This window comes from Pseudophryne corroboree, chromosome 5 (assembly GCF_028390025.1).
Source record: "Pseudophryne corroboree isolate aPseCor3 chromosome 5, aPseCor3.hap2, whole genome shotgun sequence".
Classification (NCBI taxonomy): domain Eukaryota; kingdom Metazoa; phylum Chordata; class Amphibia; order Anura; family Myobatrachidae; genus Pseudophryne; species Pseudophryne corroboree.
In genome coordinates, this window is record NC_086448.1 from 281,210,803 (window position 1) to 281,354,981 (window position 144,179).

Genomic DNA, 144,179 nt, shown 5'->3' on the forward strand with positions numbered 1-144,179 from the left:
AAAGTTGCAATGCCGAGACACCCCGGGCAGCTGCCCAGGAAGACCCCACCTTACGAGTAGAGTGCGCCTTAACAGATTTTGGACACAGCAATCCTACCATAGAATAAGCATGCTGGATAGTGAAGCTAATTCAGCGAGAGATTGTCTGCTTAGAAGCAGGACACACAATTTTCTTGGGATCATATAGGACAAATTGAGAGTCCAACTTTCTGTGACGAGAAGTTCTCTTCACATATCTTCAGAGCCCTCACAACATCCAAGGACTTTGATGTAATTGAGGAGTCAATAGGCACTGGCACCACAATAGGTTGGTTTATATGAAATGCCAACACAACCTTCGGAAGAAACTGCGGACGTGTCCTGAGCTCAGCTCTATCTTCGTGGAAGGTCAAGTAAGAGCTTTTACAGGATAAAGCTCCCAATTGAGCCACACGCCTACCCGAAGCTAAGGTCAACAACGTGATGGCCTTCCATGTAAGAAATCTGACCTCAACCTCCTGTAGAGTCTCAAACCAATCCGACTGGAGGAACTGCAACATCACGTTAAGGTCCCAAGGCACCGTAGGCAGTACAAAGGGAGGTTGGATGTGCAAAACTGCCTTCAAAAAAGTCTGAACCTCAGGGATGGCAGCCAATTGTTTCTGGGAGAAAATGGATAAGGCTGAAATCTGGACCTTCACAGATTCCAACCTCAGGCCCATATCCACACCTGCTTGCAGGAAGAGTAGAAAACGTTTGAGTTGAAACCCCACCATAGGAAACTTCTTGGATTTACACCAAGAGACATATTTCTTCCAAATACGATGGTAATGTTTAGATGTTACCCCTTTCCTAGCCTGTATCAGGGTAGGAATGACCTTCTTCGGAATGCCCTTCCGAGCAAGTATCAGGCACTCAACTTCCATGCCATCAAACATAGCCGTGGTAAGTCTTGATAGGCGAACGGCCCCTGCTGCAGCAGGTCCTCCCAAAGAGGAAGAGGCCTTGGCTCTTTCTGCAAGAGATTCAGAAGGTCCGCGTACCAAGCCCGCCCAATGAGGATCGCTTGAACTCTTGTTCTCCTTACGAGCTTTAGAACTCTTGGAATGAGTGGAAGTGGTGGAAACACGTACACTGACTGGAACACCCACGGAGACACCAGGGCGTCCACCGCCACTGCTTGTGGGTCCCTCCACCTGGAACAATAGCGTCAAAGCTTTTGAGACAAGAGACCATCATGTCTATTTGGGGTAACCCCCAAAGGTCTGTTATTTCCTTGAACACCTCCGGATGGAGACCCCACTCCCCTGGATGGAGATCGTGTCTGCTGAAGAAGTCTGCTTCCCAGTTGTCCACTCCCGGAATGAAGATTGCTGAGAGAGCCAACGCGTGTCTTCCTGCCCAGAGGATGATTCTTGTCACCTCCGACACTGCAGCGCTGTTCTTCGTTCCGCCTTGTCGGTTTATGTAGGCTACTGTCGTTACATTGTCCGACTGCACTTGTATGGCCCGATTTCTTAGGAGATGGGCCACCTGAAGACCGTTGTAGAAGGCTCTTAGTTCCAGGATGTTGATTGGCAGGCCGGCTTCCAGACTTGCCCACCTTCCTTGGAAAGTTACTCCTTGAGTGACTGCTCCCCAGCCCCGAAGGCTCGCATCCGTGGTTAGAAGGACCCATTCCTGAATCCCGAACCTGCGGCCCTCCAGAAGGTGAGGTAATTGTAGCCACCAGAGGAGCGAAATCCTGGCCTTCGGCGACAGACGTATTCTCTGGTGCATGTGGAGATGAGATCCTGACCACTTGTCCAGGAGATCCAGTTGGAAGACCCGAGCGTGGAACCTCCCGTACTGGAGAGCCTCGTAAGAGGCCACCATCTTTCCCAACAGGCGAATGCATTGATGAACCGTCACCCGGGCTGGCTTCAGGACATCCCAGACCATTGTTTGTATCTCCAACGCCTTCTCCTGCGGAAGAAAAAGCCTCTGCACTTCTGTGTCTAGGATCATTCCCAGAAAGGACAACCTCTGGGTTGGTTCCAAATGTGACTTTGGAACGTTCAAAATCCAACCGTGGATCTTGAGGAGGCGGGTTCTGAGAACAATGGACTGCAGCAGCATCTTTTAGACGACGCCTTTATCAGCAGATCGTCCAGATATGGAATGATGTTCACCCCTTGTTTGCGGAGGAGAACCATCATCTCTGCCATCACCTTGGTAAACACCCTCGGTGCTGTGGAGAGGCCGAATGGCAGGTCCTGGAACTGGAAATGACAGTCCAGTAATGCAAAACGGATATAAGTATGATGCGGCAGCCAGATCGGAATATGTAGATACGCATCCTTGATATCCAGGGATACCAGGAATTCCCCCTCTTCCAGACTTGATATTACCGCCCTGAGAGACTTCATTTTGAACCTGAACTCCTTTAGAAAGGGGTTCAATGATTTTAGGTTCAGAATAGGCCTGACCGAACAATCCGGTTTCGGTACCCCAAAAAGGTTTGAATAGTAACCTTTGGTCTGTGAATGAGGAGGAACTGGCACAATGACCTGTGCCTCCACCAACTTTTGGACAGCTTCTTGTAGGACAGTGCTGTCTGCCAGCAGAGCTGGTAAGCCTGATTTGAAAAAACGATGAGGGAGACTTTGAAATTCCAGCCTGTATCCCTGGGATACCATATCCATCACCCAGGGATCCAGACCGGACGATACCCAGACGTGACTGAATTGTCTAGGAGTCTCGCTCCCACTGGCCCCACTTCCAGGTCGCGCGGTCCACAGTCATGCGGAGGACTTTGGCGTACCTGAAGCAGGCTTTTGTTCCTGGGAACCTGCAGCGGCAGGTTTCTTGGACTTAACTCGACCTACGCATTAGAAGGTATTGGATGGCCTGGCCTTTCTAGGCTTGTTAGGCCGAAAGGACTGTGTTGCTGAAGAGAAGGATTTCTTCGGAGCAGGTGCAGCTGAGGGAAGAAACGGAGACTTACCCGCTGAAGCCGTGGATATCCACGCATCTAAAGCTTCCCCAAAGAGAGCCTGACCTGTATAGGGTAGGGACTCCACAATCTTTCTGGATTCTGCGTCGGCCGACCACTGGCGCAGCCACAGTCCCCGACGAGCTGAAACAGACATGGAAGAGATTCCCGCAGCCATGGAACCCAGGTCTTTCATGGATTCTACCATAAAACCTGCTGAATCGTGAATGTTGCATAAATATAATTTAACATCACCCTTATCCATTGTATCCAAATACTCTAGTAAGGTAGCCGACCACTTTATTATAGCCTTTGCAATCCATGCACTAGCAATAGTGGGACGTAATATGGCCACTGAAGCAGTGTACATTGATTAAAGTGTGTTATCACTTTTTTGATCAGCTGGCTCCTTTAAGACGGTAGATCCTGGAACAGGTAAAACCACCTTCTTTGAGAGTCTGGACACAGATGCGTCAACAATCGGCAGGTTTTTCCATTTTTTTCCTATCCTCCTCTGGGACAGGAAATGCCACCTGTACCAGTTTAGGGATTTGGAATTTTTTCTCAGGATTTTCCCATGCTTTCTCAAATATAGCATTCAATTCCTTTGACGCAGTAAAGGTTAGCAAGGCTTTTTTATTTTCAGTGAAAAAAGCCTCCTCAACCTGCTCAGGTGTGGTATCACTAATATGCAACACATCCCTGATAGCTTCTATCATCAATTGCACCCCCTTTGCAAGAGATGCAGACCCCCGCCACACATCCCCATCACAGTCTATGGTATCAGAATCTGTATCCGTGTCTTCCTGCGTGACATGCAAAAGCGCACATTTGTGGGGGTATACAGCAGAGCATCCCGATGTACCAGAATCGGGCCATACTGCCATAGAGTTCTGTAATACTTGGGTTGCAGATTCATTACTTGCAACCCTGTCAGAAATCTGAGAAAATAAGAATTTACTCACCGGTAATTCTATTTCTCGTAGTCCGTAGTGGATGCTGGGAACTCCGTAAGGACCATGGGGAATAGCGGGCTCCGAAGGAGGCTGGGCACTCTAGAAAGATTTATGACTACCTGGTGTGCACTGGCTCCTCCCACTATGACCCTCCTCCAAGCCTCAGTTAGGACACTGTGCCCGGACGAGCAGACATAATAAGGAAGGATTTAGAATCCCGGGTAAGACTCTTACCAGCCACACCAATCACACCGTACAACTCGTGATACTATATCCAGTTTGACAGTATGAAAACAACTGAGCCTCTCAACAGATGGCTCAACAATAACCCTTTAGTTAACAATAACTATTTACAAGTATTGCAGACAATCCGCACTTGGGATGGGCGCCCAGCATCCACTACGGACTACAAGAAATAGAATTACCGGTGAGTAAATTCTTATTTTCTCTAACGTCCTAGTGGATGCTGGGAACTCCGTAAGGACCATGGGGATTATACCAAAGCTCCCAAACGGGCGGGAGAGTGCGGATGACTCTGTAGCACCGGATGAGAGAACTCCAGGTCCTCCTCAGCCAGGGTATCAAATTTGTAGAATTTTGCAAACGTGTTTGCCCCTGACCAAGTAGCTGCTCGGCAAAGTTGTAAAGCCGAGACCCCTCGGGCAGCCGCCCAAGATGAGCCCACTTTCCTTGTGGAATGGGCCTTTACAGATTTTGGCTGTGGTATGCCTGCCACAGAATGTGCAAGCTGAATTGTACTACAAATCTAGCGAGCAATAGACTGCTTAGAAGCAGGAGCACCCAGCTTGTTGGGTGCATACAGGATAAACAGCGAGTCAGAGTTTCTGACTCCAGCCGTCCTGGAAACATATATTTTCAGGGCCCTGACAACGTCTAGCAACTTGGAGTCCTCCAATTCACTAGTAGCCGCCGGCACCACAATAGGCTGGTTCAGGTGAAACGCTGACACCACCTTAGGAAGAAATTGGGGACGAGTCCTCAATTCTGCCCTATCCATATGGAAAATCAGATAAGGGCTTTTACATGATAAAGCCGCCAATTCTGACACTCGCCTGGCTGAAGCCAAGGCCAATAACATGACCACTTTCCACGTGAGATATTTTAGATCCACGGTTTTTAGTGGCTCAAACCAATGTGATTTTAAGAAAACTCAACACCACGTTGAGATCCCAAGGTGCCACAGGGGGCACAAACGGGGGCTGAATATGCAGCACTCCTTTCACAATGCCTGAACTTCAGGTACTGAAGCTAATTCTTTTTGAAAGAAAATCGACAGAGCCGAGATCTGTACTTTAATGGAGCCTAGACTTAGGCCCATATTCACTCCTGCTTGCAGGAAATGTAGAAATCGACCTAGTGGAAATTCCTCTGTTGGGGCCTTTTTGGCCTCGCACCATGCAACATATTTCCGCCACATGCGGTGATAATGCTTTGCCGTAACATCTTTCCTGGCTTTAATAAGCGCAGGAATGACTTCTTCCGGAATACCCTTTTCCTTCAGGATCCGGCGCTAAATCGCCATGCCGTCAAACGCAGCCGCGGTAAGTCTTGGAACAGACAGGGCCCCTGCTGAAGCAGGTCCTGTCTGAGCGGCAGAGGCCATGGGTCCTCTGATATCATTTCCTGAAGTTCCGGGTACCAAGCCCTTCTTGGCCAATCCGGAACCACGAGTATCGTTCTTACTCCTCGCCATCTTATTATTCTCAGTACCTTTGGTATGAGAGGCAGAGTAGGGAACACATAAACCGACTGGTACACCCACGGTGTCACTAGAGCGTCCACAGCTATCGCCTGAGGGTCCCTTGACCTGGCCCAATATCTCTTTAGCTTTTTGTTGAGGCGGGACGCCATCATGTCCACCTGTGACCTTTCCCAACGGTTTACCAACAGCAGGAAGACTTCTGGATGAAGTCCCCACTCTCCCGGGTGTAGGTCGTGTCTGCTGAGGAAGTCTGCTTCCCAGTTATCCACTCCCGGAATGAACACTGCTGACAGTGCTAGTACGTGATTTTCCGCCCATCGGAGAATCCTTGTGGCTTCTGCCATTGCCATCCTGCTTCTTGTGCCGCCCTGTCGGGTCACATGGGCGACTGCCGTGATGTTGTCTGACTGTATCAGTACCGGCTGGTTTTGAAGCAGGGGTCTTGCCTGACTTAGGGCATTGTAAATGGCCCTCAGTTCCAGAATTTATATGTAGGGAAGTCTCCTGACTTGACAATAGGCCCTGGAAGTTTCTTCCCTGTGTGACTGCTCCCCAGCCTCGAAGGCTGGCATCCGTGGTCACCAGGACCCAGTCCTGTATGCCGAAACTGCGGCCCTCTAGAAGATGAGCACCCTGCATCCACCACAGTAGAGACATCCTGGTCCTTGGAGACAGGGTTATCATTTGATGCATTTGAAGATGCGATCCCGACCACTTATCTAAGAGGTCTCACTGGAAGGTCCTCGCATGGAACCTGCCGAATGGAATTGCTTCGTATGAAGCCACCATTTTTCCCAGGACTCGTGTGCAACGATGCACCGATACCCTTTTTGGTTTTAGGAGGTCTCTGACTAGAGATGACAGCTCCTTGGCTTTCTCCTGCGGGAGAAACACTTTTTTCTGTTCTGTGTCCAAAATCATCCCCAGGAACAGTAAGCGAGTGGAAGGAACCAGCTGTGACTTTGGAATGTTCAGAATCCAGCCATGCTGTTGTAGCACCTCCTGAGATAGTGCTACTCCGACCAGTAGATCGTCCAAGTATGGGATAAATAAAAACTCCTTTTTTTTTTTTTTGAAGGAGTATCATCATTTCTGCCATTACCTTGGTAAACACCCTCGGTGCCGTGGACAGTCCAAACGGTAGTGTCTGGAATTGGTAATGGCAATCCTGTACCACAATCTGAGGTATTCCTGGTGAGGAAGGTAAATAGGGACATGCAGGTAAGCATCCTTGATGTCCAGGGATACCATGTAATCCCCCTCGTCCAGGCTTGCAATAACCGCCCTGAGCGATTCCATCTTGAACTTTGTTATGTAAGTGTTCAAGGATTTCCATTTTAAAATGGGTCTCACCGAACCGGCTGGTTTCGGTACCACAAACAGTGTGGAATAGTAACCCCGTCCTTGTTGAAGTAGGGGCACCTTGACTATCACCTGCTGGGAATACAGCTTGTGAATTGCCTCTAGCACAGCCTCCCTGCCTGAGGGAGTTGTCGGCAAGGCAGATTTGAGTAAACGGCGGGGGGGAGACGCCTCGACTTCCAGCTTGTACCCCTGAGATACTACTTGAAGGATCCAGGGATCCACCTGTGAGCGAGCCCACTGATCGCTGAAATTTTTGAGGCGGCCCCCCACCGTACCTGGCTACGCCTGTGGAGCCCCCGCGTCATGCGGTGGACTCAGAGGAAGCAGGGGAAGAATTTTGATTCTGGGGACTGGCTGCTGGTGCAGCTTTTTCCCTCTTCCCTCGTTTGACCCGCCTGCTTTTTTGAAGCCGAAAGGACTGTACCTGATAATACAGTGCGTTTCTTAGGCTGTGAGGAAACCTGAGGTAAAATATTTTCATCCCAGCTGTTGCTGTGGATACGAGGTCCCAGAGACCATCCCCAACCAATTCCTCACCCTTATAAGGCTCTATGTGCCTTTTAAAGTCAGCATCACCTGTCCAGTGTCGGGTCTCCAATACCCTCCTGACAGAATGGACATTGCAATAATTCAGGATGCCAGCCGGCAAAATATTCCTCTGTGCATCCCTCATATATAAGACGACGTCTTATGTTCGCAAAATAGTATCCCTGTTTGAAAGGGGTACAGACCACGCTGCAGCAGTCTGCACGTCTCAGTCTAGTACCTGAGTGTGTAATTACCGACTTCAGGATAGCCTCCTGCTATTTATCAGCAGGTACCTTCAAAGTGGCCGTATCCTAAGACGGCAGTGCCACCTTGACAAACGTGTGAGCGCCTTATCCACCCTAGGGGATATCTCCCAGCGTAACTTATCCTCTGGCGGGAAAGGGTACGCCATCAGTAACTTGTTAGAAATTACCAGTTTCTTATCGGGGAAACCCACGCTTTTTCACACTTCATTCACTCATTTGATGAGGGAACAAAACACTGCCTGCTTTTTCTCCCCACACATAAAACCCTTTGTTTTTAGTGGTACTTGGGTTAATGGCAGAAATGTGTAACACATTTTATATTGCCGGGATCATGTAACGGATGTTCCTAGTGGATTGTGTATATGTCTCAACCTCGTCGACACTGGAGTCAGACTCCGTGTCGACATCTGTGTCTGCCATCTGAGGGAGCGTTGATGGCCTTTGAGACGTCTGGGCAGGCGCGGGCTAAGAAGCCGGCTGTCCCATAGCTGTTACGTCATCCAGCCTTTTATGCAAGGAGTTGACACTGTCGGTTAATACCTTCCACCTATCCATCCACTCTGGTGTCGGCCCACAGGGGCGACATCTCATTTATCGGCATCTGCTCCGCCTCCACATAAGTCTCCTCATCAAACCTGTCGACACAGCCGTACCGACACACCGCACACACACAAGGAATGCTCCAATGAGGACAGGACCCACAAAAGCCCTTTGGGGGGACAGAGTGAGAGTATTCCAGCACACACCAGAGCGCTATATAATGCAGGGACTAACTGAGTTATGTCCCCTATAGCTGCTTTTATATAATTTATACTAGAGATGAGCGCCTGAAATTTTTCGGGTTTTGTGTTTTGGTTTTGGGTTCGGTTCCGCGGCCGTGTTTTGGGTTCGACCGCGTTTTGGCAAAACCTCACCGAATTTTTTTTGTCGGATTCGGGTGTGTTTTGGATTCGGGTGGTTTTTTCAAAAAACCCTAAAAAACATCTTAAAACATTGAATTTGGGGGTCATTTTGATCCCATAGTATTATTAACCTCAATAACCATAATTAACACTCATTTTCAGTCTATTCTGAACACCTTACACCTCACAATATTATTTTTAGTCCTAAAATTTGCACCGAGGTCGCTGGATGACTAAGCTCAGCGACCCTAGTGGCCGACACAAACACCGGGCCCATCTAGGAGTGGCACTGCAGTGTCACGCAGAATGTCCCTTCCAAAAAACCCTCCCCAAACAGCACATGACGCAAAGAAAAAAAGAGGCGCAATGAGGTAGCTGTGTGAGTAAGATTAGCGACCCTAGTGGCCGACACAAACACCGGGCCCATCTAGGAGTGGCACTGCAGTGTCACGCAGGATGTCCCTTCCAAAAAACCCTCCCCAAACAGCACATGACGCAAAGAAAAAAAGAGGCGCAATGAGGTAGCTGACTGTGTGAGAAAGATAAGCGACCCTAGTGGCCGACACAAACACCGGGCCCATCTAGGAGTGGCACTGCAGTGTCACGCAGGATGTCCCTTCCAAAAAACCCTCCCCAAACAGCACATGACGCAAAGAAAAAAAGAGGCGCAATGAGGTAGCTGTGTGAGTAAGATTAGCGACCCTAGTGGCCGACACAAACACCTGGCCCATCTAGGAGTGGCACTGCAGTGTCACGCAGGATGTCCCTTCCAAAAAACCCTCCCCAAACAGCACATGACGCAAAGAAAAAAAGAGGCGCAATGAGGTAGCTGACTGTGTGAGAAAGATAAGCGACCCTAGTGGCCGACACAAACACCGGGCCCATCTAGGAGTGGCACTGCAGTGTCACGCAGGATGTCCCTTCCAAAAAACCCTCCCCAAACAGCACATGACGCAAAGAAAAAAAGAGGCGCAATGAGGTAGCTGACTGTGTGAGAAAGATAAGCGACCCTAGTGGCCGACACAAACACCGGGCCCATCTAGGAGTGGCACTGCAGTGTCACGCAGGATGTCCCTTCCAAAAAACCCTCCCCAAACAGCACATGACGCAAAGAAAAATAAAAGAAAAAAGAGGTGCAAGATGGAATTGTCCTTGGGCCCTTCCCACCCACCCTTATGTTGTATAAACAAAACAGGACATGCACACTTTAACCAACCCATCATTTCAGTGACAGGGTCTGCCACACGACTGTGACTGAAATGACGGGTTGGTTTGGACCCCCACCAAAAAAGAAGCAATTAATCTCTCCTTGCACAAACTGGCTCTACAGAGGCAAGATGTCCACCTCATCATCATCCTCCGATATATCACCGTGTACATCCCCCTCCTCACAGATTATCAATTCGTCCCCACTGGAATCCACCATGTCAGCTCCCTGTGTACTTTGTGGAGGCAATTGCTGCTGGTCAATGTCTCCGCGGAGGAATTGATTATAATTCATTTTAATGAACATCATCTTCTCCACATTTTCTGGATGTAACCTCGTACGCCGATTGCTGACAAGGTGAGCGGCGGCACTAAACACTCTTTCGGAGTACACACTTGTGGGAGGGCAACTTAGGTAGAATAAAGCCAGTTTGTGCAAGGGCCTCCAAATTGCCTCTTTTTCCTGCCAGTATAAGTACGGACTGTGTGACGTGCCTACTTGGATGCGGTCACTCATATAATCCTCCACCATTCTATCAATGGTGAGAGAATCATATGCAGTGACAGTAGACGACATGTCCGTAATGGTTGTCAGGTCCTTCAGTCCGGACCAGATGTCAGCATCAGCAGTCGCTCCAGACTGCCCTGCATCACCGCCAGCGGGTGGGCTCGGAATTCGGATTTGGGATTTCGAAGAATGCACAGTTCTTTGCTGTGCTGCTTTTGCCAGCTTGAGTCTTTTCATTTTTCTAGCGAGAGGCTGAGTGCTTCCATCCTCATGTGAAGCTGAACCACTAGCCATGAACATAGGCCAGGGCCTCAGCCGTTCCTTGCCACTCCGTGTGGTAAATGGCATATTGGCAAGTTTACGCTTCTCCTCCGACAATTTTATTTTAGGTTTTGGAGTCCTTTTTTTTCTGATATTTGGTGTTTTGGATTTGACATGCTCTGTACTATGACATTGGGCATCGGCCTTGGCAGACGACGTTGCTGGCATTTCATCGTCTCGGCCATGACTAGTGGCAGCAGCTTCAGCACGAGGTGGAAGTGGATCTTGATCTTTCCCTAATTTTGGAACCTCAACTTTTTTGTTCTCCATATTTTATAGGCAGAACTAAAAGGCACCTCAGGTAAACAATGGAGATGGATGGATTGGATACTAGTATACAATTATGGACGGACTGCCACGGTTAGGTGGTATAAAAAAACCACGGTTAGGTGGTATATAATACAATTATGGATGGACGGACTGCCTGCCGAGTTCCGACACAGAGGTAGCCACAGCCGTGAACTACCGCACTGTACACTGGTTGATAAAGAGATAGTAGTATACTCGTAACAACTAGTATGACACTATGACGACGGTATAAAGAATGAAAAAAAAACCACGGTTAGGTGGTATATATTATAATAATAATACAATTATGGATGGACGGGACTGCCTGCCGAGTTCCGACACAGAGGTAGCCACAGCCGTGAACTACCGCACTGTACACTGGTTGATAAAGAGATAGTAGTATACTCGTAACAACTAGTATGACACTATGACGACGGTATAAAGAATGAAAAAAAAACCACGGTTAGGTGGTATATATTATAATAATAATACAATTATGGATGGACGGACTGCCTGCCGACTGCCGACACAGAGGTAGCCACAGCCGTGAACTACCGCACTGTACACTGGTTGATAAAGAGATAGTAGTATACTCGTAACAACTAGTATGACACTATGACGACGGTATAAAGAATGAAAAAAAAACCACGGTTAGGTGGTATATATTATAATAATAATACAATTATGGATGGACGGACTGCCTGCCGAGTTCCGACACAGAGGTAGCCACAGCCGTGAACTACCGCACTGTACACTGGTTGATAAAGAGATAGTAGTATACTCGTAACAACTAGTATGACACTATGACGACGGTATAAAGAATGGAAAAAAAAACACGGTTAGGTGGTATATATTATAATAATAATACAATTATGGATGGACGGACTGCCTGCCGACTGCCGACACAGAGGTAGCCACAGCCGTGAACTACCGCACTGTACACTGGTTGATAAAGAGATAGTAGTATACTCGTAACAACTAGTATGACACTATGACGACGGTATAAAGAAAGAAAAAAAAAATACCACAGTTAGGTGGTATATATTATAATAATAATACAATTATGGATGGACGGACTGCCTGCCGACTGCCGACACAGAGGTAGCCACAGCCGTGAACTACCGCACTGTACACTGGTTGATAAAGAGATAGTAGTATACTCGTAACAACTAGTATGACACTATGACGGTATAAAGAATGAAAAAAAAACCACGGTTAGGTGGTATATATTATAATAATAATACAATTATGGATGGACGGACTGCCTGCCGACTGCCGACACAGAGGTAGCCACAGCCGTGAACTACCGCACTGTACACTGGTTGATAAAGAGATAGTAGTATACTCGTAACAACTAGTATGACACTATGACGACGGTATAAAGAAAGAAAAAAAAATACCACGGTTAGGTGGTATATATTGTAATACAATTATGGATGGACGGACTGCCTGCCGAGTTCCGACTGCCGACACAGAGGTAGCCACAGCCGTGAACTACCGCACTGTACTGTGTCTGCTGCTAATATAGACTGGTTGATAAAGAGATAGTATACAATACATACAACAATATACTACTATACTGGTGGTCAGGCACTGGTCACCACTAGTCACACTGGCAGTGGCACTCCTGCAGCAAAAGTGTGCACTGTTTAATTTTAAATTAATATAATATTATGTACTCCTGGGGGCTCCTGCTATAACAACCTGCAGTGCTCCCCAGTCTCCCCCACAATTATTATAAGCTTTGCCTTTTATACATTGATGTGCAGCACACTGGGCTGAGCTGAGTGCACACAGACTGAGTCACACTGTGTGACTGGCTGCTGCTGTGTATCGTTTTTTTTCAGGCAGAGAACGGATATAGCAGAGAACGGATATATTATTATATTAAAATAAATAAAAGTTAACTAACAACAACTGCACTGGTCACTGTGGTAAACTCTGTCTGACTCTGCACAATCTCTCTCTCTCTTCTAATCTAATTTCTAATGGAGAGGACGCCAGCCACGTCCTCTCCCTATCAATCTCAATGCACGTGTGAAAATGGCGGCGACGCGCGGCTCCTTATATAGAATCCGAGTCTCGCGAGAATCCGACAGCGTCATGATGACGTTCGGGCGCGCTCGGGTTAACCGAGCAAGGCGGGAGGATCCGAGTCTGCTCGGACCCGTGAAAAAAACATGAAGTTCGTGCGGGTTCGGTTTCAGAGAAACCGAACCCGCTCATCTCTAATTTATACTGCGCCTAAATTTAGTGCCCCCCCCTCTCTGTTTTAACCCTGTTCTGTAGTGTAGACTGCAGTTGAGAGCCAGGGAGCTTCCCTCCAACGGAGCTGTGAGGGAAAAATGGCGCCAGTGTGCGGAGGAGATAGGCTCCGCCCCTTTTTCGCTGCCTTTTCTCCCGCATTTTTATGGAATCTGGCAGGGGTTAATATACATCCATATAGCCCTGGGGGTTATATGTGATGTATTTTTGCCAGCCAAGGTGTTTATATTGCTGCTCAGGGCGCCCCCCCCCCCCCCCAGCGCCCTGCACCCTCAGTGACCGGAGTGTGTGGTGTGCATGAGGAGCAATGGCTCACAGCTGCAGTGCTGTGCGCTACCTTGGTGAAGACTGATGTCTTCTGCCGCCGTTTTTCCGGACCTCTTCTTGCTTCTGGCTCTGTAAGGGGGACGGCAGCGCGGCTCCGGGACCGAACACCAAGGACTGGGCCTGCGGTCGATCCCTCTGGAGCTAATGGTGTCCAGTAGCCTAAGAAGCCCAATCCGGCTGCAAGCAGGCGAGTTCGCTTCTTCTCCCCTTAGTCCCTCGCTGCAGTGAGCCTGTTGCCAGCAGGTCTCACTGAAAATAAAAAACCTAAATCTATACTTTCTTTCTAAGGGCTCAGGAGAGCCCCTAGTGTGCATCCAACCTCGGCCGGGCACAAGATATAACTGAGGCTTGGAGGAGGGTCATAGTGGGAGGAGCCAGTGCACACCAGGTAGTCATAAATCTTTCTAGAGTGCTCAGCCTCCTTCGGAGCCCGCTATTCCCCATGGTCCTTACGGAGTTCCCAGCATCCACTAGGACGTTAGAGAAATACAAGATTTGATAGAGGAAACCACTCAGGCTCTCTTGCTGGTATCTGTGCTAAACCAATGCTATCCTGATTACATGGAATCGGATCATCCTGGGAGGACAAATCCTCTGCAGCATATGACACAGTGTCCCTGGACATAGCTAAAGGAGACCATCAAACACTCCACACACACACACACACACACACACACACACACACACACACACACACACACACACACACACACACACACACACACACACACACAGAGAGTTTCCCCCTCAAGAATGGCAAGAGAGAGATTGGAGCCAACCCACACACAGCGCTTTTTTACCAAAGGGAGACCCCTTTTCAGCGCTGACTGTGTACCTTAATAGGATACACAGTCGTATTGCAGTCTCCTCCCCCCTTCCCCAACCCCATGGTACAGTTTGCAGATAGCTGGAGTTGCTGTGGAGGGACCCGATTCTCCTCGTCAGCGCTGTGCAGGCAGCAAAATGGCGCTGAACGCTGCTGGGTCCGCTCTGAGAAGCTCTGCCCCCAAAATGACGCTGTCTTCCCGCTCTTCATCAGATTATACTGGCCAGAAGATTTAGTGCTGGCTGAGATCCGGGGACCCACACAGGATTCTGGACCAGTGTAGGGTGTCGCGCTGGCTCAGGACACCCGTCATAGCGCAGCACCATGTACTGCTGAGCCATCCCCGGATACTGCGCTCCTACCCTGATGCCGCCATCTTCATACCGACCCCCCGCTTGCTAGGGGGGTCAGTGTCTCACTCACCACCGACTCTTCAGCTCTGGAAGGGGGTGGTGACGGCATGCTGCTGGGGCGAGCGGTCCCCTGTGGCGGAGAACGATCAGACCCCTCTGGAGCTCAGTGTCCAGTCAGCAGAGACAGGGGCTCAGACCCCGCAGGGCAGACTTTTCTTTCCCTTCCCTTTCCCCTCCCCTCCCCTCAGTCCCTCGCTGCAGGGAGGCTGTTGCCTCCCTGGACAACAATAAACTCTAAAAAAAAAACAAAAAAAAAAAACCTTTTACCAGGAAAACTTAGGAGAGCTCCCCTAGCTGTGACCGGCTCCTCCGGGCACATTTTCTAAGCGGAGTCTGGTAGGAGGGGCATAGAGGAAGGAGCCAGCCCATACTCTCAAACTCTTAAAGTGCCAATGGCTCCTGGTGGACCAGTCTATACCCCATTGTACTAATGTGGACCCCAGCATCCTCTAGGACATAAAAGAGAAAATAAGATTTTACTTACCGGTAAATCTATTTCTCGTACTCCGTAGTGGATGCTGGGGACTCCGTAAGGACCATGGGGAATAGACGGGCTCCGCAGGAGACAGGGCACTTTAAGAAAGAATTTGGATTCTGGTGTGTTTTGGCTCCTCCCTCTATGTCCCTCCTCCAGACCTCAGTTAGAGAAACTGTGCCCGGAAGAGCGGACAGTACAAGGAAAGGATTTTGGAATCCAGGGCAAGACTCATACCAGTCACACCGTATAACTTGTGATAAACATACCCAGTTAACAGTATGAACAACAACGGAGCATCAGATCAACCCTGATGCAACCATAACATAACCCTTATTTAAGCAATAACTATATACAAGTATTGCAGAAGAAGTCCGCACTTGGGACAGGCGCCCAGCATCCACTACAGACTACGAGAAATAGATATACCGGTAAGTAAAATCTTATTTTCTCTAACGTCCTAGTGGATGCTGGGGACTCCGTAAGGACCATGGGGATTATACCAAAGCTCCCAAACGGGCGGTAGAGTGCGGATGACTCTGCAGCACCGAATGAGCAAACACAAGGTCCTCCTCAGCCAGGGTATCAAACTTGTAGAACTTTGCAAAGGTGTTTGAACCTGACCAAGTAGCTGCTCTGTAATGCCGAGACCCCTCGGGCAGCCGCCCAAGAAGAGCCCACCTTCCTTGTGGAATGGGCCTTAACTGATTTAGGCAGCGGCAACCCAGCCGCAGAATGAGCCTGCTGAATCGTGTTACAGATCCATTGAGCAATAGTTTGCTTTGAAGCAGGCGCCCCAAGCTTGTTGGAAGCATACAGGATAAACAAAGATTTAGTTTTCCTGACCTTAGCCGTTCTGGCTACATAAACCTTCAAAGCCCCGACTACATCCAGTGACTCGGAATCCTCCAAGTCAGTAGTAGCCACAGGCACCACAATAGGTTGGTTTATATGAAAGGATGAAACCACTTTCGGCAGAAATTGTAGGCGGTCCGCAATTCTGCTCTATCCGCATGGAAAACCAGATAAGGGCTTTTATGTGACAAAGCCGCCAATTCTGACACACGCCTAGCCGAAGCCAAGGCTAATAGCATGACCACCTTCCACGTGAGATATTTTACTTCCATCGTTTGGAGTGGTTCAAACCAGTGTGATTTCAGGAAACTCAACACCACGTTAAGATCCCAAGGTGCCACTGGAGGCACAAAAGGGGGCTAAATATGCAGCACTCCCTTTACAAACGTCTGAACTTCAGGCAGAGAAGCCAGTTCTTTTTTAAAGAAAATGGATAAGGGCGAAATCTGAACCTTAATGGAACCCAATTTTAGGCCCAAAGTCACTCCCGACTGTAGGAAGTGAAGGAAAAGGCCCAGTTGGAATTCCTCCGTAGGGGCATTCCTGGCCTCACACCAAGCCACATATTTTCGCCATATACGGTGATAATGTTGAGCCGTCACATCCTTCCTAGCCTCTATCAGCGGAAAAAGGGGGGAACCTGGATTGCACATCCTATTACTAAAGATATCAAGAGGTGCTATCATGCTGAGGCTTCTAATACTATGCTGGGGGAAGAGAGATGCAGATGCACACTCTTAGCACTAAGAACACTGATAATAAAAATAATTTAAATAAACCCTCACAATTAACGTGGAGTATAATTGAAGTTCTTAGCACACATTTGCGCAAATATGCGGGCCCATGTACCGCGGCCAGGTGACTTCATCACATGGGTCCCTAACATCCCTAATACTATCACATTCTATAAATTTATACAGGACTTACCTCTAAATAGGGCCTTATCAATGTGTGATCTGAAATGCAGGAACCCAGCTAATTAAAACACCTGAGGGTGAATGGGAGGAGTGCCAATCCAGAGGAAGGAAGCCTTGCCTTCCAGTGTACAATATATACACAAATATAGTGGAAAAAGGGGGGAACCTGGATTGCACATCCTATTACTAAAGATATCAAGAGGTGCTATCATGCTGAGGCTTCTAATACTATGCTGGGGGAAGAGAGATGCAGATGCACACTCTTAGCACTAAGAACACTGATAATAAAAATAATTTAAATAAACCCTCACAATTAACGTGGAGTATAATTGAAGTTCTTAGCACACATTTGCGCAAATATGCGGGCCCATGTACCGCGGCCAGGTGACTTCATCACATGAGTCCCTAACATCCCTAATACTATCACATTCTATAAATTTATACAGGACTTACCTCTAAATAGGGCCTTATCAATGTGTGATCTGAAATGCAGGAACCCAGCTAATTAAAACACCTGAGGGTGAATGGGAGGAGTGCCAATCCAGAGGAAGGAAGCCTTGCCTTCCAGTGTACAATATATACACAAATATAGTGGAAAAAGGGGGGAACCTGGATTGCAGATCCTATTACTAAAGATATCAAGAGGTGCTATCATGCTGAGGCTTCTAATACTATGCTGGGGGAAGAGAGATGCAGATGCACACTCTTAGCACTAAGAACACGGATAATAAAAATAATTTAAATAAACCCTCACAATTAACGTGGAGTATAATTGAAGTTCTTAGCACACATTTGCGCAAATATGCGGGCCCATGTACCGCGGCCAGGTGACTTCATCACATGGGTCCCTAACATCCCTAATACTATCACATTCTATAAATTTATACAGGACTTACCTCTAAATAGGGCCTTATCAATGTGTGATCTGAAATGCAGGAACCCAGCTAATTAAAACACCTGAGGGTGAATGGGAGGAGTGCCAATCCAGAGGAAGGAAGCCTTGCCTTCCAGTGTACAATATATACACAAATATAGTGGAAAAAGGGGGGAACCTGGATTGCACATTCTATTACTAAAGATATCAAGAGGTGCTATCATGCTGAGGCTTCTAATACTATGCTGGGGGAAGAGAGATGCAGATGCACACTCTTAGCACTAAGAACACTGATAATAAAAATGATTTAAATAAACCCTCACAATTAACGTGGAGTATAATTGAAGTTCTTAGCACACATTTGCGCAAATATGCGGGCTTCCTCTGGATTGGCACTCCTCCCATTCACCCTCAGGTGTTTTAATTAGCTGGGTTCCTGCATTTCAGATCACACATTGATAAGGCCCTATTTAGAGGTAAGTCCTGTATAAATTTATAGAATGTGATAGTATTAGGGATGTTAGGGACCCATGTGATGAAGTCACCTGGCCGCGGTACATGGGTCCGCATATTTGCGCAAATGTGTGCTAAGAACTTCAATTATACTCCACGTTAATTGTGAGGGTTTATTTAAATTATTTTTATTATCAGTGTTCTTAGTGCTAAGAGTGTGCATCTGCATCTCTCTTCCCCCAGCATAGTATTAGAAGCCTCAGCATGATAGCACATCTTGATATCTTTAGTAATAGGATGTGCAATCCAGGTTCCCCCCTTTTTCCACTATATTTGTGTATATATTGTACACTGGAAGGCAAGGCTTCCTTCCTCTGGATTGGCACTCCTCCCATTCACCCTCAGGTGTTTTAATTAGCTGGGTTCCTGCATTTCAGATCACACATTGATAAGGCCCTATTTAGAGGTAAGTCCTGTATAAATTTATAGAATGTGATAGTATTAGGGATGTTAGGGACCCATGTGATGAAGTCACCTGGCCGCGGTACATGGGCCCGCATATTTGCGCAAATGTGTGCTAAGAACTTCAATTATACTCCACGTTAATTGTGAGGGTTTATTTAAATTATTTTTATTATCAGTGTTCTTAGTGCTAAGAGTGTGCATCTGCATCTCTCTTCCCCCAGCATAGTATTAGAAGCCTCAGCATGATAGCACCTCTTGATATCTTTAGTAATAGGATGTGCAATCCAGGTTCCCCCCTTTTTCCACTATATTTGTGTATATATTGTACACTGGAAGGCAAGGCTTCCTTCCTCTGGATTGGCACTCCTCCCATTCACCCTCAGGTGTTTTAATTAGCTAGGTTCCTGCATTTCAGATCACACATTGATAAGGCCCTATTTAGAGGTAAGTCCTGTATAAATTTATAGAATGTGATAGTATTAGGGATGTTAGGGACCCATGTGATGAAGTCACCTGGCCGCGGTACATGGGCCCGCATATTTGCGCAAATGTGTGCTAAGAACTTCAATTATACTCCACGTTAATTGTGAGGGTTTATTTAAATTATTTTTATTATCAGTGTTCTTAGTGCTAAGAGTGTGCATCTGCATCTCTCTTCCCCCAGCATAGTATTAGAAGCCTCAGCATGATAGCACCTCTTGATATCTTTAGTAATAGGATGTGCAATCCAGGTTCCCCCCTTTTTCCACTATATTTGTGTATATATTGTACACTGGAAGGCAAGGCTTCCTTCCTCTGGATTGGCACTCCTCCCATTCACCCTCAGGTGTTTTAATTAGCTGGGTTCCTGCATTTCAGATCACACATTGATAAGGCCCTATTTAGAGGTAAGTCCTGTATAAATTTATAGAATGTGATAGTATTAGGGATGTTAGGGACCCATGTGATGAAGTCACCTGGCCGCGGTACATGGGCCCGCATATTTGCGCAAATGTGTGCTAAGAACTTCAATTATACTCCACGTTAATTGTGAGGGTTTATTTAAATTATTTTTATTATCAGTGTTCTTAGTGCTAAGAGTGTGCATCTGCATCTCTCTTCCCCCAGCATAGTATTAGAAGCCTCAGCATGATAGCACCTCTTGATATCTTTAGTAATAGGATGTGCAATCCAGGTTCCCCCCTTTTTCCACTATATTTGTGTATATATTGTACACTGGAAGGCAAGGCTTCCTTCCTCTGGATTGGCACTCCTCCCATTCACCCTCAGGTGTTTTAATTAGCTGGGTTCCTGCATTTCAGATCACACATTGATAAGGCCCTATTTAGAGGTAAGTCCTGTATAAATTTATAGAATGTGATAGTATTAGGGATGTTAGGGACCCATGTGATGAAGTCACCTGGCCGCGGTACATGGGCCCGCATATTTGCGCAAATGTGTGCTAAGAACTTCAATTATACTCCACGTTAATTGTGAGGGTTTATTTAAATTATTTTTATTATCAGTGTTCTTAGTGCTAAGAGTGTGCATCTGCATCTCTCTTCCCCCAGCATAGTATTAGAAGCCTCAGCATGATAGCACCTCTTGATATCTTTAGTAATAGGATGTGCAATCCAGGTTCCCCCCCTTTTCCACTATATTTGTGTATATATTGTACACTGGAAGGCAAGGCTTCCTTCCTCTGGATTGGCACTCCTCCCATTCACCCTCAGGTGTTTTAATTAGCTGGGTTCCTGCATTTCAGATCACAGATTGATAAGGCCCTATTTAGAGGTAAGTCCTGTATAAATTTATAGAATGTGATAGTATTAGGGATGTTAGGGACCCATGTGATGAAGTCACCTGGCCGCGGTACATGGGCCCGCATATTTGCGCAAATGTGTGCTAAGAACTTCAATTATACTCCACGTTAATTGTGAGGGTTTATTTAAATTATTTTTATTATCAGTGTTCTTAGTGCTAAGAGTGTGCATCTGCATCTCTCTTCCCCTAGCCTCTATCAGCGTAGGAATGACCTCATCCGGAATGCCTTTTACTGCTAGGATCCGGCGTTCAACCGCCATGCCGTCAAACACAGCCACGGTAAGTCTTGGAACAGACAGGGCCCCTGTTCCTCTGTGAGCATTTCTTGCAGATCTGGATACCAAGTCCTTCTTGGCCAATCCGGAACAATGAGTATTGTTCTCACTCCTCGTTTCCTTATGATTCTCAGCACCTTGGGTATGAGAGGAAGAGGAGGAAAATAGGATTTTGGTACTTACCAGGTAAATCCTTTTCTTTGAATCCATAGGGGGCACTGGAGTACTCTTGGGATATGGACGGTGTTAGCAAGGACTGGGCACTGAATATTCAAATTTCAGTAACTCTCCTCCCCTCCATACTCCCAGAATACCTCAGTGTTTTTTCCTGAGGCGAACAGGATAGAGAGGATGAACAATGGAGAATTACCTATAACATTATAACATAATGGACAACAATAAAGTTGACACATAACGTAACTGACAACTAACCAGTTGACACCATAACCGATAGATCGGTGAGAATGTGTTACCATAAGATCCACTGAACTTACCACAACCAGGTAAAACTGCTCTGGGTGGGCGTCCAGTGCCCCCTATGGATTCAAAGAAAAGGATTTACCTGGTAAGTACCAAAATCCTATTTTCTTTTTCATCCACTAGGGGTCACTGGAGTACTCTTGGGACGTACCAAAGCTTCCCCAGTGGGCGGGAGAGCTGTTTGGCACCTGTAACACTAAGCGGCCAAAGCTATATGCTGATGCCGCAAACGTATCAAACTTGTAAAAGCGCACAAACATGTGCACTGATGAGCATGTAGCCGCACGGCAAAGCTGCGTCGTAGAAGCTCCACGACCAGCTGCCCATGAAGTTCCCACAGAACGTGTGGAATGAGCCGTTACTGATGTAGGCGGCTGTAACCTAGCATGAAGGTAAGCCTGACGTATGGTCAGTTTTATCCATCTGGATAAGGTCTGCTTAGAAGCTGGCCAACCCATCTTGGCCTTGGCAGCATGATAGAGAACAAACAACGTATCCGTCTTACGAACTGTAGACGTTCGGGATACCTAAACGCGTAATGCGCGTACCACATCCAAAGTTCCCGAATTACCTGTTCACACAGAAACTACCATTGGTTGAATGATGTGAAAAAGATGACACTACCCTTGGCAATAAAACGGAATTCGTCCGAAGTTCCGCTCTGTCATCCTGAAACCCCAAAAACGGTGGCTTGCATGACAAGGCACCCAAATCTGAAACACGCCTTGCCGAAGCTAAGGCTAGAAGAAAAATTGTTTTCCAAGTGAGAAACTTAATATCCACTTGCTGTAAGGGTTCAAAATATGACAACTGTAAGAAATCTAAAACCAGATTCAAGTCCCATGGCGCTGTAGGTGGAATGAATGGAGACTGTACTCGGAGGACACCTTGCAGAAAGGTGTGTACAGTCGGCAATAGAGCCAATCGTCTTTGAAAGTAAATTGACAAAGCAGAGACCTACACCTTTAGTGTAGATAAACGCAGTCCTCCATCTAACCCCATCTGTAGAAATAACAAAAGACGAGATAACTTGAAAGATGATGTCGGAAACTTCCGAGCTTCACACCAACCTATATACCTATATAGGCACGCCAAATTCTGTAATAATGAGCTGCCGTAACTGGCTTCCTAGCACGTAACATGGTTGGTATAACCGATTCTGGAATGCCCTCTCTTCTTAAGAGGGCGGTCTCCACAGTCACCCCGTCAAACGCAGCCGCGCTAAATCGGGGTAAAGGAACGGACCCTGTTGTAACAAGTCCGGACGTAGTGGGAGCGGCCAAGGATCGTCTGCGAGTAATCCGCGGAGATCCGAGAACCAAGCTCTCCGAGGCCAATGAGGCGCCACTAGTATGACTGTGGCGGACTCTCTTTTGATCCGTTTTAGCAACAGAGGGAGCAGCGGAAACGGTGGAAACAGATACACGAGGCTGTACGGCCACGCCATTGTGAGAGCATCCACCGCCACTGCCTTTGGATCTCTTGTCCTGAACACATACTGGGCGTTTGGTGATTGTGGCGAGATGCCCTCAGGTCCACTTGAGGGTAACCCCACCTTTGGACCAACATGTGAAACCCTTCTGGATTTAATGCCCATTTTCCTGGATGAAAATCCCGACGACTGAGATAATCCGCCTCCCAGTTGTCCACTCCCGGAATGAACACTGCCGACAATATCACTTGCTCGGGCCAAATGAGGATTCTAGCTACTTCCCGCATTGCCATGTGGCTTCTCGTTCCTCTTTGTTTGTTAATGTACGCGACCGCCGTCGCGTTGTCTGACTGCATCTGGACAGTCTGAGACTGGAGCATGTGCACTACTTGTCGTAGCCCATCGTAAATTACCTGGAGTTCCAGGACATTTAGAGACAGCAATCTTTCGTGATCTGCCCAGAGACCCTGGAGCTGACAATTTTGAACCACAGCTCCCCAACCTCTGAGACTCGCGTCCGTCGTTAGAATTATCCAATTCCAGGCGTTGAAAGATTGTGTACTTTGAGCCACCAGAGTAGAGATACTCTGGTCCGTGGCGACAACCTCACCCTGTGGTGAATCTGCAGATGCGAGGCCGACCTGCGAGCACATCCAGTTGAAAAGGACGCGAGTGAAATCTTCCGACCTGAAGCGCTTCGAAAGCCACTACCATTGTGCCTAAGAGGCGAATGGACAAATGTACCAAGACTGTGCGTGGCTTGAGCACTAATTGTACCAGATGACAAATAATCTGTACATTCTGTTGTGGTAGGTAAATTCTTTGATTTACCGTATCGAGAATCATACCTAGGAATTGAAGTAGTTGAGACGGAATTAGATGTGATTTCTTGAAGTTGACAATCCAACCGTGCTGAACTAGTACATTGTACGTTAACAACGCATGTTGGAGGAGTATCTGTTGAGACGGAGCTTTGATGAGCAGATCGTCCAAGTACGGAACTATTATCACTCCCAAGGATCTGAGATGAGCTATCATCACAGACATCACTTTGGTGAATATCCGAGTCACTGACGAGAGGCCAAACGGTAGAGCCTGAAACTGGTAATGGTTCTGCCGTATCGCAAAACGCAAGAACCTCTGATGAGGTGGCCAAATCGGAATGTGTAAGTACGCCTCCTTGAGATCCAGCGCAATCCTGAATTCCTGTGGCTCTAAACCTGCAATTACTGACCGCAGAGATTCCAACTTGAATCTGTAGTAAGTGACGTACTGAATGAGACCCTGTAAGTTCAATATTGGCCTGACCGAGCCATCCGGCTTTGGAGCCACAAACAAACTGGAATAATAACCCTGACCTTGTTGGTGTACAGGGACCGGAATCAAAACTGCGGAATCCAGCAGAGACTGAACGGCAATTTGCAGAACCGCCCTCTTGTCGTCCGACACAGGCAGTCCTGTCTTGAAAAACCGCAGTGGCGGGAGACAGTCGAACTGTATTTTGTAACCTTTTTACATGAAATTGCGGATCCACCCATCTGTGGATGTCTGGAACCACGCCAAATAGAACGTCTGAAGGCGTGCCCCCACAACTGGAGATCCGAGATGGCTGGGAGCCCATCATGCCACTGGCTTGTTGATGGTCTTAGCATCCTGACGACGATTAGTGGTTTGTTGAAACCACGTCCTCTACCACGTCTACCATGTGTGGTTGTTCCTGTATCACGGCCTTGATAGGGCTGAGGTCTAAAGGATTGGAACGCTGGTTCAGAGTATTACCGTCTAGGTACATCAGAAATCCATATGTCCACTTCAGGACCAAACAATTTCTCGCCAGCGTAAGGTAACGCTTCTATACCTCGTTTAACCTCTGCCTCCGTCTGCCAAGAACGCAGCCAGAGGGCACGTCGTGCCGCATGATCAGTGAGAATTATAATGTGGTCTTTTTGTAGGCTGACCCGAGCTGTGTGCCACGCAACTATAGCCTTATTCTCCCAAATTCCCCCTACAGTAGGTCTAAGCAACACCCCGGCTGCTGTATACATTGACTTTAGTATAGCTTCTAGCTTACACTCTGACGGGTCTTTAAGCGTAGTAGCAGAAGGAATGGGTAACTGTGAAAGTTTTGACACCAGCGAATCCACAGCCGGTGGATTTTCCCATTCATGGACTCTGGTTTATTAAGAGAATCTGAATAAGGAAAACACACTGAAGATCTCTGTTGTTTAGCAAATAACACTTCATTTGAAATAGGTTCTTCAGTCTGTACAATCTAGAACCTGACGTGCGGCGGGGTTAATAGTACCCTCACTATCTGACTACTGGCACACCTCACCCTCCTCATATTCTTCTTGCAATATGAGGTATGGCATTGAATCGTCATAACTATTTTTCGGAATAGAGCTAGACTTTTGTGCAAAGTGCTGGACGACTCCTGAGCCCCTACTGGTATCTCAGGAGGCATTGTCCTAGCCTCAGATCTCGCCGTCTCACGTTCCTTACCTGCCGTGGCCATTTTTGATTGTTAACCCGACATAACATCCTCCAGCCTTGGTATGGAGGCTGAGGGGAAGGGAACGGATTTGTTGTATTTACAAACATATTGTGTCACACACGCACAGACGTTGCAGTTAAGCTGCCTTTGAGTTAGCATTAGCCTGACTTATTATGTACAGATACAGACAAGTAGAGAAAGATAACAAGTCCCACGACTCAGTAAATGTTACTAAAGTGTATATAAGCCTGAAGTGTCGTGCACATGGGCTACACTACATGAAACCTGATCTGTGCAAAATTCCTAGTAACACCCATGCTCCATCCGATGGCCGAGTGTAGTAGGACAGTAACTTCCTGAAAAAAAGAAGAAGCAGGAAGTAGAGTTAAAATGGCGTCCTGCCATGTGCTAAGATATGTATACCTACATCCATTATATATATATATATATATATATATATATATATATATATACACAAGCATATATACCCATTTAAAGTTACATGCAATATAGGCTTAAAAGCCTGAATGTGTGCTGTGCATGTGCTGCTGCATTAAAAGGCAGCTTAGTTTATAGGGCCTCTCGCTTCAATGCGAGCACAATCCTCCCCTTTCCCGCGCGACCTCCCCCTCACAGACCGGCAGCAAGCACTGTCCGCGGTCAGTCTCCCCTCTCTCCTCCCCCGGCAGACAGAGCCGCGCCAGCCGGCGTTCGCGGCCCGGAGCTCTGAAACGGGAGGGAGGGGGAGAGCAGCGGCGCAGGGAGCCGAGCGGTGGGGAGCGCCCAGCTGCAGCTGCTAATACTATCAGTCCGGGCTGGGTAGTGGCGGCAACAGGCATGATGTTACACTGGCCGGCGGGTCGGGAGCGGCGGGTAGTGCGGGCGCTATGGAGCCTGTGACAAGAGGCAGGCAGCAGGGAAGTAACGGCCGGCGGCGGGTACCACACACGGCGGGGCGGCAGCGGGAGCTGACCGCCCCGGGCATAAATACCTGCGATCCAGTGCTCCTGGACTCTGACGGGGCTTCTCCAACAAGTTCCGTCCAGTCCTTTCTGCAGCCTCAGCTGTTGTTAGCTGAGCTGCTTGTGGCTGTGAGGGGGCTCCTTTGTGAGGCCCGACACGCCAAGAGCTGCACGCAGCAGCTTCTATAATCCCGTACCCAGAGCTTTTGTGTAAGCTGGGAAAGGATTGTAATGTATAAAAAATAAAAACAAAAATATTTAAAAGTAAAAAATGTATGTCCCCCTCTGGAGGTCCACACTTGTGCTTCCTGTCCATGTGAGCACCGAAAAAACACTGAGGTATTCTGGGAGTATGGAGGGGAGGAGAGTTACTGAAATTTGAATATTCAGTGCCCAGTCCTTGCTAACACCGAATAATCTAGACAAGATGGAGTTTTCCCACTGCGCAAGAAAATGGCTGCTGATGTATGAAATGGAGGGAGTGTCACCCACACCCCAAACAAATACAATGCAATAGAGAGGGGTACGAGTAATTGCTTAAACACAGACATTTACCAACTTTATTATTACAATATCACACTATGTCTACATATGTTTCTGTTTTGAGGCACTGAGGACCATCGACATATGTGAATCTCGAACGAAAAAAATCCAGCCCCTGTTGGTCTATCCACAGAAGGATTTGTGCGCTGTTTGTGTGGTGGTATTTCTCTCTATTGCATTGTCCATGCTAACACCGTCCATATCCCAAGAGTACTCCAGTGACCCCTAGTGGATGAAAAAGAAATACAGAGACCGACGGGAACACCCACGGTGTCACCAGTGCGTCACAGTTATCGCCTGAAGGTCTCTTGACCCGGCGCAATATCTCTGCAGCTTTTTGTTGAGGCGGGATGCCATCATGTCCACCTGTGGCAGTTCCCACCGACTTGCAATCTGCGTGAAGACTTCTTGATGAAGTCCCCACTCTCCCGGGTGGAGGTCGTGCCTGCTGAGGAAGTCTGCTTCCCAGTTGTCCACTCCCGGAATGAACACTGCTGACAGTGCGCTTACGTGATTCTCCGCCCAGCGAAGAATTCTGGTGGCTTCTACCATCGCCATCCTGCTCCTTGTGCCGCCTTGGCGGTTTACATGAGCCACTGCGGTGATGTTGTCTGACTGAATCAGAACCGGTTGGTCGCGAAGCAGGGACTCCGCTTGACGTAGGGCGTTGTATATGGCCTTAGTTCCAGGATGTTGATGTGAAGGCAAGCCTCCTGGCTTGACCATTTCCCCTGGAAATTATGTCCCTGTGTGACTGCCCCCCACCCTCGGAGGCTTGCATCCGTGGTCACCAGGACCCAGTCCTGAATGCCGAATCTGCGACCTTCGAGAAGGTGAGCACTCTGCAGCCACCACAGGAGAGACACCCTGGCCCTGGGGGATAGGGTGATTAACCGATGAATCTGAAGATGTGATCCGGACCACTTGTCCAGTAAGTCCCATTGGAAGGTCCTCGCATGGAACCTGCCGAAGGGAATGGCCTCGTATGAAGCCACCATCCTTCCCAGGACTCGAGTGCAGTGATGCACTGACACCTGTTTTGGTTTTAATAGATTCCTGACCAGTGTCACGAGCTCCTGAGCTCTCTCTATCGGGAGATAAACCCTTTTCTGGTCTGTGTCTAGGATCATGCCTAGGAGAGGCAGATGAGCTGTAGGAACCAACTGCGACATTGGAATATATAGACTCTAGCTGTGTTTCCGTTACACTTCCAGAGAAAGTGATACGCTGTTCAGCAACTGCTCTCTTTATCTCGCTTTTATGAGATCGTCCAAGTACGTGATAATAGTGACACCTTGCTTCCGCAGGAGCACCATCATTTCCGCCATTACCTTGGTGAATATTCTCGGGGCCGTGGAGAGACCAAACGGCAACGTCTGAAATTGGTAATGACAATCCCGTACCGCAATTCTGAGGTACGCCTGATGAGGTGGATAAATGGGGACATGGAGGTATGCATCCTTTATGTCCAGAGTTACCATAAAATCTCCCCCTTTCAGGCTTGCAATGACCGCTCTTAGCGATTCCATCTTGAACTTGAACCTTTTCAGGTATATGTTCAGGGATTATAAATTCAATATGGGTCTGACCGAACCGTCTGGTTTCGGGACTACAACATGGTCGAATAATAACCCCCTCCTTGTTGAAGGAGGGGAACCTTGACAACCACCTGTTGAAGATACAATTTGTGAATTGCAGTTAACACTGTTTCCCTCTCGTGGGGGGAAGCCGGCAGGGCCGTCGGTGAGGGGGCATCTCCTCAAAGTACAGCTTGTATCCCTGAGACACAATATCTATTGCCCAGGGATCTAACAGGGAGTGAACCCACTTGTGGCTGAACTTATGAAGGCGTGCCCCCACCAGGCCTAGCTCCGCCTGTGGAGCCCCAGCGACATGCGGTGGATCTTTGTAGAGGCCGGGGAGGACTTCTGTTTCTGGGAACTAGCTGTGTTGTGCAGCTTCTTTCCTCTACCCCCGCCTCTGGCAAGAAAGGACGCACCTCGGACTTTCTTGTTTCTTTGTTCGAAAGGCTGCATTTGATGATGTCGTGCTTTCCTAGGCTGTGCAGGAATATAAGGCAAAATATCAGAATTACCAGCTATAGCTGTGGAGACCAGGTCCGAGAACCCTTCTCCACACAATCCTCAGCCTTCCATATGCCTCTTAAGGCGGCATCATCTGTCCATTGCATATTCTACAGGACACGTCAAGCAGAAATCGACATAGCTTTGTCTCTAGGACCCAGTAGACTCATGCCTCTTTGGGCATGTTTTTATATATATATATATATATATATATATTTATCTATCTATCTATCTATCTATCTCTTAAGACAGCATCTTTAATATATATATATATATATATATATATATATCTTAAGACAGCATCTTTAATATATATATATATATATCTCTCTATATATACACACATATATATATATATATATATATATACATATATATATACATACATACTAGGGTCTCAATCTCTGCTGATAAGGTACCTGTCCACGCTGCCACAGCGCTATAACCCCATGCCGACACAATCGCCGGTCTGAGTAGTGTACCAGAATGCATACGCTATCTGCAGGATCCCTGAGAATAGCTGTTACGTCAGGGCTACCTTTTGGGCAAACGTGACACCCTAGGGGAAGATTCCCATCGTATCCTGGCTCTAGTGGGGAAAGGATACTCCCTGAAAATTCTTTGTGGGAAACTGCAGTCTCTTGTCTGGAGATTCCCGCTCTTTTTCCTCATGAGAGGAGGGAAATTTACCTCAGCTTTCTTCCCCTTAAAAAGGTGTACCCTTGTGTCAGGGACAGATGAGTCATCAGTGATATGCAAATCATCTTTTATTACAATAATCATATATTGAATACTTTTCTGCCATTTTGGCTGTAACTTTGCATTATCGTAGTCGACACTGGAGTCAGACTCCGTGTCGATATCAGTGTCTATTATTTTGGATAGTGAGCATTGAGAGACTCTGAAGGTCTCTGCGACATAGGGACAGACATGGGTAGATTCCCTGTCTGTTCTCTAATCTTTTGTGCAATAAATTCACCTTAGCACTTAATTACAGAGACACCCTCTCACACATTTGCTCCATCTCCTCCTTAGGGGAGCCTTTTACCTCAGACATGTCGACACACACGTACCGACACCACACACTCAGGGAATGCGCATCTGAAGACAATTCCCCCATAAGGCCCTTTGGGGGGGGGGGGGGAGAGAGAGAGAGAGAATACCAGCACACACCCCAGCGCTATTAACCCAGGAATAACACAGTACCTTAATGTTAACCCAGTAGCTGTTTATATTGATTTTTGCGCCTAATTATGTGCCCCCCCCCCTCTCTTTTTACCCTCTTCTACCGTGTAACTGCAGGGGAAAGGCTGGGAAGCTTCCTCTCAGCGGTGCTGTGGAGAAAAAACATGGCGCTGGTGAGTGCTGAGGAAGAAGCCCCGCCCCCTCGACGGCGGGCTTCTGTCCCGCTTTCATGTACAATTTTTGGCGGGGGCTCATGCATATATACAGTGCCCAACTGTATATATGCCCACTTTTGCCAAGAGGTCCTAATTGCTGCCCAGGGCGCCCCCCCTGCACCCTACAGTGACCGGAGTATGTGGGTGTAGTGTGGGAGCAATGGCGCACAGCTGCAGTGCTGTGCGCTACCTCAGTTTGAAGACTGAGTCTTCTGCCGCCGATTTCGAAGTCTTCTTGCTTCTTTCACCGGCTTCTGTCTTCCGGCTCTGCGAGGGGGACGGCGGCGCGGCTCCGGGATCGGACGACTAAGGGTGAGATCCTGTGTACTCTGGGACGAACGGCGAGGGGAGACCTGCGTTCCGACTCCCTCTGGAGCTAATGGTGTCCAGTAGCCTAAGAAGCAGGACCTATCTTCAGAGAGTAGGGCTGCTTCTCTCCCCTCAGTCCCACGATGCAGGGAGTCTCTTGCCAGCAGATCTCCCTGAAAATAAAAAACCTAACAAAATACTTTCTTATAGCAAGCTCAGGAGAGCTCACTAAGTAGCACCCAGCTCATCCGGGCACAGATTCAAACTGAGGTCTGGAGGAGGGACATAGAGGGAGGAGCCAGAACACACCAGAATCCAAATTCTTTCTTAAAGTGCCCTGTCTCCTGCGGAGCCCGTCTATTCCCCATGGTCCTTACGGAGTCCCCAGCATCCACTAGGACGTTACAGAAAGAAGCATTAACGAAGGTAAGTTTTACCATAACTCATTTTCTTCAGGGTCCATAAGCATACACAGGGATGACCTTAGGAATATCCCAAACTGGGGACAGGACTAAGATGACAGGAAAACATTGCATCCAAATTAGGAATTTTGAGAGGGAAACGGATCAAAGACATAGAACTTAAGAAACGTGTGGACAGAAGACCACGTGGCTGTCTTACATAGAGAGCAGAAGCACCACGATGGGCAACCCACGAAGGTCCCACAGAGCGAGTAGCGTGAGCAGAGACTGCAGCGAGCACAGGGAGGTCAGCTTGTGAGTAAGCCTGCGAGATAGTCAAGCAACGCAATCTGGCCAGAATCTGTTTATTAGCTGGCCAGTACCACTTGTGGAATCCATACAGGACAAAGAGTGAATATGATTTCCTGAAGGAACTAGTACAGTCTATATACACTGCTCAAAATAAAAGGGAACACTTAAACAACACAACGTAACTCCAAGTCAATCACACTTCTGTGAAATCAAACTGTCCACTTAGGAAGCAACACTGATTGACAATCAATTTCACATGCTGTTGTGCAAATGGAATAGACAACAGGTGGGAATTATAGGCAATTAGCAAGATGCCCCCAATAAAGGAGTTGTTCTGCAGGTGGTAACCACAGACCACTTCTCAGCTCCTATGCTTTCTGGCTGATGTTTTGTTCACTTTTGAAAGCTGGCGGTGCTTTCACTCTAGTGGTAGCACAAGACGGAGTCTACAACCGACACAAGAGGCTCAGGTAGTGCAGCTCATCCGGGATGGCACATCAATGAGAGCTGTGGCTAGAAGGTTTGCTGTGTCTGTCAGCGTAGTGTCCAGAGCATGGAGGCGCTACCAGGAGACATGCCAGTACATCAGGAGACGTGGAGGAGGCCATAGGAGGGCAACAACACAGCAGCAGGACCGCTACCTCCGCCTTTGTGCAAGGAGGAGCACTGCCAGAGCCCTGCAAAATGACCTCCAGCAAGCCACAAATGTGCATGTGTCTACTCAAACGATCAGAAACAGACTCCATGAGGGTGGTATGAGGGCCCGACGTCCACAGGTGGGGGTTGTGCTTACAGCCCAACACCGTGCAGGACGTTTTTGCATTTGCCAGAGAAAACCAAGATTGGCAAATTCGCCAATGGCGCCCTGTGCTCTTCACAGATGAAAGCAGGTTCTCACTGAGCACATGTGACAGAATCTGGAGACGCCAAGGAGAACGTTCTGCTGCCTGCAACATCCTCCAGCATGACCGGTTTGGCAGTGGGTCAGTAATGGTGTGGGGTGGCATTTCTTTGGGGGGCCGCACAGCCCTCCATGTGCTCGCCAGAGGTAGCCTGACTGCCATTAGGTACCGAGATGAGATCCTCAGACCCCTTGTGAGACCATATGCTGGTGCGGTTGGCCCTGGGTTCCTCTTAATGCAAGACAATGCTAGACCTCATGTGGCTGGAGTGTGTCAGCAGTTCCTGCAAGACGAAGGCATTGATGCTATGGACTGGCCCGCCCGTTTCCCAGACCTGAATCTAATTGAGCACATCTGGGACATCATGTCTCGCTCCATCCACCAGCGCCACATTGCACCACAGACTGTCCAGGAGTTGGCAGATGCTTTAGTCCAGGTCTGTGAGGAGATCCCTAAGGAGACCATCCGCCACCTCATCAGGAGCATGCCCAGGCGTTGTAGGGAGGTCATACAGGCACGTGGAGGCCACACACACTACTGAGCCTCATTTTGCATTGTTTTAAGGACATTACATCAAAGTTGTATCAGCCTGTAGTGTTTTTCTACTTTAATTTTGAGTGTGACTCCAAATCCAGACCTCCATAGGTTAATAAATTTGATTTCCATTGATAATTTGTGTGATTTTGTTGTCAGCACATTCAACTATGTAAAGAACAAGGTATTTAATAAGAATATTTCATTCATATCTAGGATATGTTATTTTAGTGTTCCCTTTATTGTTTTGAGCAGTGTATATTCGGAGAGCACAGACTACATCCAATGAGACATCACCTACTGCGAGGTCTGGAGATTGGACGGCTGGAGCTACTATTATTTCTTCGTTCAGATGGAAGCTGTAAACCACCTTTGGAGGGTAACTGCGTTTGGTCCACAGGACTGCTCTATCATGATGAAAGATCAGAAACCGAGCGCAGCAGGAAAGCACACTTACGTCTGACACCCATATTGCAAAGGCTATGTAAAACAAAAATAAAAAAAATATTTTTAATTACTTACCAGTAAATCCTTTTCTCGTAGTCCGAAGGATGCTGGGGTATAGACAGGTCCACTAGGAGCCATTGGCACTATAAGAGTTTGAGAGTGTTGACTCCTCCCTCTATTGCCCTCCTACCAGTCTCAGTCTAGAAACTGTGCCTGAGGAGACGGCCAACTTTGAGAGAAGGATTTTTACACAGATAGTGGCGAGATTCACACCAGCTCACACACAAGGCAAACCAAGCTAACAAGCATGAAACATCAGCAACAGCTAAATTACTTACCAAGTAACAAAATAGTACTTTGTCACTACTGCTTAGTTTTTGGTTAAGTAACCACTGCAGAATCACACAGCGCTGGGCAGGCACCAAGCATCCTCTACGCCAGGGCTGGCCAAACCGGTCCTCGAGATCTACCAACAGTTCATGTTTTCCAGGACTCCTGGAGATCTGGAGATTTGTCAGTTAGGAATGAATGCAGCACATCTTAATTAGTAATGACTACACCTGTGCAGCATCTAGGTGATCTGGAAAATGTGAACTGTTGGTAGATCTCGAGGACTGGTTTGGCCAGCTCTGCTTTACACACTACGAGAAAAGGATTTACCGGTAGGTAATTAAAAATAAGATTTTACTCACCGGTAAATCTATTTCTCGTAGTCCGTAGTGGATGCTGGGAACTCCGTAAGGACCATGGGGAATAGCGGCTCCGCAGGAGACTGGGCACAACTAAAGACAGCTTTAGGTCACCTGGTGTGCACTGGCTCCTCCCACTATGACCCTCCTCCAAGCCTCAGTTAGGACACTGCCCGGACGAGCTGACATAATAAGGAAGGGTTTTGAATCCCGGGTAAGACTCTTACCAGCCACACCGATCACACTGTATAACTCGTGATACAATACCCAGTTTAACAGTATGAAAACAACTGAGCCTCTCAACAGATGGCTCAACAATAACCCTTTAGTTAACCATAACTATGTACAAGTATTGCAGACAATCCGCACTTGGGACGGGCGCCCAGCATCCACTACGGACTACGAGAAATAGATTTACCGGTGAGTAAAATCTTATTTTCTCTGACGTCCTAGTGGATGCTGGGAACTCCTTAAGGACCATGGGGATTATACCAAAGCTCCCAAACGGGCGGGAGAGTGCGGATGACTCTGCAGCACCGAATGAGAGAACTCCAGGTCCTCCTCAGCCAGGGTATCAAATCTGTAGAATTTTGCAAACGTGTTTGCCCCTGACCAAGTAGCAGCTCGGCAAAGTTGTAAAGCCGAGACCCCTCGGGCAGCCGCCCAAGATGAGTCCACCTTTCTTGTGGAATGGGCTTTTACTGATTTAGGATGCGGCAGTCCAGCCGCAGAATGCGCCTGCTGAATTGTGCTACAAATCCAGCGAGCAATAGTCTGCTTAGAAGCAGGAGCACCCAGCTTGTTGGGTGCATACAGGATAAATAGCGAGTCAGTTTTCCTGACTCCAGCCTTCCTGGAAACATACATTTTCAAGGCCCTGACTACGTCCAGCAACTTGGAATCCTCCAAGTCCCTAGTAGCCGCAGGCACCACAATAGGTTGGTTCAAGTGAAAAGCTGATACCAGCTTAGGGAGAAACTGAGGACGAGTCCTCAATTCTGCCCTATCCATATGGAAAATCAGATAAGGGCTTTTACATGACAAAGCCGCCAATTCTGACACACGCCTGGCCGAAGCCAAGGCCAATAACATGACCACTTTCCATGTGAGATATTTTAGATCCACGGTTTTAAGTGGCTCAAACCAATGTGATTTTAAGAAACTCAACACCACGTTGAGATCCCAAGGTGCCACTGGAGGCACAAACGGGGGCTGAATATGCAGCACTCCCTTCACAAACGTCTGAACTTCAGGCAATGAAGCCAGTTCTTTCTGGAAGAAAATCGACAGAGCCGAGATCTGTACCTTAATGGAGCCTAATTTCAGGCCCATAGTCACTCCTGTTTGTAGGAAATGCAGAAATCGACCTAGTTGAAATTCCTCTGTTGGGGCCTTTTCGGCCTCACACCAAGCAACATATTTCCGCCATATGCGGTGATAATGCTTTGCAGTTACACCTTTCCTGGCTTTAATCAGCGTAGGAATGACTTCCTCCGGAATGCCCTTTTCCTTCAGGATCCGGCATTCAACCGCCATGCCGTCAAACGCAGCCGCGGTAAGTCTTGGAACAGACAGGGCCCCTGCTGCAGCAGGTCCTGTCTGAGCGGCAGAGGCCATGGGTCCTCTGAGATCATCTCTTGAAGTTCCGGGTACCACGCTCGTCTTGGCCAATCCGGAACCACAAGTATTGTTCTTACTCCTCGTTTTCTTATTATTCTCAGTACTCTTGGTATGAGAGGCAGAGGAGGGAACACAAACTGACTGGTACACCCACGGTGTCACCAGAGCGTCCACAGCTATCGCCTGAGGGTCCCTTGACCTGGCGCAATATCTCTCTAGTTTTTTGTTTAGGCGAGACGCCATCATGTCCACTTGTGGACGTTCCCATCGATTTACAATCAGCGTGAAGACTTCTGGATGAAGTCCCCACTCTCCCGGGTGGAGGTCGTGCCTGCTGAGAAAGTCTGCTTCCCAGTTGTCCACTCCCGGAATGAACACTGCTGACAGTGCTAGTACGTGATTTTCCGCCCATCGGAGAATCCTTGTGGCTTCTGCCATTGCCATCCTGCTTCTTGTGCCGCCCTGTCGATTTACATGGGCGACTGCCGTGATGTTGTCTGACTGGATCAGTACCGGCTGGTTTTGAAGCAGAGGCCTTGCCTGACTTAGGGCGTTGTAAATGGCCCTTAGTTCCAGAATATTTATGTGTAGGGAAGTCTCCTGACTCGACCATAGTCCTTGGAAGTTTCTTCCCTGTGTGACTGCCCCCCAGCCCCGAAGGCTGGCATCCGTGGTCACCAGGACCCAGTCCTGTATGCCGAATCTGCGGCCCTCTAGAAGATGGGCACTCTGCAGCCACCACAGCAGAGACACCCTGGTTCTTGGAGACAGGGTTATCAGGCGATGCATCTGAAGATGCGATCCGGACCACTGGTCCAACAGGTCCCACTGAAAGATTCTGGCATAGAACCTGCCGAAAGGAATTGCTTCGTAAGAAGCCACCATCTTTCCCAGGACCCGCGTGCAGTGATGCACAGATACCGGTTTCGGTTTCAGGAGGTCTCTGACTAGAGATGACAGCTCCTTGGCTTTCTCCTCCGGGAGAAACACTTTTTTCTGGACTGTGTCCAGGATCATACCCAGGAACAGTAGACGTGTCGTCGGAACCAGCTGTGATTTTGGAATATTCAGAATCCAACCGTGCTGGTGTAGCACCTCCTGAGATAGTGCTACTCCCACCAACAACTGCTCCTTGGACCTCGCCTTTATTAGGAGATCGTCCAAGTATGGGATAATTAAAACTCCCTTTCTTCGAAGGAGTATCATCATTTCCGCCATTACTTTGGTAAACACCCTCGGTGCCGTGGAGAGTCCAAACGGCAGCGTCTGGAATTGGTAATGGCAATCCTGTACCACGAATCTGAGGTACTCCTGGTGAGGATGGTAAATGGGGACATGCAGGTAAGCATCCTTGATGTCCAGGGATACCATGTAATCCCCCTCGTCCAGGCTTGCAATAACCGCCCTGAGCGATTCCATCTTGAACTTGAATTTTTTTATGTATGTGTTCAAGGATTTCAAATTTAAAATGGGTCTCACCGAACCGTCCGGTTTCGGTACCACAAACAGTGTGGAATAGTAACCCCGTCCTTGTTGAAGTAGGGACACCTTGACTATCACCTGCTGGGAATACAGCTTGTGAATTGCCTCTAGCACAGCCTCCCTGCCTGAGGGAGTTGTCGGCAAGGCAGATTTTAGGAACCGGTGGGGTGGAGACGCCTCGAATTCCAGTTTGTACCCTTGAGATACTATTTGCAGGATCCAGGGATCCACCTGTGAGCGAGCCCACTGATCGCTGAAATTTTTGAGGCGGCCCCCCACCGTACCTGGCTCCGTCTGTGGAGCCCCACCGTCATGCGGCGGACTTGGAAGAAGCGGGGGAGGACTTTTGCTCCTGGGAACCTGCTGTTTGTTGCAGCCTTTTTCCCCTACCTCTGCCTCTGGACAGAAAGGACCCGCCTTTTCCACGCCTTTTTTTCTGAGTCCGAAAGGACTGTACCTGATAAAACGGCGCCTTTTTAGGCTGTGAGGGAACATGGGGTAAAAATGCTGACTTCCCAGCAGTTGCTGTGGAAACTAGGTCCGAGAGACCATCCCCGAATAACTCCTCACCCTTATAAGGCAAAACTTCCATGTGCCTTTTTGAATCTGCATCCCCTGTCCACTGGCGAGTCCATAAGCCTCTCCTAGCAGAAATGGACAGTGCACTTATTTTAGATGCCAGCCGGCAGATCTCCCTCTGTGCATCTCTCATGTATAAGACTGAGTCTTTTATATGCTCTATGGTTAGCAGAATAGTGTCCCTGTCTAGGGTGTCAATATTTTCTGACAGGGAATCTGACCACACAGCGGCAGCACTGCACATCCATGCTGACGCAATAGCAGGTCTAACTATAATGCCTGAGTGTGTATATACAGACTTCAGGATAGCCTCCTGCTTTCTATCAGCAGGTCCCTTGAGGGCGGCCGTATCCGGAGACGGTAGTGCCACCTTTTTAGACAAACGTGTGAGCGCTTTATCCACCCTAGGTGGTGTCTCCCAACGTGACCTATCCTCTGGCGGGAAAGGGAACGCCATTAGTAACTTCTTAGAGATTACCAATCTTTTATCAGGGAAAGCCCACGCTTCTTCACACACTTCATTTAATTCTTCTGATGGGGGAAAGACTACGGGTAGTTTTTTCTCCCCAAACATAATACCCTTTTTAGTGGTACCTGGGTTTATATCAGAAATGTGTAACACCTCTTTCATTGCTTCAATCATGCAACAAATGGCCTTAGTGGACATTAGACTAGACTCATCGTCGTCGACACTGGTGTCAGTATCCGTGTCGACATCCGCGTCTGCCATCTGAAGTAGCGGGCATTTTAGAGCCCCCGAAGGCCTTTGAGACACCTGGACAGGCACGAGCTGAGAAGCCGGCTGTCCCGCATTCGGCATGTCGTCAAATTTTTTGTGTAAGGAGTCGACGCGTGCACGCAATTCCTTCCATAAGTCCATCCACTCAGGTGTCTGCCCCGCAGGGGGTGACATCCCTTCTATATGCAACTGCTCCGCCTCCACCTCATTATCCTCATCAAACATGTCGACACAGCCGTACCGACACACCGCACACACACAGGGAATGCTCTAACAGAGGACAGGACCCACAAAAGCCCTTTGGGGAGACAGAGTGAGAGTATGCCAGCACACACCAGAGCGCTATATAATGCAGGGACTAACTGAATTATGTCCCCTATAGCTGCTGTTATATATACTGCGCCTAAATTTAGTGCCCCCCCCCCTCTCTTTTTTACCCTTTTCTGTAGTGCAGACTGCAGGGGAGAGCCAGGGAGCTTCCTTCCAGCGGAGCTGTGAGGGAGAAAGGGCGCCAGTGTGCTGAAGGAGATAGCTCCGCCCCTTTTTCGCGGAATATTCTCCCGCTTTTTTTCTGGATTCTGGCAGGGGTAATTATCACATATATAGCCTCTGGGGCTATATATTGTGGTATTTTTGCCAGCCGAGGTCTTTTTATTGCTGCTCAGGGCGCCCCCCCCCCCCCTAGCGCCCTGCACCCTCAGTGACCGGAGTGTGAAGTGTGTATGAGGAGCAATGGCGCACAGCTGCAGTGCTGTGCGCTACCTTGGTGAAGACAGATGTCTTCTGCCGCCGATTTTCCGGACCTCTTCTTACTTCTGGCTCTGTAAGGGGGACGGCGGCGCGGCTCCGGGACCGAACACCAAGGCCAGTTCCATGCGGTCGGTCCCTCTGGAGCTAATGGTGTCCAGTAGCCTATGAAGCCCAAGCTAGCTGCAAGCAGGTAGGTTCGCTTCTTCTCCCCTTAGTCCCTCGCTGCAGTGAGCCTGTTGCCAGCAGGTCTCACTGTAAAATAAAAAACCTAAATATATACTTTCTTTCTAGAAGCTCAGGCGAGCCCCTAGTGTGCATCCAACCTCGGCCGGGCACAAAATCTAACTGAGGCTTGGAGGAGGGTCATAGTGGGAGGAGCCAGTGCACACCAGGTGACCTAAAGCTTTCTTTAGTTGTGCCCAGTCTCCTGCGGAGCCGCTATTCCCCATGGTCCTTACGGAGTTCCCAGCATCCACTAGGACGTCAGAGAAATCCTATTTTCTCTTACGTCCTACAGGATGCTGGGGGTCCACATTAGTACCATAGCTCCCAGAACGGGAGGGGGAGGGCAGGCTCCTGCAGAACTGACTGACCAAACTTAAAGGTCCTCAGAGGCTAAAGTATTGAGCGTGTTCGACCATGACCAAGTAGCCGCTCAGCAAATCTGTAATACCGAGACATCCCGGGCAGCCACCCAGGAAGAACCCACCTTACGAGTAGAGTGGGCCTTAACAGACGTAGGACACGGTAGTCCTGCCATAGAATACGCATGCTGGATAGTGAACCTGATCCAGTGAGAGATCGTCTGCTTAGAAGCAGAAACACCCAAGTTTCTTGGGATCATATAGGAGAAACAGAGTCCGATTTTCTGTGACAAGCAGTCCTCTTCACATAGATTTTCCGAGCCCTTACAACAGCCAAGGACTTTGCTTCTGACTCCTTAATTTCATCAACTGACACCACAATAGGTTGGTCGATATGAAATGCAAACACAACCTTTGGAAGGAACTGCTGACATGTCCGAAGCTCAGCTCTATCTTCATGGAAGGTAAAGTAGGGGCTCTTACAAGATAAAGCCCCCAACTCCGACACACGTCTAGCAGAAGCTGAGGCCAACAAAGTGACAGCCTTCCACGTGAGAAACTTGACCTCAACCTCCGGTAGAGGCTCGAACCAATCCGATTGGAGGAACTGCAACACCCCTTTAAGATCCCAGGGCACCATAGGCAGCACAAAGGGAGGCTGGATGTGCAAAACCCCTTTCAGAAAAGTCTGAACCTCAGGGAGGGAAGCCAACTGTTTCTGGAAATGGATAGGGCCGAAATCTGGACCTTTACGTATCCTAACCTCAGGCCCATAAGCACACCTGCTTGCAGGAAGAGGAGAAACTGTCCCAGTTGAAACTCCACCATAGGAAACTTCTTGGATTCACACCAAGATACATATTTTTTCCAAATACGATTCGGTCAGCCATACCACACCCGCTATAGGCACATGTAGGTAAGCGTCCTGGATGTCATGAGGGACCATAAAGTTCCCAGGCTGTCTAGCTAGGACAATAGAATGGAGAGTTTCCTTACAAAATGTGAGCACTCTGATATTTGTTCAGTAACTTGAGATTGAGGATTGGCCGGTGGGACCCATTGGGTTTCTGAACTAAAATGGTAAGATAATTGCCGCGCTAGTGTTATTATATCAGCAGCTCCATATAATGGGTACAATGGAAAAAATTATAAAAATAAGGAGCGCTTAAGTGATTAGATAAAAAATTGAACGCACATACCTGTGAAAGTAAATGATTAGTAAAAAATGTTACAGCTCTTTTTGTGAATAATTGGTGAAGCGGAGATATTTCTGGTCTTAGCTCTCGAAATAGAACAGGTTGGACAGTCTTTATAAGCGGATATTAACTGTCCCTACTATCCCTGGTTTCTGAACTAAGAGTGTTGAGGAAAAGCCCTTGCCCCGTTGAGACAGGAAATATCATTGGTTTTGGGCTTAGATGTCTTTGTGGAGTCGGACTGATGGAATAAAAACTTGCCCTGGGGGCAAAAGGGCCGAAAGGAAGGCCCAGGCAGGGAAGAGGAGGCTGAGGGCAGGAAAGCAGTTTTAGAGGGCACAAGAGTAATGACAATCTTGTCCAGCTCAGGTGCAAAAAGATTCTCCCACGTATTAAGTAGAGATGAGCGGGTTCGGTTCCTCGGAATCCGAACCCGCCCGAACTTCAGTTTTTTTTACACGGGTCCGAGCGACTCGGATCTTCCCGCCTTGCTCGGTTAACCCGAGCGCGCCCGAACGTCATCATCACGCTGTCGGATTCTCGCGAGGCTCGGATTCTATATAAGGAGCCGCGCGTCGCCGCCATTTTTCACACGTGCATTGAGATTCATAGGGAGAGGACGTGGCTGGCGTCCTCTCCGTTTATAGAGATTCGAGAAGAGTGAGACAGAGAGAGACACAGTAGTAATTTTGGGGAGCATTAGGAGGAGTACTACTACTACTAGTACTTGCTGAAGTGATAGAGAGAGATAGTGTGACTGTATTATCTGACTTGTGGGGGAGACACTGACAGTGGGGAGCAGTTAGAGTCTGAGAGCAGGACTCAGGAGTACATATAACGTACAGTGCACACTTTTGCTGCCAGAGTGCCAGCCACACTGCCATTGTTTGTGACCACACTGACCACCAGTATAATATATATTGTGATTGTCTGCTTAGGACTCAGGAGTACTACTTGCAAGTTGCTGATAGTGTGACCAGTGACCTGACCACCAGTTTAATAATCACCACCAGTTTATGAGTTTTATATATATATATATATATATATATATATATATATATATAATTGTATATAATATATATATAATATTGTATACCACCTAGCACCTACCCGTGTTTTTTTTTTTTTTTCTTTCTTCTTTATACATACTACTATGGTAGCTTACTGTAGCAGTCTGCGGTGCTGCTGAGCTGACAGTGTCCAGCAGGTCCGTCATCAGTCATTACATAATAAATATATAATATATACCTGTCCGGCTGCAGTACTAGTGATATTATATATACATATATATTGATTTCATCTCATTATCATCCAGTCTATATTAGCAGCAGACACAGTACGTTAGTCCACGGCTGTAGCTACCTCTGTGTCGGCACTCCATCCATAATTGTATACCACCTACCCGTGGTTGTTTTTTTTTTCTTTCTTCTTTATACATACTACTATAGTAGCTTACTGTAGCAGTCTGCGGTGCTGCTGAGCTGACAGTGTCCAGCAGGTCCGTCATCAGTCATTACATAATAAATATATAATATATACCTGTCCGGCTGCAGTACTAGTGATATTATATATACATATATATTGATTTCATCTCATTATCATCCAGTCTATATTAGCAGCAGACACAGTACGTTAGTCCACGGCTGTAGCTACCTCTGTGTCGGCACTCGGCAGTCCATCCATAATTGTATACCACCTACCCGTGGTTGTTTTTTTTTTCTTTCTTCTTTATACATACTACTATAGTAGCTTACTGTAGCAGTCTGCGGTGCTGCTGAGCTGACAGTGTCCAGCAGGTCCGTCATCAGTCATTACATAATAAATATATAATATATACCTGTCCGGCTGCAGTACTAGTGATATTATATATACATATATATTGATTTCATCTCATTATCATCCAGTCTATATTAGCAGCAGACACAGTACGGTAGTCCACGGCTGTAGCTACCTCTGTGTCGGCACTCGGCAGTCCATCCATAAGTATACTAGTATCCATCCATCTCCATTGTTTACCTGAGGTGCCTTTTAGTTGTGCCTATTAAAATATGGAGAACAAAAATGTTGAGGTTCCAAAATTAGGGAAAGATCAAGATCCACTTCCACCTCGTGCTGAAGCTGCTGCCACTAGTCATGGCCGAGACGATGAAATGCCAGCAACGTCGTCTGCCAAGGCCGATGCCCAATGTCATAGTACAGAGCATGTAAAATCCAAAACACCAAATATCAGTAAAAAAAGGACTCCAAAACATAAAATAAAATTGTCGGAGGAGAAGCGTAAACTTGCCAATATGCCATTTACCACACGGAGTGGCAAGGAACGGCTGAGGCCCTGGCCTATGTTCATGGCTAGTGGTTCAGCTTCACATGAGGATGGAAGCACTCAGCCTCTCGCTAGAAAAATGAAAAGACTCAAGCTGGCAAAAGCACCGCAAAGAACTGTGCGTTCTTCGAAATCCCAAATCCACAAGGAGAGTCCAATTGTGTCGGTTGCGATGCCTGACCTTCCCAACACTGGACGTGAAGAGCATGCGCCTTCCACCATTTGCACGCCCCCTGCAAGTGCTGGAAGGAGCACCCGCAGTCCAGTTCCTGATAGTCAGATTGAAGATGTCAGTGTTGAAGTACACCAGGATGAGGAGGATATGGGTGTTGCTGGCGCTGGGGAGGAAATTGACCAGGAGGATTCTGATGGTGAGGTGGTTTGTTTAAGTCAGGCACCCGGGGAGACACCTGTTGTCCGTGGGAGGAATAGGGCCGTTGACATGCCTGGTGAAAATACCCAAAAAATCAGCTCTTCGGTGTGGAAGTATTTCAACAGAAATGCGGACAACATTTGTCAAGCCGTGTGTTGCCTTTGTCAAGCTGTAATAAGTAGGGGTAAGGACGTTAACCACCTCGGAACATCCTCCCTTATACGTCACCTGCAGCGCATTCATAATAAGTCAGTGACAAGTTCAAAAACTTTGGGTGACAGCGGAAGCAGTCCACTGACCAGTAAATCCCTTCCTCTTGTAACCAAGCTCACGCAAACCACCCCACCAACTCCCTCAGTGTCAATTTCCTCCTTACCCAGGAATGCCAATAGTCCTGCAGGCCATGTCACTGGCAATTCTGACGAGTCCTCTCCTGCCTGGGATTCCTCCGATGCATCCTTGAGTGTAATGCCTACTGCTGCTGGCGCTGCTGTTGTTGCTGCTGGAAGTCGATCGTCATCCCAGAGGGGAAGTCGTAAGCCCACTTGCACTACTTCCAGTAAGCAATTGACTGTCCAACAGTCCTTTGCGAGGAAGATGAAATATCACAGCAGTCATCCTGCTGCAAAGCGGATAACTGAGGCCTTGACAACTATGTTGGTGTTAGACGTGCGTCCGGTATCCGCCGTTAGTTCACAGGGAACTAGACAATTTCTTGAGGTAGTGTGCCCCCGTTACCAAATACCATCTAGGTTCCACTTCTCTAGGCAGGCGATACCGAGAATGTACACGGACGTCAGAAAAAGACTCACCAGTGTCCTAAAAAATGCAGTTGTACCCAATGTCCACTTAACCACGGACATGTGGACAAGTGGAGCAGGGCAGGGTCAAGACTATATGACTGTGACAGCCCACTGGGTAGATGTATGGACTCCCGCCGCAAGAACAGCAGCGGCGGCACCAGTAGCAGCATCTCGCAAACGCCAACTCTTTCCTAGGCAGGCTACGCTTTGTATCACCGCTTTCCAGAATACGCACACAGCTGAAAACCTCTTACGGCAACTGAGGAAGATCATCGCGGAATGGCTTACCCCAATTGGACTCTCCTGTGGATTTGTGGCATCGGACAACGCTAGCAATATTGTGTGTGCATTAAATATGGGCAAATTCCAGCACGTCCCATGTTTTGCACATACCTTGAATTTGGTGGTGCAGAATTTTTAAAAAAAACGACAGGGGCGTGCAAGCGGAACGCGACCTGTCAACATCTCCTCCTTCACATTCTCCCGCAACTGGGGGTGCGAGGAAAAGGCTCAGAATTCAGAGCCCACCCACTGGCGGTGATGCAGGGCAGTCTGGAGCGACTGCTGATGCTGACATCTGGTCCGGACTGAAGGACCTGACAACGATTACGGACATGTCGTCTACTGTCACTGCATATGATTCTCTCACCATTGAAAGAATGGTGGAGGATTATATGAGTGACAGCATCCAAGTAGGCACGTCACACAGTCCGTACTTATACTGGCAGGAAAAAGAGGCAATTTGGAGGCCCTTGCACAAACTGGCTTTATTCTACCTAAGTTGCCCTCCCACAAGTGTGTACTCCGAAAGAGTGTTTAGTGCCGCCGCTCACCTTGTCAGCAATCGGCGTACGAGGTTACATCCAGAAAATGTGGAGATGATGTTCATTAAAATGAATTATAATCAATTCCTCCGTGGAGACATTGACCAGCAGCAATTGCCTCCACAAAGTACACAGGGAGCTGAGATGGTGGATTCCAGTGGGGACGAATTGATAATCTGTGAGGAGGGGGATGTACACGGTGATATATCGGAGGATGATGATGAGGTGGACATCTTGCCTCTGTAGAGCCAGTTTGTGCAAGGAGAGATTAATTGCTTCTTTTTAGGTGGGGATCCAAACCAACCAGTCATTTCAGTCACAGTCGTGTGGCAGACCCCGTCACTGAAATGATGGGTTGGTTAAAGTGTGCATGTCCTGTTTATACAACATAAGGGTGGGTGGGAGGGCCCAAGGACAATTCCATCTTGCACCTCTTTTTTCTTTCATTTTTATTTGCGTCATGTGCTGTTTGGGGAGTGTTTTTTGGAAGGGCCATCCTGCGTGACACTGCAGTGCCACTCCTAGATGGGCCCGGTGTTTGTGTCGGCCACTAGGGTCGCTTATCTTACTCACACAGCTACCTCATTGCGCCTCTTTTTTTCTTTGCGTCATGTGCTGTTTGGGGAGGGTTTTTTGGAAGGGACATCCTGCGTGACACTGCAGTGCCACTCCTAGATGGGCCATGTGTTTGTGTCGGCCACTAGGGTCGCTTATCTTACTCACACAGCTACCTCATTGCGCCTCTTTTTTTCTTTGCGTCATGTGCTGTTTGGGGAGGGTTTTTTGGAAGGGACATCCTGCGTGACACTGCAGTGCCACTCCTAGATGGGCCCGGTGTTTGTGTCGGCCACTAGGGTCGCTTATCTTACTCACACAGCTACCTCATTGCGCCTCTTTTTTTCTTTGCGTCATGTGCTGTTTGGGGAGGGTTTTTTGGAAGGGACATCCTGCGTGACACTGCCGTGCCACTCGTAGATGGGCCCGGTGTTTGTGTCGGCCACTAGGGTCGCTTATCTTACTCACACAGCTACCTCATTGCGCCTCTTTTTTTCTTTGCGTCATGTGCTGTTTGGGGAGGGTTTTTTGGAAGGGACATCCTGCGTGACACTGCAGTGCCACTCCTAGATGGGCCCGGTGTTTGTGTCGGCCACTAGGGTCGCTTATCTTACTCACACAGCTACCTCATTGCGCCTCTTTTTTTCTTTGCGTCATGTGCTGTTTGGGGAGGGTTTTTTGGAAGGGACATCCTGCGTGACACTGCCGTGCCACTCCTAGATGGGCCCGGTGTTTGTGTCGGCCACTAGGGTCGCTTATCTTACTCACACAGCTACCTCATTGCGCCTCTTTTTTTTCTTTGCGTCATGTGCTGTTTGGGGAGGGTTTTTTTGGAAGGGACATCCTGCGTGACACTGCAGTGCCACTCCTAGATGGGCCAGGTTTTTGTGTCGGCCACTAGGGTCGCTTAGCTTAGTCATCCAGCGACCTCGGTGCAAATTTTAGGACTAAAAATAATATTGTGAGGTATTCAGAATAGACTGAAAATGAGTGCAAATTATGGTTTTTGAGGTTAATAATACTTTGGGACCAAAATGACCCCCAAATTCTATGATTTAAGCTGTTTTTTAGTGTTTTTTGAAAAAAACACCCAAATCCAAAACACACCCGAATCCGACAAAAAAAATTCGGTGAGGTTTTGCCAAAACGCGGTCGAACCCAAAACACGGCCGCGGAACCGAACCCAAAACCAAAACCCGAAAAATTTCAAGTGCACATCTCTAGTATTAAGGAGTGCCTCAAGGGCTTTCTTGGGAACTGCGTCAGCTTTCCCTCAGCAAAGCCAAATAATGCCACTTTGAAGGTTAGGAGGGCAGTATCCAGAGACGCTTCTCCAATATAAAATGCTGCATCTGTGATGTTTGCAATAAATGACAGTTGGTCCCGTGACACATCTGAGGGGAAACTGTTCTCTAGGGCATCCGCCCAGCTCTCAAAAGCCTTAGCCAGCCAGGCAGTTGCTGTGGTAGGGCAATAAATTGCTCCTGTGAGAAAATATATAGGTTTAAGACATGCATCCACCTATCAGTCATCTCCTTCAGGGATAGGCAAGGTAGAGCTTTTTACTAAACGTGTCAAATGGGAATCCACCACCAGGGGATTTTCCCACTTAGCACAATCCGCTGCTGGAAGGTAGTAAAAGGAACTCAGCCACTTAGGAACATAGAACTTTATGCTGGGAGTTTTCCATGTTTCCACCTTGATCTCAGTAAAGTGATGAGTGGGGAAATTCTGGCAGCACTACATTCTGGCATTTGCAAAGAGGATCCTTTGAGTGAAGCAGTACCTTTTCTGTTAAACTAACGTTTGCACTATATAAAAATAAGAATTTACTTACCGATAATTCTATTTCTCGTAGTCCGTAGTGGATGCTGGGAACTCCGTAAGGACCATGGGGAATAGCAGCTCCGCAGGAGACTGAGCACAAAAGTAAAGCTTTAGGACTACCTGGTGTGCACTGGCTCCTCCCCCTATGACCCTCCTCCAAGCCTCAGTTAGGATACTGTGCCCGGACGAGCGTACACAATAAGGAAGGATTTTGAATCCCGGGTAAGACTCATACCAGCCACACCAATCACACCGTATAACCTGTGATCTGAACCCAGTTAACAGCATGATAACAGAGGAGCCTCTGGAAAGATGGCTCACAACAATAATAACCCGATTTTTGTAACAAAAACTATGTACAAGTATTGCAGACAATCCGCACTTGGGATGGGCGCCCAGCATCCACTACGGACTACGAGAAATAAGAATTTACTTACCGATAATTCTATTTTCTCTGACGTCCTAGTGGATGCTGGGAACTCCGTAAGGACCATGGGGATTATACCAAAGCTCCCAAACGGGCGGGAGAGTGCGGATGACTCTACAGCACCGAATGAGAGAACTCCAGGTCCTCCTCAGCCAGGGTATCAAATTTGTAGAATTTGGCAAACGTATTTGCCCCTGACCAAGTAGCTGCTCGGCAAAGTTGTAACGCCGAGACCCCTCGGGCAGCCGCCCAAGATGAGCCCACCTTCCTTGTGGAATGGGCTTTCACAGATTTTGGCTGTGGCAGGCCTGCCACAGAATGTGCAAGCTGAATTGTACTACAAATCCAGCGAGCAATAGTCTGCTTAGAAGCAGGAGCACCCAGCTTGTTGGGTGCATACAGGATAAACAGCGAGTCAGATTTCCTGACTCCAGCCGTCCTGGAAACATATATTTTCAGGGCCCTGACTACGTCCAGCAACTTGGAGTCCTCCAAGTCCCTAGTAGCCGCAGGTACCACAATAGGCTGGTTCAGGTGAAACGCTGAAACCACCTTAGGGAGAAATTGAGGACGAGTCCTCAATTCTGCCCTGTCCGAATGAAAAATTAGGTAAGGGCTTTTATAGGATAAAGCCGCCAATTCTGAGACACGCCTGGCTGAAGCCAGGGCCAACAGCATTACCACTTTCCATGTGAGATATTTTAAGTGCACAGTGGTGAGTGGTTCAAACCAATGTGATTTTAGGAACCCCAAAACTACATTGAGATCCCAAGGTGCCACTGGAGGCACAAAAGGAGGTTGTATATGCAGTACCCCCTTGACAAACGTCTGAACTTCAGGAACTGAAGCCAGTTCTTTCTGGAAGAAAATTGACAGGGCCGAAATTTGAACCTTAATGGACCCTAATTTTAGGCCCATAGACAGTCCTGTTTGCAGGAAATGCAGGAAACGACCCAGTTGAAATTCCTCTATAGGGGCCTTCCTGGCCTCGCACCACGCAACATATTTACGCCAAATACGGTGATAATGTTGTGCGGTTACATCCTTCCTGGCTTTGATCAGGGTAGGGATGACTTCATCCAGAATGCCTTTTTCCTTCAGGATCCGGTGTTCAACCGCCATGCCGTCAAACGCAGCCGCGGTAAGTCTTGGAACAGACAGGGTCCCTGCTGGAGCAGATCCTTTCTTAGAGGTAGAGGCCACGGTTCCTCTGTGAGCATCTCTTGAAGTTCCGGGTACCAAGTCCTTCTTGGCCAATCCGGAGCCACGAGTATAGTCCTTACTCCTCTCCTTCTTATGATTCTCAGTACCTTGGGTATGAGAGGCAGAGGAGGGAACACATACACTGACTGGTACACCCACGGTGTTACCAGAGCGTCCACAGCTATTGCCTGAGGGTCCCTTAACCTGGCGCAATACCGGTCTAGTTTTTTGTTGAGGCGGGACGCCATCATGTCCACCTTTGGTTTTTCACAACGGTTTACAATCATGTGGAAGACTTCTGGATGAAGTCCCCACTCTCCCGGGTGGAGGTCATGTCTGCTGAGGAAGTCTGCTTCCCAGTTGTCCACTCCCGGAATGAACACTGCTGACAGTGCTATCACATGATTTTCCGCCCAGCGAAGAATCCTTGCAGCTTCTGCCATTGCCCTCCTGCTTCTCGTGCCGCACTGTCTGTTTACGTGGGCGACTGCCGTGATGTTGTCCGACTGGATCAACACCGGCTGACCCTGAAGCAGAGGTCTTGCTTGGCTTAGAGCATTGTAAATGGCCCTTAGTTCCAGGATATTTATGTGAAGTGACGTTTCCAGGCTTAACCACAAGCCCTGGAAATTTCTTCCCTGTGTGACTGCTCCCCAGCCTCTCAGGCTGGCATCCGTGGTCACGAGGATCCAGTCCTGAATGCCGAATCTGCGGCCCTCTAGAAGATGAGCACTCTGCAACCACCACAGGAGAGACACTCTTGTCCTTGGGGACAGGGTTATCCGCTGATGCATGTGAAGATGCGATCCAGACCATTTGTCCAGCAGATCCCACTGAAATGTTCTTGCGTGGAATCTGCCAAATGGAATCGCTTCGTAGGAAGCCACCATCTTTCCCAGGACCCTTGTGCATTGATGCACTGAGACCCGGTCTGGTTTCTGACTAACTCGGATAACTCCCTGGCTTTTTCTTCCGGAAGAAACACCTTTTTCTGGACTGTGTCCAGAATCATCCCTAGGAACAGCAGACATGTCGTCGGAATCAGCTGTGATTTTGGGATATTTAGAATCCACCCGTGCTGTCGTAACACTACTTGAGATAGTGCTACTCCGACTACTAACCGTTCCTTGGATCTTGCCCTTATCAGGAGATCGTGTCCAAGTAAGGGATAATTAAGACGCCTTCTCTTCGAAGAAGTATCATCATTTCGGCCATTACCTTGGTAAAGACCCGGGGTGCCGTGGACAATCCAAACGGCAGCTTCTGAAACTGATAGAGACAGTTCTGTACCACAAACCTGAGGTACCCTTGGTGAGAAGGGTAAATTGGGACATGGAGGTAAGCATCCTTGATGTCCAGAGACACCATATAGTCCCCTTCTTCCAGGTTCGCGATCACTGCTCTGAGTGACTCCATCTTGAACTTGAACCTTTGTAAGTGTTCAAAGATTTCAGATTTAAAATAGGTCTCACCGAGCCGTCCGGCTTCGGTACCACAAACAGCGTTGAATAATACCCCTTGCCCTGTTGCAGGAGGGGTACCTTGATTATCACCTGCTGAGAATACAGCTTGTGAATGGCCTCCAATACCGCCTCCCTGTCGGAGGGAGACGTCGGTAAAGCAGACTTTAGGAACCGGCGAGGGGGAGGTGTCTCGAATTCCAATTTGTACCCCTGAGATACCACCTGAAGGACCCAGGGGTCTACCTGCGAGTGAGCCCACTGCGCGCTGAAATTCTTGAGACGTGCCCCTGTGCCTAAGTCCGCTTGTAAAGCCCCAGCGTCATGCTGAGGACTTGGCAGAAGCGGGAGAGGGCTTCTATTCTTGGGGATTTGCTGTCTGTTGTAGCCTTTTCCCCCTTCCTCTGCCCCGGGGCAGAAATGAGGAGCCTTTCGCTCGCTTGCCCTTATGGGGACGAAAGGACTGCGCCTGATAATACGGCGTCTTCTTATGTTGAGAGGCGACCTGGGGTAAAAATGTGGATTTCCCAGCTGTTGCCGTGGCCACCAGATCTGACAGACCTACCCCAAATAACTCCTCCCCTTTATAAGGCAATACTTCCATATGCCGTTTGGAATCCGCATCACCTGACCACTGTCGCGTCCATAACCCTCTTCTGGCAGAAATGGACAGCGCACTTACTCTTGATGCCAGTCGGCAAATATCCCGCTGTGCATCACGCATATATAGAAATGCATCTTTTAAATGCTCTATAGTCAGTAATATACTGTCCCTGTCTAGGGTATCAATATTTTCAGTCAGGGAATCCGACCAAGCCAAACCAGCACTGCACATCCAGGCTGAGGCGATTGCCGGTCGCAGTATAACACCAGTATGTGTGTAAATACATTTTAGGATACCTTCCTGCTTTCTATCAGCAGGATCCTTAAGGGTGGCCGTCTCAGGAGAGGGTAGAGCCACCTGTTTTGATAAGCGTGTGAGTGCTTTATCCACCCTAGGGGGTGTTTCCCAACGCGCCCTAATCTCTGGCGGGAAAGGATATAATGCCAATAATTTTTTAGGAATTATCAGTTTTTTATCGGGGGAAACCCACGCTTCATCACACACCTCATTTAATTCCTCAGATTCAGGAAAAACTACAGGTAGTTTTTTCTCACCGAACATAATACCCTTTAGTGGTATTAGTATTATCAGAAAATAAGAATTTACTTACCGATAATTCTATTTTCATAGTCCGTAGTGGATGCTGGGGACTCCGAAAGGACCATGGGGGATAGCGGCTCCGCAGGAGACTGGGCACAAAGTAAAAGCTTTAGGACTAGCTGGTGTGCACTGGCTCCTCCCCCTATGACCCTCCTCCAAGCCTCAGTTAGGATACTGTGCCCGGACGAGCGTACACAATAAGGAAGGATTTTGAATCCCGGGTAAGACTCATACCAGCCACACCAATCACACCGTACAACTTGTGATCTGAACCCAGTTAACAGCATGATAACAGAAGGAGCCTCTGAAAAGATGGCTCACAACAACAATAACCCGATTTTTGTAACAATAACTATGTACAAGTAATGCAGACAATCCGCACTTGGGATGGGCGCCCAGCATCCACTACGGACTACGAGAAATAGAATTATCGGTAAGTAAATTCTTATTTTCTCTAACGTCCTAGTGGATGCTGGGGACTCCGAAAGGACCATGGGGATTATACCAAAGCTCCCAAACGGGCGGGAGAGTGCGGATGACTCTGCAGCACCGAATGAGAGAACTCCAGGTCCTCCTCAGCCAGGGTATCAAATTTGTAGAATTTAGCAAACGTGTTTGCCCCTGACCAAGATGCTGCTCGGCAAAGTTGTTAAGCCGAGACCCCTCGGGCAGCCGCCCAAGATGAGCCCACTTTCCATGTGGAATGGGCTTTTATAGATTTTGGCTGTGGCAGGCCTGCCACAGAATGTGAAAGCTGAATTGTACTACAAATCCAACAAGCAATCGTCTGCTTAGAAGCAGGAGCACCCAGCTTGCTGGGTGCATACAGGATAAACAGCGAATCAGATTTTCTGACTCCAGCCATCCTGGAAACATATTTTCAGGGCCCTGACTACATCCAGCAACTTGGAATCCTCCAAGTCCCTAGTAGCCGCAGGCACCACAACAGGCTGGTTTAAGTGAAATGCTGAAACCACCTTAGGAAGAAATTGAGGACGAGTCCTCAATTCTGCCCTGTCCGTATGAAAAATTAGGTAAGGGCTTTTATAGGATAAAGCCGCCAATTCTGAGACACGCCTGGCTGAAGCCAGGGCTAACAGCATTACCACTTTCCATGTGAGATATTTTAAGTCCACAGTGGTGAGTGGTTCAAACCAATGTGATTTTAGGAATCCCAAAACTACATTGAGATCCCAAGGTGCCACTGGAGGCACAAAAGGAGGCTGTATATGCAGTACTCCCTTGACAAACGTCTGAACTTCAGGAACAGAAGCCAGTTCTTTTTGAAAGAATATTGACAGGGCCGAAATTTGAACCTTAATGGACCCTAAATTTGAGGCCCATAGACAGTCCTGTTTGCAGGAAATGCAGGAACCGACCCAATTGAAATTCCTCTGTAGGGGCCTTCCTGGCCTCGCACCACGCAACATATTTACGCCAAATACAGTGATAATGTTGTATGGTTACATCCTTCCTGGCTTTGATCAGGGTAGGGATGACTTCATCCGGAATGCCTTTTTCCTTCAGGATCCGGCGTTCAACTGCCATGCCGTCAAACGCAGCAAGTCTTGGAACAGACATGGTCCCTGCTGGAGCAGGTCCTTTCTTAGAGGTAGAGGCCACGGGTCTTCCGTGAGCATCTCTTGAATTTCCGGGTACCAAGTCCTTCTTGGCCAATCCGGAGCCACGAGTATAGTCTTTACTCCTCTCCTTCTTATGATTCTCAGTACTTTTGGTATGAGAGGAAGAGGAGGGAACACATACACTGACTGGTACACCCACGGTGTTACCAAAGCGTCCACAGCTATTGCCTGAGGGTCCCTTGACCTGGCGCAATATCTGTCGAGTTTTTTGTTGAGGCGGGACGCCATCATGTCCACCTTTGGTTTTTCCCAACGGTTCACAATCATGTGGAAGACTTCTGGGTGAAGTCCCCACTCCCCCGGGTGAAGATCGTGTCTGCTGAGGAAGTCTGCTTCCCAGTCGTCCACTCCCGGAATGAACACTGCTGACAGTGCTATCACATGATTCTCCGCCCAGCGAAGAATCCTTGCCACTTCCATCATTGCCCTCCTGCTTCTTGTGCCGCCCTGTCTGTTTACGTGGGCGACTGCCGTGATGTTGTCCGACTGGATCAACACCGGCTGACCCTGAAGCAGAGGTCTTGCCCGACTTAGGGCATTGTAAATGGCCCCTAGTTCCAGGATATTTATGTGAAGTGACGTTTCCATGCTTGACCACAAGCCCTGGAAATTTTTTCCCTGTGTGACTGCTCCCCAGCCTCTCAGGCTGGCATCCGTGGTCACCAGGGCCCAATCCTGAATGCCGAATCTGCGGCCCTCTAGGAGATGAGCACTGTGTAACCACCACAGGAGAGACACCCTTGTCCTTGGAGACAGGGTTATCCGCTGATGCATTTGAAGATGCGATCCGGACCATTTGTCCAGCAGATCCCACTGAAAGGTTCTTGCGTGGAATCTGCCGAATGGAATCGCTTCGTAAGAAGCCACCATCTTTCCCAGGACCCTTGTGCATTGATGTACTGACACTTGGCCTGGTCTTAGGAGGTTCCTGACTAGGTCGGATAACTCCTTGGCTTTCTCCTCCGGGAGAAACACCTTTTTCTGTACTGTGTCCAGAATCATCCCTAAGAACAGCAGACGTGTCGTCGGAATCAGCTGCGATTTTGGAATATTTAGAATCCATCCGTGCTGTCGTAGTACTACTTGAGATAGTGCTACTCCGACCTCTAACTGTTCTCTGGACCTTGCCCTTATCAGGAGATCGTCCAAGTAAGGGATAATTAAGATGCCTTTTCTTCGAAGAAGAATCATCATTTCGGCCATTACCTTGGTAAAGACCCGGGGTGCCGTGGACAATCCAAACGGCAGCGTCTGAAACTGATAGTGACAGTTCTGTACCACAAACCTGAGGTACCCTTGGTGAGAAGGGCAAATTGGGACATGGAGGTAAGCATCCTTGATGTCCAGAGACACCATATAGTCCCCTTCTTCCAGGTTCGCTATCACTGCTCTGAGTGACTCCATCTTGAACTTGAACCTTTGTATGTAAGTGTTCAAGGATTTCAGATTTAAAATGGGTCTCACAGAGCCGTCCGGCTTCGGTACCACAAACAGTGTGGAATAATACCCCTTTCCCTGTTGTAGGAGGGGTACCTTGATTATCACCTGCTGGGAATACAGCTTGTGAATGGCCTCCAATACCGCCTCCCTGTCGGGGGGAGACGTTGGTAAAGCAGACTTCAGGAACCGGCGAGGGGGAGACGTCTTGAATTCCAATTTGTACCCCTGAGATACTACCTACAGGATCCAGGGGTCCACTTGCGAGTGTGCCCACTGCGCGCTGAAATTCTTGAGACGGGCCCCCACCGTGCCTGAGTCCGCTTGTAAGGCCCCAGCGTCATGCTGTGGACTTGGCAGAAGCGGGGGAGGGCTTCTGTTCGTGGGAAGAGGCTGTTTGCTGCAGTCTTTTTCCCCTTCCTCTGCCCCGGGGCTGATATGAGTGGCCTTTTGCCCGCTTGCCCTTATGGGGACGAAAGGACTGAGCCTGAAAAGACGGTATCTTTTTCTGCTGCGAGGTGACTTGGGGTAAAAAGGTGGATTTTCCAGCCGTTGCCGTGGCCACCAGGTCCGATAGACCGACCCCAAATAACTCCTCCCCTTTATACGGCAATACTTCCATATGCCGTTTGGAATCCGCATCCCCTGACCACTGTCGCGTCCATAATCCTCTTCTGGCAGAAATGGACATCGCACTTACTCTTGATGCCAGAGTGCAAATATCCCTCTGTGCATCTCGCATATATAGAAATGCATCCTTTAAATGCTCTATAGTCAATAATATATTGTCCCTGTCCAGGGTATCAATATTTTCAGTCAGGGAATCCGACCAAGCCACCCCAGCACTGCACATCCAGGCTGAGGCGATTGCTGGTCGCAGTATAATACCAGTATGTGTGTATATACTTTTAAGGATATTTTCCAGCTTCCTATCAGCTGGTTCCTTGAGGGCAGCCGTATCAGGGGACGGTAACGCCACTTGTTTTGATAAGCGTGTGAGCGCCTTATCTACGCTAGGGGGTGTTTCCCAACGCGCCCTAACCTCTGGTGGGAAAGGGTATAATGCCAATAATGTTTTAGAAATTAGCAGTTTTTTTATCGGGGGAAACCCACGCTTCATCACACACCTCATTTAATTCATCTGATTCAGGAAAAACTACGGGTAGTTTTTTCACACCCCACATAATACCCTTTTTTGTGGTACTTGTAGTATCAGAAATGTTCAAAACCTCCTTCATTGCAGTGATCATGTAACGTGTGGCCCTACTGGAAAATACGTTTGTTTCCTCACTGTCGACACTGGAGTCAGTGTCCGTGTCAGTGTCTGTATCGACCTGAGGTAACGGGCGTTTTATAGCCCCCGACGGTGTTTGAGACGCCTGTACAGGTATTAACTGATTTGCCGGCTGTCTCATGTCGTCAACAGTCTTTTGTAAAGTGCCGACACTATCACGTAATTCTTTCCATAAGACCATCCAGTCAGGTGTCGACTCCCTAGGGGGTGACATCACTAACACAGGCAATTGCTCCGCCTCCACACCATTTTCCTCCTCATACATGTCAACACAGCGTACCGACACACAGCACACACACAGGGAATGCTCTGATAGAGGACAGGACCCCACTAGCCCTTTGGGGAGACAGAGGGAGAGTTTGCCAGCACACACCAGAGCGCTATATATATATACAGGGATAACCTTATATAAGTGTTTTTCCCTAATATAGCTGCTGTATATATTAATATGCCAATTTAGTGCCCCCCCTCTCTTGTTTTACCCTGTTTCTGTTGTGCAGGACTGCAGGGGGGAGTCAGGGAGCCTTCCTCCAACGGAGCTGTGAGGAAAAAATGGCGCTTGTGTGCTGAGGAGATAGGCTCCGCCCCTTTTTCGGCGGCCTTTCTCCCGCTTTTTTGTGGAAAACTGGTAGGGGTTAAATACATCCATATAGCCCAGGAGCTATATGTGATGTATTTTTAGCCATTTAAGGTATTTTCATTGCGTCCCAGGGCGCCCCCCCCCAGCGCCCTGCACCCTCAGTGACCGGAGTGTGAAGTGTGCTGAGAGCAATGGCGCACAGCTGCGGTGCTGTGCGCTACCTTATTGAAGACAGAACGTCTTCTGCCGCCGATTTTCCGGACCTCTTCACTCTTCTGGCTCTGTAAGGGGGCCGGCGGCGTGGCTCCGGGACCCATCCATGGCTGGGCCTGTGATCGTCCCTCTGGAGCTAATGGTGTCCAGTAGCCTAAGAAGCCCAATCCACTCTGCACGCAGGTGAGTTCGCTTCTTCTCCCCTTAGTCCCTCGATGCAGTGAGCCTGTTGCCAGCAGGTCTCACTGAAAATAAAAAAACCTATTTAAACTTTTACTCTAAGCAGCTCAGGAGAGCCACCTAGATTGCACCCTTCTCATTCGGGCACAAAATCTTAACTGAGGCTTGGAGGAGGGTCATAGGGGGAGGAGCCATTGCACACCAGCTAGTCCTAAAGCTTTTGCTTTGTGCCCAGTCTCCTGCGGAGCCGCTATCCCCCATGGTCCTTTCGGAGTCCCCAGCATCCACTAGGACGTTAGAGAAATATGTAAAACATTTTTCATTGCCTCAATCATGTAACGTGTGGCCCTACTGGAAGTCACGATTGTCTCTTCCCCGTCGACACTGGAGTCAGTATCCGTGTCGACATCTGTATCTACCATCTGAGGTAACGGGCGTTTTAGAGCCCCTGATGGCTTTTGAGACGCCTGGACAGGCACAAGCTGAGTAGCCGGCTGTCTTATGTCGTCAACTGTTTTTTGCAAAGAGCTGACACTGTCACGTAATTCCTTCCATAAGATCATCCACTCAGGTGTCGACTCCCTAGGGGGTGACATCTCTATTATAGGCAATTTCCCCCGCCTCCACATCATTTTCCTCCTCATACATGTCGACAACGTGTCGACACAACGTACCGACACAGCACACACACAGGGAATGCTCTGACAGAGGACAGGACCCCACTAGCCCTTTGGGGAGACAGAGGGAGAGTATGCCAGCACACACCAGAGCGCTATATATATACAGGGATAACCTTAAATAAGTGTTTTTCCCCCTTATAGCTGCTATTTGTAATTATTATGCCAATTAGTGCCCCCCTCTCTTTTTTACCCTGTTTCTGTAGTGCAGGACTGCAGGGGAGAGTCAGGGAGACGTCCTTTCAGCGGAGCTGTGAAGGAAAATGGCGCCTGTGTGCTGAGGAGATGGGCTCCGCCCCCTTTTCGGCTGCCTTTTCTCCCGCTTTTATGTGGAATCTGGCAGGGGTTAAAATTCATCCATATAGCCCTGGGGGCTATATGCGATGTATTTTCGCCAGCTAAGGTGTTTCTATTGCTGCTCAGGGCGCCCCCCCCCTAGCGCCCTGCACCCTCAGTGACCGGAGTGTGAAGTGTGCTGAGGAGCAATGGCGCACAGCTGCAGTGCTGTGCGCTACCTTGGTGAAGACAGGATGTCTTCTGCCGCCGATTTTCCGGACCTCTTCTTGCTTCTGGCTCTGTAAGGGGGCCGGCGGCGCGGCTCTGGGACCGGACTCCGAGGCTGGGCCTGTGTTCGGTCCCTCTGGAGCTAATGGTGTCCAGTAGCCTAAGAAGCCCAATCCACTCTGCACGCAGGTGAGTTCACTTCTTCTCCCCTTAGTCCCTCGATGCAGTGAGCCTGTTGCCAGCAGGTCTCACTGAAAATAAAAAAACCTAACACTAAACTTTCACTAAGAGCTCAGGAGAGCCCCTAGTGTGCACCCTTCTCGGTCGGGCACAAAAATCTAACTGAGGCTTGGAGGAGGGTCATAGGGGGAGGGGCCAGTGCACACCAGGTAGTCCTAAAGCTTTACTTTTGTGCCCAGTCTCCTGCAGAGCCGCTATTCCCCATGGTCCTTACGGAGTTCCCAGCATCCACTAGGACGTCAGAGAAAGTATATGAAAAATATGAAAAAAATCTAAAGATAAAAATATCTTTGTATTATTCTAATCATTTTTATAGTCAAAACTCTGGAGTAAAAAAAAAAGAAAGTCTATGGACTGGTGATGCAGTGCCTTCCCTGCATACCTTTGCCGCACATCTCAAAGAGACTCACCAAAACCAGCTAAACCGGCCTAAACTTCTGCCAGGTTTGGACAAATCTCTTGCACATAAGGAGGCTGCAAGAAAGAGAATGAAAAATTAAACGAAAAAAACAAAAAAAGGTCCTCCTCGGTCGCCCGAACAGTAGAATTTTTTTTTATTACTGCCGTTGGGCGCCCTCAAGTGGCGGCCGTGGGAGAAAAAACACATTTGAACCAGCCCCACTAATTTCCCCCCTCCAGCCTCACACATTCCACATTAGAGGAACCACCTGTATATTGATATTAGTGTAGTGAAAGACCCACACAAGGTAAAATTAGAAGTAGCCAATTACAAATCTATGATATCACCCAATCATGTATATAACACTGTACAGTTTTATTTAAGCGAGACATCACACATTCATGTAGAGATTCCAATTTTAATTTAGGTCATTTTTTGTCTAGTCCATGCCTGAGATACACTTTACGGACAAGTCCAATTACCCATCACACAGCATGATAAAAACCTAGAGTGATGTATTGTAACAATTTTTTCTAAAATGGAACAAGAATTTGATATTAAAAAAAAACCCACACTAATATTTAGTATGACACTTTCACATTCCACATAAATAACTTTTCAGGTTTTTTTAACTTATTTTTTTATAAATTACCTGCACTAAAGACCTTTGTTTGTTGGCAAAGACTGACTGAGGAGAATTCAATATGCTGCACCCTCCTTGTACTCATGAAGCACAGCTGAAATAAACAAGACTTAAACCTTCAGTAGCAAAGCAACCAAGGAAAGAGGTGGAGGGGAATTAAGTGGATATTAATGAGAAGCCACAATATCGTTTCAGTGTACTAGGGGCTCAGAAATAGGAATATAAAAGAATTTGCTAATTTAATTCGTGTTTTATTTACCCTTGTGTGAATAGCTGGTAAAATACAGAAGACCTAAGTTAGCCAACAGTAACCAAATCATACAGCAAAATCATAAACCTTTCTCCGCAATCTTAAGCTCTCTGCCTGCTACTGAAATGATCCATTATTCCCACATCTTTTGCAGATAACCCAATTCTAGAAATACAAGCAGATGAAAAATATCCTATACCAGAGGAATAAATGGCAGATCAGCATTCAGTCACCACCTGCGGAACAGATAATATTTTAGAATCGTTTCGTGTTTCAGGGTTCCATAGAAAGGGCAATATATTTCATGAAGTGTGCCAATTAATCACGACCACATTTTTTATGGAATATTGCACCTTAAAATTCAATATCCATATTCAAGAGCCATTTGTAACATTAACAGATGTACAAGTAGAGGTTTCCTGACCCTGCCTTATTTCTGTTTAGAAGCAACACTTCAATGCACCTGCGTCTTCCTGCAACACCGGACAGACTCGCTCTAAATGCTTTTAAAAGACCACCAAGAAACCGAATAGTTGCCTTTTATCTAATACACCATTTCAACAGTATAAACTGCTGTCACACTTACGGAACCGTATGTGTTCATATTTCTGTTGGCTCAATTCATATGTTGTCACATTCTGCAGAATAGTGAGCACCTGGAAACACCTCTTAGTCCCTGTGTAGTGCAGTTAGTTTCTGCTATACATGTATATGCGCCAGTGCTCTGCTAAAACACAAAACGCAGTCAAGTCTGTGCTCAAAGAAAATAAAAAATCAGTGCACATATTCTGCAGTATGATGTCTGAAGACAAATTTTATAGCAATGCAATAGAAACCAGGTTAATTCCTACTGTATTTTGTAGGTTGATAATTTCTTTTTCTTGTTAAATAGAATCTAGTGCACAGCTGTAGATTGTTACCTATCAAAATCTGTATCAAATACCCATCTAGAGAAGAAAAAAAAAAAAAAAAAAATTTAAAGAAGCCAAAAAAAGGGTATAAAACTAAATCCCTTTAAGGTCACTTAAATAATGGGACACTGAAAGCAGACAACAAATGTAAAATATGAAGCAATGACTTGATTCAATAGGTGTATCAATCTGAAAGGGGAACTCTAGTGCCCCCCTTCCACTCCCTGTCCAAACACAACTATATCGAAAATACAATCTGTTTCCCGTAAGATGGCAATCCATGTGGTGTCCGCTACGAGCATAGCAAAACTGAGGTAGTCAACCTGGGTGAAGGCTCAGCATAACACGCTTTTAATAACCACTGAAAGCTGCTTTTCCATTCTTCTCTTAAGACATGTAACGATTACAACAATGGGAATTCTGGTTCAATTCTCAGTGCCTCGACGACATGTTCCCATACTCAAGGACAAAGAAGCAGGGATGTGGGGGAGATGTAGCAAGTAAAAGTAGGCGATTTGTTTTGGGATCCGGTCATTTGCATTATTCAGTACGCAGCGCAGAAGCTCAAACAGCTCAGATGATCTCAAGTCCAATAGCTGTAGTTTGTTTACCGTAGCGGGCAAGTTGTCAGATTTCTGTTAAATGTTTTTGCCACTTTACTGTTCACCTAGAACGGCATACTGGTTATCTAACTGAAGTCGGAGGGCCTGATTCTGCGCAGCTTCTTCTCTTGCACGGTTTTTATGTTTTACCATCTCAAAAGTCTTCTCCATTTCTTTATCCCTGTTGTGAAATGAACAGTGTTAACGTATTCAGTTAGCAATGGTGGAAAGTGTGACAAGAGCACAGAACAGAAGTGATGCAGCACTATGGCTCATTTACCACCACATAGAACAGCAACTAGATACTTGCTTTCAGCATCTACAATTGCACCAGAGATAAAAGTTCACTGCAGACTTGTTACTGAGGCTCAGTGAATATAATGAAGCTAGAACAATGGCAATGATGCAAATTAACACAAGATGGATGCACTTGCTGCTGCACTGCATGCGCAGAACCAGGTGCATACATTCACCCTTACGCAGTTTATGCATCTCAGCAGTCAGGCCGACCCCGTGCATATGCAAGGTTCTATAGAAATTACCTATCTGCACCAGTCCACAATTCCATCAACACACCATCACTGAATGTAGCCTATACTGTATGTAGTCACTAGATTACATTCCTTTAGTCCCAAGCTGAGATGGCTGAGTTGTGTACAACTCTCCAAAATTTGTAAGCGAACCCTAGACAGGTCCAGAAGTAAACTTCTTAATTAATCTAATATTGTAAATGGGATAGAATGGGCTTATGTCCTAATGTGCCAGGGATGTGCAGTCAGGACAGACAGGGAAGGCAGAGCCTCCAGTCATACTTCCGGTCAAACTCGAGATTTTACATAAAAAAAAACTATTAAAATAATAAAGATTTATAAACAAAACATCATCTTTGTTTATTGTAATCCTTTTTATAGGAAACACTGACCAGCTTTGTGGAGGTCCTTGGAGCTGCAGGGAGACAAGAGATGGGACAGCAACAGCTCTGCTCTACAGTCAGACACTGCTTACCATGGCCAGTAAAGCTGCACAGAAAGGTAGCCAACAGAGGCATGCCTCTGACTGGGGTGTGTGTCTTGTGCACTGCTGGTCACTTGGATGTATCAGGTGACCAGGAAGTGCATTGTAGTCGAAGCTTAGTCAGCAGCATCAAGAGAAGACAGGGATGCAGGCAGAAGACTCACTGGACACTGTAGCTTAGTGTAGTGAGGGGAGTTACACTGATTAGGGGGTAATACAGGCTCCCATGAATTCAGACCAATCCCCATGCGTGCCTCCCTATCCATTCATCTCACCGCACGCCACTATAGTGTGCTCACTAAGAACTGAGACTTATATCAGCAACCAATGAAAAACACTGCTTGCTGCTAGTTTTAATCATCTTGCACATTTATACTACACTGTAGAGACATTTGTATGTATTTGAGTGTACTTACCTGCGGGTCTCTGTATGCTTGGCAGTGGACTGTAGCGATGGGAACTGGGCATCACTATAGATTTCTGGGGGACCCTGGGGTTTCCGTGTTGGAGCAGATGCTCTCGCAGCAGGAGGTCTATATACACCAGTGGACTGGACAGGCTCTGGAGCTTCTGGAACTAAGAAAACGGAAATTTACAAATACAGACTTACCATATAAGACATGTAGTAAGGAATCTGAAGGCAGGCATACATTGAAAAGAGGTTATTTAAAAAAGACTTGATAACTAGCCATACAAAAACGACACTATGACAAATGATTAGATAAACAAATTAAAGTGACTGCATATATAAGTAAAAGCTACACTAAAGTGTAATACTGCACAGGAAGAATGTGATTGGATGATGTATATGACTTACCAACATTTACAGGAGCTTGAGCAGGAGCAGTCTTATTCCAAGGCCCTGATGTCTTGTCTGTGCCATAGCCTCCGGCATCCTCCCAGTCTGCACCTTGATCTTCCTTTTTCTCATAGTCATCATCTTCCTTTTCATTGCTGCAAAGTTAAATCAAGAACAGTACATCAATTTCACATTCCAATAAGTCATTATTTCTTTACAAGTTGTACATGGCAACAGACATATTACTCCTAGTAGAGCATTTGCAGGGGAATAAAAATGTAAACTGGTAAAGTGAGCATCTGGGTGAACACATGGTTTACCGGCCTATATTAGGCTGCAGAACAAAAAGCAGACTTTGACTTGTATCATCATTAACACTGTGTCATGTATTAACCAATCACAGAATTTCCACAAAGCAAGTCTGCCTCCTAACATGGCAGCTAGCTGTGTAACAGACAAGTTTAGTTACACATAAACTCTAGTTATGACTTACATATTTGGCCCAGTAATACAAAGTCTTTGATATATTAATTTCAGAAGTGACCTTATGTGGTCAAGTAAAGAACAAATCGCTGTCCAGAATAGGATCATGTTGCCTCTCTCAGCTGCCTCACATGAAAGCCCTAGTTGCCAAGCTGTTAAATATTTATCTGAAATACAAGCAACTTAAACATCAACTTTTTTTTTGTTTTTTTTAAACTTAAGTTATAATGGCTACATAGGTAAATATAGTTCGATATGCTTTAAGCTTTGAAACGACATAAAAGGAAGTGTGTGGAATTTAAACGTATTTGATCATGATGCATAATTTACACAAAAAAACAACAACACGGATAAAAAAGAACCCTTGTTTAACAATAACACACCATTGTTCTCTGGGCTGAGTTTGTTCTTATAGGGAGTGGATACTCCCAGCACTTTATGACTTGGACAAAGTATAGGCGTTGCATCACATTGGTCATTCAATACCATAAAATCCTGTATTATTTTACTAGATTCAGATTTACAAGTTTCACATCCAACACCTCAGGAGAGATAATCACTCTGTTTATGTACAGAGTAGTATACCCCAATAGATGAATTCAAAGATAAATTCCCGCAAAACAGAATTTTGGAGAAAGTCCCTATGTAGCAGGAACAAAAAAAATAAGATTTTACTCACCGGTAAAACTATTTCTCGTAGTCCGTAGTGGATGCTGGGAACTCCGTAAGGACCATGGGGAATAGACGGGCTCCGCAGGAGACTGGGCACTCTATAAGAAAGATTTGGTACTATCTGGTACTATCTCCCTCTATGCCCCTCCTCCAGACCTCAGTTAGGATACTGTGCCCGGAAGAGCTGACACAATAAGGAAGGATTTTGAATCCCGGGTAAGACTCATACCAACCACACCAATCACACCGTATAACTCGTGATACTATACCCAGTTAACAGTATGAAATATAACAGAGCCTCTCAACAGATGGCTCAACAATAACCCTTTTGTTAGGCAATAACTATATACAAGTATTGCAGACAATCCGCACTTGGGATGGGCGCCCAGCATCCACTACGGACTACGAGAAATAGATTTACCGGTGAGTAAAATCTTATTTTCTCTGACGTCCTAGTGGATGCTGGGAACTCCGTAAGGACCATGGGGATTATACCAAAGCTCCCAAACGGGCGGGAGAGTGCGGATGACTCTGCAGCACCGAATGAGAGAACTCAAGGTCCTCCTCAGCCAGGGTATCAAATTTGTAGAATTTAGCAAACGTGTTTGCCCCTGACCAAGTTGCAGCTCGGCAAAGTTGTAAAGCCGAGACCCCTCGGGCAGCTGCCCAAGATGAGCCCACCTTCCTCGTGGAATGGGCTTTCACTGATTTAGGATGCGGCAATCCAGCCGCAGAATGCTCCAGCTGAATTGTGCTACAAATTCAGCGAGCAATAGTCTGCTTAGAAGCAGGAGCACCTATTTTGTTGGGTGCCTACAGGATAAGAAGCGAGTCAGTTTTCCTGACTCCAGCCGTCCTGGAAATATAATTTTTTAAGGCCCTGACTACGTCCAGTAACTTGGAATCTTCCAAGTCCCTAGTAGCCGCAGGCACTACAATAGGTTGGTTCAAGTGAAAAGCTGATACCACCTTAGGGAGAAACTGGGGACGAGTCCTCAATTCTGCCCTATCCATATGGAAAATCAGATAAGGGCTTTTACATGACAAAGCCGCCAATTCTGACACACGCCTGGCCGAAGCCAAGGCCAATAACATGACCACTTTCCACGTGAGATATTTCAGATCCACAGTTTTAAGTGGCTCAAACCAATGTGATTTCAGGAAACTCAACACCACGTTGAGATCCCACGGTGCCACAGGAGGCACAAAAGGGGGCTGAATATGCAGCACTCCCTTTACAAAAGTCTGAACTTCAGGCAGTGAAGCCAGTTCTTTCTGGAAGAAAGTCGACAGAGCCGAAATCTGGACCTTAATGGAACCCAATTTTAGGCCCATAGTCACTCCCGACTGTAGGAAGTGCAGAAAACGACCCAGCTGAAATTCCTCTGTTGGGGCCTTCCTGGCCTCACACCACGCAACATATTTTCGCCAAATACGGTGATAATGGTTTGCGGTTACTTCTTTCCTGGCTTTTATCAGCGTAGGAATGACTTCCTCCGGAATGCCCTTTTGCTTTAGGATCCGGAATTCAACCGCCATGCCGCGGTAAGTCTTGGAACAGACAGGGCCCCTGCTGTAGCAGATCCTGTCTGAGCGGTAGAGGCCATGGGTCCTCTGATATTATTTCTTGAAGTTCTGGGTACCAAGCTCTTCTTGGCCCATCCGGAACCACGAGTATCGTTCTTCCTCCTCGTTTTCTTATTATTCTCAGTACCCTTGGTATGAGAGGCAGAGGAGGGAATACATAAACCGACTGGTACACCCACGGTGTCACTAGAGCGTCCACAGCTATTGCCTGAGGGTCCCTTGACCTGGCGCAATATCTAGTTTTTTGTTTAGGCGGGACGCCATCATGTCCACCTGTGGCCTTTCCCAACGGTTTACCAACAGTTGGAAGACTTCTGGATGAAGTCCCCACTCTCCCGGGTGTCGGTCGTGTCTGCTGAGGAAGTCTGCTTCCCAGTTGTCCACTCCCGGAATGAACACTGCTGACAGTGCTAAGACGCAATTTTCCGCCCATCGGAGAATCCTTGTGGCTTCTGCCATCGCCATCCTGCTTCTTGTGCCGCCCTGTCTGTTTACATGGGCGACTGCCGTGATGTTGTCTGATTGGATCAGTACCGGCTGGTTTTGAAGCAGAGGCCTTGCCAGACTTAGGGCATTGTAAATGGCCCTCAGTTCCAGAATATTTATGTGTAGGGACGACTCCTGACTTGACCAAAGTCCTTGGATGTTTCTTCCCTGTGTGACTGCCCCCCCGCCTCGAAGGCTGGCATCCGTGGTTACCAGGACCCAGTCCTGTATGCCGAATCTGCGGCCCTCTTGAAGATGAGCACTCTGCAGCCACCACAGTAGAGATACCCTGGTCCTTGGAGACAGGGTTATCAGCCGATGCATCTGAAGATGCGATCCCGACCACTTGTTCAAGAGGTCCCAGTAAAAGGTTCTTGTATGGAACCTGCCGAATGGAATTTTTCTTCGTAAGAAGCTACCATTTTTCCCAGGACTCATGTGCAGTGATGCACCGATACCTGTTTTGGTTTCAGGAGGTCTCTGACTAGAGATGACAGCTCCTTGGCTTTCTCCTGCAGGAGAAACACTTTTTTCTGTTCTGTGTCCAGAACCATCCCCAGGAACAGTAGGCGTGTGGTAGGAACCAGCTGTGACTTTGGAATGTATAGAATCCATCCGTGCTGTTGTAGCACTTCCCGAGATAGTGCTACTCCGACCAACAACTGCTCCTTGGACCTCGCCTTTATAAGGAGATCGTCCAAGTACGGGATAATTAAAACTCCCTTTTTTCGAAGGAGTATCATCATTTCTGCCATTACCTTGGTATAGACCCTCGGTGCCGTGGACAGTCCAAACGGCAGTGTTTGGAATTGGTAATGGCAATCCTGTACCACAAATCTGAGGTACTCCTGATGAGGATGGTAAATGGGGACATGTAGGTAAGCATCCTTGATGTCCAGGGATACCATGTAATCCCCCTCCTCCAGGCTTGCAATAACCGCCCTGAGCGATTCCATCTTGAACTTGAATTTTTTAATGTATGTGTTCAAGGATTTCAAATTTAAAATGGGTCTCACCGAACCGTCCGGTTTCGGTACCACAACCAGTGTGGAATAGTAACCCCGTCCTTGTTGAAGTAGGGGCACCTTGACCATCACCTGCTGGGAATACAGCTTGTGAATTGCCTCTAGCACAGCCTCCCTGCCTGAGGGAGTTGTCGGCAAAGCAGATTTGAGGAAACGGCGGGGGGGAGACGCCTCGAATTCCAGCTTGTACCCCTGAGATACTACTTGAAGGATCCATGGATCCACCTGTGAGCGAGCCCACTGATCGCTGAAATTTTTGAGGCGGCCCCCCACCGTACCTGGCTACGCCTGTGGAGCCCCCGCGTCATGCGGTGGACTCCGAGGAAGCGGGGGAAGAATTTTGATTCTGGGAACTGGCTGACTGGTGCAGCTTTTTCCCTCTTCCCTCGTCTCTGTGCAGAAAGGAAGCGCCTTTGACCCGCTTGCTTTTCTGAAGCCGAAAGGACTGTACCTGATAATACAGTGCTTTTCTTAGGCTGTGAGGAAACCTGAGGTAAAAAAATTTCATCCCAGCTGTTGCTGTGGATACGAGGTCCCAGAGACCATCCCCAAACAATTCCTCACGCTTATAAGGCTCTATGTGCCTTTTAAGTCAGCATCACCTGTCCAGTGTCGGGTCTCTAATACCCTCCTGACAGAATGAACATTGCAATAATACTGGATGCCAGCCGGCAAAATATCCCTCTGTGCATCCCTCATATATAAGACTACGTCTTATGTTCGCAAAATAGTATCCCTGTTTGAAAGGGTTACAGACCACGCTGCAGCAGCACTATCTGCAGGTCTCAGTCTAGTACCCGAGTGTGTAAATACAGACTTCAGGATAGCCTCCTGCTATTTATGAGCAGGTACCTTCAAAGTGGCCGTATCCTAAGACGGCAGTGCCACCTTTTTTGACAAACGTGTGAGCGCCTTATCCACCCTAGGGGATATTTCCCAGCGTAACTTATCCTCTGGCGGGAAAGGGTACGCCATCAGTAACTTTTTAGAAATTACTAGTTTCTTATCGGGGGAACCCACGCTTCTTCACACACTTCATTCACTCATCTGATGGGGGAACAAAACACTGTCTGCTTTTTCTCCCCAAACATAAAACCCCTTTTTTGTGGTATCTGGGTTAATGTCAGAAATGTGTAACACATTTTTCATTGCCGAGATCATGCAACGGATGTTCCTAGTGGATTGTGTATATGTCTCAACCTCGTCGACACTGGAGTCATACTCCGTGTCGACATCTGTGTCTGCCATCTGAGGTAGCGGGCGTTTTTGAGCCCCTGATGGCCTTTGAGACGCCTGGGCAGGCGCGGGCTGAGAAGCCGGCTGTCACGTCATCCAGCCTTTTATGTAAGGAGTTGACACTGTCGGTTAATACCTTCCACCTATCCATCCACTCTGGTGTCGGCCCCCCAGGGGGCGACATCACATTTATCGGCATCTGCTCCACCTCCACATAACCTTCCTCCTCAAACATGTCGACACAGCCGTACCGACACCGCACACACACAGGGAATGCTCTGACTGAGGACAGGACCCCACAAAGTCCTTTGGGGAGACAGCGAGAGAGTATGCCAGCACACACCAGAGCTATATATAATGCAGGGATTAACACTATGGGGTATATGCAATTGCGGTCGAATTCCCGAAATTGTCGAATTTCGGGTCATTTTCGACCAAAAAAAAAAAAATCGCCTATGCAATTCAGTGCTTTCCGACCAAAAAACGGACTTTCAAAATTCGACTTTTTGAAATTCGAATTTTTGCAAATTCGACTTTTCTGCAATGATACAAGTGCTGCAATTCGACCAAAGCATATTCAATTCAAGTTTGGAAATTCGACAGCAGTGCTTTTAGACAGCAAATTCGTCATTTTCAATCCACCACACTTTGGAGGGTGAAAACAAATAAAAAAATTTTAAACATGTTTTTTTTTGTGTTTTTTTTTTGGGGAATAGCAGATCTATTTATATTAGAAGGGATTAGGTACTTTTTTTTTTTTTGGAGGCACAAATATTATTTATATATTTTTTAAAATATATATATATTTTTTTTTTATGCTGGAACAGTGAAATCATAAAAAAAAATGGCGTGGGGTCCCCCCTCCAAAGCATAACCAGCCTCGGGCTCTTCGAGCTGGTCCTGGTTCTAAAAATGCGGGGAAAAAATTGACAGGGGATCCCCCGTATTTTTAAAACCAGCACCGGGCTCTGCGCCTGGTGCCAAAAATACGGGGGACAAAAAGAGTAGGGGTCCCCCGTATTTTTAACACCAGCATCGGGCTCCACTAGCTGGACAGATAATGCCACAGCCGGGGGTCACTTTTATGCCGTGCCCTGCGGCCGTGGCATTAAATATCCAACTAGTCACCCCTGGCCGGGGTACCCTGGGGGAGTGGGGACCCCTTCAATCAAGGGGTCCCCCCCCCCCAGCCACCCAAGGGCCAGGGGTGAAGCCCGAGGCTGTCCCCCCCCATCCAATGGGCTGCGGATGGGGGGGCTGATAGCCTTTTGTGATAATAAAAATATATTGTTTTTTCCAGTAGTACTACAAGTCCCAGCAAGCCTCCCCCGCAAGCTGGTACTTGGAGAACCACAAGTAGCAGCATGCGGGAGAAAAACGGGCCCGCTGGTACCTGTAGTACTACTGGGAAAAAAATACCCAAATAAAAACAGGACACACACCGTCGACAGTAAAACTTTATTTCATACGTCGACACACACATACTTACCTATGTTCACACGCCGACATCGGTCCTCTTCTCCATGTAGAATCCACGGATACCTGAAAAGAAAAGATCAATATACTCACCTCAGCCATGGTCCAGAGATAAATCCACGTACTTGGCAAAAAAACAAACCGAACACCCGCTCCATGCCGGACTGAAAGGAGTCCCATGCTGACACATGGGACACCTTTCCACGAATGAGACCTGTCAGTGACAGCTGTCACAGAAAGGTCTCTAAGCCAATCAGGAAGCGCAACTTCGTTGCGCTCACCTGATTGGCTGTGCGCTGTCTGTACTGTGACAGCACATCGCAAAGCCGCTCCATTACTTTCAATGGTGGGAACTTAGCGGCTAGCGGTAAGGTCACCCGCCGGTCAGCGGCTGACCGGCGGGTGACCCCACCGCTACCCGCAAAGTTCCCACCATTGAAAGTAATGGAGCGGCTTTGCGATGTGCTGTCACAGTACAGACAGCGCACAGCCAATCAGGTGAGCGCCACGGAAGTAGCGCTTCCTGATTGGCTGAAATTACTTCAGTGACAGGAGTCACGTGATGTCCCGGCATTCGGGAGAAAGGGGTCTGATGTGAAAGCATTGGACCCCTTTCTAGTCCGGTATGGAGCGGGTATTTGCGTTTTCTTTTTTTTTTACAAGTACGTGGATTTCTCTCTCTGGACGTGGATTTATCTCTGGACGCTGGAAGGTGAGTATCATTTTTTCACAGGTACCCTCGGATCGTCGGAGACCGTGGCAGTCGGCGTGTCAACATAGGTAAGTATGTGTGTGTCGGTAGTGTGTAATAAAGTTTTACGGTCACGGTGTGTGTGTCCTGTTTTTTTTGGGGTATTTTTTTCCCAGTAGTACTACAGGTACCAGCGGGCCCGTTTTTCTCCCGCATGCTGGTACTTGTGGTTCTCCAAGTACCAGCTTGCGGGGGAGGCTTGCTGGGACTTGTAGTACTACTGGAAAAAATATATTTTTATTATCACAAAAGGCTATCAGCCCCCCCATCCGCAGCCCATTGGATGGGGGGGGACAGCCTCGGGCTTCACCCCTGGCCCTTGGGTGGCTGGGGGGGGACACCCCTTGATTGAAGGGGTCCCCACTCCCCCAGGGTACCCCGGCCAGGGGTGACTAGTTGGATATTTAATGCCACGGCCGCAGGGCACGGCATAAAAGTGACCCCCGGCTGTGGCATTATCTGTCCAGCTAGTGGAGCCCGATGCTGGTGTTAAAAATACGGGGGATCCCTGGCCAATTTTCCCCCGGATTTTTAGAACCAGGACCAGCTCGATGAGCCCGAGGCTGGTTATGCTTTGGAGGGGGGACCCCACGCCATTTTTTTTTCCGGGTATTTCCCGTTTTTTAAAATCGCGGCAAAATCCGCCAAATCGGCCGATTTTCGCCCGCGACTCTGGCGAATCTGTTTTTCATTGAATATGGTGAATTCCGGAAGCCACCTTCCGGAATTCACCTGGCGAATTTAGTCGAATTAAAAAACGGCGAAAAATTGCCGCGATTCGCCGTGAATTGCATATACCCCTATAACTGAGTGATTTTTTCCCCCAATAGCTGCTTGTATACACAATATTGCACCTAAATTTAGTGCCCCCCCTCTCTTTTTAACCATTTGAGCCTGAAAACTACAGGGGAGAGCCTGGGGAGCTGTCTTCCAGCTGCACTGTGAAGAAAAAATGGCGCCAGTGTGCTGAGGGAGATAGCCCCGCCCCTTTTTCGGCAGACTTTCTCCCGCTTTTTATGGATCTCTGGCAGGGGTATTTTACACATATATAGCCTATATGACTATATATTGTGTAGATTTGCCAGCCAAGGTGTTTAATATTGCTGCTCAGGGCACCCCCCCCCCCCCAGGGCCCTGCACCCATCAGTGACCGGAGTGTGAGGTGTGCATGAGGAGCAATGGCGCACAGCTGCAGTGCTGTGCGCTACCTTGTTGAAGACCGAAGTCTTCTGCCGCCGATTTTCAGGACCATCTTCATGCTTCTGGCTCTGTAAGGGGGACGGCGGCGCGGCTCCGGGACCGAACGATCGAGGTCGGGTCCTGTGTTCGATCCCTCTGGAGCTAATGGTGTCCAGTAGCCTAAGAAGCCCAAACTATCTCCAGTCAGGTAGGTTCGCTTCTTCTCCCCTTAGTCCCTCGTAGCAGTGAGTCTGTTGCCAGCAGATCTCACTGAAAATAAAAAACCTAAAATATACTTTCTTTTCTAGGAGCTCAGGAGAGCCCCTAGTGTGCATCCAGCTCAGCCGGGCACAAGATTCTAACTGAGGTCTGGAGGAGGGTCATAGTGGGAGGAGCCAGTGCACACCAGGTAGTCCTAAAGCTTTCTTTAGTTGAGCCCAGTCTCCTGCGGAGCCGCTATTCCCCATGGTCCTTACGGAGTCCCAGCATCCACTTAGGACGTCAGAGAAATGACAGTAAGAAGATGGTTGGCTGGTGATTTATCACTCTGTCGATCTCCACTTTTTAAGGCTTAATACATTTGGGCCCTAGTGTCATCTGACTCCACACATCCAGTCTAATATGTCTCCCCTAAATGAAGAATAGAGGGAATACAGTGGCTTGCAAGAGCATTCAACCCAAGATATGCAGTTCCTCTTATTCCCGCCCCAGATTTCTTACTGTGTTGCTTTCCAGACACTCTCAATAACCACCTGATACTGGTCACTGTGGCAGTTACATCTACTAACTTGTCCCACTAGCTCATATTGTCTCAATTATCACCACCCTCCTCTAGAGCAGAGCTCTACTATCTGTCCCAACTGTGTACGTTCTTTTCAAATACGTGTTTGCTCTTTCATTTTTATGTACTACTATTTGGGTTTGTGTTTTGCTGTACTGTACCAACTGTTTGGCAGCATTTTATAACTAAACAATGTGGAAGTATTTCAGAATTTAATGGTCTTGTTGCACATCATTTAGTATTACTGACAGCATACTTAAGTATAGACCATATATAAAAATCAAATAAGAATTTACTTACCGATAATTCTATTTCTCGTAGTCCGTAGTGGATGCTGGGAACTCCGTAAGGACCATGGGGAATAGCGGCTCCGCAGGAGACTGGGCACAAAAAGAAAGCTTTAGGACTACCTGGTGTGCACTGGCTCCTCCCCCTAAGACCCTCCTCCAAGCCTCAGTTAGGATACTGTGCCCGGACGAGCGTACACAATAAGGAAGGATTTTGAATCCCGGGTAAGGCTCATACCAGCCACACCAATCACACCGTACAACTTGTGATATGAAACCCAGTTAACAGCATGATAACAGAGGAGCCTCTGAAAAGATGGCTCACAACAAGAACCCGATTAGTTAACAATAACTATGTACAAGTATTGCAGACAATACGCACTTGGGATGGGCGCCCAGCATCCACTACGGACTACGAGAAATAGAATTATCGGTAAGTAAATTCTTATTTTCTCTGACGTCCTAGTGGATGCTGGGGACTCCGAAAGGACCATGGGGATTATACCAAAGCTCCCAAACGGGCGGGAGAGTGCGGATGACTCTGCAGCACCGAATGAGAGAACTCCAGGTCCTCCTCAGCCAGGGTATCAAATTCATAGAATTTTGCAAACGTGTTTGCCCATGACCAAGTAGCTGCTCGGCAAAGTTGTAAAGCAGAGACCCCTCGGGCAGCCGCCCAAGATGAGCCCACCTTCCTTGTGGAATGGGCTTTTATTGATTTAGGCTGCGGTCATCCTACCGCAGAATGCGCCAGCTGAATAGTGCTACAAATCCAGCGCGCAATAGACTGCTTAGAAGCAGGAGCACCCAGCTTGTTGGGTGCCATCAGGATAAACAGCGAGTCAGTTTTCCTGACTCCAGCCGTCCTGGAAAAATAAAATTCAGGGCCCTGACTACGTCCAGCAACTTGGAATCCTCCAAGTCCCTAGTAGCCGCAGGCACCACAATAGGTTTGTTCAAGTGAAAACCTGAGACCACCTTTGGGAGAAACTGAGGACGAGTCCTCAACTCTGCCCTATCCATATAGAAAACCAGATAAGGCTTTTACATGACAAAACCGCCAATTCTGACACACGCCTGGCCAAGGCCAAGGCCAACAGCATGACCACTTTCCACGCGAGATACTTTAGCTCCATGGTTTTAAGTGGCTCAACCAATGCGACTTTAGGAAATCCAACACCACGTTGAGATCCAAAAAGTGCCACAGGAGGCACAAAAGGAGGCTGAATATGTAGTACTCCTTTAACCAAAGTCTGAACGTCAGGCAGTGAAGCCAGTTCTTTCTGGAAGAAAATCGACCGAGCCGAAATCTGGACCTTGATGGACCCCAATTTGAGGCCCAAACGTCACCCCTGCTTGCAGGAAGTGCAGGAATCGACATAGTTGAAATTCCTCCGTCGGGGCCTTCATGGCCTCCCACCAAGCAATACATTTTCGCCAAACGCGGCGATAATGTCTTGCGGTGACATCCTTCCTGGCTATGATCAGGGTAGGGATGACTTCCTTCGGAATACCCTTTTCCTTTAGGATCCGGTGTTCTACCGCCATGCCGTCAAACGCAGCCTCGGTAAGTCTTGGAACAGACAGGGTCCCTGCTGTAGAAGGTCTTGTCTAAGCGGCAGAGGCCAAGGGTCCTCTGCCAGCATCTCTTGATGTTCCGGGGACCAAGCTCTTCATGGCCAATCCGGAACCCCGAGTATGGTTTTCACTCCTCGCCTTCTTATTATTCTCAGTACCTTGGGTATGAGAGGTAGAGGAGGAGACACATAAACCGACTGGTACACCCACGGTGTCACTAGAGCGTCCCCAGCGATCGCCTGAGGGTCCCTTGACCTGGCGCAATATCTTTTCAACTTCTTGTTGAGGCGGGACGCCATCATGTCCACCCGTGGTCATTCCCAACGGTTTACCCGCATTTGGAAAACTTCTGAATGAAGTCCCCATTCTCCTGGGTGTAGGTCGCCCATCGGAGAATCCTTGTGGCTTCTGCCATCGCCATCCTGCTTCTTGTGCCGCCCTGTCTGTTTACATGGGCGACCGCCGTGATGTCGTCTGATTGGATCAGTACCGGCTGGTTCTGAAGCAGGGGCCTTGCTTGGCTTAGGGCATTGTAAATGGCCCTTCGCTGCAGAATATTTATGTGAAGCGAAATCTCCAAGGAAATTTCTTCCCTGTGTGACTGCACCCCAGCCCCGAAGGCTGGCATCTGTGGTCACCAGGACCCAGTCCTGTATTCCGAATCTGCGGCCCTCTAGTAGATGAGCCCTCTGCAGCCACCACAGCAGCGACACCCTGTTTCTTGCTGACAGGGTTATCCGCTGTTGTATCTGTAGATGGGACCCGGACCATTAGTCCCACAGGTCCCACTGGAACGTCCTTGCGTGGAGTCTTCCGAATGGAATTATGCTTCGTACGAAGCTACCATTTTTCCCAGGACTCGTGTGCATTGATGTACCGACACCTGTCCTGGTTATAGGATGTCTCTGACTAGAGATGACAACTCCTCTGCTTTTTCCACTGGAAGAAACTCTTTTCTGGTCTGCGTTCAGAAACATTTCCAGGAACAGAAGACGTGTCGTCGGGACCAGCTGTGACTTTGGAATATTGAGAATCCAGTCGTGCTGTTGTAGCACTTCCCGAGAGAGTGCTACCCCCACTACCAACTGTTCTTTGGACCTCGCCTTTATCAGGAGATCGTCCAAGTACGGGATAATAAAAACTTCCTTCTTGCGAAGGAGTATCATCACTTCTGCCATTACCTAGGTAAAGACCTTCGGTGCCGTGGACAACTCCACCAGCCGCGTCTGGAACTGATAGTGACAGTCCTGTACCACATATCTGAGGTACTCCTGGTGAGGAGGGTAAATGGGGACATGCAGGTATGCATCCTTGATGTCCAGGGAGACCCTGTAATCCCCCTCGTCCAGGCTCGTAATATCCGCCCTGAGCGATTCCATCTTGAACTTGAAACTTCTGATATAAAAGTTCAAGTATTTTAATTTCAAGATGGGTCTCACCGAAACGTTTCGGTACCACCACCACTGTGGAATAGTAACCCCTTCCTTGCTGAAGGAGGGGCACCTTGACAATCACTTGTTGTGATTATAGTGTTGAATATCCACCAACACCGTCTCCCTGGCAGAGGGAGGTGCCGGTAAGGCAGATTTTAGGAAACGGCGGGGGGAAGAACATCTCGAACTCCAGCCTGTACCCCTGAGATACTACTTGAAGGACCCAGGGATCCATGTGAGAGAGCCCACTGTCCGCTGAAATTTCTGAGACGGGCCCCCACCGTACCCGGGTCCGCCTGAGCAGCCCCCGCACCATGCTGTGAACCTACCGGACGCAGGGAGGATTTCTGCTCTTGGGAACTAGCTGTGTGTTGCAGCTTTTTCCTCTACCTTTGCCTCTCGGCAGAAAGGATGAGCCTCTAGCCCTCTTGCTTTTCTGGGGCCGAAAGGACTGTACTTGATGATACGGTGCTTTCTTTTGTTGTGGGGTAGCCTGTGGCCAAAAAAAAAATCGATTTCCCAACAGTAGCTGTGGAAACGAGGTCTGAAAAACCATCCCCAAACAGTTTTACCCCCTTATAGGGCAACTTCTGGCGGCAATGGACCTAGCGCTTATTTTTGATGCCAGCCGGCAAATATCCCTCTGTGCATCACGTATGTATAAGACCACGTCTTTTATATGCTCTATTTTCAGCAAAATATTGTCCCTATCCATAGTTATTTTCCGACAAGGAATCTGACCACGCAGCGGGAGCACTGCACATCCATGCCGAAGCAACGGCTGGTCGCAATATAATGCCCTAGTGTGTGACTATATCTTATAGGGTAACCTCCTGCTTTCTATCAGCAGGTCCCTTCAGGGCGGCCGTATCCGGAGACGGTAGTGCCACCTTTTCTGATAAGCGTGTAAGCGCTGTATCTACCCTATGGGGTGTTTCCCCGCGTGACCTATCCTCTGGCGGGAAAGGGTACGCTGCCAATAACAGTTTTAGAAATTATCAGTTTCTTACCGGGGGAAGACCACTCTTCCTCACACACCTCATTTAATTTCTCAGATGCAGGAAAAACTACTAATAGTTTTCTCTCACCAAACACAATACCCTTTTCTGTGGTACCTGGGGTATAATCATAAATGTGTAATACATTTTTCATTGCCTCAATCCTGTAACGGGTGGACCTAATTGGAGGGTACACCAGTCTCATAGACGTCGACACTGGAGTCAGTATCCGTGTCGACATCTGTGTCTTATCTGAGGTAGCGGGCGATTTTAGAGCCCCCCATGACATTTGAGGCGCAGGAACAGGCACAAGCTGAGTAGCCGGCTGTTCTGTGTCGTCGACCTTTTATGTAAGGAGTTGACACTTTCACGTAATCTTTCCATAAGTTCAACCACACCGGTGTCGACCCCGCAGGGGGTGACAACATATTTACAGGCATTCGCTCCGCCTCCACCTCATTATCCTCCACATACCTGTTGACACAGCCGTACCGACACAGCACACACACAGGGAATGCTCTGATAGAGGACAGGACCCCACAAAGCCCTTTGGGGAGACAGAGGGAGAGTATGCCAGCACACACCAGGGCGCTATATATCACAGGGATAGCACCTATAAAAAGTGTTTTCCCTTATAGCTGCATATATATATGTATACTGCGCCTAAATTGTGCCCCCCCTCTCTTTTTAACCCTTTCTGTAGTGTATTAACTGCAGGGGAGAGCCAGGGAGCTTCCCTCCAACGGAGCTGTGAGGGAAAAATGGCGCCAGTGTGCTGAGGAGATAGCTCCGCCCCTTTTTCGCGGACTTTTCTCCCGCATTTTTATGGATTCTGGCAGGGGTTAATGTACATCCATATAGCCCTGGGGGTTATAGGTGATGTAATTTAGCCAGCCAAGGTGTTAATATTGCTGCTCAGGGCGCCCCCCCCCCCCAGCGCCCTGCACCCATCAGTGACCGGAGCGTGTGGTGCATGAGGAGCAATGGCGCACAGCTGCAGTGCTGTGCGCTACCTTGGTGAAGACTGATGTCTTCTGCCGCCGATTTTCCGGACCTCTTCTTGCTTCTGGCTCTGTAAGGGGGCCGGCGGCGCGGCTCTGGGACCGGACTCCGAGGCTGGGCCTGTGTTCGATCCCTCTGGAGCTAATGGTGTCCAGTAGCCTAAGAAGCCCAAGCTGGCTGCAAGCAGGCAGGTTCGCTTCTTCTCCCCTTAGTCCCTCGATGCAGTGAGCCTGTTGCCAGCAGGTCTCACTGAAAATAAAAAACCTAAAACTAACTTTTATCTAAGAAGCTCAGGAGAGCCCCCTAGATTGCACCCTGCTCGGTCGGGCACAAAAATCTAACTGAGGCTTGGAGGAGGGTCATAGGGGGAGGAGCCAGTGCACACCAGGTAGTCCTAAAGCTTTCTTTTTGTGCCCAGTCTACTGCGGAGCCGCTATTCCCCATGGTCCTTACGGAGTTCCCAGCATCCACTAGGACGTCAGAGAAACATAATTACTGCACGCAGTAGTCATAATTATATAAAGATGACAAAGGGGAGATGAACCTCATGTGAGCTTACAAATCTATAGGGGATGAAGGTGGACACAATGGGAAGAAGAGGGCAGAGACTGCAGAGTTAGTAAGATGGGTGGTTAGCAAGAATTACAAAAATTAAGTTAACGGCATTTCTTGAAGGCTGGGAGACCAAGGGCCTTATTCAGGTTTATAAGCAAACCAAAAAAAAAAGCACTCAGCTGGGCAAAACCATGTTGCACTGCAGGTGGGGCAAAAGTAACATGTGCAGAGTTAGATTTGGGTGGGTTATATTGTTTCTGTGCAGGGTAAATACTGGCTGCTTTCTTTTTACACTGCAATTTAGATTGCAGTTTGAACACACCCCACCCAAATCTAACACTCTCTGCACTTGTTATATCTGCCCCACCTGCTGTGCAATAAGATTTGCCTTGCTGTGTGCTTTTTATTTGGTTTGCTAACAAACCTGAATAACCCCTTAAGTGCAAACTTCCTGAAATGAGGGCAGGCATTCCAGAAGTTAGGTGCGATACGGGAGAAATCCTGAATGGGCATGTGTGAAGTGCTGATTAAAGAAGGAAGGCATCATTCATTTGTAGAGTGAAGAGGGTGGGAAGGAGTAAGTGGGGAGAAGGGACTTGAGCTGAAGGAAGAGGAGAGGTCGAGTTTTAAATTTTATTCTGAGTGGCATATGGAGAGTCAGGAGGAGGGGCATGGTCATCTTATTAAATAATTGAGCTAGAGAAGCAACAGCAGCGATAAAGTGTCAGTATTGTGCTTTTTGATTGGACTACATGCATGATATGATTAATCTGTATAGTAATAGAACTAGAAGTGACAATTGTGTGCGTCTATATTTGGAGGGGTGGGAACAAACTGCCTAAAACAGTGATGGCTAACCTTGACACTCCAGCTGAACTACACATCCCAGCATGCCCTGCATCAGTTTTAGCATGGCCAAATAACAAAACTGTAGTAGGGCATGCAGGGATATGTAGTTCAACAGCTGGAGTGTCAAGGTTAGCCATCACTGGCCTAAAAGCTATATTAGCCAACTGTATCCTTGTCTCACATTTTGAAATAAAATGGAAAGCTCTAGCAAAAGTACCAGTCTCCTATGCTAGCACTCCCGTTACCTTGACTAGAAAAGTGAAGACTGAAGCTGGCAGTGCAAGTTGCACAACACGGAAGTGCAAGGAGCCCACCTTACTACTAAGCAGGACTAGACAGCACAGGGACAAAGCTTGAATAAATATATTCACTAACTAAAGAACTCTGGTTACTGTAGGATCCATTAGGCACAAGAAAACAAGCTTTCGGGGAAGACATTACCTTATTTGTAATGAGTGAATCCTAAGGCCACTGTAGTCAACTTCTTTTTGCTCAAACTCTTTCCACTCATCATCAACCTACCAGGAATAAAAACAAGAGTTAAGCAAAATGTTTACACATCTAAAAAGACAACACCAGAAGCATTGTATGATACAAGGCTCACAGAAGATAAATCATCATCATTATCAGAGCAGATATACAGCAGTACAGGTAACCTATACACCAGAGCTGGCCAAACCAGTCCTCAAGATCTACCAACAGTTCACATTTTCCAGACCTCCTAGCTGGTGCACAGGTGTAGTAATTACTAATTAAGATGTGCTGCATTCATTCCTAACTGACAATTCTACAGATCTCCAGGAGGCCTGGAAAACATGAACTGTAGGTAGATCTCGAGGACCGGTTTGGCCAGCCCTGCTATACACTCTGCATGTCTGCCTCTCTAATTAGTGAAACTTAACCCCACCCCACCCAAACAAGGAAAAACCCTCAAAAACATGGCAAACTTTTTGCAAAAGAACAAGGACATTTATTTTCAAATAAACACATATGTTAATTAAGCAAGATAGGGGGATGGGGTGGCTGAGACTCAAATGTTCTTCCCCCACAGCTGCTACTAGATGCCGACTGAGCAATTCATTTGTGGCTCTAGGCGCAAAGTCACGCTAGCAGCCTCCTGAGGTGGCGAACTTCAATGTTCGAAAAACCAGCTGTGTGGGTGCCCTTACAGCACTTTTTGCATCAAACCCATTAGCTTAGACTCAGGTCTGTTTGGACACGATGGGCATGGAAAAAAAAATAAAAAATTTAAAACACACTGAACATTGCCCAGCAACGTCCTGTTACTTTATATGGGAAATTGGGTGCAAAACAACAACTGAATTGCCCCTAGTCTTAATTCTTCTTGGAGTTGGCGTTTTGGAAATGGCTAAGGAAGATCCTCTTGGCAAAAGAACGAGTTTTATGGTAAGAACTTACCTTTGTTAAAACTTTCTGCGAGGTACACTGGGCTCCACAAGGAATAGACATAGGGGTGTAGAGTAGGATCTTGATCCGAGGCACCAACAGGCTGAAAAGCTTTGACTGTTCCCAGAATGCATAGCGCCGCCTCCTCTATAACCCCGCCTCCCTGCACAGCAGCTCAGTTTTTAGTTAACCAGCCCATTGCAGTAGCAGGAAAAGAGACAACGGTTAGTAGCCACATACACCACACTCTCACGACAGGAGAAGAGTCAGCGGCTAATGCCATACCAACCCAAAGAAGCTAAGTGCGTCAGGGTGGGCGCCTTGTGGAGCCCAGTGTACCTCGCAGAAAGTTTTAACAAAGGTAAGTTCTTACCATAAAACTCGTTTTCTGCTGCGGGGTACACTGGGCTCCACAAGGAATAGACATAGGGGATGTCCTAAATCAGTTCCTTATGGGAGGGGATGCACTGTAGCGGGCACAAGAACCCGGCGTCCAAAGGAAGCATCCTGGGAAGCGGCAGTATCAAAGGCATAGAACCTTATGAACGTGTTCAGAGGACCACGTAGCCGCCTTGCACAATTGTTCAAGGATCGCACCACGGCGGGCCGCCCAAGAAGGTCCAACAGACAGAGTAGAATGGGCTGTAATGTGAGCAGGAGCTGACAGACCAGCCCTCACATAAGCATGTGCAATCACCATTCTAATCCATCTGGCCAAAGTTTGCTTGTGAGCAGGCCAGCCCCGTTTGTCAAATCCAAACAGCACAAAGAGAATCAGATTTCCTAATAGAAGCAGTTCTCTTCACATAGATACGGAGAGCCCGTACCACATCCAAAGACCGCTCTTTGGGAAACAGATCAGAAGAAACAAGTGCCGGAACCAAAATCTCTTGGTTAAGATGGAACGAAGAAACCACCTTAGGTAAATATCCGGGACGAGTCCTAAGAACCGCCCGGTCACAGTGAAATATCAGATATGGGGAACTACAGGACAAGGCACCCAAATCCGACACTCTTCTAGCTGAAGCAATAGCCAGCAGAAACACCACCTTAAGGGAAAGCCACTTAAGGTCAGCTGAACCAAGAGGTTCAAACGGAGACTCTTGTAACGCCTCCAAAACCACCGACAAGTCCCAAGGAGCCACAGGCAGGACATAGGGAGGTTGGATACGCAACACACCCTGAGTAAAGGTATGCACATCAGGTAAGGTCGCAATTTTTCTCTGAAACCACACCGACAAGGCAGATATTTGAACCTTGAGGGAGGCCAGACGCAGGCCTAAATCCAGGCCCTGCTGTAGAAAAGCCAACAACTAGGCTATACTAAACTTGGAAGCGTCATAATCGTTAGATGCGCGCCAAACAACGTAAGAATGCCAAACCCTATAGTAAATCCGAGCCGAAGCCTGTTTCCGGCCACGCAACATAGTTTGAATGACCGCCTCAGAAAACCCTTTAGCCCTTAAGACGGAAGTTCAAGAGCCACGCCGTCAAAGAAAGCCGGGCTAGGTCCTGGTAGACACAGGGGCCCTGAACGAGGAGGTCTGGGCATTGTGGAAGTAGAATTGGACGCTGACGATAGGCCTTGCAGGTCTGAGAACCAGTTCCGTCTGGGCCACGCTGGAGCTATGAGAAGCAGATTTCCTTTTCCTTGCTTGAACTTCCGAATTACCCTGGGCAGAAGTGACACCGGAGGGAACACGTACGGCAGCCGAAACCTCCACGGTACCGCCAGCGCATCCACGAATGCTGCTTGAGGATCCCTTGTCCTTGCTTTGAAGACCGGAACCTTGTGATTGTGTCGAGACGGCATCAGATCTACGTTTGGAAGGCCCCACCTTTCCACTAGGAGTTTAAACACTTCTGGATAGAGGCCCCACTCGCCGGCATGTACGTCCTGACGATTGAGAAAGTCCGCTTCCCAATTCAGGACTTCCGGAATGAATATTGCCGATATGGCTGGTAGATGGCGTTCTGCCCAATGTAGAATCCGTGAGAATTCCTTCATTGCCAAGCGGCTTCAAGTGCCGCCTTGATGATTTATGTAAGCCACTGTGGTGGCGTTGTCTGACTGCACATGAACAGGACGGTTCTGAATTAAATGCTGGGCCACGTTCAATGCATTGAAGACCGCCCGCAACTCCAGAATGTTGATCAAGGAGATTCCTCATTGGTCCACCGACCCTGAAGGGAGTGTTGCTCCAGCACCGCTCCCCAACCTCTGAGACTGGCATCTGTCGTCAACAGGACCCAGTCGGATATCCAGATGAGAAGGCCCCTGCACAGTCGTTGGTCCTGGAGCCACCAGTGCAACGACAGACGGACCTCCGGAGTCAATGAGATCATGCGAGACCTGATCCGTGAGGCAGACCGTCCCACTTGGCCAGAATTAGCCTCTGGAGGGGGCGAGAATGGAATTGAGCATACTCCACCATGTCGAATGCTGAGACCATGAGGCCCAGCACCTGCATCGCCGAATGTATCGACACTTGCGGACGTGAAAGGAAGCAACGAATCCTGTCCTGAAGCTTAAGGACTTTCTCCTGAGACAAGAACAACCTCTGGTTGTGAGTGTCCAATAGCGCTCCCAGGTGCACCATGCTCTGAGCTGGGACCAGGGAGGATTTCTTCCAGTTGATGAGAGGAAGCTCCCCAGGCTCTCCCCTGCAGATACACGGTAGAAGAGGGTAAAAAAAGAGGGGGGGCACATAATTAGGCGCAAAAATTATTATTACAGCGGCTACTGGGTTAACACTAAGTTAACTAAGTCCTCCCCAAACAGAATATCTCCCTTGAAAGGGAGTACCTCCAGGATTTTTCTAGAGTCCAGATCCACAGACCAGGATCTCAGCCACAATATCCGGCGAGCCAGGACTGACGTATTAGAGGCCTTGGCTGCTAGGATACCGGCATCAGAAGCCGCCTCTTTAATATAGCGAGAAGCTGTGACAATATATGACAAGCATTGTCTAGCATGGTCAGAAGAGATTTCAGCTTCTAACTCCAAGGCCCATGCTTCAATAGCCTCTGCAGCCCATGTTGCTGCAATAGTGGGCCTTTGTGCAGCACCTGTGAGGGTGTAAATCGCTTTCAGACAACCCTCCACACGTTTATCCGTAGGCTCTTTTAGAGACGTTACGGTAGTGACAGGTAGAGCTGAAGAAACCACCATCCTAGCCACATGCGAGTCTACTGGAGGAGGCGTTTCCCAATTTTTAGACAGCTCTGGTGCGAGGGGATAGCGAGCCAGCATCTTCTTTTGGAGGCACAAACTTCTTACCCGGGTTTTCCCAGGGTTCCTGACGTATATCCACTAGGTGGTCAGAGTGAGGTAAAACTTGTTTAAACACCTTCTGACGCTTGAACCTATCTGGTTTCTTAGGAGGGACGGATGGCTCGGGATCATCCGTAATCTGTAAAATCAACTTAATAGCCTCCAAAAGATCTGGAACATCCACATGTGTACTACCCTCCCCATCAGCAGTATCTGTCAGAATCTGTGGGGTCAGTGTAAGTGCCGTCTTCATAAGATGAGGTGTCAGTGACAGCAGTGGATTGTGAGGAGATAAGAGCTCGCTTAGAGGACCCCTTGGGCTTGGGCAAGCAAGGGTCAGACTTTTTAGTAGTCAGGGAATGGTTCAACTTCTTCAATTGAGCAGATAAGTCATCCGCCCACGGCGGGATAGCTGCAGGGACCACATACGGTTGTACCGGCATAGGGGGTCCCATAGGGGGTGTTAGTTTATTAACTAGCGTATGTAGAAGCGTGGAAAAAGCGGCCCACGATGGGTCATTATGTACCTCCGTTGCCACAGTCCCACTGGGGGGCAAGGAGCCCCCAGAACCAGAGCCCACAGCTGCTATATTCTCCTCATAGGGATCTGTGGCTTCAGCAACATTGGCAGTGTGTTCAGCCCCAGAACCATTACCCTCAGAAGCAGACATGATATAACTTGCAGTATCAGGTAACACCGTACAATTGGCAGCAGCACAATACCTCGTACCCAAACTCCTGCGCAGTGTAGTCAGCACTAGCAGAGATAAAGGAGAGATATGGTGACTAAAATCACAGAAAAATACGTATTAAAGTATATCTTTGTGAAAATCCTATATAAATATAAAACCTGACGCACCAAGCCCCCTCAGGTTATAGAATATAGGGATAGCAAGTTGAGTGAGAGACACGAAATGGACACCACTCAGCAAGCTAATGCACACAGATAACCTCTGCATTGTACAAACTGTGACTATTACTAACAATAATACTGCACTGGACTAGCTTATATATAGCTATATAGTCAATAGATATAACACTGCACAGTAAGAACTGGATGTCACAGGGTAATTGTACTAGAAAACCCTGACTAAATGCACTCTTAACTAACACTGTCTAAAAGGCAGGTAGAATACTTAAGTGTCATGTACAGTCACAGCACTGACAAACAGGCAGCCTTACACAGGAGGATTTGCCCAAGCAGTCCCAGGAACAGTGAAGCTGAGAGAAATGGCATCCAGACACGGACAGGGAGTAAGGGAGAGACAGATATGCAGCTCCAGGGCGGGAACATTTGCGGGAAATGGCGCCCTGGGGCTTCAGGTCTAAGCCTTATCCCCCTGCTGGCAAAACCACCGGGTACTGTGGGCTACTATTAAAATGGTTTAGAGAGAAAACCTGACCTGCGTCCATGCCCTGGTGATCTAGTGGGATCGCCTGTACTGCCACAGTGTCCACCGCCAGCGCGCGCAGACCGCCTCCCACTGACCGCGCCAGATCGCAATAAAGTACGGGTCCCGCAAGCGGGACCCACTCACCACCTCCCGAAGTGTGGCCACGCGATCCCGGATAGCCCCCGTCGTGTGTGCTTGACCATGAAGAAAACCGGAGCCTCCTGCTGTAGTTACCCGGCAACCAGGGCTCGGGAGTGTACAGCGCCGATGGGGAGAGCTGGAGCTGCAGCAGTGAATGTCTCTGACATTTACACACCACTGCTGCTGCCCTTGTAGTCTTCACTTTTTCTTCAAAAAAGCTCTTCTTGGTGCTGCCTGGAGCAGCCACTCTTATGTGCCTGCTATCTGCAGCACCAACTACAAAACTGAGCTCCTGTGCAGGGAGGCGGGGTTATAGAGGTGGCGCTATGCATTCTGGGAACAGAAAGCTTTTCAGCCTGTTGGTGCCTCGGATCAAGATCTTACTCTACATCCCTATGTCTATTCCTTGTGGAGACCAGTGTACCCCGCAGCAGAAATGAGACTGCTGGTCACTTGCCTGCATTAAGCTGCAAAAGAAATGAAGTTTGGACTGTGTGCATATGCAGCTTCTTACAATGTTTTATTTGGTGTGGGTGCTCATCAACTGCAAGAAGGAAGAAAAAAAAAAGGCAACAGGGATGTGGAGCGCTAAGCACCATTCAACAGGGAGGGGACATAAACAAACAAAACAGTGCTGTGTCACCACTGACCTCTGTATGAGCACTCCAAGTTGGAGCCCACAAAAAATAAGAATTTACTTACCGATAATTCTATTTCTCATAGTCCGTAGTGGATGCTGGGAACTCCGTAAGGACCATGGGGAATAGCGGCTCCGCAGGAGACTGGGCACAAAAGTAAAAGCTTTAGGACTACCTGGTGTGCACTGGCTCCTCCCCCTATGACCCTCCTCCAAGCCTCAGTTAGGATACTGTGCCCGGACGAGCGTACACAATAAGGAAGGATTTTGAATCCCGGGTAAGACTCATACCAGCCACACCAATCACACCGTACAACCTGTGATCTGAACCCAGTTAACAGCATGATAACAGAGGAGCCTCTGAAAAGATGGCTCACAACAATAACAACCCGATTTTTGTAACAATAACTATGTACAAGTATTGCAGACAATCTGCACTTGGGATGGGCGCCCAGCATCCACTACGGACTATGAGAAATAGAATTATCGGTAAGTAAATTCTTATTTTCTCTGACGTCCTAGTGGATGCTGGGAACTCCGTAAGGACCATGGGGATTATACCAAAGCTCCCAAACGGGCGGGAGAGTGCGGATGACTCTGCAGCACCGAATGAGAGAACTCCAGGTCCTCCTCAGCCAGGGTATCAAATTTGTAGAATTTAGCAAACGTGTTTGCCCCTGACCAAGTAGCTGCTCGGCAAAGTTGTAAAGCCGAGACCCCTCGGGCAGCTGCCCAAGATGAGCCCACCTTCCTTGTGGAATGGGCTTTTACAGATTTTGGCTGTGGCAGGCCTGCCACAGAATGTGCAAGCTGAATTGTACTACAAATCCAACGAGCAATAGTCTGCTTAGAAGCAGGAGCACCCAGCTTGTTGGGTGCATACAGGATAAACAGCGAGTCAGATTTCCTGACTCCAGCCGTCCTGGAAACATACTTTTCAGGGCCCTGACTACGTCCAGAAAACTTGGAATCCTCCAAGTCCCTAGTAGCCGCAGGTACCACAATAGGCTGGTTCAAGTGAAAAACCGATACCACCTTAGGAAGGAATTGGGAACGAGTCCTCAATTCCGCCTTATCCATATAGAATACAGATAAGGGTATTTGTATGACAAAGCCGCCAATTCTGATACACGCCTGGCCGACGCCACGGCCCACAGCATGACCACTTTCCACGTGAGGTATTGTAGCTCCGCGGATTTAAGTGGCTCAACCTAATGCGACTTCAGGAAATAGAACACTACGTTAAGATCCCACGGTGCCACTGGAGGCACAAACGGGGGTTGACTATGCAGCACTCCCTTAACAAAAGTCTGAACTTCAGGCAGTGAAGCCAGTTCTATTTTGGAAGAAAATCGATAGAGCCTAAATCTGGACCTTAATGGAACCCAATTTTAGGCCCATAGTCACCTCTGACTTGTAGGAAGTGCAGAAAACGACCTAGCTGAAATTCCTCCTTTGGGGCCTTACTGGCCTCACAGCACGCAACATATTTCCGCCATATGCGGTGATAATGGTTTGCGTTCACTTCTTTCCTAGCTTTAAATAGCGTAGGGATAACTTCCTCCGGAATGCCCTTTTCCTTCAGGATCCGGCATTCAACCGCCATGCCGTCAAACGCAGCCGCGGTACGTCTTGGAACAGACAGGCCCCCTGCTGCAGCAGGTCCTGTCTGAGCGGCAGAGGCCATGGGTCCTCTGAGATCATTTCTTGGAGTTCTGGGTAACAAGCTCTTCTTGGCCACCCGGAACAATGAGTATAGTTCTTACTCCTCTCCTTCTTATTCTCATTACCCTGGGTATGAGAGGCAGAGAAGGGAACACATACACCGACTGGTACACCCACGGTGTTACCAGAGCGTCTACAGCTATCGCCTGAGGGTCCCTTGACCTGGCGCAATATCTTTGTAGCTTTTTGTTGAGGCGGGACGCCATCCTGTCCACCTGTGGCCTTTCCCCACGGTGTACAATCATTTGGAAGACTTCTGGATGAAGTCCCCACTCTCTCGGGTGGAGGTCGTGTCTGCTGAGAAAGTTCTCAGTTGTCCACTCCGGGAATGAACACTGCTGACAGTGCTAACACATGATTTTCCGCCCATCGGAGAATCCTTGTGGCTTCTGCCATCGCCATCCTGCTTCATGTGCCGCCCTGTCGGTTTACATGAGCGACCGCCGTGATGTTGTCTGACTGGATCAGCACCGGCCGGTGTTGAAGCAGGGGTCTAGCCTGACTTAGGGCATTGTAAATGGCCCAAAGTTCCAGAACATTTATGTGTAGGGAAGTCTCCTGACTTTTCCATAGGCCTTGGAAGTTTCTTCCCTGTGTGACTGCCCCCCAGCCTTGAAGGCTGGCATCCGTGGTCACCAGGACCCAGTCCTGTATGCCGAATCTGCGGCCCCCTAGAAGATGTGCAGTCACCACCACAGCGACACCCTGGCCCTTGGAGACAGGGTTATCCGCCGATGCATCTGAGAATGCGACCCGGACCACTTGTCCAACAGAGCCCACTGGAAGATCCTTGCATGGGACTTGGAGAATGGAAATTCTTCGTAAGAAGCTACCATCTTTCCCAAGGCTCGCGTGCATAGATGCACCGATACCTGTATTTGTATTAGGAGGTCTCCGTCTAGAGACGCCAACACCTTGGACTACTCTCCTCCGGGAGAAACCCTTTTTATCCTGTTCTGTGTCCAGAACCATACCCAGGAACAGTAGACGCGTCGTAGGAACCAGCTGTGACTTTGGAATATTCAGAATCCAGCCGTGCTGTTGTAGCACTTCCCGAGATAGTGCTACTCCGACAAACAACTGCTCCCTGGACCTCGCCTTTATAAGGAGATCGTCCAAGTACGGGATAAGTACTTCGGTCATTACCTTGGTAAATACCCTCGGTGCCGGGGACAGACCAACGGCAACGTCTGGAATTGGTAATGACAATCCTGTACCACAATTTTGAGGTACACCTGGTGACTAGGGTAAATAGGGACATGCAGGTAAGTATCCTTGATGTCCAGTGATACCCTGAAATTTTCCAGGCTTGCAATAATCGAACTGAGCGATTCCATTTTGAACTTGAACCTTCGTATATAAGTGTTCAAGGATTTCAATTTTAGAATGGGTCTCACCGAACCGTCTGGTTTCGGTACCACAACATTTTGGAATAGTAACCCCGGCCTTGTTGAAAGAGGGGTACCTTGATTTCACCCTGCTGGAAGTACAGCTTGTGAATTGCCGCCAGTACTACCTTTCTCCGAGGGCAGCAGGCAAGGCTGATGTGAGGCAACAACGAGGGGGAGTCGTCTCGAACTCCAGCCTGTATCCCTGTGATACTACTTGCAGAACCTAGGGATCCACCTGTGGGCAAGCCCACTGATCCCTGCAGTTCCCGAGACGCGCCCCCACCGCACCTGTCTCCACCTGTGGAGCCCCAGCGTCATGCGGTGGACTCAGAGGAAGCGAGGGAAGATATTTGATCCTGGAACTGGCTGACTGGTGCAGCTTTTTCCTTCTTCCCTTGTCTCTGTGCAGAAAGGAAGCGCCTTTGACCCGCTTGCTTTTCTGAAGCCAAAAGGACTGTACCTGAGAATACGGTGCTTTCTTTAGGCTTTTGTGAGGAAACCTGGAGGTAAAATTTTTTCTTCCCAGCTGTTGCTGTGGATACGAGGTCCCAGAGACCATCCCCAAACAATTCCTCACCCTTATAAGGCAGAATCTCCATGTGCCTTTTAAATGCAGCATCACCTGTCCATTGCCGGGTTTCTACTACCCTCGTGGCAGAATGGACTTTGCATTAATTCTGGATGCCAGCCGGCAAATATCCCTCTGTGCATCCTTTATATATAAGACAACGTCTTAAATATGCTCAATGTTAGCAAATATTATTATCCCTGTCTTAGCGTATTAATATTATCTGACAGGGTGTCAGACCACGCTGCAGCAGCACTATTTATGCTGAGACAATTGCAGGTTTCAGTATATAACATGAGTGTGTAAATACAGACTTCAGGATCGCCTCCTGCTTTTTATCAGCAGGTTCCTTCAAGGTGGCCGTATCCTAAGACGGCAGTGCCACCTTTTGACAAACGTGTGAGCGCCTTATCCACCCTAAGGGATATCTCCCAACGTGACCTATCCTCTGGCGGGAAAGGGTACGCCATCAGTAACTTTTTAGCAATAACCAGTTTCTTATCGGGGGAAACCACGCTTCTTTACACACTTCATTCATTCATCTGATGGGGGAACAAAACAGTGGCTGTTTTTTCTCCCCAAAAATAAAAACCCCTTTTATGTGGTACTTGGGTTTATGTCAGAAAATGCGTAAGCCATTTTTCATTGCCGAGATCATGTAACGGATGTTCCTAGTGGATTGTGTATATGTCTCAACCTCGTCGACACTGGAGTCAGACTCCGTGTCGACATCTGTGTCTGCCATCTGAGGTAACGGGCGTTGTTTTGAGCCCCTGATGGCCTTTGAGATGCCTGGGCAGACGCGGGCTGAGAAGCCGGCTGTCCCACAGCTGTTACGTCATCCAGCCTTTTATGTAAGGAGTTGACACTGTCGGTTAATACCTTCCACCTATCCATCCACTCTGGTGTCGGCCCCACAGGGGGCGACATCCCATTTATCGGCCTCTGCTCCGCCTCCACGTAACCTTCCTCATCCAACATGTCGCCACAGCCGTACCGACACACCGCACACACACAGGGAATGCTCTGATTGAGGACAGGACCCCACAAAGTCCTTTGGGGAGACCGAGAGAGAGTATGCCAGCACACACCAGAGCGCTATATAATGCAGGGATTAACACTATAACTGAGTGATTTTTCCCCAAATAGCTGCTTGTATACATATATTGCGCCTAAATTTAGTGCCCCCCCCTCTCTTTTTAACCCTTTGAGCCTGAAAACTACAGGAGAGCCTGGGGAGCTGTCTTCCAGCGGAGCTGTGAAGAGAAAATGGCGCCAGTGTGCTGAGGGAGAAGCCCCGCCCTCTTTTCGGCGGACTTTCTCCCGCTTTTTCTGTGATAGTGGCAGGGGTAATTTTACATCTATATAGCCTCTGGGACTATATATGATGTATATTTTGCCAGCCAAGGTGTTATTTATTGCCCTCAGGGCGCCCCCCCCCCAGCGCCCTGCATCCATCAGTGACCGAAGTGTGAGGTGTACATGAGGAGCAATGGCGCACAGCTGCAGTGCTGTGCGCTACCTTGGTGAAGACCGAAGTCTTCTGCCGCCGATTTTCCGGACCCTCTTCGTGCTTCTGGCTCTGTAAGGGGGACGGCGGCGCGGCTCCGGGAACGAACACCAAGGTCGGGTCCTGCGGTCGATCCCTCTGGAGCTAATGGTGTCCAGTAGCCTAAGAAGCCCAAACTACCACCTGTTAGGTAGGTTCGCTTCTTCTCCCCTTAGTCCCTCGCTGCAGTGAGTCTGTTGCCAGCAGATCTCACTGAAAATAAAAAACCTAAATATACTTTCTTTCTAGGTGCTCAGGAGAGCCCCTAGTGTGCATCCAGCTCAGCCGGGCACAGAAATCTAACTGAGGTCTGGAGGAGGGTCTTAGTGGGAGGAGCCAGTGCACACCAGGTAGTCCTAAAGCTTTCTTTAGTTGTGCCCAGTCTCCTGCGGAGCTGCTAATCCCCATGGTCCTTACGGAGTTCCAGCATCCACTTAGGACGTTAGAGAAATCGCTGCGATGCGAAGAAAATAACCGAGCGAACAACTCGGAATGAGGGCCCATACACACTAGCTGATTTTGAGCTCAAAGTAGCTCCCTTTTGGCGTTTTGAGCTCAGTGGTCGATTGTCAGTTGCTCTCATCCATTACCAGGTTTTCATTCCAACCACAGATTATCTCACAGATAATTGTATAGTGTATGCCCAGCTTTAGATAGAAGTGAATGTAAATCCACTGTAACTGAGAAATGTGACCAAGTCTGTCTGGTACTCCTACTGATCACAGTCAATGCTGTATGGGGACACTGCTGCTAGAACGTGACAGTGTACATTCACCACTGGCCGTGAGATGAGAAAGTCTTCCGAGTCCATTTTTACCAAACAGCAACCTACTGAAACACGACACTAGAAGCAGTTTATGGCGAGAATAGAATGGAAAGTGTTAAATCCTAGAACATAACATGCTGTTAATAAGGTTTCCAATCTCAAAATCATTTTGCACTCCCAGAAACTCAGAATGACTGGGTTCCAATCTCAAAATTGGGATTAAGGAAAAAAATAAGAATTTACTTACCGATAATTCTATTTCTCGTAGTCCGTAGTGGATGCTGGGGACTCCGTAAGGACCATGGGGAATAGCGGCTCCGCAGGAGACTGGGCACAAAATTAAAGCTTTAGAACTACCTGGTGTGCACTGGCTCCTCCCCCTATGACCCTCCTCCAAGCCTCAGTTAGGATACTGTGCCCGGACGAGCGTACACAATAAGGAAGGATTTTGAATCCCGGGTAAGACTCATACCAGCCACACCAATCACACCGTATAACTCGTGATCTAAACCCAGTTAACAGCATGATAACAGAGGAGCCTCTAGAAAAGATGGCTCACTACAGCAATAACCCGATTTTTTGGTAACAATAACTATGTACCAGTATTGCAGACAATCCGCACTTGGGATGGGCGCCCAGCATCCACTACGGACTACGAGAAATAGAATTATCGGTAAGTAAATTCTTATTTTCTCTAATGTCCTAGTGGATGCTGGGGACTCCGAAAGGACCATGGGGATTATACCAAAGCTCCCAAACGGGCGGGAGAGTGCGGATGACTCTGCAGCACCAAATGAGAGAACTCCAGGTCCTCCTCAGCCAGGGTATCAATTTTGTAGAATTTTACAAACGTATTTGCTCCTGACCAAGTAGCTGCTCGGCAAAGTTGTAAAGCCGAGACCCCTCGGGCAGCCGCCCAAGATGAGCCCACCTTCCTTGTGGAGTGGGCATTTACAGATTTTTGGCTGTGGCAGGCCTGCCACAGAATGTGCAAGCTGAATTGTACTACAAATCCAACGAGCAATAGTCTGCTTAGAAGCAGGAGCACCCAGCTTGTTGGGTGCATACAGGATAAACAGCGAGTCAGATTTTCTGACTCCAGCCGTCCTGAAAACATATTTTCAGGGCCCTGACAACGTCTAGCTACTTGGAGTCCTCCAAGTCCCTAGTAGCCGCAGGCACCTCAATAGGTTGGTTCAGGTGAAACGCTGAAACCACCTTAGGGAGAAACTGAGGACGAGTCCTCAATTCCGCCCTGTCCGAATGGAAAATCAGATAAGGGCTTTTACAGGATAAAGCCGCCAATTCTGACACGCGCCTGGCCCAGGCCAGGGCCAACAGCATGACCACTTTCCATGTGAGATATTTTAACTCCACAGATTTAAGTGGTTCAAACCAATGTGACTTTTGGAACCCAAAAACTACATTGAGATCCCAAAGTGCCACTGGAGGCACAAAAGGAGGCTGTATATGCAGTACCCCTTTTACAAACGTCTGAACTTCAGGGACTGAAGCTAGTTCTTTTTGGAAGAAAATTGACAGGGCCGAAATTTAAACCTTAATGGACCCCAATTTCAGGCCCATAGACACTCCTGTTTGCAGGAAATGTAGGAATCGACCCAGTTGAATTTCCTCCGTCGGGCCTTACTGGCCTCGCACCACGCAACATATTTTCGCCAAATGCGGTGATAATGTTTTGCGGTTACATCCTTCCTGGCTTTGATCAGGATAGGGATGACTTCATCCGGAATGCCTTTTTTCCTTCAGGATCCGGCGTTCAACCGCCATGCCGTCAAACGCAGCCACGGTAAGTCTTGGAACAGACAGGGTCCTTGCTGGAGCAGGTCCCTTCTTAGAGGTAGAGGCCACGGATCCTCCGTGAGCATCTCTTGAAGTTCCGGTTACCAAATCCTTCTTGGCCAATCCGGAGCCACGAATATAGTGCTTACTCCTCTCCATCTTATCAATCTCAGTACCTTGGGTATGAGAGGCAGAGAAGGGAACACATACACTGACTGGTACACCCACGGTGTTACCAGAGCGTCTACAGCTATTGCCTGAGGGTCCCTTGACCTGGCGCAATACCTGTCGAGTTTTTCCCAACGGTTTATAATCATGTGGAAGACTTCTGGGTGAAGTCTCCACTCTCCCGGGTGGAGGTCGTGTCTGCTGAGGAAGTCTGCTTCCCAGTTGTCCACTCCCGGAATGAATACTGCTGACAGTGCTATCACATGATTTTCCGCCCAGCGAAGAATCCTTGCAGCTTCTGCCATTGCCCTCCTGCTTCTTGTGCCACCCTGTCTGTTTACGTGGGTGACTGCCGTGATGTTGTCCGACTGGATCAACACCGGCTGACCTTGAAGCAGAGGTCTTGCTAAGCTTAGAGCATTGTAAATGGCCCTTAGCTTCAGGATATTTATGTGAAGTGATGTCTCCAGGCTTGACCATAAGCCCTGGAAATTCCTTCCCTGTGTGACTGCTCCCCAGCCTCGCAGGCTGGCATCCGTGGTCACCAGGACCCAGTCCTGAATGCCGAATCTGCGGCCCTCTAGAAGATGAGCACTCTGCAACCACCACAGGAGGGACACCCTTGTCCTTGGTGACAGGGTTATCCGCTGATGCATCTGAAGATGCGACCCGGACCATTTGTCCAGCAGGTCCCACTGGAAAGTTCTTGCGTGGAATCTGCCGAATGGGATTGCTTCGTAGGAAGCCACCATTTTACCCAGAACCCTTGTGCATTGATGCACTGAGAGTTGGCTCGGTTTTAGGAGGTTCCTGACTAGCTCGGATAACTCCCTGGCTTTCTCCTCCGGGAGAAACACCTTTTTCTGGACTGTGTCCAGGATCATCCCTAGGAACAGAAGACAAGTCGTCGGAACCAGCTGCGATTTTGGAATATTGAGAATCCAATCGTGCTGCCGCAACACTACCTGAGATAGTGCTACACCGACCTCCAACTGTTCCCTGGATCTTACCCTTATCAGGGAATCGTCCAAGTAAGGGATAACTAAAATTCCCTTCCGTCGAAGGAATATCATCATTTCGGCCATTACCTTGGTAAAGACCCGGGGTGCCGTGGACCATCCATACGGCAGCGTCTGAACTGATAGTGACAGTTCTGTACCATAAACCTGAGGTACCCTTGGTGAGAAGGGTAAATTGGGACATGAAGGTAAGCATCCTTGATGTCCCGAGACATCATGTAGTCCCCTTCTTCCAGGTTCGCAATCACTGCTCTGAGTGACTCAATCTTGAATTTGAACCTCTGTATGTAAGTGTTCAAAGATTTTAGATTTAGAATCGGTCTCACCGAGCCGTCCGGCTTCGGTACCACAACAGTGTGGAATAATACCCCGTTCCCTGTTGCAGGAGGGGTACCTTGATTATCACCTGCTGGGAATACAGCTTGTGAATGGCTTCCAAAACTGTCTCCCTGTCAGAAGGAGACATCGGTAAAGCTGACGTTAGGAAACGGCGAGGGGGAGACGTCTCGAATTCCAATTTGTACCCCTGAGATATCACCTGAAGGATCCAGGGGTCTACTTGCGAGTGAGCCCACTGCGCGCTGAAATTCATTGAGACGGGCCCCCCACCGTGCCTGATTCTGCTTGTAAAGCCCCAGCGTCATACTGAGGGCTTGGCAGAGGCGGGAGAGGGTTTCTGTTCCTGGGAACTGGCTGATTTCTGCAGCCTTTTTCCTCTCCCTCTGTCACGGGGCAGAAATGAGGAACCTTTTGCCCGCTTGTCCACGAAAAGACTGCGCCTGATAATACGGCGTCTTCTCATGTTGAGAGGCGACCTGGGGTACAAACGTGGATTTCCCAGCTGTTGCCGTGGCCACCAGGTCTGAAAGACCGACCCCAAATAACTCCTCCCCTTAATAAGGCAATACTTCCAAATGCCGTTTGGAATCCGCATCACCTGACCACTGTCGTGTCCATAACCCTCTACTGGTAGAAATGGACAACGCACTTAGACTTGATGCCAGTCGGCAAATATTCCACTGTGCATCACGCATATATAGAAATGCATCTTTCAAATGCTCTATAGGCAATAATATACTGTCCCTATCTAGGGTATCAATATTTTCAGTCAGGGAATCCGACCACGCCAACCCAGCACTGCACATCCAGGCTGAGGCGATTGCTGGTCGCAGTATAACACCAGTATGTGTGTAAATACATTTTAGGATACCCTCCTGCTTTCTATCAGCAGGATCCTTAAGGGCGGCCATCTCAGGAGAGGGTAGAGCCCTTGTTCTTACAAGCGTGTGAGCGCTTTATCCACCCTAGGGGGTGTTTCCCAACGCACCCTAACCTCTGGCGGGAAAGGATATAATGCCAATAACATTTTAGAAATCAGTTGTTATCGGGGGAAACCCACGCATCATCACACACCTCATTTAATTTCTCAGATTCAGGAAAACTACAGGTAGTTTATCCTCACCGAACATAATACCCCTTTTTGGTGGTACTCGTATTATCAGAAATGTGTAAAACATTTTTCATTGCCTCAATCATGTAACGTGTGGCCCTACTGGAAGTCACATTTGTCTCTTCACCGTCGACACTGGAGTCAGTATCCGTGTCGGCGTCTATATCTGCCATCTGAGGTAACGGGCGCTTAAGAGCCCCTGACGGTCTATGAGACGTCTGGACAGGCACAAGCTGAGTAGCCGGCTGTCTCATGTCAACCACTGTCATTTATACAGAGCCGACACTGTCACGTAATTCCTTCCAACAGTTCATCCACTCAGGTGTCGACCCCCTAGGGGGTGACATCACTATTACAGGCAATCTGCTCCGTCTCCACATCATTTTTCTCCTCATACATGTCGACACAAACGTACCGACACACAGCACACACACAGGGAATGCTCTGATAGAGGACAGGACCCCACTAGCCCTTTGGGGAGACAGAGGGAGAGTTTGCCAGCACACACCAGAGCGCTATATATATATATATACATACATACACACACACACACACACACACACACACACACACACACACACACACACACACAGGGATAACCTTATACAAGTGTTTTTCCCCTTATAGCTGCTGTATTGTTAATACTGCGCCTAATTAGTGCCCCCCTCTCTTTTTTAAACCCTTTCTGTAGTGTAGTGACTGCAGGGGAGAGCCAGGGGAGCTTCCCTCCAACTGAGCTGTGAGGGAAAAAGGCGCCAGTGTGCTGAGGAGATAGGCTCCGCCCCTTTTTCGCGGACTTTTCTCCTGCTTTTTTTATGGATTCTGGCAGGGGTTAAAATTCATCCATATAGCCCTGGGGGCTATATGTGATGTATTTTCGCCAGCCAAGGTGTTTTTATTGCTGCTCAGGGCGCCCCCCCCTAGCGCCCTGCACCCTCAGTGACCGAAGTGTGAAGTGTGCTGAGGAGCAATGGCGCACAGCTGCAGTGCTGTGCGCTACCTTGGTGAAGACAGGACGTCTTCTGCCGCCGATTTTCCGGACCTCTTCTGTCTTCTGGCTCTGTAAGGGGGCCGGCGGCGCGGCTCTGGGACCCATCCATGGCTGGGCCTGTGATCGTCCCTCTGGAGCTAATGTCCAGTAGCCTAAGAAGCCCAATCCACTCTGCACGCAGGTGAGTTCGCTTCTTCTCCCCTTAGTCCCTCGATGCAGTGAGCCTGTTGCCAGCAGGTCTCACTGAAAATAAAAAACCTAAAACTAAACTTTTCACTAAGCAGCTCAGGAGAGCCACCTAGTGTGCACCCTTCTCGTTCGGGCACAAAAATCTAACTGGGGCTTGGAGGAGGGTCATAGGGGGAGGAGCCAGTGCACACCAGGTAGTTCTAAAGCTTTACTTTTGTGCCCAGTCTCCTGCGGAGCCGCTATTCCCCATGGTCCTTACGGAGTCCCCAGCATCCACTTAGGACGTTAGAGAAATAAGAATTTACTTACCGATAATTCTATTTCTCGTAGTCCGTAGTGGATGCTGGGAACTCCGTAAGGACCATGGGGAATAGCGGCTCCACAGGAGACTGGGCACAAAAAGAAAGCTTTAGGACTACCTGGTGTGCACTGGCTCCTCCCCCTATGACCCTCCTCCAAGCCTCAGTTAGGATACTGTGCCCGGACGAGCGTACACAATAAGGAAGGATTTTGAATCCCGGGTAAGACTCATACCAGCCACACCAATCACACCGTAAAACTTGTGATATAAACCCAGTTAACAGCATGATAACAGAGGAGCCTCTGGATAGATGGCTCACAACAACAATAACCCGATTTGTTAACAATAACTATGTACAAGTATTGCAGATAATCCGCACTTGGGATGGGTGCCCAGCATCCACTACGGACTACGAGAAATAGAATTATCGGTAAGTAAATTCTTATTTTCTCTGACGTCCTAGTGGATGCTGGGAACGCCGTAAGGACCATGGGGATTATACCAAAGCTCCCAAACGGGCGGGAGAGTGCGGATGACTCTGCAGCACCGAGTGAGAAAACTCCAGGTCCTCCTCAGCCAGAGTGTCAAATTTGTAAAATTTTACAAAAGTATTTGACCCTGACCAAGTAGCAGCTCGGCAGAGTTGTAAAGCCGAGACCCCTCGGGCAGCCGCTCAAGAAGAGCCCACCTTCCTTGTGGAGTGGGCTTTTACAGATTTTGGCTGTGGCAGGCCTGCCACAGAATGCGCAAGCTGAATTGTACTACAAATCCAGCGAGCAATAGTCTGCTTAGAAGCAGGAGCACCCAGCTGGTTGGGTGCGTACAGGATAAATAGCGAGTCAGATTTTCTGACTCCAGCCGTCCTGGAAACATATTTTCAGGGCCCTGACAACGTCCAGCAACTTGGAGTCCTCCAAGTCCTTAGTAGCCGCAGGTACCACAATAGGCTGGTTCAGATGAAACGCTGAAACCACCTTTGGGAGAAATTGAGGACGAGTCCTCAATTCTGCCCTGTCCGTATGAAAAATCAGGTAAGGGCTTTTACAGGATAAAGCCGCCAATTCGGACACACGCCTGGCTGAAGCCAGGGCCAACAACATGACCACTTTCCATGTGAGATATTTTAATTCCAGTGTTGAGTGGTTCAAACCAATGTGATTTTAGGAAATCCAAAACATTCAGATCCCAGGGTGCTACTGGAGGCACAAAAGGAGGCTGTATATGTAGCACTCCTTTAACAAACGTCTGGACTTCAGGCACTGAAGCCAGTTCTCTCTGAAAGAAAATCGACAGGGCCGAAATCTGGACCTTAATGGATCCTAATTTTAGGCCCATAGACACTCCTGCTTGCAGGAAATGTAGGAATCGACCCAATTGAAATTCCTCCGTCGGGGCCTTTTTGGCCTCGCACCACGCAACATATTTCCGCCAGATGCGGTGATAATGCTTTGCAGTTACATCCTTTCTGGCTTTTATCAAAGTAGGGATGACTTCGTCTGGAATGCCTTTTTCCTTTAGGATCCGGCGTTCAACCGCCATGCCGTCAAACGCAGCCGCGGTAAGTCTTGGAACAGACAGGGTCCCTGCTGGAGCAGGTCCCTTCTCAGAGGTAGAGGCCACGGGTCCTCTGTGAGCATCTCTTGAAGTTCCGGGTACCAAGTCCTTCTTGGCCAATCCGGAGCCACGAGAATAGATCTTACTCCTCCCCGCCGTATAATTCTCAGCACCTTGGGTATGAGAGGCAGAGGAGGGAACACATACACTGACTGCTGACTGGTACACCCACGGTGCTACCAGAGCGTCCACAGCTATTGCTTGAGGGTCCCTTGACCTGGCGCAATACCTGTCCAGTTTTTTGTTGAGGCGGGACGCCATCATGTCCACCTTTGGTTTTTCACAACGGTTTATCATCATATGGAAGACTTCTGGGTGAAGTCCCCACTCTCCCGGGTGGAGGTCGTGCCTGCTGAGGAAGTCTGCTTCCCAGTTGTCCACTCCCAGAATGAACACTGCCGACAGTGCTATCACATGATTTTCCGCCCAGCGAAGAATCCTTGCAGCTTCTGCCATTGCCCTCCTGCTTCTTGTGCCGCCCTGTCTGTTTACGTGGGCGACTGCCGTGATGTTGTCCGACTGGATCAGCACCGGCTGACCTTGAAGCAGAGGCCTTGCTTGGCTTAGAGCATTGTAAATGGCTCTTAACTCCAGGATATTTATGTGAAGTGATGTCTCCAGGCTTGACCACAAGCCCTGGAAGTTTCTTCCCTGTGTGACTGCTCCCCAGCCTCGCAGGCTGGCATCCGTGGTCACCAGGATCCAATCCTGAATGCCGAATCTGCGGCCCTCTAGTAGATGAGCACTCTGCAGCCACCACAGAAGAGACACCCTTGTTCTCGGAGACAGGGTTATCCGCTGATGCATCTGAAGATGCGATCCGGACTATTTGTCCAGCAGATCCCACTGAAAAAGTTCTTGCGTGAAATCTGCCGAATGGAATCGCTTCGTATGAAGCCACCATTTTTCCCAGGACCCTTGTGCAATGATGCTTCTGACTAGCTCGGATAACTCCCTGGCTTTCTCCTCCGGGAGAAACACCTTTTTCTGGACTGTGTCCAGAAACATCCCTAGGAACAGCAGACGTGTCGTTGGGATCAGCTGCGATTTTGGAATATTTAGAATCCAGCCGTGCTGTTGTAGCAGTACCCGAGATAGTGCTACTCCGACCTCCAACTGTTCCCTGGACTTTGCCCTTATCAGGAGATCGTCCAAGTAAGGGATAATTAAGACGCCTTTTCTTTGAAGAAGAATCATCATTTCGGCCATTACCTTGGTAAAGACCCGGGGTGCCGTGGACAATCCAAACGGCAGCGTCTGAAACTGATAATGACAGTCCTGTACTACGAACCTGAGGTACCCTTGGTGAGAAGGGCAAATTGGGACATGAAGGGAAGCATCCTTGATGTCCAGGAACACCATATAGTCCCCTTCTTCCAGGTTCGCTATCACTGCTCTGAGTGACTCCATCTTGGATTTGAACCTCTGTATGTAAGTGTTCAAAGATTTCAGATTTAGAATAGGTCTCACCGAGCCGTCTGGCTTCGGTACCACAAATAGTGTGGAATAATATCCCTTTCCCTGTTGTAGGAGGGGTACTTTGATTATCACCTGCTGGGAATACAGCTTGTGAATTTATTCCAATACGCCTCCCTGTCGGAGGGAGACGTTGGTAAAGCAGACTTCAGGAACCTGCGAGGGGGAGACGTCTCGAATTCCAATCTGTACCCCTGGGATACTACCTGTAGGATCCAGGGGTCTACTTGCGAGTGAGCCCACTGCGCGCAGAAACTCTTGAGACGACCCCCCACCGCACCTGAGTCCGCTTGTAAGGCCCCAGCGTCATGCTGAGGACTTGGCAGAAGCGGTGGAGGGCTTCTGTTCCTGGGAAGAGGCTGTCTGCTGCAGTCTTTTTCCCTTTCCTCTACCCCGGGGCAGATATGACTGGCCTTTTGTCCGCTTGCCCTTATGGGGACGAAAGGACTGAGGCTGAAAAGACGGTGTCTTTTTCTGCTGAGAGGTGAGTTGGGGTAAAAAGGTGGATTTTCCAGCTGTTGCTGTGGCCACCAGGTCCGAAAGACCGACCCCAAATAACTCCTCCCCTTTATACGGCAATACTTCCATGTGCCGTTTGGAATCCGCATCACCTGACCACTGTCGTGTCCATAAACATCTTCTGGCAGAAATGGACATCGCACTTACTCTTGATGCCAGGGTGCAAATATCCCTCTGTGCATCACGCATATATAGAAACGCATCTTTTAAACGCTCTATAGTCAATAAAATACTGTCCCTGTCAAGGGTATCAATATTTTCAGTCAGGGAATCCGACCAAGCCAAACCAGCACTGCACATCCAGGCTGAGGCAATCGCTGGTCGCAGTATAACACCAGTATGAGTGTACATACTTTTTAGGACATTTTCCAGCTTCCTATCAGCTGGTTCCTTGAGGGCGGCCGTATCAGGAGACTGTAACGCCACTTGTTTTGATAAGCGTGTGAGTGCCTTATCCACCCTAGGGGGTGTTTCCCAACGCGCCCTAACTTCTGGCGGGACAGGGTATAATGCCAATAATTTCTTAGATATTAGCAGTTTTTTATCGGGGTTAACCCACGCTTCAATCAATTTATCTGATTCAGGAAAAACTACGGGTAGTTTTTTCACACCCCACATAATACCCTTTTTTTTTGTGGTACTTGTAGTATCAGAAATATGTAACGCCTCCTTCATTGCCGTGATTATGTAACGTGTGGCCCTAAAGGAAAATACGTTTGTTTCTTCACCGTCGACACTGGAGTCAGTGTCCGTGTCTGTGTCTATGTCGACCGACTGAGGTAATGGGCGTTTTAAAGCCCCTGACGGTGTTTGAGACGCCTGGACAGGTACTAATTGGTTTGCCGGCCGTCTCATATCGTCAACCGACCTTGTAGCGTGTTGACACTATCACGTAATTCCATAAATAAAGCCATCCATTCCGGTGTCGACTCCCTAGGGGGTGACATCCCATTACAGGCAATTGCTCCGCCTCCACCAACATCGTCCTCATACCTGTCGACACACACGTACCAACACACAGCACACACACAGGGAATGCTCTGATAGAGGACAGGACCCCACTAGCCCTTTGGGGAGACAGAGGGAGAGTTTGCCAGCACACACCAAGGCGCTATAATTATACAGGGACAACCTTATAGTAAGTGTTTTCCCTTATAGCAGCTTAATATATATTAATATCGCCAAAATATGCCCCTCCTCTCTGTTTTAACCCTGTTTCTGTGGTGCAGTGCAGGGGAGAGCCTGGGAGCCTTCCCACCAGCGGATCTGTGTGGGAAAAATGGCGCTGTGTGCTGAGGAGATAGGCCCCGCCCCCTTCACGGCGGGCTCTTCTCCCGGTTTTTTCTGTAATCCTGGCAGGGGTTAAATACATCCATATAGCCCAGGGGCTATATGTGATGTATTTTTAGCCAGTAAAGGTAATTACATTGCTGCCCAGGGCGCCCCCCCCAGCGCCCTGCACCCTCAGTGACCGCGGTGTGAAGTGTGCTGAGAGCAATGGCGCACAGCTGCAGTGCTGTGCGCTACCTTAAGAAGACTGGGAAGTCTTCAGCCGCCGATTTCTGGACCTCTTCTCTCTTCAGCATCTGTAAGGGGGCCGGCGGCGCGGCTCCGGTGACCCATCCAGGCTGTACCTGTGATCGTCCCTCTGGAGCTAGTGTCCAGTAGCCTAAGAAGCCCAATCCATCCTGCACGCAGGTGAGTTCGCTTCTTCTCCCCTTAGTCCCGCGTTGCAGTGAGCCTGTTGCCAGCAGGACTCACTGAAAATAAAAAACCTAACAAACTTTTATTCTAAGCAGCTCTTTAGGAGAGCCACCTAGATTGCACCCTTCTCGGCCGGGCACAAAAATCTAACTGAGGCTTGGAGGAGGGTCATAGGGGGAGGAGCCAGTGCACACCACCTAGTGGTCAAACTTTTTAATTTTGTGCCCTGTCTCCTGCGGAGCCGCTATTCCCCATGGTCCTGACGGAGTCCCCAGCATCCACTTAGGACATCAGAGAAATGTGGATTTCCCAGCAGTTGCCGTGGATACCAGGTCAGATAGACCTACCCCAAATAACTCCTCCCCTTTATAAGGCAATACTTCCATATGCCTTTTGGAATCAGCATCACCTGACCACTGCCGCGTCCATAACCCTCTTCTGGCAGATATGGACAGCGCACTTACTCTTGATGCCAGTCGGCAAATATCCCTCTGTGCATCACGCATATATAAAAATAAGAATTTACTTACCGATAATTCTATTTCTCGGAGTCCGTAGTGGATGCTGGGGTTCCTGAAAGGACCATGGGGAATAGCGGCTCCGCAGGAGACAGGGCACAAAAAGTAAAGCTTTACGATCAGGTGGTGTGTACTGGCTCCTCCCCCTATGACCCTCCTCCAAGCCTCAGTTAGGTACTGTGCCCGGACGAGCGTACACAATAAGGAAGGATTTTGAATCCCGGGTAAGACTCATACCAGCCACACCAATCACACTGTACAACCTGTGATCTGAACCCAGTTAACAGTATGATAACAGCGGAGCCTCTGAAAAGATGGCTCACAACAATAATAACCCGATTTTTGTAACTATGTACAAGTATTGCAGACAATCCGCACTTGGGATGGGCGCCCAGCATCCACTACGGACTCCGAGAAATAGAATTATCGGTAAGTAAATTCTTATTTTCTCTATCGTCCTAGTGGATGCTGGGGTTCCTGAAAGGACCATGGGGATAATACCAAAGCTCCCAAACGGGCGGGAGAGTGCGGATGACTCTGCAGCACCGAATGAGAGAACTGCAGGTCCTCCTTAGCCAGGGTATCAAATTTGTAGGATTTTACAAACGTGTTTGCCCCTGACTAAATAACCGCTCGGCAAAGTTGTAAAGCCGAGACCCCTCGGGCAGCCGCCCAAGATGAGCCCACCTTCCTTGTGGAATGGGCATTTACATATTTTGGCTGTGGCAGGCCTGCCACAGAATGTGCAAGCTGAATTGTATTACACATCCAACTAGCAATAGTCTGCTTAGAAGCAAGAGCACCCAGTTTGTTGGGTGCATACAGGATAACAGCAAGTCAGTTTTCCTGACTCCAGCCGTCCTGGAACATATTTTCAGGGCCCTGACAACATCTAGCAACTTGGAGTCCTCCAAGTCCCTAGTAGGTGCAAGGCACCACAATAAGCTGGTTCAGGTGAAACACTGACACCACCTTAGGGAGAGAACTGGGGACGAGTCCGCAGCTCTGCCCTGTCCGAATGGACAAACAGATATGGGCTTTTTTGAGAAAAAACCACCAATTTGACACTCGCCTGGTCCAGGCCAGGGCCAAGAGCATGGTCACTTTTCATGTGAGATGCTTCAAATCCACAGATTTGACTGGTTTTAAACCAATGTGATTTGAGGAATCCCAGAACTACGTTGAGATCCCACAGTGCCACTGGAGGCACAAAAGGGGGTTGTATATGCAATACTCGCTTGACAAACTTCTGGACTTCAGGAACTGAAGCCAATTCTTTCTGGAAGAAAATCGACAGGGCCGAAATTTGAACCTTAATGGACCCCAATTTGCGGCCCATAGACACTCCTGTTTGCAGGAAATGCAGGAAACGACCGAGTTGAAATTTCTTTGTGGGGCCATCCTGGCCTCACACCACGCAACATATTTTCGCCACATGTGGTGATAATGTTGTGCGGTCACCTCCTTTCTGGCTTTGACCAGGGTAGGAATGACCTCTTCCGGAATGCCTTTTTCCCTTAGGATCCGGCGTTCCACCGCCATGCCGACAAACGCAGCTGCGGTAAGTCTTGGAACAGACATGGTACTTGCTGAAGCAAATCCCTTCTTAGCAGCAGAGGCCATAAGACCTCTGTAAGCATCTCTTGAAGTTCCGGGTACCAAGTCCTTCTTGGCCAATCCGGAGCCATGAGTATAGTTCTTACTCCTCTACGTCTTATAATTCTCAGCACCTTAGGTATGAGAAGCAGAGGAGGGAACACATACACCGACTGGTACACCCACGGTGTTACCAGAACGTCCACAGCCATTGCCTGAGGGTCTCTTGACCTGGCGCAATACCTGTCCCGTTTTTTGTTCAGACGGGACGCCATCATGTCCACCTTTGGTATTTCCCAACGGTTTACAATCATGTGGAAAAAACTTCCCGATGAAGTTTCCACTCTCCCGGGTGGAGGTCGTGCCTGCTGAGGAAGTCTGCTTCCCAGTTTCCATTCCCGGGATAAAACACTGCTGACAGTGCTATCACATGATTTTCCGCCCAGCGAAAAGTCCTTGCAGTTTTTGCCATTGCCCTCCTGCTTCTTGTGTCGCCCTGTCTGTTTACGTGGGCGACTGCCGTGATGTTTTTCCCACTGGATCAATACCGGCTGACCTTGAAGCAGAGGTCTTGCTAAGCTTAGAGCATTATAAATTTACCCTTAGCTCCAGTATATTTATGTGGAGAAAAGTCTCCAGACTTGATCACACTCCCTGGAAATTTTTTCCTTGTGTGACTGCTCCCCAGCCTCTCGGGCTGGGCTCCGTGGTCACCAGCATCCAATCCTGAATGCCGAATCTGCGGCCCTCTAGAAGATGAGCACTCTATAACCACCACAGGAGAGACACCCTTGTCCTTGGATATAGGGTTATCCGCTGATGCATCTGAAGATGCGATCCGGACCATTTGTCCAGCAGATCCCACTGAAAAGTTCTTGCGTGAAATCTGCCGAATGGAATTGCTTCGTAGGAAGCCACCATTTTTACCAGGATCCTTGTGCAATGATGCACTGTTTTTAGGAGGTTCCTGACTAGCTCGGATAACTCCCTGGCTTTCTCTTCCGGGAGAAACACCTTTTTCTGGACTGTGTCCAGAATCATCCCTAGGCACAGCAGACGTGTCGTCGGGATCAGCTGCGATTTTGGAATATTTAGAATCCACCCGTGCTGTTGTAGCAGTATCCGAGATAGTGCTACTCCGACCTCCAACTGTTCCCTGGACCTTGCCCTTATCAGGAGATCGTCCAAGTAAGGGATAATTAAGACGCCTTTTCTTCGAAGAAGAATCATCATTTCGGCCATTACCTTGGTAAAGACCCGGGGTGCCGTGGACAATCCAAACGGCAGCGTCTGAAACTGATAGTGACAGTTCTGCACCACGAACCTGAGGTACCCTTAGTGAGAAGGGCAAATTTGGGACATAGAGGTAAGCATCCCTGATGTCCCGGGACACTATATAGTCCCCTTCTTCCTGGTTCGTTATCACTGCTCTGAGTGACTCCATCTTGATTTGAACCTTTGTAAGTGTTCAAAAATGTTTTAGAATAAGTCTCACCTAGCCTTCTGGCTTCAGTACCACAATATAGTGTGGAATAATACCCCTTTTCTTGTAGTAGGAGAGGTAATTTAATTATCACCTGCTGGGAATACAGCTTGTGAATTTTTTCCCATACTGCCTCCTTGTCGGAGGGAGACCTTGGTAAAGCAGACTTCAGGAGCCTGCGAAGTCTCGACATTCCAATCTGTACCCCTGGGATACTACTTGTAGGATCCAGGGGTCCTGTACGGTCTCAGCGCCATGCTGAGAACTTGTCAGAAGCGGTGGAACGCTTCTGTTCCTGGGAATGGGCTGCCTGCTGCAGTCTTCTTCCCTTTCCTCTACCCCTGGGCAGATATGATCTTATAGGGACGAAAGGACTGAGGCTGAAAAGACGGTGTCTTTTTCTGCAGAGATGTGACTTAGGGTAAAAACGGTGGATTTTCCAGCAGTTGCCGTGGCCACCAGGTCCGATGGACCGACCCCAAATAACTCCTCTTCCTTTATACGGCAATACACCTTTGTGCCGTTTGGAATCTGCATCACCTGACCACTGTCGTGTCCATAACATCTTCTGGCAGATATGGACATCGCATTTACTCTTGATGCCAGAGTGCAAATATCCCTCTGTGCATCTCGCATATATAGAAATGCATCCTTTAAATGCTCTATAGTCAATAAAATATTGTCCCTGTCAAGGGTATCAATATTTTTAGTCAGGGAATCCGACCAAGCCACCCCAGCTCTGCACATCCAGGCTGAGGCGATCGCTGGTCGCAGTATAACACCAGTATGTGTGTATATACTTTTTATGATATTTTCCAGCCTCCTGTCAGCTGGTCCTTGAGGACGGCCCTATCTATAGACGGTACCGCCACTTGTTTTGATAAGCGTGTGAGCGCCTTAGCCACCCTAAGGGGTGTTTCCCAACGCGCCCTAACTTCTGGCGGGAAAGGGTATACCGCCCCTAATTTTCTATCGGGGGGAACCCACGCATCATCACACACTTTATTTAATTTATCTGATTCAGGAAAAACTACGGTAGTTTTTCACATCCCACATAATACCCTCTTTTGTGGTACTTGTAGTATCAGAAATATGTAACACCTCCTTCATTGCCTTTAACGTGTGGCCCTAATAAGGAATACGTTTGTTTATTCACCGTCAACACTGGATTCAGTGTCCCTGTCTGTGTCGACCGACTAAAGTAAACGGGCGTTTTAAAACCCCTGACGGTGTTTTTGAGACGTCTGGACCGGTACTAATTGTTTGTCGGCCGTCTCATGTCGTCAACCGACCTTGCAGCGTGTTGACATTATCACGTAATTCCCTAAATAAGCCATCCATTCCGGTGTCGACTCCCTAGAGAGTGACATCACCATTACAGGCAATTGCTCCGCCTCCTCACCAACATCGTCCTCATACATGTCGACACACACGTACCGACACACAGCACACACACAGGGAATGCTCTGATAGAGGACAGGACCCACTAGCCCTTTGGAGAGACAGAGGGAGAGTTTGCCAGCACACACCAAAAACGCTATAATTATATAGGGACAACCTTATATAAGTGTTTTCCCTTATAGCATCTTTATTATATATTTCTAACGCCAAATTAGTGCCCCCCCTCTCTGTTTTAACCCTGTTTCTGTAGTGCAGTGCAGGGGAGAGCCTGGGAGCCTTCCCTCCAGCCTTTCTGTGAGGGAAAATGGCGCTGTGTGCTGAGGAGATAGGCCCCGCCCCTTTTTCGGCAGTCTCGTCTCCCGCTCTTAACGGATTCTGGCAGGGGTTAAATATCTCCATATAGCCTCCGGAGGCTATATGTGAGGTATTTTTAGCCAAAATAGGTTTTCATTTGCCTCCCAGGGCGCCCCCCTCCCAGCGCCCTGCACCCTCAGTGACTGCCGTGTGAAGTGTGCTGAGAGGAAAATGGCGCACAGCTGCAGTGCTGTGCGCTACCTTTAGAAGACTGAGGAGTCTTCTGCCGCCGATTCTGGACCTCTTCTTACTTCAGCATCTGCAAGGGGGCCGGCGGCAAGGCTCCGGTGACCATCCAGGCTGTACCTGTGATCGTCCCTCTGGAGCTGATGTCCAGTAGCCAAGAAGCCAATCCATCCTGCACGCAGGTGAGTTCACTTCTTCTCCCCTAAGTCCCTCGTTGCAGTGATCCTGTTGCCAGCAGGACTCACTGTAAAATAAAAAACCTAAGCTAAACTTTTCTAAGCAGCTCTTTAGGAGAGCCACCTAGATTGCACCCTTCTCGGCCGGGCACAAAAATCTAACTGAGGCTTGGAGGAGGGTCATAGGGGGAGGAGCCAGTACACACCACCTGATCGTAAAGCTTTACTTTTTGTGCCCTGTCTCCTGCGGAGCCGCTATTCCCCATGGTCCTTTCAGGAACCCCAGCATCCACTAGGACGATAGAGAAAATGCATCTTTTAAATGCTCTATAGTCAGTAATATACTGTCCCTATCCAGGGTATCAATATTTTCAGTCAGGGAATCCGACCAAGCCACCCCAGCACTGCACATCCAGGCTGAGGCGATTGCTGGTCGCAGTATAACACCCGTGTGAGTGTATATACATTTTAGGATATTCTACTGCTTTCTGTCAGCAGGTTCCTTAAGGGCGGCCGTATCCGGAGACGGTAGTGCCACCTGTTTTGACAAGCGTGTGAGCGCTTTATCCACCCTAGGAGGTGTTTCCCAACGTGCCCTATCCTCTGACGGGAAGGGGTATGATGCCAATAACTTTTTAGGAATTATCAGTTTTTTATCGGGAGAAACCCACGCTTCATCACACACTTCATTTAATTCCTCAGATGCAGGAAAAAATAAGAATTTACTTACCGATAATTCTATTTCTCGTAGTCCGTAGTGGTTGCTGGGGACTCCGTAAGGACCATGGGAATAGCGGCTCCGCAGGAGACAGGGCACAAAAGTAAAAGCTTTAGGATCAGGTGGTGTGCACTGGCTCCTCCCCCTATGACCCTCCTCCAAGCCTCAGTTAGGATACTGTGCCCGGACGAGCGTACACAATAAGGCAGGATCTTGAATCCCGGGTAAGACTCATACCAGCCACACCAATCACACTGTACAACCTGTGATCTGAACCCAGTTAACAGCATGATAACAGCGGAGCCTCTGAAAAGATGGCTCACAACAATAATAACCCGATTTTTGTAACAATAACTATGTACAAGTATTGCAGACAATCCGCACTTGGGATGGGCGCCCAGCATCCACTACGGACTACGAGAAATAGAATTATCGGTAAGTAAATTCTTATTTTCTCTGACGTCCTAAGTGGATGCTGGGGACTCCGTAAGGACCATGGGGATTATACCAAAGCTCCCAAACGGGCGGGAGAGTGCGGATGACTCTGCAACACCGAATGAGAGAACTCCAGGTCCTCCTCAGCCAGGGTATCAAATTTGTAGAATTTTGCAAACGTGTTTGCCCCTGACCAAGTAGCAGCTCGGCAAAGTTGTAAAGCCGAGACCCCTTGGGCAGTCGCCCAAGATGAGCCCACCTTCCTTGTGGAATGGGCAATTACAGATTTTGGCTGTGGCAGGCCTGCCACAGAATGTGCAAGCTGAATTGTACTACAAATCCAACGAGCAATCGTCTGCTTAGAAGCAGGAGCACCCAGTTTGTTGGGTGCATACAGGATAAACAGCGAGTCAGTTTTCCCGACTCCAGCCGTCCTGGAAACATTTTCAGGGCCCTGACAACATCTAGCAACTTGGAGTCCTCCAAGTCCCTATTAGCCGCAGGTACCACAATAGGCTGGTTCAGGTGAAACGCTGACACCACCTTAGAGAAAAACTGGGGACGAGTCTGCAGTTCTGCCCTGTCCGAATGGAAAAAGAGATATGGGCTTTTGTGAGACAAAGCCGCCAATTCTGACACTCGCCTGGCCGAGGCCAGGGCCAACCGCATGGTCACTTTCCATGTGAGATATTTCCAATCCACAGATTTGAGCGGTTCAAACCAATGTGATTTGAGGAATCCCAGAACTACGTTGAGATCCCACGGTGCCACTGGAGGCACAAAAGGGGGTTGTATATGCAGTACTCCCTTGACAAACGTCTGGACTTCAGGAACTGAAGCCAATTCTTTCTGGAAGAAAAACGACAGGGCCGAAATTTGAACCTTAATGGACCCCAATTTTAGGCCCATAGACACTCCTGTTTGCAGGAAATGCAGGAATCGACCGAGTTGAAATTTCTTCGTGGGGGCCTTCCTGGCGTCACACCACGCAACATATTTTCGCCACCTGTGGTGATAATGTTGTGCGGTCACCTCCTTCCTGGCTTTGACCAGGGTAGGGATGACCTCTTCCGGAATGCCTTTTTCCCTTAGGATCCGGCGTTCAACCGCCATGCCGTCAAACGCAGCCGCGGTAAGTCTTGGAACAGACATGATACTTGCTGAAGCAAATCCCTTCTTAGCGGCAGAGGCCATGGGTCCTCTGTGAGCATCTCTTGAAGTTCCGGGTACCAAGTCCTTCTTGGCCAATCCGGAGCCACGAGTATAGTTCTTACTCCTCTACGTCTTATAATTCTCAGTACCTTGGGTATGAGAAGCAGAGGAGGGAACACATACACCGACTGGTACACCCACGGTGTTACCAGAACGTCCACAGCTATTGCCTGAGGGTCTCTTGACCTGGCGCAATACCTGTCCAGTTTTTTGTTCAGGCGGGATGCCATCATGTCCACCTTTGGTCTTTCCCAACGGTTCACAATCATGTGGAAGACTTCCAGATGAAGTCCCCACTCTCCCGGGTGGAGGTCGTGCCTGCTGAGGAAGTCTGCTTCCCAGTTGTCCACTCCCGGAATGAACACTGCTATCACATGATTTTCCGCCCAGCGAAGAATCCTTGCAGTTTCTGCCATTGCCCTCCTGCTTCTTGTGCCGCCCTGTCTGTTTACGTGGGCGACTGCCGTGATGTTGTCCGACTGGATCAATACCGGCTGACCTTGAAGCAGAGGTCTTGCTAAGCTTAGAGCATTGTAAATTGCCCTTAGCTCCAGTATATTTATGTGGAGAGAAGTCTCCAGACTTGACCTAGTGTTCACTCTAGCCTTCTTTCGCGGGGCGCAGCGCCCTGCCCCTTTTCCAAGTGTCAGAATGCGCCCTGCCCGTTTGTGCCCGCCCTGCTGATTACTAAAGGACTGCCGCGCCGGGCCGCACTGAAACTCCTCTCTCCGCACTGCCACTCCTCTCGCATCGCTGTCAGCGCCGTCACTCCTCCCGCTACGCTGCCACTGCTCCCGCCATGCTGCCACGCCTCCCTGCCGCTGCCTCAGGCTTGTCGCGCTAATGCGCTCACAGCACTCGGGTCTCGGCAATACTGTAGGCTGCTGGTGAGATGAGGAGGGCTGGGTTTGCCTCTCCTGCCGAGGCAAACCCAGCCCTCCTCTGTGCACATGACCCAATAAAAGAGGATGCCGGGTAGGATCAGTGTGGCGGGCATTTTCTTCCAGCTCCGCGGTGTGTGACGGGGGACCAGCGCGATCACTCCTGCAGCATCAGCCCCCAGTAAGTTGAATTGACACACAAACATCATCTAAGACTAGTGCTGCCACACTAAGCTATTTATCCTACTGTATATGGGTCGCCTGGTGCCCCTTTAGTTTTAATCTGGCAGCATTCAACTAATCTTATAGTTTAATGAACTATATAAACCCTATTGTGACACTTCAGAAATAAACTGGCAGCACATGAATGTTATATAAACCAACCTGGGGCACCTTCGCTTCAATCTGACAGCACATTTAAAATACGATGTGCGCTAGTTTATTTCTGAAGTGTCTCAATCAGGTTTATATAGCAACACGTGCTGCCAATTTCACTCTGAAGTGTATCAATAAGGTTTATATAGCAATATGTGCTGCAGGTTTTTTTTAAGTGTCTCAATAGGGTTTATATAGCAACACGTGCTGGCAGTTTTTTTTCTGAAGTGTCTCAATAGGGTTTATATAGAAACATGTGCTGCCAGTTTAACTCTGAAGTGTCTCAATAGGATTTATATAGTTTAATAAACTATATAAACCCTATTGAGACACTTCAGAAATAAACTGGCAGCACATTAATGATATATAAACCATTCTGGGACACCTTCACTTCAATCTGACGGCACATTTAAACTTAAAATGTGCTGTCAGATTGAAGCGAAGGTGTCCCAGGATGGTTTATAAGCTACAATGTGCTGCAAGTTTAAGACACCTGCATACATATTACAGTATGTACACCATTTTGCCCTTCTAAATTAAAATGTGCCCTCCCCGAATCAAAAATGTGCCCTCCCCGAATCAAAAATGTGCCCTCCCCAAGGTCAGCACCCTGCCCTAAAAAAATCCTAGAGTGAACACTATTGACCACACTCCCTGGAAATTTTTTCCCTGTGTGACTGCTCCCCAGCCTCTCAGGCTGGCATCCGTGGTCACCAGGACCCAGTCCTGAATGCAGAATCTGCGGCCCTCTAGTAGATGAGCACTCTGCAGCCACCACAGAAGAGACACCCTTGTCCTTGGAGACCGGGTTATCCGCTGATGCATCTGAAGATGCGATCCGGACCATTTTTCCAGCAGATCCCACTGAAAAGTTCTTGCGTGAAATCTGCCGAATGGAATCGCTTCGTAAGAAGCCACCATTTTTCCCAGGACCCTTGTGCAATGATGCACTGACACTTTTCCTGGTTTCAGGAGGTTCCTGACTAGCTCGGATAACTCCCTGGCTTTCTCCTCCGGGAGAAACACCTTTTTCTGGACTGTGTCCAGAATCATCCCTAGGAACAGCAGACGTGTCGTCGGGATCAGCTGCGAATTTGGAATATTTAGAATCCACCCGTGCTGTTGTAGCAGTACCCGAGATAGTGCTACTCCAACCTCCAACTGTTCCTTGGACTTTGCCCTTATCAGGAGATCGTCCAAGTAAGGGATAATTAAGACGTCTTTTCTTCGAAGAAGAATCATCATTTCGGCCCTTACCTTGGTAAAGACCCGGGGTGCCGTGGACAATCCAAACGGCAGCGTCTGAACTGATCGTGACAGTTCAGTACCACGAACCTGAGGTACCCTTGGTGAGAAGGGCAAATTGGGACATGGAAGTAAGCATCCTTGATGTCCAAGGACACCATATAGTCCCCTCTTCCAGGTTCGCTATCACTGCTCTGAGTGACTCCATCTTGATTTGAACCTTTGTATGTAAGTGTTCAAAGATTTCAGATTTAGAATAGGTCTCACCGAGCCGTCTGGCTTCGGTACCACAAATAGTGTGAAATAATACCCCTTTCCTTGTTGTAGGAGGGGTACTTTGATTATCACCTGCTGGTGAATTGCTTCCAATACTGCCTCCCTGTCGGAGGGAGACGTTGGTAAAGCAGACCTCAGGAACCTGCGAGGAGGCGACGTCTCGAATTCCAATCTGTACCCCTGAGAAACTACCTGTAGGATCCAGGGGTCTACTTGCGAGTGAGCCCACTGCGCGCTGAAACTCTTGAGACGACCCCCCACCGCACCCGAGTCCGCTTGTAAGGCCCCAGCGTCATGCTGAGGGCTTGGCAGAAGCGGTGGAGGGCTTCTGTTCCTGGGAAGGGGCTGCCTGCTGCAGTCTTTTTTCCTTTCCTCTACCCCTGGGCAGATATGACTGGCCTTTTGCCCGCTTGCCCTTATGGGGACGAAAGGACTGAGGCTGAAAAGACGGTGTCTTTTTCTGCTGAGAGGTGACTTGGGGTAAAAAGGTGGATTTTTCAGCTGTTGCCGTGGCCACCAGGTCCGATAGACCTACCCCAAATAACTCCTCCCCTTTATACGGCAATACTTCCATGTGCCGTTTGGAATCCGCATCACCTGACCACTGTCGTGTCCATAAACATCTTCTGGCAGAAATGGACATCGCACTTACTCTTGATGCCAGAGTGCAAATATCCCGCTGTGCATCTCGCATATATAGAAATGCATCCTTTAAATGCTCTATAGTCAATAAAATACTGTCCCTGTCAAGGGTATCAATATTTTCAGTCAGGGAAACCGACCAAGCCACCCCAGCACTGCACATCCAGGCTGAGGCGATCGCTGGTCGCAGTATAACACCAGTATGTGTGTATATACTTTTTAGGATATTTTCCAGCCTCCTATCAGCTGGTTCCTTGAGGGCGGCCGTATCTGGAGACGGTAACGCCACTTGTTTTGATAAGCGTGTGAATGCCTTATCCACCCTAGGGGGTGTTTCCCAACGCGCCCTAACTTCTGGCGGGAAAGGGTATAACGCCAATAATTTCTTAGATATTAGCAATTTTTAATTCATCTGATTCAGGAAAAACTACAGGTAGTTTTCACACCCCACATAATACCCTTTTTTGTGGTACTTGTAGTATCAGAAATATGTAACACCTCCTTCATTGCCCTTATCATGTAACGTGTGGCCCTACTGGAAAATACGTCTGTTTCTTCACCGTCGACACTGGAGTCAGTGTCTGTGTCGACCGACTGAGGTAATGGCCGTTTTAAAGCCCCTGACGGTGTTTGAGACGCCTGGACAGGTACTAATTGGTTTGCCGGCCGTCTCACGTCGTCAACCGACCTTGCAGCGTGTTGACATTATCACGTAATTCCATAAAAAAGCCATCCATTCCGGTGTCGACTCCCTAGGGGGTGACATCACCATTACAGGCAATTTCTCCGCCTCCACACCAACATCGTCCTCATACATGTCGACACACACGTACCGACACAGCGCACACACAGGGAATGCTCTGATAGAGGACAGGACCCCACTAGCCCTTTGGGGAGACAGAGGGAGAGTTTGCCAGCACACACCAAAACGCTATAATTATACAGGGACAACCTTATAATAAGTGTTTTCCCTTATAGCATCTTAATATATTATAATATCGCCACACAAAATGCCCCCCCTCTCTGTTTTAACCCTGTTTCTGTAGTGCAGTGCAGGGGAGAGCCTGGGAGCCTTCCTAGCAGCGGAGCTGTGTAGGAAAATGGCGCTGTGTGCTGAGAAGAATAGGCCCCGCCCACTTTCCGGCGGGCTCTTCTCCCGGTTTTTCTGACAACCTGGCAGGGGTTAAATACATCCATATAGCCTCAGGGGCTATATGTGATGTATTTTTAGCCAGCATAGGTACTTTCATTGCTGCCCAGGGCGCCCCCCCCAGCGCCCTGCACCCTCAGTGACCGTTGGTGTGAAGTGTGCTGAGAGCAATGGCGCACAGCTGCCGTGCTGTGCGCTACCTTAAGAAGACTGGGAAGTCTTCAGCCGCCGATTTCTGGACCTCTTCTCTCTTCAGCATCTGCAAGGGGGTCGGCGGCGCGGCTCCGGTGACCCATCCAGGCTGTACCTGTGATAGTCCCTCTGGAGCTAGTGTCCAGTAGCCTAAGAAGCCAATCCATCCTGCACGCAGGTGAGTTCACTTCTCCCCTAAGTCCCGCGTTGCAGTGAGCCTGTTGCCAGCAGGACTCACTGAAAATAAAAAACCTAACAAAACTTTTACTCTAAGCAGCTCTTTAGGAGAGCCACCTAGATTGCACCCTTCTCGGCCGGGCACAAAAACCTAACTGAGGCTTGGAGGAGGGTCATAGGGGGAGGAGCCAGTGCACACCACCTGATCCTAAAGCTTTTACTTTTGTGCCCTGTCTCCTGCGGAGCCGCTATTCCCATGGTCCTTACGGAGTCCCCAGCATCCACTTAGGACGTCAGAGAAACTACAGGTAGTTTTTTCTCACCAAACATAATACCCTTTTTAGTGGTACTTGTACTATCAGAAATGTGTAAAACATTTTTCATTGCCTCAATCATGTAACGTGTGGCCCTACTGGAAGTCACATTCGTCTCTTCATCGTCGACACTGGAGTCAGTATCCGTGTCGGCGTCTGTATCTGCCATCTGAGGTAGCGGGCGTTTTAGAGCCCCTGATGGTCTTTGAGACGCCTGGACAGGCACCAGCTGAGTAGCCGGCTGTCTCATGTCATCAACCGTTTTTTGTAAAGAGCTGACACTTTCACGTAAATCCTTCCATAAGCTCATCCACTCAGGTGTCGACTCCCTAGGGGGTGACATCACCATTACAGGCAATCGCTCCGCCTCCACATCATTTTCCTCTTCATACATGTCGACACAGTCGTACCGACACACAGGGAATGCTCTGATAGAGGACAGGACCCCACTAGCCCTTTGGGGAGACAGAGGGAGAGTATGCCAGCACACACCAGAGCGCTATATATATGTTGGGATAACACCAGAGTGTTTTTCCCTTTATAGCTGCTGTGTATATTATACTGCGCCTAATTAGTGCCCCCCCCCTCTTGTTTTACCCTTTTCTGTAGTGCAGGACTGCAGGGGAGAGTCAGGGAGACGTCCTTCCAGCGAAGCTGTGAGGGAAAATGGCGCCAGTGTGCTGAGGAGATAGGCTCCGCCCCCTTCTCGGCGGACTTTTCTCCCGCTTTTTTCAGGAATCTGGCAGGGGTTAATATACATCCATATAGCCCTGGGGGTTATATGTGATGTAATTTAGCCAGCCAAGGTGTTTATATTGCTGCTCAGGGCGCCCCCCCCCCCCCAGCGCCCTGCACCCATCAGTGACCGGAGCGTGTGGTGCATGAGGAGCAATGGCGCACAGCTGCAGTGCTGTGCGCTACCTTGGTGAAGACTGATGTCTTCTGCCGCCGATTTTCCGGACCTCTTCTTGCTTCTGGCTCTGTAAGGGGGCCGGCGGCGCGGCTCTGGGACCGGACTCCGAGGCTGGGCCTGTGTTCGGTCCCTCTGGAGCTAATGGTGTCCAGTAGCCTAAGAAGCCCAAGCTGGCTGCAAGCAGGCAGGTTCGCTTCTTCTCCCCTTAGTCCCTCGATGCAGTGAGCCTGTTGCCAGCAGGTCTCACTGAAAATAAAAAACCTAAAACTAACTTTTCCTAAGAAGCTCAGGAGAGCCTCCTAGATTGCACCCAGCTCGGTCGGGCACAAAAATCTAACTGAGGCTTGGAGGAGGGTCATAGGGGGAGGAGCCAGTGCACACCAGGTAGTCCTAAAGCTTTTCTTTTTGTGCCCAGTCTCCTGCGGAGCCGCTATTCCCCATGGTCCTTACGAGAGTTCCCAGCATCCACTAGGACGTCAGTAAACAAAAAGCATATTTTAAATATATTCTTATCTACCCCTGTGCCCTTTACCATCCCTCTCTCCCCATCCTGTTCTCTCAACGATCCATATTTGCCCTCCTTCAACCCCCCCCCCCCCCACTTACCTTATTCACACCATAGTGGCATTTCAAAAATATATGTCAGACAATCCTCTCCCTGTTTCAGCTACAGTAGAAGAGCTAGAGTCAGAAGCAGCTGATTGGCTGGGGGTGCTCCACACAGTAGCCGCTCCCACCTGCAGGGTTCAGGGAGGGTGCCCCTGCTGCCATGCCAGGTTTTTGTTTTATTTTATTTTTAAAAGGCTTGCACATGTGCATAAGCCACAGACAGCGTAGGGGAAGAAAAAGAAACCCAGACTTGCACATGGCACTGGCATCTATGTACTGCATCAACTGCAACCCATAGAAGCTCATTAAGGCTGGCAGGGAAACTTGTGCATACGCACCCCCTTCTGCCCTATGGTTTCTATGGACTGCATCAGCTCTAGTCCTAGGTACACATTATAGAGCTGGCACAAAGGGCCTCCAACGGGAAGTCCTATCTGCTGATTAGTCCAGCATGTGACTAGCAGTGCTTTTAATGGGAAGCCACTGCAATCACTGGTGGTGTTGGCAAATTTTACCCCAGGGGGGCTGCAGCTCCTAGGTAAAATCCGCCACCACACAGTGACAACACTGATGCATTGCACAGAGAATTTAAATATCATCCCACTGCCCTCTGGCCCAGTCCACAGTGTTTGGAATTCCATAATGCCTAGGCGTTATTAAAATGCTGGGGGGTTTGGAGCCCACAAACATCCAGAATCCCTAGCAGTAATGCATAGCATGTAGTTTTCTACTACAGTGGCTAACAGTGGGGGAGGGACAACTTAATTTGCTTGCTGTGAACAATTAACCTAATTATCACAAGAGTTCACAAACATCCCCCTGATGTGAGGACAGAGGGTGACAGCTGTCATGAAGGCAGGAAGTCACCATGGTAAGGAGGACAGTGCTACAGGAACACTAGCGGTAAAGGGGGAGATAATCTTTCCCATAACTGCTGCCTGCTATAAGCACTTCTGAATAGATTAGAAATATCTTTTATGACTACTGCATAAATAATCAGGCTCAGCAAGTCACACCTGTTAACATGACATTATAGAGCACACATGAACTCCAGTCCTGTCAAGAGAACATTGGACGCACAGGAAAAAAAAAATAACAGTTTAATGATACAGATTAGAAATATACACAAGCTTTATAGAGGCTCCATAGAGTCAGACATACCTTACAGGCAGCAGTCTAAGAGCAACACTTAAAGCAGTAGGAAGTGGACATATTAAAAATGAAGCTCATTTATGATTACTAGGGCGCATCCCACTACAGCCCCTAACAGTGTCCTCCGTCTCTCATCCCACGCTCTGGGAGCCACACGTCACCTATGGGTATGGATGCATCAGTCACACCAACATGGCGACCATACACATGGGCAAGTGCCAGGGTGACATACTGTAGTGCTGATGATCGCCAATCTGTCCTCCCCCTCTCCCCACTGTACATATTATATACCACACACCCAGTGCGGGGGCTGCTGGGAACGCGTACCTTTTCCTGCTGCGAGTCCTGCGTCTCACTCCTGCCGGACTTCTCCTTCTTGACGATCTTATTCCCTCCGCCCAGCGTGGTTAGGGAGGACTGTGCCCCCTCCGGCGGCCTCGCTGCCCCCTTGGTGGCGGCCGCGCTAGCGGCGGCGCCTCCCTTCTCTTTCTTCTTCTTCTTGTCTCGTTTAGCGAAAAAGTCGTCCAGACTCCGCTCCTCGGGCTCGGCCATGCTGGCGGGGTGCGGGTCACGCTATGTAAGATGCTGCGTATGTGACGAAGAACACAGCGCACGGCACGCACCGGTCACACTGTCTGACTGATTGGAGCGGCGAGGCCGGAAGCGCTGCCCACACCCGGGGACGGACTATTGTAGCCGCACTTGTGGGGGTGGGGATCAGAAAGTCCCAGATCGCCGCATACGCTGTGCGCAGTCACGTGTGTCTGAGGTCCCCCCTCCATCTACTAAAATGGTACGGTCCATTGCTGTCCGTTCTTTCTCAGCCTGGAACGTGTCTCGCTGCTTTGGATTCGCTGATTACTTATATTCTCAAAAGCTTTATTGACAATGTTACAAAAATCTGTGAGCAAATGAATGCAGTGCACAGATCACTGATTGACTATGGCAGTGGTTCCCAAACTTTTGTGAGTTACGGCACCCTGGAGTGTCAGATTTTTTTTTCACGGCACCCCTAGGCCACAAGTTTCTTATTGAGAAATTTAGAAAAAAATATTAGATTAAGTAAATTATGTTTATATGTCATCCTTAGGGTCAGTTATGTGGTGAGGGACAAGATTTGCTTCTGTTTGTCCACATATTTTATAACTGGAAGCCATCAGCACTGGTTTTGCTTATTAAATTGACAATAAATAGTTTGAATTGGTCCTTGACCATCAACCTGAGGCACCCCTGCAAGTGTCCCGCGGCACCCCAGGGTGCCACGGCACACAGTTTGGGAACCACTGGACTATGGCATAATCAGGAACTGCGTTCCTAACCTGTCAGTGGGGGCCAAAAGATAAGTTTTGTTAATTTCCAGTGCCCTCTATTCTAAATACTATATATATATATATATATATATATATATATATATATATATATATATATATATATATATATCCAGCAATAGAGATGGCACTCAGAGACTTGTAGCAATGAAAAAAGGCATCTGTATTGGATGTTGATACATCAAACGTTTTCAGAGCTACTGTACTGCCCCGTCCTCAGGACAACATCTACAGCAAAAGACAAACACAAAACACTTACATAAATACCATTACCTGTCCCTCGATTCCCGCTCCGTCCAGCGCTCAAACCACACGCCCGCCGGAAATACCAACTGCTGTACTTCCTGGTGCGTGGCCTCCGTAACGGATAGTAACTATGGATACCGCGGAGAGTGCGTTCCACAGCCAGCTTCCTGCGCTCCATCTAGCCAGCAGAGGATCCCGATGTGGCTGCAGCACGAGAACTGCAGGGAAGAGGAACAATAACAACACATTTAAAAACATATAACATAAAAAAAAATACTCAGAGGCTAAAGAACAGGATCAATACAAACAGTACTGTATACCTAAGCTACAAGGAATTAAAGCTAAATAACTACAGTGACTGTAATATGTCAGAGCATACTATTCCAGTTGATTTTCTCGTTTAAACCCATAGGATTCGTAGTGCCCAAACGAATGATCCAGCGGGATTCCTTTATCAACAATTGTTTAGCCCGATCCCCTCCCCGAAGAGATACTGGCACATGGTCAATAATATAGTATTTTAAATCATCTAGTGAATGACCTGCCTTCTTAAAATGTCGGGATACCGGCTGGTCAATATCTTTCCCATTCAGAGTCATATTGATTGCCGACCCATGGGCGTTCATCCTCTCCCTAAACTTACGGGTGGTCTGGCCAATATAGTATAAGCCGCAAGGACACATAATTATGTACACTACATGGGTGGTAGTGCATGTCAAAACAAATCTAATATCATAGATTTTGTCTATATGTGGATGCTTAAATTCTCTACAGGCTACCATATATTTGCAAGTAGTGCAATTGTGGCATCTGTAACAGCCTGGAGGTTTAGTGTACACATTGGTGGGTTTTTTACCCCCTAGACCCGTAATATCAGCGTGAACAAGTCTATCCCGTAGGTTGCTCCCACGCTTAAAAGCTGCCAAAGGTCTCTTATTACTAAAGATTGGAAGCTCTTTATCGGAGCTCACAATAGGCCAAAGTGCATTGGTGGCTCTCCGGATGATTGGACTGGCCGTAGAATAATTACTGACCCAAGGGATAATGTTATTTTGATGGCGTTTAACCGGATTGAGTAAACTAGCTCTATCCATAGCTAGCACCTTCATTTTTTGTTCTTTAAAAGTTAATGGACAATACCCCCTGTCAGTAAATTTTGCAATGAGGCCATCCAGGGCCTCTGGCAATAGCTCAGGTTCACTAGTGATGCGTGCAAAACGCATCATTTGCGATAACGGGAGACCTTTCTTTAAGGCCACAGGGTGATGACTTGAGGCTCTCAGAAAGGTGTTCCTATCGGTACTTTTCTAATAGACATCTGTCATAATTTTCCCATTAATGACTGTCACCCGTACGTCCAAGAAGTTGGCACTACTAGCACTATGGGTGTAAGTAAACTTAATAGGTGAATCAAAATTGTTGATAGAAGCCATTAGTTGCAGGAAACTTTCCTCCCCCCCGGTCCACAGAAGAAACACATCGTCTATGTACCGGGTAAAGAACAAAATATGCTGACTAACATGTACATCACTGAAGAACATATCTGCCTCTTGGAAAAACATGTACACATTTGCATACGAGGGGGCCACAGGAGACCCCATGGCACACCCTCGTAATTGGAGGAAGAACCCACCATCAAACAAAAAATAATTGCGCCTTAAAGTTAACTCTAATAGAGTCAAGAAAAGCACATGATCAAAGCTCGATGTAGGGAGATGTCGTTCATGAAAACGCCTCATAGCTGTCAAACCTCCTTCATGGGGAATAGAGGTATAGAGGCTGGACACATCTAGACAGCATAACAAAGTTCCACTAGGTACACTGTCGATGTCACCCAGAAGGTTCAGAAAAGAAGTCGTATCTTTCAAGAAAGTTTTTTCTTTCAGCAGTAGTGGCTGGAGGACACTGTCCAATAATTGAGAAGTAGGTTGTAACAACGAGTCTCTTGCGGAGATTATAGGCCTACCCGGTGGTTCGGTAGGGTTTTTATGTATTTTCGGCAAAGTGTATAGCACCGGCACCTTAGGGTGCTGCACACAAAGGACTTTGAAAACTTTTTGGGGGATTTTTTTCTCGTTGTATGCCTTCTCCAAGATTTCAGACAATTCTTTTTGATAAGAGGCGGTAGGATCCATACCCAATTTCGTGTATACTTCCCGATCCTCCAACTGGCTTACAATTTCCAATCTGTACTTGTCTAGATCTTGGATTACTACAGTTGGGATCTTTTACATTGAGTGCCGGCATACTGTGGATGGGTATATATATATATATATATATATATATCATACTTGCCTCAGGGCCGAAACTAGGATTTTCAGCACCCGGGGCAAGGCAGAAATTTAGCGCCCCCCCCCCCCCTTCCCCCACCACAACCACCACCGCACACACACATACAAAAATAATAATTAAAAAAACACAATAAAATATATATATATATATATATATATATATACACATACACATACATACACACAAGTGCAGTCAGCAGCACTCTTCTCCTATATACAAAACAGCATGATAGCCGGTGCCTTTCATGAGAAACACACAGGGTCCCCATATATAAATGAACTGTCATCGGCACTCACAGCATCAAAGAAGGAGACAAGACTGTGTCTAATAGTCAACGTTTCAATGTTATAGTATATCATTTTCGTCAGGACAATGCAATGTGAGCAAAAACATACCTTTATACCCGCCAGACCATTCGTGGCACCTAGTGTCCGCCGCACCCGTTCAGTGAAGATGACGTCATCACGGGACGCTGGACGTGGCGTCATGGAGAATCTCACCTGGTAGTGATACAGAACAAATAACTTATTACAAGGATAACAAACCATATAAAAAAAAGGGAAAGAATAAAAGTGTATATAAGAATAAATACACACTAATATCGGCGGACGCTGGGTGCCACAGACGGTCTGGCGGGTATAAAGGTATGTTGTTGCTCACAGTGTATTGTCCAGACGAAAATGTTATAATGTAACATTGAAACATTGACTATTAGGCACAGTCTTGTCTCCTTCTTTGATGCTCTGAGTGCCGCCAAAAGTATATATATATATATATATATATATATATATATATATAAAATAAAGAAATGAAAATCACAGCGGCAACGTGTATTAAATATCACGCCATACCACGCCCCTTTGTCAAGGTGATCAACTACTGATAGATATATATATGTATATATATATAGATATATAGTTCCCAAATGACCGGCACTCCAAACAACTTGTTAATTACCTGGGTGCCCTCCCACGGTCCAGACAGAGCAGAAACAAAGAGCAAGTTCAGGCGGCACTCCACGGATTTACAAAACCAAATAAGACAGCTACACCAGCTTGATTGTCAACGTTTCAGGTGCTATTTAATTACACCTTTCGTCAGGATACAAATAAAGAAAGTACAACATACCTTATATAGATCACCAGTGTTCAGACCCCAATCACCTTTGCCACCCTTTTCCGGTCACGGGTGCCGTCATTAAGCACGGCCATCCACAGCTGACAGGAAAACGGGTTGCCATAGCAACCCCCAACCAACCAACACGTAACCTACGTGCTCCAGACCACCCACACCCCCGGAGCCCGCCCAGCGGCATCGCGTAAAGCCGCGTCTACCAATGAGCGGACGGGGGAGGCGGGGGCCCGTCGCCTAGGCAACGAAATGCTTACCAATGTGACAACAAACAGTGTGCGGAATCATGCTGGAACATAACACAGGCAATCAAAGCATATAACAATATCACATTGTGGTGCTTCGTCATGAGTACAACAACTAGGGTTAAATAAAAGGTCTGGATGCTGCAATAATCACGATATTAATGAGTCGGTTATCTAAGGAATTACGTCAGTATTGCGGTATATATTAATGATCAGAAAGCTATTACTTTAAAGCTGGTAACATCCATGGAAAGAATTCCTAAAGGCATTGATTAACCACCCTTACAACACTAAATGTGTCAAAGATCATAGCAACAACATAGCCAAATATAATATTAGTTTATGAATCCATTCAGCAATAAGCCGCCTCTCCTAGAAACCGAATTAATTAACAGTTAAATGTGTCATTAAATAGAAAGACTCATTATCGCTGCTAGCAGACCTATTAGGTATACAAAAAAACATATTTGTTGATGCTATTACCAGGCCCATTATACCCAAGCAGAGACAATACTTTATAAAAAGCATAGAAGAGATAAGTTTTCATTGAGGCCCATTGGTGAGACAGTGTTAAAGTTATTTATCCAACGTGCCTCCAACTGCAGCAGCTTCTTATTTCGGTCGCCCCCACGCGGTAATGGTGGAACATGGTCCACCAATTTGTACCGCAAAGTGGCCATACTGTGGCCCATTTCCTTATAGTGACGCGCTACTGGCTGTTCGGTGGCTTTACCCTCCAAGGCCATTCTGATGGCGGATCTATGTTGTGCAGCCCGTTCCCGAAAGGTGCATACCGTTTTGCCTATGTATGCTAGACCGCACGGACATTTAATGATGTAGATAACAAATCTTGAAGTGCACGTCAGCACATGCTTAATGGCAATTTTTTTACCAGAGTGGGGATGCAGTACCACTGGTCCTGTTTCCAGGAATCTGCAAGTTGTACATCCCGTAAACTTGTAGGACCCCGGGGGCTTACTCAAAAAATGAGACCTGAGCTCCCTTTGTGGTGATACTATATCAGAATGTACCAACCAGTCTTTTAAATTTCTTCCTCGACGATGACACTTGAGTAAGGAGCTGTTATGGAGCGCTGGAATCGAGTTGTCTGTACTGACAATGGGCCAGAGTATGTTGGCATTTTTCCTGATGATTGTACTGGCCGTCGTGTAAGTAGTTACCAAAGGAACTATCTTCCGTTCAGATTTACTTTTTCTACGTAGGCATTCTTCACGTGATAGTGCCATTGCTTTTTCTTTGGCCTTAATCAACTCATGCCTTCTATAGCCTCGTTGAAGGAATTTTTCCATCAAGTCGTTGATTTCTCTCTCTCTGCATCCATCTCATTGCTTGAAATCCGCTTTACTCTTAGAAATTGCGAGTACGGAAGACCTTTTTTCATGGCTTCTGGATGGAAGCTCCTTGCATGGAGTAGTGTGTTCCTATCCGTGGGTTTGTGATACATTGATGTAAATAGTGCTGTACCTGTTTTTGTGATTTGGACGTCCAGGTAATGGATTGTGTCAGTACTTACATCATAGGTGAACTTGATGTTAGCGTCCATTTGATTGATAAGTGTCATATGACACAAAAAATCATTGAGTTTGCGGGACCATATTATAAGCAGATCATCTATATAACGCAAAAATAAGATGATACCGTTAGCAAAAGGTAAATTTTCTAAAAACAGCGTTTTTTCAACGGACAACATAAACGCATTTGCAAACGCTGGGGCCACGTTACTCCCCATCGCGCACCCCAAGCGTTGCAGAAAGAAGGTACCGTCAAACATAAAAAAGTTTCGGGTGAGAGTCTTTTCCAACAAAAGTAAGAAAAAGTCAATATCCGGGCCTTTGTAATGTGAGTTACCAATCAGCAACCGCCTCATTGAGGAAATTCCCTCTCGATGTGGGATGTTTGTGTACAGACTTACTACATCAATGCTCGCTAATACACATTCCTCAGGTAGATCTGTACAGCTTTGAAGGTGGAGCAAAAGTTGTGTGGTATCCATGAGTACCGTCTGCTCTGCTTGGATTACCGGCTGTAGATAATGGTCTAGATATCTGGAGATGGCATTGTATAGCGACCCACGTGCCGAGATTATTGGGCGTCCCGGGGGGGCAGACAGGCTCTTGTGCACTTTTGGCAATGTGTAAAGAATTGGAGTAATAGGATGGTCCACCGTCAGTGCTTTCAGGGTAATTTTATCAATATAATTCTTCTGATATGCATCCTGTAGAATTATATCAATCTCTTTTTTGAATGAGATTGAGGGATCCCCCCCCAATTTCTCATAGACCGACTGGTCATTAAGCTGGCGGTGGATTTCGTCCATGTATTGGGCACGATCCTGCAGCACAATGGCCCCTCCCTTGTCGGCCGCTCGTATCACCAGCTCCTTGTTCTCGCTTAAAGATCTCATTGCTACAAATTCTCCTTGTGTTAAGTTCGGCAGGGGTTTATCCATCTTTTTGATCTCCTTGATGACAGTGGATTCAAGCATCCTTGAATAGCTTCTAATCGAAGCATTATGCGTCTGCGGATCAAAATGAGAAATAGGTCTTAAAGGATGATCCGGACCCTCCAAAACCTCAGTGATTGGATTCTTCCCAAAATGCTCTTTTAACTTTAGGTTACGTTGGTGTTTCCACGCATCCACTTTCCAATCAAAAGCATTAAATTTTGTTGTGGGTACATATGAGAGCCCTTTATTCAGTAAACTGGTTTCTTCATCGGATAGTGTATACGAGGACAGATTAATTATGAGATTATTGCAAGGAATTAGCGTTTTCCTCTTCCTTTCTCCTTGGCCACCCCTCCTCGTTTGGGAGCGTGTTCTTTTCTTCGCGCACCGCCGGTGCGTGTCGAGGTCCCTAAAGGGGGTTTACTGCTTTGGGCGCTGGATAGGGGTTCTTGTTCCTCTGCTGAGCTTCCCCCAGTGGATACCTCAGTATCTGTTAGAAATCGTCTTGAATTTCGTTTATTAAAGAATTGCTTCCTTCTTAGGGGATAACGCCCTGTGGCCCAGGGGTAGACTGTTTGTTCTTCATAGTCCTTATTCACTGTTACCAGTTTTGATTTTTTATATTTGATCAGTTCACTTTTATAGGACTCAACCTTTTGATTCAGTTTGGTCATCCAATCTGTATTGGGGTCGCTTGTCAAGAGGGTATTGGAGGATTTTACCAGGTCTGCTATTTTAGCTTTGGTTTCATTCATTATTCTGGTGGATTCTTCCACCACTAATAACATCAGGTCACATGAGCATTTGTTCAACACTGCCACCCAGCGGCGACAAAACTCCGAATTCATCCTCCCTATAGTGGGGATATTTTTGATTCTAAATCCCCTGGGGATCTTCCGTTCCCTATAATAATCAGAGATTGTCACGCTATGCAGGTGATAGTCAATCTCCTTTTTCTTTAATTTGAGTAATGAGAAATAAATGTCCTCTGCGGCATCTACACCAGCAGTACTTTTAAAGGTGTCTTTGTTTAGTAATATCTCTGCCTCAGAATCAGTGAAGCTCAGAAACTCCCCTGTAGGTAGGGTGATAGTCTGAAAACCTGGAATATTTTTCAATCTGCCTTGACTTGATCCCTCCATAATTGTGAATCAATCAAAGCAGCAGCAAGCCCTTATGCATAAACAAACACCGTGTTCACAAATAAGCGTGCAGAAAAGAATAATTTAGTGAGCAAAAAAGACGGTACTGACACAAATCCATATCATTTTTGAAGAATGGTTGCCATGTCCAATAAATATCTGACAAGCAGAAATTTAATGCATAAAGTTCCCAAATGACCGGCACTCCAAACAACTTGTTAATTACCTGGGTGCCCTCCCACGGTCCAGACAGAGCAGAAACAAAGAGCAAGTTCAGGCGGCACTCCACGGATTTACAAAACCAAATAAGACAGCTACACCAGCTTGATTGTCAACGTTTCAGGTGCTATTTAATTACACCTTTCGTCAGGATACAAATAAAGAAAGTACAACATACCTTATATAGATCACCAGTGTTCAGACCCCAATCACCTTTGCCACCCTTTTCCGGTCACGGGTGCCGTCATTAAGCACGGCCATCCACAGCTGACAGGAAAACGGGTTGCCATAGCAACCCCCAACCAACCAACACGTAACCTACGTGCTCCAGACCACCCACACCCCCGGAGCCCGCCCAGCGGCATCGCGTAAAGCCGCGTCTACCAATGAGCGGACGGGGGAGGCGGGGGCCCGTCGCCTAGGCAACGAAATGCTTACCAATGTGACAACAAACAGTGTGCGGAATCATGCTGGAACATAACACAGGCAATCAAAGCATATAACAATATCACATTGTGGTGCTTCGTCATGAGTACAACAACTAGGGTTAAATAAAAGGTCTGGATGCTGCAATAATCACGATATTAATGAGTCGGTTATCTAAGGAATTACGGCAGTATTGCGGTATATATTAATGATCAGAAAGCTATTACTTTAAAGCTGGTAACATCCATGGAAAGAATTCCTAAAGGCATTGATTAACCACCCTTACAACACTAAATGTGTCAAAGATCATAGCAACAACATAGCCAAATATAATATTAGTTTATGAATCCATTCAGCAATAAGCCGCCTCTCCTAGAAACCGAATTAATTAACAGTTAAATGTGTCATTAAATAGAAAGACTCATTATCGCTGCTAGCAGACCTATTAGGTATACAAAAAAACATATTTGTTGATGCTATTACCAGGCCCATTATACCCAAGCAGAGACAATACTTTATAAAAAGCATAGAAGAGATAAGTTTTCATTGAGGCCCATTGGTGAGACAGTGTTAAAGTTATTTATCCAACGTGCCTCCAACTGCAGCAGCTTCTTATTTCGGTCGCCCCCACGCGGTAATGGTGGAACATGGTCCACCAATTTGTACCGCAAAGTGGCCATACTGTGGCCCATTTCCTTATAGTGACGCGCTACTGGCTGTTCGGTGGCTTTACCCTCCAAGGCCATTCTGATGGCGGATCTATGTTGTGCAGCCCGTTCCCGAAAGGTGCATACCGTTTTGCCTATGTATGCTAGACCGCACGGACATTTAATGATGTAGATAACAAATCTTGAAGTGCACGTCAGCACATGCTTAATGGCAATTTTTTTACCAGAGTGGGGATGCAGTACCACTGGTCCTGTTTCCAGGAATCTGCAAGTTGTACATCCCGTAAACTTGTAGGACCCCGGGGGCTTACTCAAAAAATGAGACCTGAGCTCCCTTTGTGGTGATACTATATCAGAATGTACCAACCAGTCTTTTAAATTTCTTCCTCGACGATGACACTTGAGTAAGGAGCTGTTATGGAGCGCTGGAATCGAGTTGTCTGTACTGACAATGGGCCAGAGTATGTTGGCATTTTTCCTGATGATTGTACTGGCCGTCGTGTAAGTAGTTACCAAAGGAACTATCTTCCGTTCAGATTTACTTTTTCTACGTAGGCATTCTTCACGTGATAGTGCCATTGCTTTTTCTTTGGCCTTAATCAACTCATGCCTTCTATAGCCTCGTTGAAGGAATTTTTCCATCAAGTCGTTGATTTCTCTCTCTGCATCCATCTCATTGCTTGAAATCCGCTTTACTCTTAGAAATTGCGAGTACGGAAGACCTTTTTTCATGGCTTCTGGATGGAAGCTCCTTGCATGGAGTAGTGTGTTCCTATCCGTGGGTTTGTGATACATTGATGTAAATAGTGCTGTACCTGTTTTTGTGATTTGGACGTCCAGGTAATGGATTGTGTCAGTACTTACATCATAGGTGAACTTGATGTTAGCGTCCATTTGATTGATAAGTGTCATATGACACAAAAAATCATTGAGTTTGCGGGACCATATTATAAGCAGATCATCTATATAACGCAAAAATAAGATGATACCGTTAGCAAAAGGTAAATTTTCTAAAAACAGCGTTTTTTCAACGGACAACATAAACGCATTTGCAAACGCTGGGGCCACGTTACTCCCCATCGCGCACCCCAAGCGTTGCAGAAAGAAGGTACCGTCAAACATAAAAAAGTTTCGGGTGAGAGTCTTTTCCAACAAAAGTAAGAAAAAGTCAATATCCGGGCCTTTGTAATGTGAGTTACCAATCAGCAACCGCCTCATTGAGGAAATTCCCTCTCGATGTGGGATGTTTGTGTACAGACTTACTACATCAATGCTCGCTAATACACATTCCTCAGGTAGATCTGTACAGCTTTGAAGGTGGAGCAAAAGTTGTGTGGTATCCATGAGTACCGTCTGCTCTGCTTGGATTACCGGCTGTAGATAATGGTCTAGATATCTGGAGATGGCATTGTATAGCGACCCACGTGCCGAGATTATTGGGCGTCCCGGGGGGGCAGACAGGCTCTTGTGCACTTTTGGCAATGTGTAAAGAATTGGAGTAATAGGATGGTCCACCGTCAGTGCTTTCAGGGTAATTTTATCAATATAATTCTTCTGATATGCATCCTGTAGAATTATATCAATCTCTTTTTTGAATGAGATTGAGGGATCCCCCCCCAATTTCTCATAGACCGACTGGTCATTAAGCTGGCGGTGGATTTCGTCCATGTATTGGGCACGATCCTGCAGCACAATGGCCCCTCCCTTGTCGGCCGCTCGTATCACCAGCTCCTTGTTCTCGCTTAAAGATCTCATTGCTACAAATTCTCCTTGTGTTAAGTTCGGCAGGGGTTTATCCATCTTTTTGATCTCCTTGATGACAGTGGATTCAAGCATCCTTGAATAGCTTCTAATCGAAGCATTATGCGTCTGCGGATCAAAATGAGAAATAGGTCTTAAAGGATGATCCGGACCCTCCAAAACCTCAGTGATTGGATTCTTCCCAAAATGCTCTTTTAACTTTAGGTTACGTTGGTGTTTCCACGCATCCACTTTCCAATCAAAAGCATTAAATTTTGTTGTGGGTACATATGAGAGCCCTTTATTCAGTAAACTGGTTTCTTCATCGGATAGTGTATACGAGGACAGATTAATTATGAGATTATTGCAAGGAATTAGCGTTTTCCTCTTCCTTTCTCCTTGGCCACCCCTCCTCGTTTGGGAGCGTGTTCTTTTCTTCGCGCACCGCCGGTGCGTGTCGAGGTCCCTAAAGGGGGTTTACTGCTTTGGGCGCTGGATAGGGGTTCTTGTTCCTCTGCTGAGCTTCCCCCAGTGGATACCTCAGTATCTGTTAGAAATCGTCTTGAATTTCGTTTATTAAAGAATTGCTTCCTTCTTAGGGGATAACGCCCTGTGGCCCAGGGGTAGACTGTTTGTTCTTCATAGTCCTTATTCACTGTTACCAGTTTTGATTTTTTATATTTGATCAGTTCACTTTTATAGGACTCAACCTTTTGATTCAGTTTGGTCATCCAATCTGTATTGGGGTCGCTTGTCAAGAGGGTATTGGAGGATTTTACCAGGTCTGCTATTTTAGCTTTGGTTTCATTCATTATTCTGGTGGATTCTTCCACCACTAATAACATCAGGTCACATGAGCATTTGTTCAACACTGCCACCCAGCGGCGACAAAACTCCGAATTCATCCTCCCTATAGTGGGGATATTTTTGATTCTAAATCCCCTGGGGATCTTCCGTTCCCTATAATAATCAGAGATTGTCACGCTATGCAGGTGATAGTCAATCTCCTTTTTCTTTAATTTGAGTAATGAGAAATAAATGTCCTCTGCGGCATCTACACCAGCAGTACTTTTAAAGGTGTCTTTGTTTAGTAATATCTCTGCCTCAGAATCAGTGAAGCTCAGAAACTCCCCTGTAGGTAGGGTGATAGTCTGAAAACCTGGAATATTTTTCAATCTGCCTTGACTTGATCCCTCCATAATTGTGAATCAATCAAAGCAGCAGCAAGCCCTTATGCATAAACAAACACCGTGTTCACAAATAAGCGTGCAGAAAAGAATAATTTAGTGAGCAAAAAAGACGGTACTGACACAAATCCATATCATTTTTGAAGAATGGTTGCCATGTCCAATAAATATCTGACAAGCAGAAATTTAATGCATAAAGTTCCCAAATGACCGGCACTCCAAACAACTTGTTAATTACCTGGGTGCCCTCCCACGGTCCAGACAGAGCAGAAACAAAGAGCAAGTTCAGGCGGCACTCCACGGATTTACAAAACCAAATAAGACAGCTACACCAGCTTGATTGTCAACGTTTCAGGTGCTATTTAATTACACCTTTCGTCAGGATACAAATAAAGAAAGTACAACATACCTTATATAGATCACCAGTGTTCAGACCCCAATCACCTTTGCCACCCTTTTCCGGTCACGGGTGCCGTCATTAAGCACGGCCATCCACAGCTGACAGGAAAACGGGTTGCCATAGCAACCCCCAACCAACCAACACGTAACCTACGTGCTCCAGACCACCCACACCCCCGGAGCCCGCCCAGCGGCATCGCGTAAAGCCGCGTCTACCAATGAGCGGACGGGGGAGGCGGGGGCCCGTCGCCTAGGCAACGAAATGCTTACCAATGTGACAACAAACAGTGTGCGGAATCATGCTGGAACATAACACAGGCAATCAAAGCATATAACAATATCACATTGTGGTGCTTCGTCATGAGTACAACAACTAGGGTTAAATAAAAGGTCTGGATGCTGCAATAATCACGATATTAATGAGTCGGTTATCTAAGGAATTACGGCAGTATTGCGGTATATATTAATGATCAGAAAGCTATTACTTTAAAGCTGGTAACATCCATGGAAAGAATTCCTAAAGGCATTGATTAACCACCCTTACAACACTAAATGTGTCAAAGATCATAGCAACAACATAGCCAAATATAATATTAGTTTATGAATCCATTCAGCAATAAGCCGCCTCTCCTAGAAACCGAATTAATTAACAGTTAAATGTGTCATTAAATAGAAAGACTCATTATCGCTGCTAGCAGACCTATTAGGTATACAAAAAAACATATTTGTTGATGCTATTACCAGGCCCATTATACCCAAGCAGAGACAATACTTTATAAAAAGCATAGAAGAGATAAGTTTTCATTGAGGCCCATTGGTGAGACAGTGTTAAAGTTATTTATCCAACGTGCCTCCAACTGCAGCAGCTTCTTATTTCGGTCGCCCCCACGCGGTAATGGTGGAACATGGTCCACCAATTTGTACCGCAAAGTGGCCATACTGTGGCCCATTTCCTTATAGTGACGCGCTACTGGCTGTTCGGTGGCTTTACCCTCCAAGGCCGCTGGGTGGCAGTGTTGAACAAATGCTCATGTGACCTGATGTTATTAGTGGTGGAAGAATCCACCAGAATAATGAATGAAACCAAAGCTAAAATAGCAGACCTGGTAAAATCCTCCAATACCCTCTTGACAAGCGACCCCAATACAGATTGGATGACCAAACTGAATCAAAAGGTTGAGTCCTATAAAAGTGAACTGATCAAATATAAAAAATCAAAACTGGTAACAGTGAATAAGGACTATGAAGAACAAACAGTCTACCCCTGGGCCACAGGGCGTTATCCCCTAAGAAGGAAGCAATTCTTTAATAAACGAAATTCAAGACGATTTCTAACAGATACTGAGGTATCCACTGGGGGAAGCTCAGCAGAGGAACAAGAACCCCTATCCAGCGCCCAAAGCAGTAAACCCCCTTTAGGGACCTCGACACGCACCGGCGGTGCGCGAAGAAAAGAACACGCTCCCAAACGAGGAGGGGTGGCCAAGGAGAAAGGAAGAGGAAAACGCTAATTCCTTGCAATAATCTCATAATTAATCTGTCCTCGTATACACTATCCGATGAAGAAACCAGTTTACTGAATAAAGGGCTCTCATATGTACCCACAACAAAATTTAATGCTTTTGATTGGAAAGTGGATGCATGGAAACACCAACGTAACCTAAAGTTAAAAGAGCATTTTGGGAACAATCCAATCACTGAGGTTTTGGAGGGTCCGGATCATCCTTTAAGACCTATTTCTCATTTTGATCCGCAGACGCATAATGCTTCGATTAGAAGCTATTCAAGGATGCTTGAATCCACTGTCATCAAGGAGATCAAAAAGATGGATAAACCCCTGCCGAACTTAACACAAGGAGAATTTGTAGCAATGAGATCTTTAAGCGAGAACAAGGAGCTGGTGATACGAGCGGCCGACAAGGGAGGGGCCATTGTGCTGCAGGATCGTGCCCAATACATGGACGAAATCCACCGCCAGCTTAATGACCAGTCGGTCTATGAGAAATTGGGGGGGGATCCCTCAATCTCATTCAAAAAAGAGATTGATATAATTCTACAGGATGCATATCAGAAGAATTATATTGATAAAATTACCCTGAAAGCACTGACGGTGGACCATCCTATTACTCCAATTCTTTACACATTGCCAAAAGTGCACAAGAGCCTGTCTGCCCCCCCGGGACGCCCAATAATCTCGGCACGTGGGTCGCTATACAATGCCATCTCCAGATATCTAGACCATTATCTACAGCCGGTAATCCAAGCAGAGCAGACGGTACTCATGGATACCACACAACTTTTGCTCCACTTTCAAAGCTGTACAGATCTACCTGAGGAATGTGTATTAGCGAGCATTGATGTAGTAAGTCTGTACACAAACATCCCACATCGAGAGGGAATTTCCTCAATGAGGCGGTTGCTGATTGGTAACTCACATTACAAAGGCCCGGATATTGACTTTTTCTTATTTTTGTTGGAAAAGACTCTCACCCGAAACTTTTTTATGTTTGACGGTACCTTCTTTCTGCAACGCTTGGGGTGCGCGATGGGGAGTAACGTGGCCCCAGCGTTTGCAAATGCGTTTATGTTGTCCGTTGAAAAACGCTGTTTTTAGAAAATTTACCTTTTGCTAACGGTATCATCTTATTTTTGCGTTATATAGATGATCTGCTTATAATATGGTCCGGCAAACTCAATGATTTTTTGTGTCATATGACACTTATCAATCAAATGGACGCTAACATCAAGTTCACCTATGATGTAAGTACTGACACAATCCATTACCTGGACGTCCAAATCACAAAAACAGGTACAGCACTATTTACATCAATGTATCACAAACCCACGGATAGGAACACACTACTCCATGCAAGGAGCTTCCATCCAGAAGCCATGAAAAAAGGTCTTCCGTACTCGCAATTTCTAAGAGTAAAGCGGATTTCAAGCAATGAGATGGATGCAGAGAGAGAAATCAACGACTTGATGGAAAAATTCCTTCAACGAGGCTATAGAAGGCATGAGTTGATTAAGGCCAAAGAAAAAGCAATGGCACTATCACGTGAAGAATGCCTACGTAGAAAAAGTAAATCTGAACGGAAGATAGTTCCTTTGGTAACTACTTACACGACGGCCAGTACAATCATCAGGAAAAATGCCAACATACTCTGGCCCATTGTCAGTACAGACAACTCGATTCCAGCGCTCCATAACAGCTCCTTACTCAAGTGTCATCGTCGAGGAAGAAATTTAAAAGACTGGTTGGTACATTCTGATATAGTATCACCACAAAGGGAGCTCAGGTCTCATTTTTTGAGTAAGCCCCCGGGGTCCTACAAGTGTACGGGATGTACAACTTGCAGATTCCTGGAAACAGGACCAGTGGTACTGCATCCCCACTCTGGTAAAAAAATTGCCATTAAGCATGTGCTGACGTGCACTTCAAGATTTGTTATCTACATCATTAAATGTCCGTGCGGTCTAGCATACATAGGCAAAACGGTATGCACCTTTCGGGAACGGGCTGCACAACATAGATCCGCCATCAGAATGGCCTTGGAGGGTAAAGCCACCGAACAGCCAGTAGCGCGTCACTATAAGGAAATGGGCCACAGTATGGCCACTTTGCGGTACAAATTGGTGGACCATGTTCCACCATTACCGCGTGGGGGCGACCGAAATAAGAAGCTGCTGCAGTTGGAGGCACGTTGGATAAATAACTTTAACACTGTCTCACCAATGGGCCTCAATGAAAACTTATCTCTTCTATGCTTTTTATAAAGTATTGTCTCTGCTTGGGTATAATGGGCCTGGTAATAGCATCAACAAATATGTTTTTTTGTATACCTAATAGGTCTGCTAGCAGCGATAATGAGTCTTTCTATTTAATGACACATTTAACTGTTAATTAATTCGGTTTCTAGGAGAGGCGGCTTATTGCTGAATGGATTCATAAACTAATATTATATTTGGCTATGTTGTTGCTATGATCTTTGACACATTTAGTGTTGTAAGGGTGGTTAATCAATGCCTTTAGGAATTCTTTCCATGGATGTTACCAGCTTTAAAGTAATAGCTTTCTGATCATTAATATATACCGCAATACTGCCGTAATTCCTTAGATAACCGACTCATTAATATCGTGATTATTGCAGCATCCAGACCTTTTATTTAACCCTAGTTGTTGTACTCATGACGAAGCACCACAATGTGATATTGTTATATGCTTTGATTGCCTGTGTTATGTTCCAGCATGATTCCGCACACTGTTTGTTGTCACATTGGTAAGCATTTCGTTGCCTAGGCGACGGGCCCCCGCCTCCCCCGTCCGCTCATTGGTAGACGCGGCTTTACGCGATGCCGCTGGGCGGGCTCCGGGGGTGTGGGTGGTCTGGAGCACGTAGGTTACGTGTTGGTTGGTTGGGGGTTGCTATGGCAACCCGTTTTCCTGTCAGCTGTGGATGGCCGTGCTTAATGACGGCACCCGTGACCGGAAAAGGGTGGCAAAGGTGATTGGGGTCTGAACACTGGTGATCTATATAAGGTATGTTGTACTTTCTTTATTTGTATCCTGACGAAAGGTGTAATTAAATAGCACCTAAAATGTTGACAATCAAGCTGGTGTAGCTGTCTTATTTGGTTTTGTAAATCCGTGGAGTGCCGCCTGAACTTGCTCTTTATATAGATATATATATAATGTTTTTAAGTAAATATAAAAATAAAGCAAAAATACAATATATAAAAATAAATTCCAAGGGACGACGGGGTTGCGTCCCCGAAACGTAGATGTCTCATTGGCAATAAAGTCACTGCACTTTAACCTGTTAACATGCTCTGAGTGCCGTCCATCTGTTCCTGTGTGTATATATATATATATATATATATATATATATATATTTATTCATTTATTTTTAAACACACAGTATATATATTGTCAAAGTCAAAAATATTACATAGAGAGAACATACAAACTACACACATTTAAGTCGCTATACTTGCAAATATGCGCAGCGAGCACAGCAATATATAGTAACACACGCATTTGCTCGGACATGGCACGGAGATGGATTCGGCGCTTGTTTCATACAGTACATGGTTATGATAATGTCGGGCACCAGACATCATGGAGATTTAGAATTGACTGATGAATTGATGTCATGAATGTGTATTATTTGAACAGAACCAGATGCGCCCGTCATGTTTGGTATTGAAGCAAGCAGATTGATGTGTGGGTTAGTTTGAGGCTTGTTGTGAAGTTGTGGGACATTGCAGCGGATAGATATGATTATATGTATAAAAGCTAAGATCATTTTTTTTAGAACAATGAATGATCAAGCCAACCATTTACTAAGTTTTCAGGGCTGAACCTGATCAGCATATACAAAGAGAATAGTGACTCAATCATAAAGGAGAGAGAGAGAGACCCCTCCCCCAGGAACAGACACACAGGAGAATAGTTCCTGTCTGGGGGGGTTGGGGTCAGTTTGCTTGGGGCCTCTGAGGACAGATATACTGTAGCTACTCACACAGCTACCTTACACACAGCAAGCATGGCTAGATCATCACCAGGCTCCTTACAAAAGGCTAAGTATCATAATCTCAATATCTCATGGCTGATTGGCATAGAATAGTTTTAAATATGTGTTTGTGGTAAAGTAGTTGTAGAATGATTGGCATAGATTAGTTAGTTTGGAGATACAAATGGCTTAAGGTTAACGAGGTTTGGGCAGTTGTGTGATTGTTGAGTAATTGTGTTGATACTCTGTGAAGTCTGTGATGAATTGGAACAGTAGACAATCTGTAGCATAGTATTTGTGGTATTTGTTTGCCTATGGTGATTTAAAATAGATTGTGCTGGTTTGTTATAATATATCTTGTTAATCATGAATAAGACCATGCAGTACTTTTGAATATGTGCTTGTAGCAATGGCAGGCTGATACTTGTGGGTACCAGGTGGTCTGGTCTTGTGATAGCTCATATGCTCTGGTTATTGAGATACTGTGTTTGCTTGAAATTATGAAAGGTGATTTAGATGGTTTGGAATTGTAAAATCAGATCATATGCATTGTTTTGAGGCTTGGACATTTTGGAATAAAATGGAGTCTTGTGTCTTCTGCTATGTGATTGTGGTGTAGCAGAGAGTGCCATGTGTTTGGACCTGCAAATCTAAAATGGCTGCTGCCGTGTGTTTTCCCCTCCCCCTTTCAACCATGTGTTGCAGTCTTTGGAATCATGGGAGTTTTCTCAAAATGGAGTCTAGCTTCCATCCCATGCGGTATTCAGCATTGACTAACTGCACAGCGATTGTCTCTCACATGTGTAGTTTTATCTACAACCATATTGTCTCTTATTTAATGTTATAAGCCATTCTCTCTCTCCTTCCCCTTTTAAAAGTAATTGTGTCTTTATTGTATTTTATGTGTAGTAACTTGGTTAGATATTCTATGTTATTTTGGTAGTGTATAGCTTGTATTGTATTATTCTTTTTGAACGTTCATTCTCTCACTAAAGGCGTTAGAACCTTAGACCGATATTTGATTGGTTATTATAAATGCATAAAGGTTTCTCAGAGCGTCATAGTCGCACATACAGCTTTTAAGCTAACAAGGTTACACTGCATTACATCTACACATTGTCACTGCACAAATGTTTACAGTATAAGTACATTTCTTAAGGTATAGTTAAGGGAGTACCCTTGCGTTACTTTTTGCGCCAATTGCGTACTGTGTTCTTTAACCTTTAACGTGTTTTTAATAGGACAAATATTATACACATTGTCAATTGGGTGCTCGTCCGGGATTCACATATCTGCACTAGGTAACTTCAGCAGACATTATCGGTCAGCAAAGAGTGGAAGGTAGTATCCCTCGTTAAACCGTTTGGAGGTCGGGGATACTGCAGTGCTGACCAGTTAATTGTCTGCTTCACCTGGTAAGGAGTGCTGAGGGAATTCGGGAACTGGAAGGTAGGAACAGTACGTTATTGTCTTTGAAAATCTGTTTTTTTGTATTTCGATTTGGTGCCAACTGCACACGCAAATTGGATGGTTTGTCTGTTTAAATAGGTTTAAAATTATTTTTAATCGCTCTGCATAGCGTGATAACTAAAAGGGGCTGGCATGATGATTTTTTCTTTGTGACAAAAGGTCTGTCCCCCATTTTGTGTAAACCTCATGGATGGGGGAGGAGCAGCGGCCATTTTGGGAAGGTCAAAAAAAAAAAATTTGAATGGCTGATTTTCAGTTGACTCAGGAAATAATCAGCCATCCACTGTCAAAAAGAAATCATCATTTAATGAGTTTTTTTTATGCATTTATTTAATCTATATCATAGTCAATCATAAGTAATAGTGATTGGTACTTATATGTAAAATCTATATGCGTGTGCTTACATCAATGTATGTTATTAGATTAAATTTAGAATTGCATGTTCATTTGTGTAAGTTTCACATCTCACCTTCCTGTTTGCCATTTGCATTGATAACGTGCTAAGAAAGATTTGTTGCTATTAGTAGTTAAAAAGATAAAAAGTAATATTTAAGGGTATAATTGTAAAAAGCCCACACGCAACTCTACCTAAGGTATAAGGAGAGATTGGTGTGGTGCGCGGTAGATGATCGAGGATCATCTACATTGATAAAAGTGTACATTGTGTTACGGTGGATATTTGCTTTGCGTGCACGTGTCTCTAACAAAGGGCTGAGACTCGCGTACGCAACTCAAAGGCTGATGCACGCAGCGTAAATTACGCAACGGAGCGTCTGGGTACGCCCACGTAACTCAAATCACACGGTAGTGTTATTTGTAACAGGCGAAAAGGTTGCAACGTGGTAAGTAGCGCAAGTCTATTTTAGTGTCCGAAATTTAGATTAACAGATCCTTCTCCAAATTCACAACACATCTGGTCTAAAGAAAATTTCTGCGCAGAAATAGAAATAGAAACAAAAGTGTACATGTGGTGAGTGAGTGTGTTATATACAATTTTGAGGTTGAACCACAAGAAAAGTATTGAGTTCTCGTGAAGGTACATACATGTAAGTGACGTGCATGGTGGCTAGGGAGGCATCTCTGGTTAAAACATAAAATTTGAGCATTAGAGTATAGCAGACCAGGAGGTCATACAGACCAGGAGGTCATACAGACCAGGAGGTCATACAGACAAGGAGGTCCAGGTAAAGTCCGCTATAGAGAAAAGGAGCACAACCCAGGGGGTTGGTGCTAAACCCATATAGGCCATTAAGCTCTGGCTGAAGGAATTCGCAGCCGAAATTTTCGATTCCACTGGTCGCTCAGTACATAAGATTAGTTGCTTATGTGCTAAACGATTGTACCGCACGTAATTGTGTGCACTAGTTAGTCTGACCGGTACCATTTGTGTACGAAACCGGTCATAAAACTATTTGTACATTCTAACGTGATTTGTGAAATTTTTTTTATTTTAAGGGAGGTTCGCTGGTCACTCAGGAACTATCCAACAACCGATGTTTGCTGGGGAACACGCCCCAGTAAATAAAGGTTCACAGGGGCCCTGGGTTGGGTACAACAGCTCTGGATACAGTGATTGCAGTACTGGCCAACGTGGGCGAGAAGTGAGTGGAGTACTCGGTAAACTTCACCGCCAGCCTGCCCCGGACATCTTGGTTTTTTGTAAGGGTTCGCTGAAGAAAAGCAACACCTACGAGTTATGGGGGCCAGTTGTTCAGGCAGGGGGCGATCAACCTCGGTTCGGGTTGATTTAGTAAACCGACCAGTCGGGTCGGCAAGGTACGTGATGTGTGAAAAATACGGTTCACACACAGAGGTTTTATGTGATGAATGGGAGAGAATGACGGTACATGACGGGGAGAAATTCCCAAGAGTAGGTAGCTTCAGCCCAGAAGTGTTGCAAAATTTAAGGAGGAGGATATGTCTCATCAAATCAGCAAAGAGACGGAGAAAACATTATGATTGTTTAAACCTGTGACAACAGGAAAGTGAATTTCAAAGAGAGGTAACTGACATATCTGACTTTCATCTTGGGAGGAGAGACATGGCAATGGAGAGAATTGTGGTTGCGGAGAAAGGCACAAGGTTGTACGATAAAAACGCACTTAGTAACTGTCTTAAGAATGAAAGTGTAAAATGTAATAATGATTATGAAAATGAAAATGTAAAAATTACAACTATTAACCTATGCAAGTTGCACCCCATGTCAAACTTCCCTCAGGAATACCAACAAGAAAGTGAGCCCAGAACGATGTCGGCACCTCTTCCAGCAGCCATCACACAAGACATCCAGGTGGACGCGACCAAAACGGTAAAGGCAATAATCAAACCCCCTAACGGAGGGTCAGGTGAGGTCGTGTCCACAGGTACGTACAAAGTTTTATATCACGCACAAACAAATGTACCCCATATTGTAAGACCAAAACAAGGTGATGTAATTGAGTTTAGTCCTGTCAGGGTGATCACAGTCCCCAATGGGAAGACTGACGATCAGGGAATCATTCCCGTCAAGGACAGTGCAATGCGCCATCCCTGGTCCCGGACAGAATTGAGATCAATCATGTCTGATTTCCCAGATCCTGGGAAAGATCTAAGTGTATGATCAAAGATTCACAGAAGGTATATCAACGCCCTAGACAACGACATAATCATGGTATCCCAGGAATCAGGGAGGTACAGGGAAAGCGGTTGATGGTGATGAGCATCCAAGCGTTTGAGGAGGCATCAAATCAACCAAGACCCCATTTCACTGACACTTGGAGGAAGCCCAGGGTTTGTGATCTGTGCAAAAGAGAAGGGCATTATGCCAGTAACTGCAACAGCCCACATAAAGTCAGACCCCCTAGACATGAATATGAGAATGAATTATGACACACCAAATTCTAAAAGGTGATCATTAGGACTGATGGTAAGCCTGAGGTAACAGTTAATAAATTGGGAGGTCATTCCCTGAAGACACAGGAATGACCAGGTGAAACGTTGTAAATGTATTTGCGAAAAATGTTTTTTTCTCTCTTTCTCTCTCCCCATCTCTGACGATTATTGGTAAGGACTCAAACATTGCATATCTGCTTGGTCTTTGCAGAAGTCTACCAAACCCCAGCATGACCTATCCGCATCAATGTATCCTGGCCAGATACAGAGAGTGGAGTATGGGTGCTGGTGGGAGGGACTGCGCAAGGAAACCATTGGACATGTAGATATGACAGCCTGATGATCTGACAATGTTTTAAAATGTTTGAAAAATGTTTTTTTTTTCTCTTTTCCTATTGTTGGTTATTGTTGATTTATGTAATATATATATGCATATAAATTGTTCTCTCTCTCTTTTGTTTTTTTTTGTTTTCTCTCTCTTCTCACTCATGTTTTCATGGTTTAAAGATGGTATGTCACACATCAGTTAGACAAATGGTAATGCAAGATTTTTGCTCCTTACAGAAAGATCGCTGGTTTGGAAGGAATATTGCATCACCGGAATGTTCGTTTGGAAGACTGAGAGACAGCACCTTTGAGATGACAGCAGAACATGAAGAACAACAAGACTAGAGAACTAATTATCGTAACAAGTTTCTCTCCCCCTCAAACTGTTTTCCTGTACCCCCATTACAAATTTCTTCTTTTCTCCTCCTGTAAGATGGACTTGCCCCTAGAGACTGTGATATGGATTTTCCTGTTGACCATGATGTTGACCCGAGCAGTCTGTTCCGGCGAGAGTACCATGGAGGTCGAGAAAGGATCCAGAAAGGTTCCAATGACTAAGACGGAGGTGTAAATTTCCAATAGCAACACAACCACCAAGCAAAGGCAAGTACCGGAAACAATCTAGCAGCCATGTTATTTGTAAACATTGTGAAGGATTGTTAGTTGAAGAAAACTGTATCTGTAGGCTCTGTGACAATGTAGTTGAGGATGGGTGCATCAAGAAATGCCAATCCAGTTTTAATATCCACATGG

The 144,179-nt window shown here is 47.4% G+C and overlaps 1 protein-coding gene across 1 annotated transcript; it reads right to left on the reverse strand.

Annotated features, from left to right (window-relative positions):
* Window positions 1-59,424: 59,424 nt before the first annotated feature.
* Window positions 59,425-120,436, reverse strand: CDV3 (CDV3 homolog). Its single transcript, XM_063922377.1, has 5 exons — window positions 120,083-120,436; window positions 80,109-80,185; window positions 63,308-63,444; window positions 62,907-63,066; window positions 59,425-61,657 (listed from the first exon to the last, which is right to left on the reverse strand). Exons 1-5 carry the CDS (start codon window positions 120,305-120,307, stop codon window positions 61,531-61,533), a joined length of 726 nt encoding a protein of 241 aa, XP_063778447.1. The 5' UTR covers window positions 120,308-120,436; the 3' UTR covers window positions 59,425-61,530.
* Between the last annotated feature and the right edge of the window lie 23,743 nt (window positions 120,437-144,179).

Coding starts and splice junctions, on each gene's coding strand:
- CDV3 (XM_063922377.1), bottom strand. CDS start 120,307: ATGGCCGAGCCCGAGGAGCGGAGTCTGGACGACTTTTTCGCTAAACGA. Junction 63,445..80,108: donor ATTCACTCATTACAAATAAG/GTAATGTCTTCC, acceptor TTAACTTTGCAG/CAATGAAAAGGAAGATGATG. Junction 63,067..63,307: donor TCAAGCTCCTGTAAATGTTG/GTAAGTCATATA, acceptor CCGTTTTCTTAG/TTCCAGAAGCTCCAGAGCCT.